This window comes from Seriola dumerili, unplaced genomic scaffold, assembly GCF_002260705.1.
Source record: "Seriola dumerili isolate Sdu_G_001 unplaced genomic scaffold, Sdu_1.0 BDQW01000025.1, whole genome shotgun sequence".
Taxonomy (NCBI): domain Eukaryota; kingdom Metazoa; phylum Chordata; class Actinopteri; order Carangiformes; family Carangidae; genus Seriola; species Seriola dumerili.
In genome coordinates this window covers 8448198-8589459 of record NW_019174280.1, presented here as the reverse complement: position 1 = coordinate 8589459, position 141262 = coordinate 8448198, and the positions used below count along the sequence as shown (strand labels likewise).

The 141262-nt window shown below is 41.5% G+C and overlaps 10 protein-coding genes across 19 annotated transcripts; 6 read left to right on the top strand and 4 right to left on the bottom strand.

Annotated features, from left to right (window-relative positions):
- Window positions 1–21230: 21230 nt before the first annotated feature.
- On the bottom strand, window positions 21231–23064 carry LOC111240362 (homeobox protein OTX2-like). The gene is made up of 3 exons (XM_022770349.1): window positions 22968–23064; window positions 22417–22568; window positions 21231–21886 (listed from the first exon to the last, which is right to left on the bottom strand). The coding sequence occupies exons 1-3, from the start codon at window positions 23062–23064 to the stop codon at window positions 21260–21262; spliced, it is 876 nt and encodes a 291-aa protein (XP_022626070.1). The 3' UTR covers window positions 21231–21259.
- A 17350-nt stretch (window positions 23065–40414) lies between these two features.
- On the top strand, window positions 40415–48428 carry naa30 (N(alpha)-acetyltransferase 30, NatC catalytic subunit). 2 transcript variants are annotated; one of them, XR_002664914.1, is made up of 5 exons: window positions 40415–41605; window positions 42451–42574; window positions 42847–42902; window positions 44495–44719; window positions 47100–48428. XR_002664914.1 is itself a non-coding variant. In XM_022737969.1 (4 exons), exons 1-4 carry the CDS (start codon window positions 40739–40741, stop codon window positions 44630–44632), a joined length of 1185 nt encoding a protein of 394 aa, XP_022593690.1. In that variant the 5' UTR covers window positions 40415–40738; the 3' UTR covers window positions 44633–45232. The 2 variants fall into 2 exon arrangements, 1 of the variants encoding a protein (XP_022593690.1); XM_022737969.1 differs by lacking the exon at window positions 47100–48428 and having other exon boundaries at window positions 44495–45232.
- Window positions 48429–48572: 144 nt separating this feature from the next.
- cunh14orf37 (chromosome unknown C14orf37 homolog) lies at window positions 48573–57047 on the bottom strand. 2 transcript variants are annotated; one of them, XM_022769776.1, is made up of 8 exons: window positions 56902–57047; window positions 54707–55638; window positions 52974–53375; window positions 52100–52249; window positions 51805–51963; window positions 51589–51620; window positions 50697–50846; window positions 48573–50571 (listed from the first exon to the last, which is right to left on the bottom strand). In XM_022769776.1, exons 2-8 carry the CDS (start codon window positions 55617–55619, stop codon window positions 50497–50499), a joined length of 1881 nt encoding a protein of 626 aa, XP_022625497.1. In that variant the 5' UTR covers window positions 55620–55638; window positions 56902–57047; the 3' UTR covers window positions 48573–50496. The 2 variants fall into 2 exon arrangements, with proteins under 2 accessions (XP_022625497.1, XP_022625490.1); XM_022769769.1 differs by having other exon boundaries at window positions 50712–50846.
- A 1833-nt stretch (window positions 57048–58880) lies between these two features.
- On the top strand, window positions 58881–66823 carry actr10 (actin related protein 10 homolog). Its single transcript, XM_022770233.1, has 13 exons — window positions 58881–59067; window positions 60300–60372; window positions 60473–60555; window positions 60772–60880; window positions 61330–61437; window positions 61776–61843; window positions 62006–62085; window positions 62796–62831; window positions 63785–63864; window positions 63993–64066; window positions 64322–64403; window positions 65504–65705; window positions 65894–66823. Exons 1-13 carry the CDS (start codon window positions 58991–58993, stop codon window positions 66073–66075), a joined length of 1254 nt encoding a protein of 417 aa, XP_022625954.1. The 5' UTR covers window positions 58881–58990; the 3' UTR covers window positions 66076–66823.
- A 3491-nt stretch (window positions 66824–70314) lies between these two features.
- Window positions 70315–78315, top strand: LOC111240400 (vascular endothelial growth factor A-like). 3 transcript variants are annotated; one of them, XM_022770400.1, is made up of 7 exons: window positions 70315–70456; window positions 73064–73097; window positions 73180–73376; window positions 73497–73570; window positions 73680–73709; window positions 73788–73853; window positions 77605–78315. In XM_022770400.1, exons 1-7 carry the CDS (start codon window positions 70391–70393, stop codon window positions 77639–77641), a joined length of 504 nt encoding a protein of 167 aa, XP_022626121.1. In that variant the 5' UTR covers window positions 70315–70390; the 3' UTR covers window positions 77642–78315. The 3 variants fall into 3 exon arrangements, with proteins under 3 accessions (XP_022626121.1, XP_022626122.1, XP_022626120.1); XM_022770401.1 differs by having other exon boundaries at window positions 73785–73849; XM_022770399.1 differs by having other exon boundaries at window positions 73785–73853.
- A 926-nt stretch (window positions 78316–79241) lies between these two features.
- On the top strand, window positions 79242–83879 carry LOC111238591 (CLOCK-interacting pacemaker-like). 3 transcript variants are annotated; one of them, XM_022768186.1, is made up of 4 exons: window positions 79242–79588; window positions 80371–80490; window positions 80581–80765; window positions 81663–83879. In XM_022768186.1, the coding sequence occupies exons 2-4, from the start codon at window positions 80382–80384 to the stop codon at window positions 82611–82613; spliced, it is 1245 nt and encodes a 414-aa protein (XP_022623907.1). In that variant the 5' UTR covers window positions 79242–79588; window positions 80371–80381; the 3' UTR covers window positions 82614–83879. The 3 variants fall into 3 exon arrangements, with proteins under 3 accessions (XP_022623907.1, XP_022623899.1, XP_022623890.1); XM_022768178.1 differs by having other exon boundaries at window positions 80332–80490; XM_022768169.1 differs by having other exon boundaries at window positions 80312–80490.
- Window positions 83880–88736: 4857 nt separating this feature from the next.
- Window positions 88737–100240, top strand: znf410 (zinc finger protein 410). The gene is made up of 12 exons (XM_022768135.1): window positions 88737–88829; window positions 89177–89265; window positions 89348–89399; window positions 89513–89645; window positions 90579–90764; window positions 91720–91941; window positions 95473–95632; window positions 96376–96557; window positions 97129–97218; window positions 97398–97517; window positions 98653–98772; window positions 99675–100240. Exons 3-12 carry the CDS (start codon window positions 89367–89369, stop codon window positions 99773–99775), a joined length of 1347 nt encoding a protein of 448 aa, XP_022623856.1. The 5' UTR covers window positions 88737–88829; window positions 89177–89265; window positions 89348–89366; the 3' UTR covers window positions 99776–100240.
- A 103-nt stretch (window positions 100241–100343) lies between these two features.
- Window positions 100344–109369, bottom strand: LOC111238571 (ectonucleoside triphosphate diphosphohydrolase 5-like). 3 transcript variants are annotated; one of them, XM_022768144.1, is made up of 14 exons: window positions 109332–109369; window positions 107363–107595; window positions 106830–106909; window positions 106465–106608; window positions 105869–105944; window positions 105304–105339; window positions 104903–104991; window positions 104725–104807; window positions 104284–104345; window positions 102382–102483; window positions 101904–102044; window positions 101521–101577; window positions 101217–101332; window positions 100675–100758 (listed from the first exon to the last, which is right to left on the bottom strand). In XM_022768144.1, the coding sequence occupies exons 2-14, from the start codon at window positions 107586–107588 to the stop codon at window positions 100675–100677; spliced, it is 1296 nt and encodes a 431-aa protein (XP_022623865.1). In that variant the 5' UTR covers window positions 107589–107595; window positions 109332–109369. The 3 variants fall into 3 exon arrangements, with proteins under 3 accessions (XP_022623877.1, XP_022623865.1, XP_022623869.1); XM_022768148.1 differs by lacking the exon at window positions 109332–109369 and adding an exon at window positions 107764–107769; XM_022768156.1 differs by lacking the exon at window positions 109332–109369 and having other exon boundaries at window positions 100344–100758; window positions 107363–107588.
- A 434-nt stretch (window positions 109370–109803) lies between these two features.
- Window positions 109804–117429, bottom strand: LOC111238551 (methylmalonate-semialdehyde dehydrogenase [acylating], mitochondrial-like). Its single transcript, XM_022768123.1, has 12 exons — window positions 117272–117429; window positions 116895–116942; window positions 115626–115700; window positions 115002–115163; window positions 114736–114814; window positions 113454–113756; window positions 113033–113154; window positions 112563–112752; window positions 112245–112426; window positions 111443–111622; window positions 111014–111112; window positions 109804–110906 (listed from the first exon to the last, which is right to left on the bottom strand). Exons 1-12 carry the CDS (start codon window positions 117308–117310, stop codon window positions 110802–110804), a joined length of 1584 nt encoding a protein of 527 aa, XP_022623844.1. The 5' UTR covers window positions 117311–117429; the 3' UTR covers window positions 109804–110801.
- Window positions 117430–126445: 9016 nt separating this feature from the next.
- LOC111240421 (leucine-rich repeat and fibronectin type-III domain-containing protein 5-like) lies at window positions 126446–132007 on the top strand. Of its 2 annotated transcripts, XM_022770431.1 has the most exons (6): window positions 126446–127336; window positions 128157–128331; window positions 129397–129730; window positions 130652–130952; window positions 131070–131340; window positions 131380–132007. In XM_022770431.1, the coding sequence occupies exons 1-6, from the start codon at window positions 126446–126448 to the stop codon at window positions 131763–131765; spliced, it is 2358 nt and encodes a 785-aa protein (XP_022626152.1). In that variant the 3' UTR covers window positions 131766–132007. The 2 variants fall into 2 exon arrangements, with proteins under 2 accessions (XP_022626152.1, XP_022626151.1); XM_022770430.1 differs by having other exon boundaries at window positions 131070–132007.
- The last annotated feature ends 9255 nt before the right edge of the window (window positions 132008–141262 follow it).

Genomic DNA, 141262 nt, shown 5'->3' with positions numbered 1-141262 from the left:
TCTCTTTACTTTTCTTTAGCTTTATTCTTTATTTAACTATCTTTGGGTTACAGGTGTCCATATGCAATTTCCTTTTCTTTGTTTTTAGATTTTAGTATTGATGAAAACTTCAGACACATTATCTATTTTAGCGTGGCATCAGGTTATTTAATACGACCAGTAACATCATTAGCTCTTCCCTAACTTTGTTTTTTGTTTTTTTTTTGATTATATGTATCAATTGACCTTCATTCCAGATGGCAAAACCTCAACCTCCTCAATTTATGAACTCACCTTGTTATAGGGGAGTGAGTAGCTGACACTTAACCTCACAGTTAATACTGCATTCCTTTAAATACATCTGTGTTATGTACAGCTATTTTGTATTATTTTATATCATAATCTTCTGTAATCGTCCGGTGCACAGACAATCGCTATACACATGTCAATAAACCTGTTAAAAAGATGAAGCTGCTCTGTTCTGTCTCTATCAATTACTTCTCTTCTGTAGAGTATGAAACATAAAGCATCGTTATAAAGTCACGAATGAGCTTATTACAGAGCCCAGTTCAGTGTATTTAATTGTAGCAAAAAGCGAAGTGCACGTCACGTGTGCTGGCTCCAGCAGAGGGCGCTCTCTACCAGCTCTGAGGCTGACAGCAGGCCAAATGCACCGTGATGGAGTTGCTTTCAGTTGCATCACCTCTTTAAAATAATCAAGCGTTTTAATGAGCAGTTTTGGCAGTCGTGTTCATCACCACACACATGTGATAAGAAGCTGCAAATGTCTGCAAAATTACAGAACGCCTGATTTAAAATAGCAATTTAAAAGACTTAAGTTCTTCTCTCTGCGAAAGAATTCAGGATGTAGAATGAAAGACCTGCTGAGAGTGGTGTTATTCAGAAGTTTGTTCAAAAATGATTTCACTGGGGAGGAGGCTTTTTCTCTGTCAAAGATTATGAAGCATATTTCATGCGTATCTCACTGACACACTACATTTAATCTCTTCCAAAGCATGTGAGGGAGAAAACCAAAAGCATGCTGAAACTCTATAGAAGAGACTGTGAAAACAAAGTAAATTCTTCTACATGTTAAGACATACTATAATGTTTGGGCTGAGGAGAGTCAGTTTTGATGAATGTTGACAACTGGTGTTTGAAATGTTTAGGATATATACTTTCTTTAAAGCCTCCTGTTTCATAGAATATACTTACACACACTCTATGTGAGAGTGAAATGTAATTACTGCTATAGTCTGGTTTTTACTCCATCATGTTATAATGGGGAAGGAACTCTTGACATCCTCACTAACAAAATTGTCCAAATATTACAGATATTACAGTGGCCTAAAGTTTAAACAAGAGAACAGAGTGACAACTGATGGAAGTGAGACTGTATGGTTGAACCCAGAAATACTGTCTAGTGTTCATTTGATTCATTCTCGATGTCAGTACCGGATCACACCTAGACCCAGGACCACCACTAGACCCCAAAAACCCCACATTAACTATGGCAGTTAGTTCATGGTTATATGATGGTTTTAATTTCGTTTGAGAATATGGGAAAAGGCGCCGCTAAAGTATTATATCACCTGACATAAGGACTTTGAGTGTAACACATAATGGCTACATCACAGAGCGACATGTCATTTGAAGCAATTCTGCAGACACCCAAAGCTGACACCAGATGTGTCACACAGATATAAGAAGTAGTCAGGTACTGTGACTGATCTACTGGAGTGATAGTGTGGTAAAGCTTCTGCCTCTCTGGAGGGCTGACACCTATGAACATTGAAATAGGACATTGATGTGTCCTGATGGGTTGACACATTTGAAGATAAAGCCAGTGTGTGGGCTTTTATGTATGCTGCTTCATTATCTAATGTTGAGGCTTTGTCTTGAAGAGGGGCCTCGCGGCAAGTATTGTAAAGTACTTTGAGTGGTCAGTAAGACTACAAAGCGCTGTATATGTGCAAGTCCATCCAAGCACAGAGAGGGGAGGTACAGGGCTTAACAGGGGCCCAGCAGGTCTTTCTTGCCCTGAGGCCCCTTGCAGGTTTATCCTGCCATGCTCAGTGTGTGTGTGTGTGTGTGTGTGTCAGGGGATGTAGCATAGATGCTGGAGGCAAGGTTTAGCAATACAGTTGTATTCTCACTGGAGGGATTTGTAGGTTTTGATCCCAGCTAATTAATGTGAAACCCTCAATGGGAGTAATGGGTATCTGTGACCGGGAAGTTTGAAGGGGACTCTCCTGTCCCTGTGTGTGTGTGCTTTCATGCATATGTCTTTTTGTGTGTGTGTGTGTGTGTGTGTGTGTGTGTGTGTGTGTGTGTGTGTGTGTGTGTGTGTGTGTGTGTGTGTGTGTGTGTGTTAATCATTGGCTCTGAAATCTTTGCTCTCTGTGGACTCACTCTGAAGGTAGCAGGGGGCGTTCATACCATTGTTCATCAATCCACCCATTAACTACAGACACTGGGAAACTTTAATTAAGCTGGGGCCACAGATGATTAATTAACTTTAAGACTTTCACTTCTTTTTTCTTTCCTTATACACATTTCACTAAGTCACCAAGCCATAGAAAGTGTTAATTTAGCCACATAATTTACAAATCCAATTAAAGCCAATATTAAGGCACCACAAGCTGCTGTCCTGTGTTCTCCAGTCTTATAACATTATTCTCTTTTGTGGCTCGACTGGCAATGGATGCCTTCACATGTAAGCCGAGCAGAATGTATTAAACAGGGGTTAAGAGTTGTAATAAGTTTGATTATTTTATGGAGTTTATTATGCTGTGTTATCCTGTTAGGGAGGTGATGTTGTGGCAGTAGGTTGGTAATCCGGACTGTCTTGTGTCTCACAAAGTAGTCTCCTGCTCTGCTGTCGTCACACAGTTTGTGAAGGGAGGGCCCAACCTGTATGTGACTGGGTGAGAATACGACAGAGGAGGAAATCTGTTTCAACACCTGCCACATACAGCTACCTCAAGTCTTCAGGAATATATTTCCTCACTGTGGAAGTCATGTGAAGCCTGCTGATGATGTTACTTCAGTTTATACACCCACTCCGTCTTCTATCAGACCACTAATTCCCCAGTACATTTTTCGCACTATTTACATCAAATTTCATATACAGCAGTAGTAATGCTGAGTGACGTTGAGGTCACGCCCTCCTTTTATAGACCGATTCCAATGTTTTTAGGCTCAGTATGTTTAAATTTAACTACTTTTAGGTTAATATTTATTTAAAGGATCCAGTATTTTTCCACCAGAATTTTATGTCAGAATTTGAACCTTTATACAACAGATAACAATGATAAGAAAAGAAAAATCCAAATAATACAAACAAATGGAGACTTCTTTGTGGTGTCTGCTCAAAATCTTCTGAAAGGAGTTCAGTGGTGTGTTGGGTATAGGCTATTAGTATTTCTAAACTGTGTTTTACCATCTTGGATGTTACAGATGTAATTCCATTCACCTACATTATTATAGAATTTAGTAACACAATCTCACCATATCAGGATAGGCTACCACTGAAAGCAGATTACCAGTTTGTGGCACATAATAGAAATAGAAATTAAAAAATAGCAAATTACAAATCAACACATAACCATAAACTGTAGACTGTCCACCATGAGGTTTTTGCCTAAGCTATCACATGAAGATATGGTCTTTATGAAGAACTGTAATAAGTTTCTCCCAATCACATTCTGTTAGAGCTCTGGGCACTTTAAAGCCCCGCCCCCTCTGAAGCTGACCAATCAGAGCCCAGTGTGCTTTGCCCGCCAACGTTTTGCTTTCTCCCGCAACCGTAAACAAACGGTTGTGGCTTTTACAATGGAGTAAGTTCTGCCTTATCAGTTTGAACCAGATTCCGATCTTGAACAAGAATGATAGACCCGATCCACGATCCTTTGCAAACTACTATTAGGAAAACAAGCATAGGCTTACCCACCGCCAGCCAGTCGGAAGGAGGGAATGGTGGTGTGGAGAGAAGTGATGCCAGTAAAGTACTAAAGGAATATACAGTTGTAAATAATCAAGGAATGGACATACAATCGACCGTTTTTAAGGTAGGGAGTCGCCACCGTTTTGCTGGTTTACAATGCTGGTACATCTGAATGAATTGTACTGTTGTGCTCATAGTTACTGCAAATGAACTGAATGGTTACATTGTGGACGAGGTATAACATGTCAATACTAAACATCTGGTCATCGGTGACCCCGTTAAACATCACAAATCCTATATTAAATTTTGCCCTGACAGAGGTAGGCTACTCCCTTTGGTGTGTACTTTGAGCCCTGCAACTGAGATCATTTACATGCACAAAAAGCTGTATAACATAATATAGGAAAGGGAAACCTGGAAAAGCATAATAGGTCCTATTTTAACTAATATTTTTACCTTTGAACAGGTGCAATATTTTAGGAGAAGCTTAGGGTTTTCCTCCATACTCTTCCACTAGTTTTGTTTTCTAAAATATCAAATTCTGAATGGCTTATGTGACAGAGTTAGAGGCTAGCTTAAATGTGCTAGCTCATGCACTTGACTTGCTAGCTGCCAAGATAGATACCGTGACAACGCTAGTCATAGGCAGAATGGTTTGGCCATCTTTTCTCATGTTGCTGTTTTTCAGACCCTTTATTTATAGCTAAGACATGCATTTATTTTACATTTAGCCTCATGTGCCCAATTTTTAGTCGTGTTTGTGATTCTGCACATTGGATTCAAGTGACCTTTCCTGAGCCTGTCAGTTTGTATTTTGTAGTTGAAACTGAGCTAATTTATTTCTCCATTTTGGTTCCTGTTTGACTTATTTTGCTGTTGAAACTGAGCTTATATATCTTTCATGCTCCTCATTTTGAATAGGGAGGTGCTCTTGTGCTGCTGTTCCTCTGCTACTAAGTGAATATAGGCCACTCTTCTGTTCCCACGTCTTCTGTTCCCACATTTTCCCAAAGTTCCTTCTTTTCCTCCCTGACGTTGCTTGCGCTGCTCGCTACTCTCACTGTGACCAATAACAGCCCTGAGGAGGCATCGCTTTAATACCCTGTAAATGACAACTAATGAAGATGGTATTTCCCCTCATTACTTTGTGTCTTTTAGGGGGCAGGGCTGTCAGTGGTGCTTGGTTGATGCAAACACGTGCCACTTTTATTTTACTCAGCTATATATTCACGGTTGGAAAATCTAAGTGTTCCTCATCTTTTTTCCCTCTCCTCAGCACCTTCAGCGGTCAGGGATGAGCACTCTCCTCTTATGGCTGTATCAAGCGCACGCTCAATTAGCATCGCATGGTAGGTGAGAACCATTTTGAAAACATTTCTCATTACACCTTATCGCTAGGGCACAGAGGGGGGCAACATGAAGCAAATTAGAGGGGTGAGCAAACCACGGAGGGAGGACTGGAAACATCAAAGTGTTCCTGCTCTGTTTAAATTGAGTGATCTCGTGTGAAAGATCCCCACTACATAAAGATTAACCCCATCCACCCCCCACCCCCCCCACACACCCCCACAAATCACACATACACAGCTAATATCACACACCCACATACCCTTGAATTCATGTGTCAAGGGTTAATAACTATGAGGATGAGGACACTGGGGGGCTCGTGTGTGGTGTTCCTGCAAATGAATGTGTGCGTGCATGTAGAATGTGTATATGCTTGTATGCATGTGAGGATGCTTGTGTGTATAACTGGGGGGGTGGGGGGTGCGGGGTGGGAGCTGACTGCACACAAGCAGGGAGGAAGAGATCACACAGCAAGTGTGAGAGAGGCTCAGTTTCATCTCAGACCGACGGACTGACATGTTACAAATCCCAGCAGCAGCAGCACTGAACAGACCTGCCAGCACTCAGGAAAACACTGACACACACACACACACACACACACACACACACACACACACACACACACAGGCAGTCTGTGTGAGAGTTGATGTGTTGCCTGTTTTCCTCCAGTTTCATCATGTCCTTTAGCTAAATGCAAATTTTGGTCCTTTTCATTACATTGTAAAATGTGAGAGCTGAGGTTGTGGTATCTGTATGTGTGTGTTTGTGTTTATGAGTCTTTCAGTGTGTGCATATAGGTGTGTCTTTCCATCCGTTTGTGCCTGTTGTCTTCGGTATGTGAAAAACTGTGTGTGCCTTCTGTGTCTTCCCCAAGTTGTCTTTCACTCTGTGTGTGTGTGTCTGCTCAATCCCGCCCGGTGGATTAGTGACGTTGGTGGAGCTCACCCTCTCCCTCTGATAAGGGCACGCGCTGCTGCCTCCCGCTCTCTGCTCCCCGCGCTCAATTTCAGATAGTGCTAATGGAATCTGTCCCGCGCGATTGTAATGCAAGCGAGACTCATTTTCCATGGAGCTTGGAGCTGTCAGCTTGGCAGGACTGTGGGGGGGTTGGGGAGCAGGAGGGGAGAGCCAACGAAGAGAGGGTTGATGGGAGGACGAGGAAGGAGAGGATGATGATGAGGAGGGTGTGTGTGTGTGTGTGTGTGTGTGTGTGTGTGTGTGTGTGTGTGTGTGTGTGTATGTGCGTGTCTGACGTGTGTTATGGTAGGCCTCCTCCCTCTTGTCAGGGAGCTGTAGTGTAGCTTCCCACACATTGCCCATCATGCTCGTACCTACACACACACACACACACACACACACACACATTTCCAGGTTAACATATGGTAAACTTTATTCATGACATTGGAAATATCAGTTTGAATTCCTATCAAAAGTTCAACTTACTTGTTTTTGTTAAGCTTTTACCCACATTTTGTGGCCTTCATCAGCAGATGGAGTTTGCTCGGTTGTCCAGGGGGCAAAAAAGCTCTGGAGGGGTAATATATTAGTTGTCGTTACATAATCATTATTTTGGCAACAAACTCACCAATACAACAGGCTTTTTTCACATCTGAAATTTTGTTACTAATGATATTAACAATGGCTCAGTGTTATTCAAGTGTCCCAGTAAATCCTGACAGTGTGACTTTGAGGCAGCATGAACAACACCAGGACCCTGAAACTGAAGCAGCTAAATGAAAGTCAGCTATCATTGATTTTGTTGTGTACACCTGCGTATTTTTTCTACTGGGGGCCGAGCCTTCAGCTTTAAAACTGTCACAACTGGCTTTGTTGGTCAGATTAGTTCGTACTGTAAAAAGCAGGTCATAATCTGAGGTTTTGGTGAATAATTATGAATTTCAGTGTGGATTGTTTCGGCTTTTTTTTAAAATATGTCAACATTTCTACATATTAATTGAGACAATTGCCACCATAGTTATGGACATTACAAAATAAATAACTTATTGCATTATATGCAAAAATGTTGACATGCTCAACATTTTCATTACTTAATTGAAAGGTCATTACTTGGCTTGCTTTATGGTAGTTATTACATTAGCGTCTCAGTGTATTGCTAGATTCATTTTGGAGGCCTAATGTTTTTTGGATAAACCTCTGAGGTTGGAGTCCCCTACAAACAGAATCCTCTGCTCTGATTTATGACTTTTTCTAAGCCTAGATGAGTTTGAACCTGTGTGTCACTTTTGTACATGTGAATGTGAGTTAGGAACCAGTTGCGTTGTAAGCATCTGCCTGCAGGTGGCAGTGTTTGCATGTTGAACAGTGTAAGAGCATAGCTGCTGACCACTGACCAGTTCTCCTCTGTGGACTTCCTTCTGCTCTCCACCTTGTTCCATTCTTGCTTCTGGACCCATCTGATCAACTACTATATTTTCTCCTCTTATTCCTCTTTGGTATTTATGTTCATTGCCTACTTAAAACTATTTGTTTTCAGAAACCCATCCACAGCTCTTTTCACACAGCTCTGCTCTTAAGGAGTCATGTTGAACATTATTTATTTTTCCTTTTGTGAGCACTAACTCAACAGATTCCTGAAATTAATTTCTAGTAATAATTCTTGGCATAAACAGTGTATTTGCTGATGAATTAGATGAGAAATTCAGTCCAGTCCAGCCACACACAGGGCCAGGGAGTTCAGTAAGGTCAGGCCATACGTGTCACTATGTGATGTTCATTCTCTTCCTGTCCCAATCTCTGCTCATTCACTGCTGTTCAGTTCAGCAAGGGGAAGGGAAGGAAATACCAATTTGGCAGCGTTACAGGGATTACAGTGGTTGTGGGCATCTTTAATCTGGGACAGACTGTGGCATTTGTCTGCACTTAAAACTGTCATCAGCCCTGCCCTGTCTCTCGGCCTGTCACCCTGTTAGAAAAAACACGAAACACGGCTGGAGCTGATTAGACTCTTTAAAATAAATAAATAAAATAAATAAACAGCAACCTAAATCTCACAGCCAGGGCTTTACGCAGCCTGAGCCCCCATTACTGGTACTCTACCCCCTGGGAAGAGTTTAGCGTCAACAGACCCTCCTTCTGCAGGGGTGGAGGAGGGTCTCCATCACTGACAGTAGATGAATGTCTATACCACATCAGGGAGTTTAGTATTCTGATAGAAAAACCAATAATGCGCAGAGAAGTTCATTAAGGGTCAGACCTGCAAGTGAAGAGCAAACAACCTTTAATGGACTCAAATCCAACATCATTCGTTGTGCGTGAGCGGACACATATGCTTCTGCAAACACACACACAAACAGCGTCACACACATGCAAAAGAGCATATGCTTAATCACCATTGGAGTTTCCCAGGAAATAAAAAAGCCGCGGTGGATTAAATCCTTCGAGCTGAACATTAGAGAAGTGCAGAGTTCAGCTCTTGCAGAAAAAAGGCAAATCATTATCTTCCAGAGAGAGAGAGAGAGAGAGAGAAAGAGGAAGAATCAGAGGTTGACGGCGGCAGACTGTGATACTGAGGAAGAAAGGCGTCACGTTGCGAGGAAGACAGACTGATAAAAGAGCGAAGCCATCAGCGGCGGAAGAGAGAAAGGGCCCCACAAATTGGCAAAGGGAAATCAGGGTCTCTCTGCTTTGCATTTCATTTACATGGCTGGCCATATCGACCAATCGGATTGGGAGCGGAGCCCGTGGCTTAGGAAGGCGAATAAAGACTCCAAATGCCTTCACTGCTCTCATCCCTCTCTCTCATAATACCCTGTCTGCCCTTCTTTTCTCTCTCTCCCTCTCTTTTCTCCCCTCGCTGTCATAATACCCTTTCTCTCCCCATTCTCTCCTCTCTGGCGTGGTAGTATAAGTAGACCCTGTCCGATGTGATAGTGGGATGAGGAGAGGGAGAGGAGGGGGAGGACGAGAGGTGAGGAGGAGGGGTGCCACCCACTCAAACTTGGAAGAGCTAGAGCATGCGTGTGTGTGTTTGTGTGTGTGTGTGTGTGTTTGCATTTGTGGATGTTTATGGGGGCATGTGCACACGTTTCGTGTTTGTTGTTTTCACACATAAACCCGACACAAACAGAAGCAGCGTCAGCCGATGTGTTTTTGTTGTTTTTGTTGTAGTTGTTTGGGAAGCGGGGATCCTGCGGCGCTCACCTGCATGACACACACAACGTAACACCAGCAGAACATTTTGTTAACCAGACAAATCCACTGACACAGAGTACATGCAAACATACACCAACAGAAGACATAATACATGCTAATTAATTTAGAAATGCTCTATAATTAATGAGAATTATATAATGTAATTACATACTACACATGGTAGATGATAATTAACACTGATCACTATCATGTGACATTTTTGACATACAATTGATGGTGCATTTCGTCAGTGGAATGTATTAGCACACACACACACACACACACACACACACACACACATGCAATGATAGACTTCCCCTTGGTTCCCCATGAATTCATTTGAATAATGGCATGTAGACACACATCAGAAAAACCCATGAATGACCCCAGGCATTTCTCACAGTAGACATGCAACCACTTAACGCTTAAGCACACTCACTCTCTCACTCACTCACACACACACACACACACACACACACACACACAGACCTTCAGGGTATAATTTTGTGCCATATTAGGAGTCTAATAGTTTACCTTCCATCCATGCAAGAGAGGCCTCCATCTGCGAGTCAATTGAAAGTTTTGGAGAAAGCGGTGGAGGATGAGAGAGGAACTTATTCTCTTCTGTCATAGATAATAACTATATCCACCACATTAGTGCAGCATATTTAGATGTTCCTTTTGTGCAGTGGTGGAACAAGTATTGTGATCTTTTACTGTAGATGAAGCAGCAATACCTCAATAACAAGAAAAAATCTTGTCGTCCTAATTTTACTTGAATAAACCATGTGAGAGTGTTATATTACATCCTCATTAGTCTTTGAGATTCATATTAATGCCCATTCAGAAGAAGATCTGTGGTACATCCTTAATGCATTTGGGGAAATCTGGCCCTGAAGTGTCTAAGGAAGACACATATTTTCCATCAGTCCCCAACAGTTCACAAAACACATGGATCACTTTCCCTACGCAGCCTCCTCACCTTCAGAGCTGACATCAACAAAGAAATACAGCAGCTTATCAGCTGTGCCAGTGGATCCTTTGTAAAACACAGGAGTTTTTGCAGACCAAGACATACAAGTGACGACCAGCATGTTTGTTTACAAGACAGGAGTTCGCCACACTGTTTGGTGGTTTTGCTGTTTGGAGCAGAAACCTGTTCTGTCTCGAGTAAAGACATCAGAGCCTCGAGGTCCTACCGCTAGAGATGTATCCAAAGAAATCTTGAGCATGATCTGGAAACACAAATAGAAATAACAGTTTGCTAGAGCAAGGATCGTACTGCCACCGATATCGTTTAACACCGAGTCAGTAAGAATACTGGACTCACGTTTGCCAGTACAGATCCTTATATACGTATAAGGGTGATCTCTTTTCCACATCAACCTAGATTAGACAGTTTTTTTTTTTTTTTTAAATCTTGGATTTGTGCAAAACTGGTTTCCTAAAAAATTCTGCTAATTTAAAGATGGACGTAGTGCACTGAGAAACACTATTTTCTAGTCCTAGCTGCTAAAGACTCAATGCCTTGCATTTCAGTATCTGAAGGTTGGAAGTGTATCATCGTCGTCATCATCATCAGAGCATGACAGAAAAAATGAGTTACTCACTGTCACTTCCCTCCATGCTGAGATTAATCTGTGGTAACACCTCACTTGTCATCATCTTTCATCACCTACATCATCCTCATTATCCTTTTCCCTGTCCAAACACACACACACACACACACACACACACACACACACACACACACAGTGAGTACCCCTCATTGCCGTTAATCATCAATAACAATACCTTATTTGTCAGGGAGGAATGTTTACAATGGGATGATCCCCCCCCCCTTGGCGTGTGAGCCCCTCCCCCAACACCACAGTGTGTCAGTGTGCCACCAATTACTGAGCGCAAACTGAATGAGGTCATAACGGGATGGGGTCATTAGCAAAACAAACCCACCGACCCCGTGGGGCAAAAGGAGGCGAGGAAACAGGGGGATCTCCTCCAGAAGATCTCCCCCAAACATCCCACCACCACTGAATTTACAGGCACAAGCTGAAAGAGCCCCCCCTCCCCCACGTGCTCTTCACCACCATCCAATAGTGTAAGACGGTCAAACTTGGAAAATGTCCTTGAGCACTCAGAGCTTTGTAGTTCATTTTTTGGCTGTACATCAGGATCTTGGCATCCGTTTACATCACCTTACTGTAATGTCTGTGATAGGTTTAGTTCAGTCATGTCATTAAAATATATTTAGATGACACTGAAGCTGTGAATTACATCATGCATACAAAAACAAGTGTTACACTGATGACTACTAAATTTACATGCAAGCAACTGATGGCTACTCTCAAGCCGTTGGATGATGTTTGTAGTATTTCTTTTCCTGTACTTCATCGCTACTGACATTTTTCATTCATGTCCCTGCTTGTATGTGAAAAATTACTTGCCAAATTTAAAAAGCTTAAATTACGCTAATAGCTAGCATCCTCCATAAGCCATGAAACTACAACCTGTGCTTGAAGCTAATTTGAAAATAACAAATCAACAGTAGCTTCCATTTCATGGATTCAAATCAATGTTGCGTAACTTCTTCGTAAGAAGCTTTTTTTTTCAGTTTCTGTTGCTCAAACTACATCTAGTTTACCTTTTATTATTATGTTTATTTATTTTTCAGTATATATCCATTGCCTTTTTTGATTGGATTTTTAAAACAGCAGTTCATGAATTTCTTTTGTGGGGCAAGTGGGGAAAGAAAAGTACGGTTGAAGTTGATGCCGCAGAGGCTGAAATATCCAATACCATGGACGAAGAGTTTTACAGGCTGCACATTGCTGGTGAATTGGCTCTGACATGTAGTGATGATATGGTTAGTTTGCAAATGTGATATTGTCAATCTGATGTGTAGATGAAGGCCTTTTTTGAGTTTTTAGTTGACCCTTTCTGTAGTAACTTAGAGCATGAGACCTTCAATAACACCTAAGAGCTGACAATAGTTGTTTGTGTTGATGTTGTCCATGCTGTTCTTGTTAATGGTGACGTTGTTTTGTGGGCGCTTCATGGTCAGGGTCGCCTGTTGGTTTCTCCGTGCTGACGTCACTATGTTTTTATGGTTGAAAAGTAGGACAGCAGATCTGTTATGGGTCACCGTGGAGCAGGCACGGCAAAACACCTCCCTGGGCAGCACACACACAAACACACACACTCGTTAAACCCACTTAAACAACAAGTGCCGTCTATGGTGTGATAAGAATGATAAAAGTCGATAACAGATATTTAAGAATAATAATGGTCCAACAAGCTGTCCATCAGTCATTCAGAACTGCAACTGTGCCACCTGCAGCTAAAAGCGTCCGTCAACATGAACATACATGTCATCTGCCATATCATGCACTGCGTCTGAAGCCATTATTTCCCAAACTATGAAAATATTGAAGATGCTAAAAGCGATTAGCGATGAGGCTGTCCAGTGTGTGTGTGTGTGTGTCCTTTGTTGGCCAAGGGCATATTTGTGTTTGTGTATCTCCATTGTGACGCGTGTAATCCGCATGCTCTCTAATCCCAGAGCAGGTGGCCAGGCGTGTGGCGGCTGTGGGGGTGCAGAGAGGGCACACTCTTCCTGCTCCCTTAAACACGCTCACACACACACACACACACACACACACATATGATTGATCCACAGACCCATAAACACATCCATGCTTGCTCCACATTTTGTGCTTTATATTATCGCAGGGGAGAGGAAACACAGAGGGACACTCGCCTGCACCAAGTCACCCACACCTAATGCCCACAAATACACACGAGCACTCATGGCCTGGTGCAGGACCTGTGACTGGGGAAAAATCTCAGCAGAGAAGCACGTGCCAGCATTTCCAGTCTGCCCCTCCCCAGCCACCACCTCCCTCCATGTGTCCGCAACAGACACGCTCGCCTCCAGGAGCTCACTGCTGCCCTTAACAGGTGGGCCGAGCCGAGGCGGGGCAGGGAGAGAGGCATCTGTCAACAAACTCTACATCCATCCTCCTCTCCTGCACTACCTCTCCATCTGCCCAGAGAGAGGCAGAGTGAGGAGGAAGGTCAGTAACGCAGTGGAAATTAGGAGACGGTCGTCATGAGGCCTCTCCTGAAGCCCAGCGGTTGTATTCTTCTCTGTGGCTCGTGTCCCACTTCTCTCTAATTGTACCAGAGGTGAACTCGCATGTGGTTTCATAAGGTTTTCTGCACTGTACCGTTGAATTGACAAGCAACGGGAGGCCCCCTTGACCTTTGGCCTTTGCATTGTAACAGCAGTACAGGAGAAGTTTGGCAGTTGAGGTCTCTGCGTGTCCACATAGCGAGCTGTTGGCACTGATGTGACCTTATTTAGATTTGCTATTTGCTATGAGTTTGTATATTTGTCTGAGAAGTAATTGCTTTTTGATTTGGAGCCTTGTTGTTTGTGTTGAGTTCGCAGAAATTAATTAATAATTAAAACAGTAGTTTTCCTAATGATTATGAGCATGAGCTCCATGATAACTGAATCAATCTATTTGCTGAGGAAGACTGTGAGATGCTGATGAAAGCTTTCAGAAAAAGTGAATAAGTGGACCTTGAGTCAAGATTTTTGTTTGTGGCCAATTTTTTTTTTCTAATCATAGAGAACAGCAACCTCGGTCAGTTAAATTTATGTCATTTGCAATGGATTACAATGGTGACACATTGTTACAGTGGATATTTCCAAATGTCTGTGGAAACATCTGAGATAAATCCTGCTGTAATGCAGTTATTTAATGTCCATGCATGTGCTGATTATTATATTTATATTTGGCGTTATTTTAGCTGTTTACATGACAAACATGACATTACAATACAAGGTTAAAATTAGGTTTTGCTCACTGTTTTGTTTAGATAGTGTAATAAAACAGTTTTTTTTTACATATATAAATAATAAACATTCATATTTGGATTAATAATTAGAAATATGAACAGATTCACAGCCTGTAGTGCTCCTTGTTCCCAATTTCAGATTTTAGTTTTAGAGTTTACAAGCAAGTGCAGCAACACCATTATGGATTTATTGTATTTCAGCATCAATCACCAGTCACACTGTAGTCCGGTGTTTTAGTGACAGTTAGGTGGGAAAAAGTGCACTGACCCGATTTGTCCTTAGTGCTCGTGTTAGGAGATATATGTATTATTCTTGAACCAATAACAGACAGCCTCCGATCGATCAGTTTGGATCAAACTTTGCTGAATAAACTGACAGCCATCCACTGTGGAGGTGTGAATGTGATTTTATTGTGATTTTACAGTTTCTGTGACGCCTGCCTCCTCAACGACACTTATGTGCTCCATATAGGAGCTTCCTCGACAAAGCTCCCTGCAAATATCTGTTTGCGTCAAATGCTTTTAGTTTCAGCTTATGGATGTAAATTTGGCCATTAAATGCATGTAATCTGTTCCTCTTATAAGGAGATTTATGATTTTTTTTCCCCCTGCTAATGGTCTGTTCTCATAAGGGCAGGAGTGCTTTGTTGGCTGGATGTCCACTGTTGACATAATCCAGGGTTGTAAGGTCCTGAAGCTAAATGGATGTTAAAAAAAAAAAAAAAAAAAGAAGAAGAAAGAAACATTAACTAGGCATTAACTTTATGTAAAGCATTAATTCTCTAATGGCATTTCATTTTTTTTTACATATGCCAGATTTTCTTTAAACCCGTAATCAGCTTTCTGCTCTATGTCTGTGTGCATACATCATATGTCTGCTGTATTCCATCGAATAACAATATCTCAGCATTATTGATGTTTTGACTCACATCTTCACCCCCAGCCGTATGGTGGAGACACCCAGCTCAAATCCTAGAAATATTCAAGGGTCATTTAGTGAAATATTTCACTAGTGTTGTCTTTATGAGGTTTACATAGATTCATAACAGGCTCAAGTCTGGAAATCAGTTAATTCTACCAAACTGAGTTATCACTGGGTGAGATTAATGTACATATTATGAACGAGGCCTGTGCTCATCGTGGTTTCCTTTGCCTGCAGGATTCAAAAAGATGACAAAGAAAAATCTAACAGTACCAGGTCTGTCACAGGACTCTGGGAAATTAAAAACATGCAGTGTGCCATGTTTTCAACACAAAAATAGCATCAACAGAAGGTGAAAGCGGTTATTATTATTGAAGCAGCACTCAGGAGGTCCAGCATTTTCTGCTGTATTTCCCTCATAATTGGAAGGAAGCCAAATATATAAACATACTTCACAGCCCCATGATCCCAGTTCCTTCCACAATGGCACCAAACTCTCCCTGGGCACCTGACAACATGTAGTAGAGTGAATGGTAGAACAACGCCGTCAAACAATCTATTACTCTTAATATACTCACGATTAACAACAATTTGACCGGCTGCATACATTATCACTAATGTTCTGTTTATTGATCATAAAGAACAAGAAATTACCTCTTCAAAAATGTATATAAAAATATATAATATTGATGAATAAAATTACAATAAATTACACTTTAAATCCATTTTATACTAGTTTATACTTCTACTCCACCACATTTCAAAGGGAAATGTACTTTTTATTCCACCACATTTATCTGACAGCTAGGTACTGCCTGCTTTTACATTACTCATTTACATACACGAGTTTCCATTTAAACATATATTTAGTTATATAATAAATATATGTGTAAAATACCTTTTTCAGCCTGAGACCCCTCACACTGAAACAGCATCTAGCTGGGGCCCCATCATCGCATTTCAAATGTCTATGAGAGTTAGTTCTACTATGTTGTTTTATTTAAATGATTGTCAGCGGCTCAAAGATGTAAAATTATCCAATCTTTCACACAAAAGTAAAAATTCAGTTCAAAGTCCCAAAAACAAATGTGTGTAGCAGAACTAAAGGAGTCAAAACTAGCTCCATGTCGACCAGTTATGGCAGTAAAAGGCTGTTTATGCATTGATGCAACAGTATTAACAATCTAATAGGGCCTAAGTACTTCCTCCACCACTGCTGAGCTTTTTCAACCAAAACAACAGCAACATTTACGATTCAGAGCTCTGCTTCACTCTGAACTTCAGGTCTCTTCAAGAAACTATCTCCACGTCTAAGAGCGTTTTCTACATTAGAGCTGAATGAGTTTTCTTTGAGCATTTGCACCAGAATAACGGAGGTGTAAATTAAGGCTAATTGTAAATAAAATGCTTTCAGCGATATCATCTACTTTAAAGTTAACCTCTAGTCTAGTGTTTGGAGCAATTAAAAGAACATTTTGCGATGCTTTAAATCCCATAAAAACGTCACATTGCAACATTTAGTGTGTACATCTGATAGAACTGAGTTTAATCTCATCAAATTGTGTAATCCTCGAGATGAAATCACTCTAAACATTACATGGCTTAACACGGATACAGAGGGTCATGAAACGTTCCTCAACCGCCAGTCTGACAGGAGTACAGAAACACTATTGTTTCATTAATTTAAATGAGATTCCATGACTTGTTGTTGAAGATGAATTATGTATGTGTTGCTGTGTTGATATGTGATAGACAAGGTCTCTCTGGGAATGTAGGACACATACTTATGCATAACAATAGTCTTCAGTTATATTCTCACCAACAAATTGGCCGTTTATCTCCAATGCTCTTTTCTTTATGAAAGAAAGTCTCTTCGGTTTATCTTGTGCTTATCTTTTATGCAGCTGCTGTAGAGAAATCAGGTCCATATCCCACTTTACCAAATGGCAGTTATACTGTATTCAAATGTGGATGAGTGTTGCCCTGTTGCCCCACTACTTCCACTAATTCTTTATTCTTGAAAAAAAGAAGTCATATGCCTGTCAGTGACATGGTGCAGCTGATAATAGCATAACCTAGTTAAATTAACCCTGATAGGCTTGTTTGAATCATGAATTCTTAAGTAAACATCTGTTGATGTTTTGTGTCATGCCTTTCGTTTTTCCAGACATTAATTGACATATTGGTCTGTTCCCAATAGGCCTGTTGTATTGGTCTGACTGGGGAAAAATAGCACTATTCATTAATGTTCTGGTCAACTCAAGCTGACTACAAAAAGAGCTGTAAGAACAGGATGCTGGGTATGTTTTTTTTTTTTTTTTTTTTTTTTTTGATACCAGGCCATTCTGAAATAATTTCACATGGATTTTGGTTGCTTCAGATGCATAACAAGCTTTTATGCTTTTATTGAATTTCTATTTGACAGAAATATTAAGAGGTGTAAGATACTGGCAGTAAAAAATGTGGATGATTACTTCATACATAGATAGATAGATAGATAGATAGATAGATAGATAGATAGATAGATAGACTCAATTTTTATATGAATTGATTTATATCTATTGAATTAATCTCAGTGGAAAAGTGCAATGTTTCAACAGTCAAATAGATAGGATGAATGGATAATCAAAACGCTATATAAAAAAAAGTCATAATAAACAGTAGAATAAAAGAAACTGTAAATAAAAAGCTTGTAATAGAGACTGACCTACAAGTCGGACCTTAATTTGTATTGAATGTACACTGTAGCCTACAATGATAGTGCCCTATAGTGCAATACAGAAGCCTAGTGACTGGACAATAAAGATCATATTATAGGCTAAGAGGTCTTGGAAAAAAAGGTTAAGGGCGTATAGGAATTGCTGTTGTTTGAATGTCGAGACCTATTTGACCATGAGAATTTAAAATGGCTTTGAGCTCAGTCGGTTAAACACTCTGACAGACACAGTAGCCTCTTATGTAACTTGTTTTGGCTCGGTATTATGACATGAAAACATATGACTATCTCCTCTCGTTTTATGACTGTATAACCGGCCGGGCAGGAGTACCGAGTGTTGCGGTCTCTGAGTACCGGGTCTATGGCCGTGGAGCAGGATCGAGACGCCCCTCCAGCGGCGCTCGTGTCCCCTTCTCCGCCGGTGGGGAAACCTGGAAATCCCTGGCCGCGGTGAAGTGGTGCCTCTTCGGGGGGAAGCCCTGCCTCAAGACGACGGTCGACAAAATGTGCGGTCGCCTCGGCCAAGAAGAAGCTTCCCAGGCCCTTTTTTATTATTATTGTTTAACATCCTCAAACGCGATGAGAGGATTAATGAAGCGCGTCTGCCGGATCCATATGTCCCCTTTAGTGCCGCTTGTGCTTAATTAAAACCGAATAGATACTCGGGGACCCCGGGTCCTCATGCAGCAGGACGACTGACTTACTGCTCTCTGCCGACGTTTATTACTGAAGCTCTTGATGCTTTGAATATGACTCTGGCATCAAGAAAAAGAAAAATATTTAGAGGACAAAAAACATGCAAATTAAACAAACAAAAAAAATACAGACTTCAGTTTATTTAGGGGCACGTTTTATTTGACTGTGACTGTGATTTTTTCATCCCAGAACTTGTGACGAATAAAATGTAAGAACTGTAATCTTTATGGACACATTGATCTGACTGTGTTTTTGTTATTCATCTACAACCACTGGACAGGACTGAAGGATTTCTCCCCATAAATTATAGCCTATCCAACGTTGCTCATATATGTAGTTTTTTATATGAATCATTGCATTCTTCTTCAACTTCACATTAGTTCTGCAGCAGCTTTATCGTAAGGGGTTTTTTTTTCTTTTTATATATTCATGTGTCTTATTCTTTTCTTTGTGTTTCTTTAGGTCAAGATTTTAGGTTTTGATTTTCAGCGTGATTTCACATGTTCAGACCTGTGTCAGCTCCGAATCTTCTGTCATGATTGAAGCGCTTAAAAACGCATCAGGCCCATTCAGTGTTACACATCAAAATAAAAGTACAATAGGCTCAGTTCACACTGGTGTTTAATGGACTGCATCCTTCAGACAATAGTCAGCTGTGTGTTGCTCTGTAATTGTGTGCGTTATTGGTGCTAATTGGGGGTCAAATGCGCAACAAAGCGCTTCAACGGCAGCAAAAAGTCACGGCAGAGTTTTGAGAAGCCTCGTGACATCTCTTGTCACATCCTAATTAGACCGATAGCACGAGCCTCCCTCTTCTTCTTTAATCCATGCACGATCCACTGGATCATACAGCTGCTCTCGCCTCTTAAATCTCAGAAAGGTGTTTGGTGTTTGGTTTTATGTCCCATTCACAAATCTGTGCCAAACAGGACTGATCACAGATGCCTGGTTCTGAAAAACTGATTTTGATAGAGTTTGTTGCGCTGACTCCTTCATCACGCGTGGATTAAAAATAAAGGTTTACCAAAACAATGTGAAGCTGAATATGATTTATAATAATAATAATAAATAATAATAATAATAATATCATCAATATATGATCATTGATATAATATTTCAATGATGTGTTTTTATATCTCATAGCTGCTGTTTCATCTCAATCACTTCGTCTTGTCTTTATTGACGTTTTCTGAAAATATGTGGCTCTAGCTGTAGTTTTTTTTCACACTATATGATCACAAATGTACCCAGCACGTGGGCCTCAGCAGATATTGTTTCAACGTTTTGCCTCTGTGCTGTTTCCTGTTGTATTAACCTGACTTTAAACTCGTGTTTGCCTGTGCACTCTGGAGCAGCAGAGCTCATTTCACATTTTCTCCGTGTGAACCGGCCTCAGTGTGCGCCCTCAGCCAAAGAGCAAAATTTTGGATTATCCTCTTTATGAGGCGGGATTAACATAGCTCTCCCATAATTCACATTCCTGCCGGCCCGGGCACATGTGTCAGAAATCATGCACTTCGCGGGCAGTGATGTAGCGGTTAAACGGGGGGGGGGGAATATAATGACATTTTAGTGATGATCACAAGCGAAATGATTGACCTTTTCCAGCAAAGCATCTAATTTGAACCAACCGACACTTTTAATGTAGGGCTGGGTCAAAAAGATTTATGCTGAAGCAAGAACTGTGAAACATGAGGGTGAACTGCAGCAGGCGTGTTGACATGTTGTGTGTAGTGCAGGAATAAACACAGAAGATTTGCAGATGCAGCCACAGAGTTGGGTCAGGTCAAGTGGTCTTTATTGTTATTTAGTGTTTGTGGCCTTCTCACCGCACTTTACAAATGAACTTTGCTTGCTGCTGGCTTGATTTACCCTGCACTCCCTATTCCATTCAACTAATATGTCCTTATAATAATTTATCATTTAACACTCGAGACATGGAAATAAAATGATCAGATTCACAGCTGGGTTTGTGGCGCGAAGCAAAATTGCATACAGGTAGGCTAGTACAAAGAATCACAATAAAAAATAAAAAATAAAAAACTAACAGGGGAAAATTAATCATCCAAAAACACATAAGGGACATTTATGAGCACACGCAAACGGACTGATTGTCTCTTATAACTAGTCTTAAACATATTTCTCATAAATTAAATAGTGCATCCACGTTCATGTCAGAGCTGCCCTCTCTCTCACACACACTCTCTCTCTCTACAACACACACACTCATGCACAGAGCTTTGATCAAAGGGGTCCTTCAGCGTGCCAACAAAATAAAAAAAAAAAAGAAAAAGAGAAGAGAGGGGAGCCTTTAAGGAGCTTAAAAGAAAACCTGACCTATTCCTCAAACTCAACCAAGTTAGGCTTGGATCTTTTTCTCTCTTGATCCTTTTTTTCCTTTTGGTCAACAAATTTGTTCCGTGTCCTTGATCAAAGTTGGGGAGAAGTCAGTCTGAATGTTCAATAAGTTAACCCAACCAGTGAGACAACAGGCTGGCAGCCCTGCTCGGCTCTGCCCGAGGTAGAAGTTTGGGCCTAGTTGTGGAAAAGCGCCGCACTTGCTGCTCCCAACCTCGGGGCTTTTACTTGCCTGTAAAGTCTGCAGTTTATGAAAATTGTCCCTTTTAATTCTTTCCTCTCACAACACTTGAAACTTCCACGCTGCTTGGTCTTTGTAATCCAAACAGTCCGTGTTGAAACTGAGCTTCCACGATGAGGCTGTTTGGTCCTTATAGTCCAGGCAGTCTGCAGCGCCGCTGAAGCCCAGCCCCGCCGCTCCGTACGCCGACGAGGAGAGGGAGGACGCGGGGCTGAGGTGGCTGGATACCCCGTTGCTGCCCATGGGGCTCATGGCGGTGCCCGCGGCGGATAGCTGGTGGTGCATAGGCGAAAGGTAGGAGCCGCAGTCCATCCCGGTGAAGTACGACGACGAGCCCGTGTAGCCCTGGTTGTAGCCCGACGCCTGGGTGTAGGTCATGGGGTAAGAGCGCTGCATGCAGGAGGAGGAGGAGGTAGACAGCGGGTCAGAGAGCGGGGAGATGGAGGCCGGGCTCCAGATAGACACCGGCGCCGCGCTGCTGCTCACAACCGGCAGTGAGGTGCTGGAGGGCGGCGTGAACTGCCCGCTGGCTCCGCTCTCTGAGCTGGCCTCTCTGACCGGAGAGCCTTTCTTTTTCACCGGCCTACTGACAGTTTTGTTCTGGACTCCACTTTGGGTTTGCTGGGCCTGCTGACGGTGTTTGGCTCGTCGGTTTTTGAACCATACCTGCAACGAAAAAATGCGTTTAGATTAATGTTACTGAGCTGTAAGACAATTTAAGGTTTGTAAATATTCTTTTTACTGTTTCTATAATTAAAGATGTAGGGGCCTACTCCACAAACCCTGCAGTGTAGCCGGATGATGAATGGAAAAATATCTGAGTTAAATATTCCAGTGATAACAAAGCCAAATCAAATGATAATTATTATTGATCTCAGAAAATTTTCTATTTTTTTTTTCAAACTATATTCATTATTTTACAATTAGTTTACAGGCTACAAACAGGCTTTATAGTTTGTCACTCTATGAATGTATTCTGAAAGTAGAAAAGTGGGTTACTTATAAAGTGAGTTCATAACCTGGTAATTCACATGGGACTCAATTAAAACGATGAATGATGTGACTGTTATTAACACTTCCCCTGAAGAGGACACTTTGCCCTCAAGTGGACTCTCACCTCTCCGCGGGATAAACTAACAATTATAGACCTTCCATGAATGAACTGTGTGGTTCAGGTATTTGTGTTGGACCCTCACCTGCACTCTGGATTCCGGCAGGTTGATCTTTAAGGCCACCTCCTCTCTCATGAAGATGTCAGGGTACCGAGTCTTGGCGAACAGATTCTCCAGCACGTCGAGCTGGGCCCGGGTGAAGGTTGTCCTCTCTCTCCTCTGTTTGCGAGGGGTTGCTGAGGAGAAGAAGAAAAAGAAGAGAGATTAAAAAAACTGTGATAATGAAAATAAGAAATATTGCAGCGTCAGCTAATTTCAAATATACCAACTTCTGTAACTTGATTCTAAACAATTGTCAGATATAATCTTAAATGTGTGAACCTATTTTATAAATGACACAAATAAAGGCTCTACAAGTTCTAATGAAGCCTTGGTTATGAATAATTAAGGGCCTACAAATAGTCATTTATAATTCAGTAGGCCTGGTTGATGTGATACCTGTGTTGATCATTGCAACAAACTGCATTTCTGGACACCTCCAGGTTATTTACATACATACACTCATAAACTATCCAGACAACCTGGTTTCTGTTTGTATTTGTCTGTTTAGGTGGTTGCAGCCTGCGGTGTATTACCTTGGTATCCGACTGAAGGATGCAGCAGGTCCACTCCTGAGGTAGATAAGCTCAGTCCGTTCACGGTGTACGGCGGCTGCTTCAAATAGGACATCATGCTGGCGGCCGGACGAGGGGGCACCGATGAGAGGAAAGAAGAAAAACAGGGCAGAAAATAGCGTTTTAATCCTCTCGCGTCTCCGTTTGGTGAATCACCTGACCCAGAACGAGCTGAAGCAGGGCACAAAACAGGGAAAAGAAGAAGTGTTGGATTTTCTTTTAAAAGATGTTCAGGTTTATCTGTGTCCGCTGATTTTTACGCGCAGCCTTTACGCACCGCGGTGGGTTTACAGAAGTGGGCGTCCTCTGACTCGCAGGGCTCTTAAAGCCGAGTGGAGACCCCCAGCTGTCCCTGCTGGACTCAGGATGCTCTGTCTGGCTGACAGGCGTTTACGCCATCACCCCCCCCCCCCTTCCCCTCACACACACACACACACACACTAACTGCTACTATAACCCCGCCCCTTCTTACCCCCCAACACACTCCTCTTCTAGTACCACCAAAACAAAACATTGTCGTTAAAATGCGCACACTCGCTGGGCCCCAACCGGGCTCTCAATTAGCATATCCTACCCACAGGTTAGGCGAAGCTAAATAGACAGCTGATTGGGGGGCCATTTGCAGAAACAAAGCCCACTGTTGACGGATAAGTAATGCTGATAACAAAAGACCTTAGGGAACAAACAAAGAAGCCAATACTGCAAACTGAGCGCTCATTCAAATACAACTCAGCATCTTCATTTCTATATCTCGGGCCTTTTGTTTGTTTCCACCGAAACCCTTGTACATTCAAATGTAACGACATTATAATACGAAGGACAACTTTACCAAATGATTAGAAACATGGAGGCATTCCCCCAAAGTGAAGGCTAATGCTGACATATTATTGACACTCCTTGGGGCGATTCCCCCTCCTTCACTAATGAATCGCTCCCGGTAATTAGATTTGGAAGGTGAGACTGTCGAGAAGTGTTGATTAGAGAGGAGCACTTCATCTTAATCTAAACAAACAAGGAGATGGCCGCTAAATCTGTCTCCAGGTCCTGACATAAAACTTTACAGGAAAGAAGTCTCAGATTTAACCTGAGAATATATTGTGCTCCATTAGTGAACGCTGAATCTGAACGAAGTGTTATGGACGTCTTATTAAAATAACAGCAACAATTCAAACTTTTACACTGAAAGAAAAAGAAGCGATGCAGCCTAAATTACATTTACAAAGACACAGAAAGAAGTAATATTTTGTTCCTATAGAAATATTATAAAAATTTCATCCGTAAATCCAGGACAATCGGGACACTGCAGCAGCAGATGTAGCCTAAATTAATACATCATTTGAGAGTTTATATAGAAATATTATATAGGCTAAATATATATACATATATGTATGTATGCGTATCATAAGATATTAATCAGTAAATGTTTTACAAGTATAAGGGTAGCTACCAGAATCATACGCAATTTTAAATATACTGAACTAGTTTTCTTCAGAGGATAAGGCCATTGTTAGGCACAATAATAGGAGAAAAATAAAACACAAAAAATACGTTTATTTTTTCTTATCTTATTTAGTACTAACTCTTTTTTTTTGTAATAGCTAATTAGGTTTACTACCATATGCTGCTGTTTGAGGCCTCTCGTAACGTTTTCCAGTGACACCTACCTGTGGAATAAAGTTCCCAGGACCCCAGGGTGCGCCCCTCTCTAGCCTGACCCTTCGTTTTTATAGAGCCAATAACGGACACTCCTATACTCAATCTGTCACTTTTTTCACCCCCGGCTACCGGTTGCTCCACATCCGTTCAATAATAAATCCCCTGCCCAGCCATTAATTATTATTGGCTACAAGAGATTTTTTTTTTCTCTTCTTCTTCTTCTTTCTGTAAGAAATTAACGAGATAATCCGGACGGCACGCGCTGGCCTGATTACAGGACGCCAGCCACGACTCCGCATTCAGGCCTCCTTAATTTTCTGCGTCACGAAAATAAAACAAAGACTGGCATTGTATTTATCAGACCAGCTGACTGCCAGACAACCCCCCTCCCCTCCCATCCCACCCCCCAACCCCAACACAACCAACCCCACCACTCACTTTCCCAAACTGACACATGCACACTCATGTGGACTATCAAAAATATTATTATTAGTAGTAGTAGTATTAGTATTAGTATTGCGGTCCAGTGACCTATTGTATGTGTGTATTGCATTTGTGAACGTTTAATATTAATTTTAAAAGATTTTGCTAATTCGTTATCCTCAAAATTCAGCAATGAATAAAAATCGACAAGCTATAAAAAAAAAAAAACAATCAACACTGAACTCATTTGCTAAAATAATATTAAAGAATATGAACATTTTTTGAGCCTTTACACTAATCTAAAATTTAAATACAGGCCATGACTTTATATTAAGCAAATCAGTCAACCTGCAACTTGACTTCAGGTGGATTCACGCCCCTCCTCGACATGCTGAGTCTGTAGTCAAACATCGAGCAGTTAGAGTGTTTTATCTGAACTTGTGGACTGCTCCACTGTCCCGCTATTAGTCGGTTGAATGCACCCCAGCTCCGCTGTGCAGCCCACGGAGGCGAGAGGGAGAAAAGTTTGCTTTTAAACACGCCTCCTCAATTACCTCCCTGTAGGCTATCTGCATTTCCATCTACACAGCTCCCGTTGGCTTCCACAGTCCATAAAAAAAATATCCTAAATATAATTTACAGGAAAAGTATCAGAACAATTAAACAGCGAAAGTGAAATAAGTAACTTACTTGCGTTTTTAAAAGCCTTTTTTCCCCCAAACGCCTCAGTACGGCAGAGCAGAGAGGTTTTATGAAGCGGCTTTGATTAGTTTCCTCCGGGTAAGCTTGTTGGATGCGGATAATACTAAGAGATGCTCGGTATTTATGGAGAGAGAGAGACTGTGAGGAATTTTAACAACCAATGGAAATGAGAGGAAATATGATGGGCAGAGGTGTGAGAGGAGGCTGCAGCTGGGGGAAACATCAGCTTCAAAGCATCAGTGGCCCCTCTGATTGTAAAGAGCTAACATGTCTTATTTAGGGACAAGATAAATATTTAAGTCATTATATTCAGCAGTAATTAGGCTATGAGTATGTACATTTTATTTTCATCAGAAGACCAAGTGTTTACAGTCTTCTTACAGGCCAATATGCAGGTGCAGGTGTGTTGCAACAACCAATCACAACCGAGTCTGCAAAATCAAAATAATTATTTTCATTATTGTATTTTGACAATCAACCCAGTAGTTAAGCTGAATAATGGGCCCAGGTTTATACCAAGAAAACAGCACGAGTCAGAGGATGTTAATCTGCAGCTATAGCTACGGATTGTTTTTGACAGAATAAGCTGAGCAAGCAAAACTCAAGCAAGAGGTGAAAATAACTTGGTGGAGATCTGTCACGGTTTGATTCTGTGTAACCCTGTAAAGGAGATTTAAGAAGAAAAAAAAGTGGCCCGTGAAGCTGTGCACCCCCACCCCCACCACCACCACAAGTAGGCCTGTGTGTAGTTTATCAAAATGCCTGGGCTCCACCATGAACCACTTGAAAAAGTATTTACTTTCATGTAGATTTAGCGACCACTCACCCTTACGCCACCTCAATTTGTGTCCAGGGAGCTCTCTCCATTTTGGGATTAAATTTAAAAAAAAAAAAATCTGTTCTGGATTAGCAATAGAGCCAATTCTGCTCTGCTCTTTTCGTTGAAATGATCCCAGTTCAGTGTGAATGTCATTTTCTTACCGGTCTCTGACCATTTTTGATGAAACTCTGGCCTCATCAGCCCTGACTGCAGGTTTTGATTGATGCTCCCAAACAAGCAGCAGGTTAGAGACCTAATTAGGAGTCTACATGCCAGATGAACAGACTGTGAGGCTACTGGGTCGTTAGACAAGCCTGAAATCAATACCAACTATGGACTCCATACCATGGTATTTATGTGGAGGCTACATCTCATTGTTACGTGCAAATACATAATTTGTTAATTGCATGAAAAGTCGTTTTCGTTAATAAGGACCTTTAATTTTGGCAAGGGGTGGACTAAAAGAGTTTTCTCAAAATAAATAAATAAATAAATAAAGATTTAAAAAAATAAAAAAAAAACGATGCAATTTTACTGTAAGTGGAGTTTTCCCATTTTCCCTCAGCGATCATACTAAAACAAACAGCCTGACAGGGCTTAAGTATCTGGTCCCCTTGTTGTCCCACAGCTATGTTCTTGGCTCACGCGGAGTCCTTTCATCTTCAGCTCTGATATATAATTCATCGGAAGATATCTAATAGCCCTGGGGAGCATTTCAGCTAAACGGGGCCGCGGTTGTAAAAAGGTGAAGTGGCTTGTTAATGTCTGTGGCAATATGCCCTCCCCATGTCTCCGGGCCAATTGACGAAGTCACGGTTTCTCCTGCTGCTGCGGAGACGAATTGAAGGCTAAGAATCGTGGGACCGAGACACTTCTCTCTCACAGGACTGGTTAATATGGTTATAGACCAAAAATGATAACAAAGATCATAAGAATAATTTGTAGCTATATGGGATTTTATCTTCAGAATGTTTTCTTACAAATTCATAATTGGAATAACATATTTATAAGTTATTGACTGTCTGAGGAAACATTCACTCTATTGACTGTCCTTCTAATACAGGCTGCAATGCAAATAATAGCAGCTCTATCTATCTATCTATCTATTTATCTAACATCATGTCATTTCTGAGTTTTCCCAGATCCTCATTTCTGTTCAGTTCATCTGTCCATCTCAAGGTCAAATCAATGACTTGGCCCACTCAATCCACCCCATCTGTTACACACGGATACACACATACAAACATGCACAGAACCACACTGAACATTACGACTGTTTTTTGCCATCTGCACTGTAAACCTCTCATTGATAGATTTATTGATAGGCTTGGCAGAAGAAGCAATACATGTATTGACGATGCTACAAGATACCAAAGCGAGCGTCCGTGGATATTGAACTATTGTGGAGTCCATGAGCTTTGAACAGCAGGTTTTTCTGAGCACAACAACTGAGACAAAGCTGGTGGTTATTTTTGCAAGACACCATAAAAACTCAGTCACACCAGAAAGTAGCACAACAATATAATGCTAGAAGATTTGTGACACAGAGACTAGCAGCTCTGATGATGAACCACTGTAACTGGTTAGTTTTAGCTAGCACACTAACCATCTGCAACTTGCTAAAACTACTCAGTCATAAGCTTCTTTCTGTTTTCTCATTACTGTGTAGTTTAACCCAGGGATAGTTTTTCCTCAGAATTGTACATTTCATTTAACAAGGAGTATTTAAAGAGAGGAAAAACAGTGCTATGGCACTAAGCTCACAAGCTTATGGTAGCTACAATAAGTTACAGTAACACAGTTAATTAAAGGAACTGTTTATAAGTTTTGCTATTGCTGCATAGCCAGTATTAGCATCAAGTTAGTTACTTACCAGTCGAGAAGAAACGTTGCGAGTTCAGTATCAAACTTCATTTCTTTACTCACAAAGAGCTGTCTCAAGCTGTGGAAAGCAACACCAATATTAATTCTTGTCTCATCACATCACACTTTTTCTTCTGCTGAAGTCATCATGCTAACCAGGCTGCTAATAGGGCGTATTATACCCTCTTGTCTTGTAAACGCAACAATGGCTATACATAACAACACAGTTCAATAGTTATAGATTCCTCCATTTTGAACTCTCAGCTGTCTACAATGAGCCAAAGTGAAAACTGATCTTCCAGTTTCATGTCCAGAAGTAGAAACTTCATGCAAAATCCCACTGACATTTGTAACTTTGCTAATCGCTAGAAATCCAGCCTTGGAACAGAGCTCTTCTCAACAGTATGTTGTGTCACTCTTGATAAAGCTGGTAGTTTTTTGAAAAAATGATCTAATATTGTTTATTTAATATTTATGTTCTTTATCAGCCGTTAACCCACACCATTTCCCATAAGCCTTAGACCTTCGTGGGCTAAATGTCACAGCTCAACTACAGAGGCAAGTCCATGAGCGAGTCAAAGGGTCACGGTTTATTCAAACATGTCTGTAACAAACGCTGGAGGAAGAGGAGTGAACATTTTAAAAATTCTTAGATCACAGCTAAAAACTGACTGGAAGAATAACTTTCTGTGATAGTGGTGGTAAGTTTTATGGCTATGGAGAAAACCAAGTTTCGATGACGTAAGCACCCACAGTGCTGGGTGCAGTACTTTTTTTTTTTTCTGTGCTCACAAAGACATCTTAAAATCACAGAGGTTTTGATTTTTAGTGGCAACTGCTTTATTGGATGCAGATTTGTCTTAGGATAAGGGAAGTAAACCCCAGGAGTATGCATTATTTAGAGATTCATCATGACTTCGGTTCTCTGTTCCTTCAAAAGTAATCACTGTCCAGATGGCTTGCTATTTATCAGTGCAGCCAATGTGTTTGCCAAATTTCACCAAGTTAAAGCCAAAAGTTTTGATGGATTGCAAAGCAACCCGATGATTGTTTTGATTCCATTGAAATTACTTGATTTTGCCGATTGATTTTGCTATTTTAGATGTTGGTTTGTCTTTGATAGCTGAGTGTCAGTGTAATGTGTTTTATAATGCACCTGCAGTATTGTTACAGTTTAACCCCCTTTGTGCCCACTACTGTGGGGCTTATATCATATCATATTCATGCCCTTCATTGAGATACATCCACCGCTTGTGGTTTGCCCATGGGAGGGTTGAATGTCTTGTCCCTGCTGGTACCTCGTTAACCTCCCACGGCCTGCGGCTAGTGTTAGCCAAACTGAGAGGACTCATACCTGGGTATTGGTCAGCAGGGACCAGCCCCAGGAGCCCTGGACCCCCCACCAGGCGAGGGGAGGGAGGCAGGCGGGACAGAGGAGGGCCAAACAAAAACACAACCTGGCATCCCCACGGCAAACAGCCCACCTACTGTCAGCCAGCATCTGGGCCACAGCACACAGCCCCTCTATTCACATTCTGATGACTGCAAATACTAAGCAGCACACACACACACACACACACACACACACACACAAACACACACACAAACACACACACTGGTGCAAGTGGCTGGGTTCATTCGGTAAGATGTAACCTTGCACACAAATTCAACAGCTAAAAAGTATTTTGAAATGACCGAGTTGTTACACTGTCTATATCATTGCAACACATCAATGTTTTGTGAAGAAATTACCAAAAAATCTGATTGATGTTACTTTTTCTAAATGCTTTGAATTGTTTAACTATAATTTGAGATAATGAGGTGCATGTAGAGAACAAAATTCGGAAATTGCAAGACGGAAAGAATGACAGAAAGAGATTGACAGAGAGAGAAAAAGAGAGAAACGGGGAGGAGGAGTGTAAAGTTAATCCCGTCTGAATCGACGGGCCCGGCTGCAGGAGTGACACTGAAAACAGTTTTTCTTTTCTTTCTTTTCTCCGCAAATTTGCTCTCCCCTCTCCCTCTCTCTTTGCTTCCTCCCGTGCCTCTCGCTATTTTTCTGCCTTCTTATCCTTTTTAATTAGAGGGGCTATTCTGCTGCACAGAGGACCTTAATCCCCAACTGACCAACAATGCAAAAAGCCAGCCTTTGAACAGCCGACCTGCACCCTTCTTGGCCCTCAAACTTCCCCACCACCACCACCACCAATCATTGCACTGCCCAAACCCTCCGCTGCTCCCACCATTGGGAACACCAGGCCGTCTCCCTTCTCCATTTTTTTCCAACATCTTGGACAAAGCACTTGAGGAACCACTGCAAAGAGAAAGTGTCTGAAAGAGTATTTCAATATCCGCCATGGTTCTCAGAAAGCTTTTGGTTTGTACTGGGACAAAGTTGAGGTCAAATGGCAGGTGACTCTGACTGAATCAAAGTTATTAAAATGACTGTCTAACAAGGCAGAGAGGCATAATAGGAAAAAAGAAACAAGTAGAGGAGTGAAGGTTGCTGGCTATCGTTTTATTGATAGTGGATACTCACATACGAAAAGGTAAATTCAATTATACAGTGCATGCATACTTACAAAACTTACTTCCTTTTTGAATGAAAAAGAGACCAAAGTCACAGATGTGTTATAGCTGCCATCTCTCCATCCAGTTGGAGACAATATCTTGTAAAAGGAGCTGTTCTTCAGCAGAAGAGTGCAGGAGCAGGTTAGGGTGCAGGGTAAGAAGAGCAGAAGCTGCAAAGTGGATGCTACAAATTCCCCCTCTGGGCCTCATTTCCATATGTAAGTCCAAATTGGAGTCTATTAAGACAAACCCGTGTTGTCTTGTTAAATGATTATGTACAGCCATTATTAGTGGATAACTTGCAGATTGAGGTAATAAGTCAGGGTCAGGGTGGAGAACATACTGAGGGTTTGGGTAAATTACTTATCACAGATAAAAACACACCAGCCTGCAAACCTATGGCTACCATTGGCAGCATTTAATCATACTGTTTTTTTTTTTATTATTTTCCTGTATTAATTCAGGCTGACAGTTGGTAGTCTAGACTGTCTGTCCAGATATTTAAATCATAAGGGGGAAAATAATTTGTCTCATAATGATGTCAGTGCTAATAATAACAATACACCAACTCTGCCTGAAAGTAACTGAACTAATTTTCCTGTAATTTTGTTCAAGTGGATTTTCTATCCACATTTCGCCAACATAGCAGTCTGACAAATTGTCACTGGAACACAATAAAAGTCCTCACACTTTCAACCCTGCCTCGCATGCGAATGACAGAAAAATGAGTTTCCTTTCACCGCCGACGACCGCAGTTTCCTATTTTTACGCCCGGCGTGCTGGCTCGACACTCCCTCACACAGAAAAGGAAAAACACAGGCCAGCCAAGCCTTCTGCCTGGCTAATCACAGGCCCAATATTTCCATAGCAGGCAATTAGCATCTTGCTTTTATGTGTGAAAATGGGTGAGGCGAGAGAAGGAGCGAGTCGGGTAGAGAGGCACAGTAAAAACAGAGAGAGAATAAAAGAGCAATTAAGATGTTGGGTGAGCGGAGGACAGAGACAGGCAGTCTGCTGCCGTGTGATTTGAGGCTTGCAGGCCCAGTAATTAGCCCTTCATTGTGAGATAATGGACTTGGCTGGTCTTCCTGGTTCCCTGAGCTGCCCAGCCCGACTCGACCCATGGAAGGTCAAAGGGCACAATGTGCAGTTTGGCTCCTATATGCTTGTGTGTGCATGTGTGTGTGTGACTGTAAATGTTGTTGACTAAACCATTTTTCAAGACTTGCATCATCTAATATTAATGTTTGTGTAAGAAAAGCAATGCACAATAAAAGCAAAGACGTCTGCGCATTCAGGTAAATGAATAAGGTTTTGGATAAACCCTCAGTCCACTTTAGCCTTTTTGAAGAAGAGTGTGCCAGTGAAAGCAGCGGCCGGCTTTGAGGCGTTGGAGTCATCACTGTCCTGGCCTATCACTCCCTTCTCCCACCATCTTTAGAAGAGCAGTAATCTGTGAACCCTGAATCATAAGCTTTGGGTAAATCTATGTAATACGGGTAATTCGATGAAGCAGTATTTTCCTGGTGAGAGGCAAAATCCTGTTGACTATTCAAGGATTGAATCATCCAACAGTAATGCCATTAGACCAGTGCCACGGATTCCTCGGAAAATGCTGTTTAATTGCCAGTAACCAGCCATTGTTTGGTGACGGGTAAACACTAGCCGAGAGGGAGTGGGGGGGGGTAGGCGAGTGAGGAAGCGTGTGAAAAAGATGGCCCCTTCGGCTTCAGCCAATCGCCATTGAGAGACGGATTTACTCAGGCTCGATGAAGCCCGCGCTGCAAAGTGGCAGAGGCACTGGCTTAACTAAAGTCTTCAAGAGTATAAATGCAGAGTAACTCTTTCCTTTTAATACAGGATTTGCTCAACAATGCGATTTAGGGGGGTGTCTATTCAAGATAGACATTTTTTTTTTTTGAGTGGCGAGGTTTTTAAGGATCAAGCCTTGTTGCTCACGTTTATTAGCACGGGGACACCGCAGCTCAGGGATTGTTGGTTGTTGTAATCGTCGAGCAGTTTATCCATGTTTGTGTTTGGCTTTATGTATATACACCCTGACACTAAGTCCCATTCTTTCTGTATGTATTGAAAATCTTTAAGAACAATAACCCTACCTACACCCAGCCATTTATCATACATCATACTTGTGCCAACTCTTAAACAATAAAAACTGATATTAACTATAGAAAATCAACATGAACTGGTATAAAGCTACTTGAAGGGTGTTTTTTTTTTTACTTTTACTAGCTAATCCAATTCTCACTGCACAAGGATTTTTCTATGAGAATTTGACCATTTGAGGTGCATTGTTGTCCCTCCCTGCAGCCTCCTGCTCTCAGGCCTGTCCTGGAGGATGCAGATTGGAAGTGAGAGGTGTGGCGGCCGAGGCTCGCCTCCATTGTGAGCCGGTGCCTGGGAGACGAGCAGCACTGGCAAACCAGACACTGATTGGGTTTGACACTGCGTCCAGGAGGCGAGAAGAAGCTTTTCTTTTGCTCTTTTTTTCCCTTCTATAAGTAAAAGAGAGCCTTTTTTTGTATGAAAGGCCCCTCCTCTCCTCTCTCCTCTAACTCCCCCCGGTTCTGTTGTGCTGCTCGCCCTCCTCCTCGGTTCTCTGTTTTTCACTCCTCTCTTCACGTTCCTATATTGACTCCTTCATTTTTTATTCTCAGATTAAAACCAGTGGACTACTGTTTCTTTTGTCTTCCCCTTTTATTGCCCCTCTCACTTGGACATTGACCAGTAAATTTGCTCCTCTGCATTACACCATCAAAAAATTACTTTTGTCCCCTATTCCTATAAGCAGCAGTAGTTGTTACATTAATTGTAATTGCAAACACTGAGGGCTACCATCTCATTCAATAAGCCTGTGCACATACTGATTCTAGTGCTACGTCCATGGGTGGACACTTTGCCCCATGCGCACTTAATCACCATGCCTCAGGCTATGATCTCACACTGCTCAACACTTGGCTTTTACACAGGATTTATTTTTCAATTTACTAAGCTCATGATACTTCTTATTCACAGAGGGCCCAAGTACATACACGATAAAAACATTGCAGCCAGCCTTACAATGTCATTTTAAAGGGATAGTTACAGTTACTTTAGCTTAGCGTAAAGACAGGAAACAAGGGGAAACAGCTAGCCTTGCTCTGTCCAAAGGTAACAACACCTCTAGAGCTCACTAATTAAAGGTTAAATTTGGTAAATACGCGTATTTATTTTCTTTTCGATTATTACTAGTTAACACGATATCACGTTTGTCCCATTTGTACACAAACCTGAAGCGTAAAAACAACACATGATCAGGCACATAACCTTTGTGTAACAGCAACACGATATAATAAACATATAATACACAGACAAGAAATAACATGTTAATTAGTGATCTTTGGGTGCAGAGCCAGGATAGCTGTCTTCCCTTGTTTCCATTCTTCATGCTAAGCTAAGCTAACATCTCCTGGCTGTAGCTTCATATTCAGCGCACACGATATGTGAGCGGTATCGATCTTCTCATCTAACTCGAGGAAGTGAAGAAGCATATTTTACAAATGCCTATACTATTCCTTTCATGAAAAAAATTACAAATAAAAACGCAGTACTTTCAACCCAGAGGATTATGGGTAAGTGAGCTCAGATATTGCCACACAACCTCTGCACGAGCGATGAAGAATGTGGGAAGTGAGTTTTGTTGGAATTGATTAATCTTCCGGGCTGATCACCAAAGGAGAGCACAACCCTCTCGATCCGCTTAATGGAGGCACTAATGACGAGCTCCATTAGTTTAATATATGCTTTTATCGCTGTGCCCTTAGATGACTGTAGCGTTTCATTAGACATGTCTGCCTCATATCTCACTTTGCACCCAGAGGAAACTGTGAAGGGATTAATTTTATGATGGACCCCCTGCCTCCTCCTGCCTCCCTCCTCCTCATCCTCCTCCCTCTTTACTCCTTCCCTCCCTCCCTCCCTCCCCTCAACTCAGCTCCCAGCCACAGCCAGGGGACCCAGGAGGAATAGTGTCTTTGTCGTCCTGCCGTTTTTCGGAGTTGAGGAACAAGAGGAGTTTAATCCTCATTGTCCAGGAGACTGCAGAGGGTGAGGGGGGGTCCTTCGGCTGTAAAATGATCCAACTGGCCTCAGCTAATCCCCTCCTAACCCCCACTCTTGGGCCTGACCCCCCTCCCGGCCTTAATTCACGCCCCCGTACTACCACAGTATCACACTATAAACACAGATCCATGCACGTAGAGCAGGGCTTGAATTTACACCTTAAAAACACAAAAATGGTTGAACAATGACACAAATCACCTACTACATGACTGTCAGGCTTTTTCTCTATCTCACACACATACAGGAGAAAAATGTCATTCATAGTTATGCAGTAAGTGGTTTAGGGGGGTATGTTTAAGTGGGATTTAACTTAATCACCTGCACATGAGCTTAATCAACTAGTAACCCATCTTCCACTCTGGGGATCCTCCCCACCAGAAGAGGTGTCTAATCGACTGAGACCCCCCCCCCCCCACCCTAACACACACTTTTTGTGGCTTGTGTGTTTTGAAGTGTGTAGAAAATGAAAACAGTAAACAGCCTAATTTTGTAGCTATCACTGACTATGGTTGACATGTGTGAATATGTGTTTGTAAGTGACAGAAAAAAAACAACAAACAGCCTCATATCATCATTAGCATGAGTAGCCGTGATGATGTGAGTGGATATGTGTGTCCGTGCAAGACTGCGTGTGTATATGTGTGTACGAGAGACGTGGGTTGACAAAAATAAAAACCAATAAATAGCCTGGTTTTATTGTTCTTCTCATTAGCTGTAGGATTATTTCAAGATTAGGCAGGACAGGGCTGGACATCTATTTGACGTTAAGTCTTTCTCTAACAAGACGGATGCTCTACAGTCTGCGCAAATCTTCTCCTTTGAATTTTCCTACCTTGCACATACCCCTCCCTCCCTCTCCATCTCTCTCCCTCTCCTGTTCTGTCTTTATTTCTCTTCTGTTTCTCTCTCCCCTCCTCTCTTTCTTTTTCTTCGCACCTCCCTGAGTGACAGCTCAATACCCAGCTCTCCCAGGCTTATCTAGCCTCAGCAGATGGTTGACTTGGATCACTGTTCATACGCCACGATCTGGGCTGGTGATAAAGACTGTTACAGAGGGAATATAAACTATCTCTCTCTAGCTTGCTCTTTCTTCCTTTTACTTCTTCTCCTCTCACCTCCTATTGATCTACATTGTCGTTTTCTCCGTCTCCGTCTCTTTTCAACTGTTTTATTCAGCGGCTCTTTCCGTCTCTACCTGGACCTTTCTACCATTCTCCTTGCCACGTCCTCCACCTTTCTCAACAGCGCTCTTTGTCCCACCACCCACTCCCCCTCAATCTTCCCCTCTGTTTCTCCTCATCTCCCTCCATCCCTCCATCTCCGTGTATTGAATCTGGTGCTGCGTGATTGTCTCTGCTTCCCTGCTGGGCTGGCGCCTGTCTAAAGGGCCCCAGGACCCTCACACACTGAGGGGGCTCCAGCCATGCCAGAGATGCCCTCTCTTCCTCTCCTCTCCTCTCCTCTCTGGCTCCTATCACTTTATCTGGTCTCTCTTCATCTCCAAAGGGTAAAAGAAAAGGTCAAAAAGGGTCTTTTTCAGCTCTTTTCTGCTCAAGGTTACACGTGTTGTCTGCATCAATGTACATATTTGACATATGACTACCACTTTAATATGTTTCAAAACTGAAAATATATGCAAAACAACAATAAGTAAACAGGTAACCTTCAAAGTGCTGCTGCCTCAAGCTTTTCTCGACTCACATCTACTGTTTTCATGTGTTTCATTTACGTGATCACCGCATTTAAACAACTGATGTACACTTCACAGACTTGAATTGCGCATTTTATGTATACTTCACTTGTCTGGAGTGGTCATTTGATGTGCTCCTCACGATTGTTTTTTTTGTTTTTTTACTTCACTCTACACAGCCAAGCAACAAAGCAAAGCGAAAGGGTATAGCTGCCACTCGTAGATGAAAAAAGGGACTGAGTGCTGGGAGCGATATGAATGAGAACATACAACACATTACCTTGTATGGCAGCGGGGAAACAGACTGGCAAAGACATCACATGCACACACCATACATTAGATCAGCTCTGTGTGATGTGTGCCAGTGTAATATGAGAGGGAAAGGACATGAAAGGAGCCTGTGAGTTGGTTTCTTGTGAAAAATGTAAAGATAAAATGTTCAAATCTATCGTATAATAAGAGCAATGGTGCCAGCATGTGAACAAGAAGCTGCCATCCCATATGTGGTGGAAAACCTCCTTCCCTGCAATTCACTAGTCTCTCTCTCTCTCTCTCTCTCTCTCTCCAATACTCCAGACAGTTTGCAGCCATCTTAATCTGAACGGTGGAATCTGGCAACCACTCCGGAGCACCTGCATCCGTCCAGCCTGACCCGCTTTTGTTCTGGTCCGACCCCCTAACTTTAGCCCCTAATTAACCCAACAGAAACTAATTAAATACAGCTCTAGTGGACCAGACGCCAGACAAAAAAAAAAAAAAAAAAAAAAAAAAAAACGAAGAAGGAGGACACAGAGAAGTGAGCAGAGTGCGGGGAACGAGCCAAATGATAGGCAGTGAGTATAGGAGGGAGTAGAGGATGGCGGTCGGGGTGGGGGTGGGGGGTGGGTGGAGGATGGAGATCCAAAGCTTGGCCTCCAGCCCCTGAGACCAGTTCAGACAGACAGAAAGACAGAGAGAGAGATTCAAAGGAGGAGGGTATTTAGGTGTCAGTGTCAGCCTGGGTCGTCCTGAGCATGTTGTCGCTCTCTACTAAGCTCCATACTGACCTTAAACTTCTTTACATGCCGTCTTTTTCAAGGTATTTTTGGTTCTTCCTCATAGATGGGTATGGGTGCCAACTGCTGTAATCACAAGCACACCAGTCACATGACGCAACTGACGCCCTGGAGATATTTGGAAAAGGGTAGAGACAGGATGGGGAGAACCACGGAGAGACAAGAGCAGTGTAGAATGAAAGGAAAGAGGGAAAAAAAAGGAGGAGGAGAAGGAGGGGGAGAGAAAAGGTATGGGACAGGATTGTGCAAAAGAAGATATATAAATATGGTTTCAAACCAGCCAAGTGTCTCTGGCAAGACACTGCTGCTCCTAGTCCCAGGCACAGCTCGCTAAGTGATAGAGAAAGTAATTAAGAGAAGGCTGTTCAAGTAGATAGGCCTGTAAAGGAGATTTGAAGAGGGGAACTGATTGTGCATGTCTGATTCCAGCTCTTCAGAGAGTTCTCAGCCCCAAGGCTTAGCTTTCAAAGGGCCGTCTCTCTCCCTGTCTATCTCTCCGTCTCTTTCTCTGTGACATATATTTACTAACAAAATATGATGCTCCTTCTATCTGTAGAAAACTCATCATGGTAGTTGAATGTAGGACAGAAAAGAGAAAGCAGAAGGTGTCAGCATCTCACTTACTGTACAGTTTTACAGAGCATCTATCTATCTATCTATCTATCTATCTATCTATCTATCTATCTATCTATCTATCTATCTATCGGACAGATGTGTCTTCTTTTCCCTCAGAGCTTGTAGCCATATAGAGAAAACGAGTCTCTTCCTTGGACTTGAAAGTTCACACAGTGTCTTTTCCAAATAGTGATCCACCTCTGAGTACATGGAACCTGCTTGAGGACATTATAGAGCAACACTGCCACCTAGGATGAACTAGATCATCCTGCAGATACGAAGTCTGTTAGGGGTTCAGTCCAGTCAAGTCTGACATGAGTTGCATGATTTACATGTCATATTCAAGTTCCTTTCTCACTGTTGTAAATATTAAACAGAGTAACAGAGTCAATTTGAAATATCCAAAAACATCCATCATAAATTTATTTTTTCCATTAAGAGAAAATTTCCCAGGTAATGGTAAGGTAAGCTACGTACACTTTGTAGCTATAGGGGTACAGTATGGGTTTGGTATTATTTATTCATTTTATTTTATGTTGATAATTGGACTCCAGCACTGAGAGGACACAGGTTTCCTCCCTTTTTTAAACCTCTATTTTACTGTACATGATCAATACAAAAAATATCAGTAGATGAAAACAGTTTTGTCATCTTTGCAGTTACTACACTGCGAACATCTTTTGCCATAAAAGATTTCTTTCTTCTTGTATTATTTTAATGTACAATGTTATTGATAGTAGCCATATATAACTATGTATTATGATGAAAATATCCTGTATATTTCACAATGCAAATTCATTTTGATTTAAATTATTACTTGAGAGTTTATAAGCATTTTCACTGAGCTCTTCCTTCCGCAGAGCAGCTGCAGGCTAAACCGGAGAGTCCTCCCTCCCAGAATCCATCACTCTCTCTGTTGTTCATTAAGTCCATCATCCAAGGCCAAAACCACACTACACATACTGACCATGTATGTGTCTTTGGGCTGTTGAAAACTTGGATTACTGCAATGATTTTGTCAGAAACCTTGTTAAGACTTGAGGGCAGTTGCCTTTGTTTGCTCTCTGCTGTCTAGCAGTGCTGAAATCATGTAATCCCACTCAATGCAGAGCTGGGGATTAAATGAATTGACTGTTAAGACATGTGTTACACCTCAGTCTGCAAATAACACATAAATACAGCTGTCAGATAAAGTACGTGGAGAAGTACAGAAGTATTGAGTCTCACAGGCTGGATATTACTCAAGATAAATTTACCTTAGACAAATTCATACTACTTTACAGGAGGATACAGTAAATTGATATGGGGAGGAAAATAATCTACTGGCGACATCTACTGGAGAAACTGCTGTGACGTTGCAAGAGAAAAAAAAGATGTAATCTAATAATAAATGCTCAAGTTGGTGCCCTCTGCTGGTAAGAAAATAGACAACTACACAGATCTTTGGCATGTAGTTCAGTCCAAAATCACATCTGATTATTTTCATGCACACATTTAAAGTAGTCCAACATGTATTCGGTTGTAACACAAATTCCAATTCAATATGCTCATCTTTCGACAGAACTGAAATTAATCAAAGAATTTATTTATCTGAGTAAAATCCTGAAATCATAAACCTGTAACCTGAGACTTATTTTTGAAAATACAGGAGTAAGTTGACAAAAAATAAAAATTAAAGGCTATACATCAATGTAAAAATCTTGTCATGTCATCATGTGCCGCGTTTGCCTTGCTTTTGATTGTTCTTCTTTTCTTATTATCCCCTGTTAGGCCTAGGCTACATGAAGTTCTAGAGATTTTATTCCCATTCTTGATTTGAAAGTCCTGTAGTACCCATATAAGGGAAAGGAAATAAATGTAAATAAAAACTAAAACGACAGCATACGGGAAATTAGTTGATTTATATGTAAATTAAATGACAGTACCTAAAATGCGCGTGTCTGAAAAAACCTGTCTGTCATGCGTTACACCACTGTCGTAAAACGTCTCTGTCTGCTGTTGCAATGGCGTTTGCTGCGACAGCACTTTGCGGCAGCAGGGAAACCGAGGAGAAAGCAGCGACAAACGTCGCCAGCGGATACGCTATCGCCTCAAAAATCCTCGGATTTACGCAATATTCGGTGAACTAACTTGTATATTGTTTGTATATCCCTTCGCCTTGTGGATGAGATTGTATTCGAAGTTTTTCAAGCGTGAATCTCCACCTTAATGCGGTGGGATGGCCACAGTGCCGCCTGGGCCTAGTAGCGCACTGCCTGCATCCCCGGCTGAAATTCCTCCTTTCCCCGGGGCTGGAAGCGCGGAGCCGGCGGGGGGAGACGGAGAGCCGGTCTGCCACAGGGAGGACTGTGTACCCACCGCTACAGGGAAGACGTCTCAGCCGGTAAGCGAAGTGAAAAGGTCGGTGAAGAAGAAGCAGAAAAACATGCTAACGCGAGCTAGCCCGGCGGCGTTGCACCTTAAAATGCAAGCGCGAGAGCAGCAGCAGCTAAACGGCTTGGTCAGCCCCTCAGAGGACGCTAACAGCCACCAACACACAGGAAACCGACCTGACAATCCGAGACCGTCCGTGGACAACTGTGACAGCAGCAGCAGCGGCAGCAGTGAGGGGGCTCCGGCCGCTAGAAACAATAATGAGCATTGCCAACACGAAGGCCACAGCCCCTTCTCCAAAAACGGCAGTCACTCTCCCCTGGTTAACAATAGCGTGAACGGGATGCCGGGTTACACAAGAACTGAGGCGGCCCACAGCCACCTCGGGGACGAAGGGAAAGAGGAGTTTGACCACACGGAGCCGCCGAGACCGCCGAGCGACGAGCCGCCGGACGCTGCCGGGCCCGGCGAAGAGGACAACCCTGCTGACCCGGAGCAGCAGCAGCCGCCAGCCGCAGAGCTGGCCCGGCTCGACCTGAACAGCTCCCCGGGGCGAGCGGAAGAGGAGAGTCACGGCATCCGATATGTCCGTTATGAGTCGGAGCTGCAGATGCCGTGGATCATGAGATTGATCACCAAGGACTTGTCTGAGCCTTATTCAATTTATACGTACAGGTACTTCATCCACAACTGGCCGCAGCTCTGCTTTCTGGTGAGTATGACACTGAAACCCTCTCAATGAGAAGAAAATGCCTGTATTCACTGTAACTTTTTGTCAATCAAGTTAAAATATAGTGTGAGCTACCCCCTTCCCTCCTGTCCCATGGTCTTTGGTTACCTGAATCTGCATAGCATTGTTGGAGTTGGGTGTGACCACATACTCATAGCTTCCCATCACCTGTCAGTGTGTCTCAAAGGCAGCCAAACATAGTGCTCCCATGTACTGAAGACAAACACGCTCTGCTTAAACACACACATGTAAATATCTCACTGATAGCACATTGGAGTTTGTACAGTCCTAGCATTTGTGATTGCAAGGTACAACAACCATTTTTCTGTCACGGATCCTTGTTAGTTTTGTGGATTTTAGTCTGAGTTGATAGTTGTCAGATGAAGAAAGATTCAGCTAACATAGCACTGGTTATCACTGGTGTTAGGGTCTTTTGTCCAGACATCTGTGTACAGGAATTTAGGCACAAATGGCTCTTTATAACCCTTACTTTTTTAATAAAGACCAATGTGCTTTAAGTCAGTGTTTCCTCTTGCACCTACAGTATCCAGTCAGGATTTTTTTTTTTTACTTTGAAAAAAACTGTCTTGTTTATCCTCTGAGCCTCAAGGTCGTAAACTTCCCAGTTCCAGTTCGTCTGGTACGCCGCATGTGACATAAGAGGAAGTGCTGTGAAATAAAGGTCAGAGGTCAGCTCAGAGAGCCAGCAGAACTGGCAGGTTGACAGGAACTGCAGAAGAATTGTTGCTAGGCTTTCAGCAGCTACCCCAGTAGACACTCAGAGGACCTAATTGCTGTGTTTGCTTTTGTGTCTGTGTGTGTCACAGGCCATGGTGGAACAGGAGTGTGTTGGAGCCATCGTATGTAAGCTTGACATGCATAAGAAGATGTTCCGTCGTGGCTACATTGCCATGCTGGCCGTGGATTCAAAACACAGAAGGAAAAGCATCGGTGAGTCTGACCCCTCATAATACAGAGCATAGACCAAGTTTTGTGGACACATCTTTCACGTTTTCTTTGACAACCAAATCTCTTATGCAAATGTGACATTTAAATAATATATACACTGTGTGATGATGTGTAACTCTATACTTTAAACTTCAGTGACATTGTTTACCCTTTGCCTTACTTACACCATCAGACGTCAGGCTAGAAAAAGAAAAAGAAAGTCTTTGTGTTTTGTTTAATCACTGACAGTCACAGACTTCAACTCCCTATTTCAGGTACTAATCTGGTGAAGAAGGCCATTTATGCCATGGTGGAGGGTGACTGTGACGAGGTAAGACCAGTTCCCCCTGGAGGATGCCTCAATCACTTCACTTTTTGATTAAAGCCTAAAACACACTTAATGTATGTGTTCCATGCACAGGCGTCATGCCTGACATTGGCACACATTTGCAAGCTCTGTGCCAGCTTTTTCAATCGCAATGTTAACATATGCGATAGAGGGCAGTCTCGCATTTACCAGAACAGATCATACAGAAAAAGAAGAATCCAATAATTCCTATTAAATACAGGTTATACATAAAATGGTGACACGTTGGAAAATAAACCATATGTGTACTGTTGGCATTTGGTTCTTTGTTTTCCTTTTTTAGGTTTGTGTTGGCCCAGCTCCAGTGCCACTGAATATCTTTCCCTCACAGTTAGTCTCGATGACTCAAGATCGAATGATTGATTTTCCAGGCCACCACGGGTTTATAGCTTTATTGGTGCTCTCAAGCACCTGTAGTCATTCTGGACAAACAATTTCAAATTGTCTTCTGAGTTTGATTTACCAACTGCTTTGCTTGTAAATGCATTTCAACAGCTGACTCTTACAACTCAGATGTTGGACCTTCTTTGAGTGCACCAACAAAAAACCTCACTAAACAATCCCTTTTGCATCTGTATTACTACATAATGACAACATATCATACTGGAGTTCACTATTGGATGATGTGACGTACATCCATCCATTCATCCATTCATCCATCCATTCATCCATCCATCCATCCATCCATCCATCCATCCATCCATCCATCCATCAATCATCCGTCCATCCATTCATTCATTCATTCATTCATTCATTCATTAGCTATACCACTTATCCTTTTGAGGGTTGCTGGGGTACACCCTGAACAGGTTACCCACCTATCATAGGATTAATATATAGAGACAAACAACCATTGACGCTCACATCACCTTACTAAAGCATGTTATCATGTTCTGTCACTGTACAATACTGAGTCACAGTGGTTGTAATACATTTTTTGCATCATTCATTCATTTTGTTATCTCTATGAAGTATTGACTTAACTGACCATAAAGGGTTTTTTTCCACATTGATTGAAGTCTTTCAGTTAATCCATGTCAAAAAACAGTTTGTGTTTTTCAACAAAATCTTTTTTACAGGTTGTACATGATTTGCATGTACAAACATACTCCAAACGTTTAGGAGGTATCTTCCTTTTGAGTTTTATTGAGAAGATACATTTAAATTTCATATGTTAAATACAGCTGTTCGCCTACTTTAGCATTAAGACTGGAAGCATGTGGAAACAGCTAGCACTAGCTACCACAAAGATTACATTACAGTAACTTAAAAACTGTCCTGTTTTCCCTCTCTATGTGTGTATTTAACCCACATAGAAATAGAAGATGAGATATTGTGATGTTATGAGCAGTTAGCTTACTCACTGAGGCAATTTACTGACCAACAACAGCTGAGCCCCCAAACTACACGCAGCATCTAAGAAGTCAGCTGTCTCAAAGCTAATTTGCTGGCTCACAAACAGACCCGAACAAGCAAATGCAATTTGCAACAGCCCTGAAAAAGCAGGGAATGTTACATCAGTCAGTCTGTTCACTTTTCCATCCATGTGTTCCCAGGTTGTATTGGAGACTGAGATCACCAACAAATCAGCCCTGAAGCTGTACGAGAACTTGGGTTTTGTCAGAGACAAGCGACTGTTCAGATACTACCTGAACGGAGTGGACGCGCTGCGGCTCAAACTGTGGCTCCGCTAAAGGAAAGAAGAGGGGACGGGGGAGGACGGGACAGCGGGTGCTGTTCACCTCCTACAATATCAGCTTGACAGCCTCAGCTCTGCCCTGGTCATTTCACTCTTATCTACACAAACACACACATTCACACGCATTACACACATTACATACACACACCTGTGTACAACCATAAGGAGTATGCACATAGGTATGCATAGACATGCAGCCACACCCTCTTTTTGTCCTTGACTTCTGAACAACTGTTGTTTAGGCAGAAACGGACTTAAATCCCACCTGATGTTTTCATGAAGGGGCCCCTGATACTTTCTGTGACGAGGAAGGGGTGAGTGAGGGCGGTCTCTGGGATGACCTTGACTAGGGACTAGATGACCTTTTGACCTTCAAGCATGGATGCTGCGAGAGGACCCAGCACCACACCAGATCCTTCTCCAGAACAAAGGACAAAACAGGACTTTAAGAAAACAACACCACATGAAACAAGGAAGCGGGGCGGTATAAACAGACTGGGAAGAAAATATTTGTGGAGTTTATTTTTGTGTTTCTTTTTTAACCATGTAAGTTGGACGGGGGATGGAACAAGCTATAGTATGACTGCGTGTTTGTACCGCCTCATGATTTTTTTTTTTTTTTTTTTTTTTTTTTTGTAAAGCGAGCGAGTGTTTGGCTTGTTTTTGTGTGCATGTGTATGTGGTGTGTTTGATTTCGCTGTGAGCAAGTGAAGGTGTTTGTGTGACTGTGTGAGCGCATGCTTGGTTGGAATTGTACGTACTGTTGTGTGTTTCTGTTTCCCATCCTGTCCAGTGGGCGCAGCAGCGGCTCCCAGCTGCTGTCTCCATCACCTGCCTCAGCGTCCAGGACTGAAGCCTGTAAAGATATGCATGCATTTATTTTAATGTGAGTGCGGGAATAAGCGTGAAGAGTGTGTGTTGATTAACCCAGTCTGAGGTTAACCCTCCAACCCCTTCCTCTGTTTGGTGTAAGCATGTTGGTGCAGAGCAGTTGATCGAAACAAATCACTCCATTGGCGCCTCAAACTTTGCCCAGCCGGTGGATCTGCCACCTTTTTTGCTTCATTGTCCTTCACTAAATCTCTCATCATCAAACCCTGACAGAATATGGGTTTATTTTTTATCTTCCTATTTTTTGCAAATCAGAACTTGTTTTCCCCAAATGCACTGCCAGCCACTGCAAAATTCCCAAAAAGGAGAAAATGAAGTCTTTCAAAGACATTTCTTGCCAATGATGGTGCAGTCAAACTTTCCTACCCGTCTCAGTTTACTCCTTTATATTATTTGTCAGATTCTCCTCATTGCAAGTGCCACTCAATCCATCAGAGCTCTCAGCCACAACTGCAGTGATCTGCCTGCTAACAGGCGACACACCGCAGCCTTGGCACACTTCTGGTCTGCCCCTCAGCACCAGACCGGAGGCAAAGTGTTACATATGCTGGATTCCTGTTTGAGTATGCTGTGTGCGTGTGTGTGTTTATCTCTCGATTAAAAAAAGGAAAATAGACAAGTATTCTTAGCAGATTATATTTTATTCTTTTGTTTGCTTTCAGTTCATTTAGATATACTACTATACACCTGTATAACCTCACGCTGCGGTAAGCGGCTGAGTCCACAATGCACTTCCCAGGTGCCCTGACTCGATGCACAACCAACCTCGCTAACATTTTAAGATCTGCAGCCCAGAACACGTCACAGAGGCACCTGGACGTTTCAATCCACACTAAATATGGCAAAGAAAGTTTGCTTCAGCCGCTCTTTTTTTTTTTTTCTTTTTTTCTTAAAAGTTAAATGAACAAAGATCAGATGCACTTCTTTGGAAATTGCTGCAGTGTGTATGTATACGTATGAATGTGTCTGTGCGTGTTCTGTTATTTTGACAACGGTGTGGATCTGTTCTGATAGACTTATATTTCTCTACTTTCAGAGGCCCCCGCACATGAAAATCAGAGCCTTTTATGGTGCTGTGTTTTGTTCCAGCCTAATGAGGACAACAGGACTTGTTAGTAATAGGAGGGAACAAAAGCGCACGTTTTTTTTTTTTTTTTTTTTTTATGTTGTCTTTTTTTTTTTGTAGCTTTCCAGGATTCAAGTTAGTGCTCAGTGTTATACAGACGGCAGGAGACAGAGTAGTTCATAGTTAAAGGGGAATAAACCTTAAATCAGCTTGGACTCTTTTCAAAGTCAAACAGAATGTTTTTGTTTTCCTTGTAGTGTTTCAAATTATGCAATTGGACATCTGTGTGCTTTTATCCTGCCTACAATATTCAGAGTAGACAGCACTACCAAGACACTGCCATGTGGCACAACTGAAAATCTGACTACAATCTGCTACAAATCTTGACTACACAACAAACAAAAGTATCCAGCTTTATGCTGAATGATTTAAGGACAGATGAGCTAGTCTCTATGAATGACACTACAAGACCTTGTTCATGTTTTGGGTTTATTTCCCCTTTCAGCTGAGACATTTCATCCCAGGAGGCCAGGACTGGAAGGGAGAGTAGATGTTTACAGAGTTGCCACCCACATAACAGCCTGTGTATGTAAGTTTGTGTCTGTGTGCATTTGGAACAATGGATCAGATGACCTATTTTCTTTTTTCTTTTTCTTTTTCTTTTTTTTTCAGATTTGTATACGAGTGTTGTTCTATTCATGGGATATATTGAGAGCATGTTTTCTTTGGTGAATCATCTTTTGGGAAAGGGGGCGATTTGGGTTGATTTATCGGATTTGAGTTTTTATTTTTAATTTCTGTGCTACTTTAGCCCATCCAGAAATGTAACAAGACTGATGAGCATATGAAAACCACCTAGACCTTGAACGCCAATTATTTCCTTTGCTGCTCATCTTACACCATTTAGGTTTCAGTTATTACCCTGTTCAAACTCCTGATTTATTCTGGAGGTTTAAATCTTCTGTTCCTGTCGACACTTGTTTCCACATTCTTCTGTGTCCTCTCACTGTCCGGGCTTTTTCTTCTTTTACACTGACTACTGATGGATGAACAGTCTGGATTTGTTACACGATAACAAATTAACCCATTTTGTTCTTTCAGCATGAAGGTGTTTTAGATTTGGAAGGAAAAGGGTCTGTTAACTTCTTTTCGTTTAAATCCTGTGAAACTCTGGCAGTTCCATTAGGTATATGGGCATTACAGCCTGCCACAATGAGCCAAAGGGCTCCGTTTAGGTCATCACAGACTGAAGGGCTTTGTCATCAATATCAGTTTGTAGCCTTGGCTTGTGGTGCATAGTTTTACCCAGCGCTCTCTGACAATGTCTTCTCTGCATCCGGAATCAATTTTGATTTGACATGCCAGTTCAGTGTTCACAGATCGTCAGAAGCATTTTTTTCCCTTCGCCCTGGACGTCCACCGTGTTATCCAGGTTGCTCGTCCTAACAGTCCCAGCCCCACTTCTATGTCCTCACACAAGGCCACATCTGCTGTTCTACATATACAATTATAAATTCCCCCAGAAACCAGATTGTTGGTCAGATAATTAACATTTGTATTGGTAGTCATACTGCACCACAAATTGCTATGGTCCCCACAACCAACCACAGGGGTTTCCTGCAGTCTTTTCAGGGTGGCCAGCACCACCTCCACCGCCATCCATGACGTGTGCAAAGGGGAGAGTAAAAGGTTTTTTTGCATGTCGGATTTCTGTTTCCCCTGTTCCTCTTCCCTGTCCCCTCTCTTGATTTTGATCTGGAAATGTCCGATAGCTTTTATTTAATGTGGAAAAAGAACACAGAAATAAATTATTTGATTTTTTTAATGCTGTAAACTGGGTTATCTTGTCTGCTGTCTGTCTTTTTTTTTCTTTTTTCTTTTTTTTCAAAACCTTCCAAGTTCAAAACCTTTACACTTTGAGATTATGACAGGTATAAGAAGACAGAGTCAGAATCAGACATCTAAAAGATTAGTTTATTTGATCACATCGGGTTTCATGTCTACATAAAGAGACAAAAGGTGTCACTATTTTACATCACAATTATCCTAAAACAGTATTATTGCATATAAACAGGCAGTTGTATATTAAGCATATCACATATGAAGATACAGAAAATACTTTTTCTGTAAACAAAAGACAAGACCTAGTTTTTAAGTCATTGGTGTAACAAACATGGCTCATATGACCCGTGTTCTAATATTTCTTGCATCTTTTCTGGACTACAGCAGAGGAGTTTTCTATTAAAGGATTCCTCTTATTTTCCTCCACTAAGTAAGGACTCAAAACTTAATCTGAAAACAACATATTGTATCTCAGCAACAATGACACTGGGTTACACTTGATGGGCAAAACGTCTCATCTTCTTCATCTGCCATTGTCTGGACCAGATTTACAGACACAAAAACCACTTTGGTCAAATTGAGCTGGTTTAAAAAAAAATCTTTGACTTCTTGAAATATTAACCTCTGCCTCAGTGTCTCCAGTGTTTGTGCTTTACCAGCCAACAGAAACACTTTATTAGAAAAATGTCTGCAAGGGTTGTGGTGTATGAATAGACATCATGCACTTAGAAACAAACATTTTGCAAGTGGCAGAAAAATGAGTTCATATCAGAGTTGTACTGTACGTCAAAATCAGTTTTATGCTACATACTTTAGGATGATGGTATTTTGTATGTGTTTCTCACAGTAGCTCTTATGAACAAATGACTTTGAATAAAACATTTACATTTCCACAAAATTCACATTTAAACTAAGCATTAATGCAAATGACTTGTATGTTAAGGTTTCTAAAATGTCTGGAAATCTCGTTCTAAGCAGTAGTTCAGCATTTTGGGAAACACAATCGCTTCCTTGTCGAGAGTTAGATGAAAACACTTATAACACTCGCATCTGTCAGGAAAATATATGAAGCTGGCCAGGAGACACTTAGCTTATTTTAACTTATCTGAGTTTATCTTTTTTTTATCTTATCTTAGTTTAGCTTAGTTTGATCTGGAAATAGGGAGCTGCTAGTTTGGCTTTGTTGCTCAACAGCACCTCTAAAGCTCACAAATTCACACGATACAACTTCTTTGTTTAGCAATTAGCAGTTGTAATGTAACAAGTAGAAACTCCGGGCTTTTTTTGTACAAATTAAATAATTAAGACATAACATGTTTATTTGTGAGGTTTAAAGGTGCTGGTTGGTAGAATTTCTGCCAAGCTAGCTAGCTTTATGCTAAGTTAGCTACCTAGTCAGCTGCTAGCTGTAGCTGAAGGACAAATATGATAGCAGTATATCCATCTTCTAATCTGCCTCCATGCCAAAAAGCAAATAAGTGTCTGCTTTTCACAAAATGCTGAACATGTTTAGCAATAAATAAAACTTTATTTACACTAACATGACTGACCCCAAGTCAGCTACATATACAGTACACATATTTACATTGTTTATGTAATGTCACTCTTCTACAGCCCTTTTATTACTCTACAGAAAACCCGCTGGTCTGCACCACTTTCCCCCTCCACTCCACAAAGCCGAAACCTTTATTTCCCAGCAACACTTTCATCTAGCCAATACACTGCGAATGCATTTTTCTTTTTTCAAGCAGCAATTTTTTTTTATGTCAAAGTGCATCACACCAGCCCTGCCAAGCCATTTAACTCAACATCACCTGACAACATTCAAAGAGGTGCCCACACTGGTACTTTTAGAAAGGGTGGGGGGGATACAAAGCTGACCTTTGTGGAGCTTGTGCAAATTGTGCCCTATACTCAGTCATACTCTGTGGATCAGATGAGTCACAGCCAAACAGCCCAGGGTGATTGGAGATGCTTTAGTCATAGCAATAGTGATGTTCGCCTCCATTACAGGAGCATCGGGCATTGGTCACCAACCAAAGGACCCCAAAAGAGTCTCATCAGAATTCATCCTCGGAGCTGTCAGCCAGCAGCATTGCCTGGTCCTGACGGCTTGTGCCAGGCTCTCGAGGTTGCTGGGGAGGAAAAGATAAACTTAATGCAATTTAGACCCACGGTAAGTGACCTGTTGGATGCATTGTGACTACAAGAGTCAGTGACAAGTGAAACACTAAGTGATTAATACAAGAAGGGTATTGACCTCTGGCTGTCTGACCTTCCTCCTCTGGTGTTTGAAGCTGTTCCTCCTCTTGCGGTGAATCATCCTGATGCTGTAGAGGGCGCCAACGATTAGCAGGGCCCCTGTGATGCCGATGCCCACAGGAGCCAACATTCCAGACACATAACCCGCCTGCCGACAGTGGAGACACAGAGGTCAGAGGTCACAGAGTGGTCAACATATCTAATCCAGGTAAATCCATTTAATCTCTTTTATACTCCAAATTAAAAAACGTATCAATGGTTAATTTCCTGCATGAGCAAAGATGACTAATTCTATATTTTTGTCATTGTCAACAAATCTTATTCAAAAGAATGAGTAAGTTCGTCTCTGAATACTTTCTGACTTCCTGTCTGTGGTACTCACTTCTCTTTCCGTTAATAACTATGAAGACGTAATCTTTACAACATGTTACGCATACATATTTCAATTTTTAAAAAGACTCGCTGATTTCTTAAAACAGCTGGGCACTGTAGTTTTTACAAATTTTTATCCAAAAAGGAATTAATGGTTCCATTGTTATGAACTATTTTTAGCCACGGTTTAATACACATTTGACCCAATGAGTAAGTTAGAATAAGTAAGAATAAGTTCCCATGTTTATGGCAATGAAGGAACATGTCTGCCATTGTAACAGCAGAGCTCACTGATCCATCATTTTTTTAACAACAATGAAGACATATCATATAGATAGTAAGATTAATTATATGTTGCTTTTGGTCTTTTAGTGAGATACTGTATGTCGACAGTAAAAAATAAAAAAAACAGAATATTGTCAGCTTGAGTCCAAATGCCACTTAATGAAGGAATGAAGGAAACTGCCATTTTTGATGGACAGATAATGCTTTTCAAGGACAGCAGGTGGCAGTCTTACCTTTTCTCTGATCAGCTCTACCCAGCTCCGCACTGGAAGAAAAAAGCCACAGATTTAACAAGACAACATACGTCAAGACTGTTTATCAGTTAGTTTAAATATTTCTGTTTTAGTGTAGTCTGGTAGATGGCAACGAGTAGTTGTATAAGCATAGAATACGTGCTAATATGTTCCAAAGCTGATTAAAAAGATGATTTAGAAAGCATATGTTCATACTCAGCCCCTGGTTGCGTTGTACCCAGACAGGAGGAGGAGGGATGAGGCTGTATGGAGGCTGCGTCGAGGATGTTTTAGGTATTTCTGTCAGGTCCTCTTCGCTCTCTTCTTCCACTGATTCCTCAGAGTTCTCATCATCCTCATCCTCATCAGGCTCCTCTGTGGGGAAGAAAATTATCTACTCAGCAGCCAAGAAGAAAGGGTCACATTTATGACTGAAAATAAAAAAATATATCAATTTAAATGGCAATTTTAAATTAAATTGTTTTGCCCTGGGTAATAAAACTCATCTTACCCTCAGACTCCATCTCCTCTAACCCTGATCTAGATTTGTGCACAGGCTGATGGGCTGCCATGGTAACTGTTGTCATAGTGTGCTGGAAGGATGAAAGGGAGGGGCCAGTGGTGGGCAAGTTCTCTTCAAGGTTTGGTGTCCTCACAGCAACTACATGTCCCAAATCAAATACCATGGGGAGAAAGCAAGAATAGTGGAGGTTTGTATACATGTTGAAGGGTTGAATCCATGTACAAGGTGCCTCATTACACCTTTGGTGAACTTAGAAATGCATTTGTTCCATTTACAATATCCTAGTGAGGTAATGGTGATGAAAACAGTAGCATCATTTAAGAAATGTAAAGTTCAAAAGCCAAGCAGCACATTGTGTTGGATAAATCAAAACAACGATCAATAAGCGAACGTTGACATGATGAGATGTGTAAAGAGAGTGTGGAAGCTGCATTAATGAGGTTACTATTAAAATCTTTGATTGAGAACAAAATGTTCAGTATGAGAAGTTTTAAAGTCTCCAAAAGTTGAGTTTAGTGCCGAAGCTGCCTGGAAGGAAAAATACGTTGATCAAAATGAAACTAAAAAGATTAGTGCATGCTGTGCTATTACTTACTGCACTGTGCACGGTGCCATCATGATCTGTTTTGGCACCATCATTCCAATGTGTATTCTCATGCAGCTTTAGCATACAGTACTATTTCAAGCTATGACCCCTAGTATGGTATGCTTTGGAAAATGTTTGGAGTACATGTGATATGTAGGAAAGAGGCTAAACTGTGTAAAGCAGCAGTATGGTTCATTAGGGCATGATTCCATACAGCATCATGCTTGCTTTGAGGCTCATTTGTTTATTCTGGTCCAGCCACATCACCTCTCTCACCTCTCTCTGAACGATCCTCCGGCTCAGTTCCGGCTTGCTGCTGCGAAACAGACGGAACTGAGGAGCCAATTGGTTCCAGGAGCTCGGCGCCGGATGTCTGCCAAGGTGACGTCCAGTCTGGCATCAGCAGGGATGGGGCATGCGAGGGACTGTCACTGTCTGTCTCCACGGTTACCAGCTGGTCCAGGTCCACCTCTGACAGAGGCATTCCACCGGTCGCCATGGCAGCGGGAGGCTGAGCGCTACCGGGCACCAGCGTGACCACTGCTGCTGGCGCTGGTGCTGCTGCTGCTGCCCCCTCTGGTGTGACGTCTTCAAAAGGCTCAAAGATGAGAGGGAGAGCCTCTGATGACATGGTGCCCTCTGTGGCCTCATCCTGAGACAGTGGGACCATGGTGTCCACTGCAATTTGTGTTAACACAAACACAGAGGCAGAATGAAGGTCAGGATATACAGCATGGCAATTTAATTTCCAGAGGGCAGAGTTGTTTGGACTTTATGGTAAAAGTCAGTGAAATGCTGCAGCCAGTTTGATGGATTCAGTGAGTAAACTAGGGCAAATGAATAATGACAAGTTGAGGGTCCTGCAGTTTCTTTAGACCCAGCTGTGCTGACGGATAGAATGAAAAATGTATGTTTTCTGTTGCAAAGCAGCAACTGTATACAGCATATAGCTTCTTCAGTATTTATGACAGATACAGCTTTTTGAAACAGCTACCTCTTTAGACATGCAGTTTTCTCATTAAAAGCACTTGCACTCTCGGAGCTGAGTTCACAGTGCAGCTAAGACACAATGAAAGGAGGATTGGAAAACGGCTCTTTTTAGATAAGAGACTACCACAGAGGCGGCTGTCACAGGAGAAACTGTTACTGCATATCTCTCAGGCATTTCCTTTAGTCCAAAGCATTTCTAAAGTAGGCTGAAAAATGCTTATAAAGACTGCAATCCTTTTACATAATGCCATTTTGAGAATTTAGTTTTTCTTTGTCAGCTTCCTTTTCTGTTGGGAAGGAAGCTTCATCAAACATACAATCCCCATACGGACGGCAGGAACACATATTGGCTCAGACAGACTCCTTTAATCCATTTCCCTCTCCTGCCTCACTGAATAATAACCTGCTTGGTTCTTTACAATGGTCTGGATTGGGAGTGTGAAGGGTGGGAAGGAAAAGAGAAGAGGTTTTTTTTTTTTTGGGGGGGGGGTTGATAGCGATAGAGAGAGAGAGAGGGAGAGAGAGAGGATGAATCCTCCAAAGACTTGTATAACACACCCTGCCACCAACTTTTTGCTGGCAGTTGTGTGTGTTCTCTTTTTCTTTTTTTCCAGACTGGAGTCAGGAATAGAAAGTAATTAGACTGCCACGGGTCCCAGCTGGGGTTCAAAGTGGAGCGTGGAAAAGCGGGCGCCTTCTTTGCCAATCATCAAAGGCAATCTCTGCCACTAGACATGTCGTTTTCATTTCCGCCGCACTTTTTAATGAAGCCTCCTGAAACCCTGCAAAATCCAGCACGCCGGAAAATACAGCTTGTTGTGGAAGGAATTCTTACAGGGTGACAATGACTGCAGAGCATTATACCTTACACCACTTTGAAGGCATTCTGTGGCTGTTGAGTTTGAACATGTGGAATTAATGACCAATAAAGGATTAGAGAAAGTTTTGCCCCAATAAAAACCCACAGATGTCCATTTTTCACCAACATTAGTTATTCATTTTTAACTTTTCTCACTTACCTCCACCAGGTCTCACTGCCTCAGTCCACAGGCTTTCTGGTCCATCCTCTCTGGGCATCAGGTTCGGTCCGATTTCAGGCAACAAGGGGTCAGGCAGTGAGGATACTGTAGCTCCATCATGGCCCCAAATTGTCAAAGATGTGGAGGTCCGAGGGGAGACAAAGACCGAAGAGGGGATGGGACTGTGAGAGGTCAGTCTCTGGATCCGTGCTGAAGGGTTTGGAGGTTCTGTAGAGGATGGCGAGCTTGTTTCTGGGTCTTTATCCTGAAGGGAATCACCTCCACCAGGGAGCCTTGTTCTGTCCGCCCCACCTTGGCTGTCTGAAGGCGCCAGCTGTGGTGGCGCTGTAGAGGAGGCCAGAAGTCCACCTGGAGTCAATCTTGAAGTACTCATGTCTGTGTCCGACTGCTTTTCCCCACCTGTAGAAGTAGATTCATGCTCATCGAAGACAGGTATGTCCTCCTTGGTGCTCTCTGACTCCACAGACAGCACTGAAGTTGCCTCCGACTGTCTGTCAGCATCTCCCATCTCAGATGAGATCCCGACATTCTTTACCTTACCCGTTTGGCTCCATGCCTCTCCACCAGCCTCACTCCGCCCAGATCTTCCATCAAGGCTGCCCTCGTTTTCTGTCTGCGTCAATGGAGCTATCCCCTCAGGTTGTCCATGTGGGCCAGCCCCTCCTCCTGCACCTACATTCAGTATCAGGCCAGTCACATGTTCTGTATCAGACGGTTTAGACTTCACATCTGTGGTGTCTGTTGACCTGACGGTTTTTACTGAGCTGGCACACTCTCCATCACAGCCGCTGTCCTGCGTGGGAGTGAAGTCTGAGAGGTGGACAGGGGTTCCATAGACACAGAGACAGGTCCCGGCCAGGAGGAGGCGATGGAGCATCCCAGACATCAGCATCTCTGTCTCGTCTCAGTGCCTGCAGAGAGTGGACGCAAATGACAAATGCTAATAGGTTTAACTGAGGTGTGAACGGTCCCTGCATGCAACGTCTACGCCTTGTCAACCGGCAGACATGTGGACAGAGAGACAAAGAAGAGGTGGAGGTGCCTGGGAAGGAAGATAGGTGACAAGGCACATTACAAAGGTGCTCAACTGCAGATTAAAGGGCTAGAATGCAGAGTATATTTCATTTGAGAACTTCATATAGCCCGTGATAACCACAGAGAACAGGATTAACTCTGCATGTATGCCTGCTTTTGCTTTGATGCTGTAGTTGCACCGTTTTGAATAATTTGGATGAAATTCCCTTTCATCTCAGACTCTTCTGTTCATTTTGAATAAACAGAAAGAACACACGCACAGAGAGAGAGAGAGAGAGAGAGAGAGAGAGAGAGAGAGAGAGAGAGAAAGAGAAAGACAAACAGAGAGAGAGAGAGAGGAGAAAGAGAATGACAACCAGAGAGAGAGAGTGGGAATCTGCACAGCAATCCTTAGCACCCCCCCCCGCCCCCCCCCCCCCCGCACTTCACCTATAAATAGCTCCAGGTTTTCTATCCTCTAGGATCCTCTACAGATGAATCCATGAATGTTACGTTTTTACATCACACACAGTTTGCATACAGGATATACCCATGACTAAATAACATGTTAAATGGGATTAAAACAAACTAAACAACTCAGTGTGGCGCATTTGTTGCTCCGAGTGATTGGACAACAATAATCACCCAATAATCAATCACCGCTGAAAGAGACACGACACGCCTGGTGTTAACAGGGTGACACCCTTACATACTGCCTGAGTCAGACAAGCGTCTGAGAGAAATCATCCTCCAGCCGTGGTGATGCACAGTCCAGCAATGTCACAATACAACCCACTTCTCTGCCTTCGCACCCCCCCCCCTCCCACCACCAACACCACCACCACCACCAACACCACCACCACCACCCCCAACCCCCCTACGATCAACACAGTTCATACTCTCAGCCAGTCTGCTCATGCAGCCCGCCACCTGACAACATAATGGCTCGAGCATTTGGACTGTAAACAAATTCACACTGCGGTGTTGAATCACGTTTCTCCAACCTGACCGTGCAGATACCTGAGCTAGTCACAGCCTTACACACACTATAATGCACAAAAAAAAAAATCGCATCACCCATCATACATCCAGGCACTGAGAGCGAAATTTACATGGTAACAACTGAAGTCGCATATGGCTAAAAATAAAACTGCCTTTACCTTCCAGAGTTCATGTCGGATTGCCGTGCCTGAAGGACGCAGGAGCTTCTCTTTCAGAAAAAAAGGAGAAAAAAAAGAAATGCAGTTTGTATGAATGCAAATTCGGGGTAGACTAGAGTGGAAAGCAAGCTGAAGGAGAGGCTTGTTGTTGTGCAGCTCAGCGTCACTGACTGGAGATCTCAGTCTTTTCTACGTATGTCCGCCTGCTCCTGAAGTGCTGCCACCAAATGCTTCAAATCTGCAGCATTTATTCAAACGAACGGCTTCAGCCTGTGATTTAGGATCACCGCGCTGCTGCCCTCCAGTAAATCTGTTCAGTTTGTTGTTGTTGTTTTGTCACCACCAAAGAGTCACTTCAGGGTCTTGATGGTTAAGATCCTTAACCTCGAGTCAAAGGTCCCCTGCTCCTCACACAGAGCGGAGAAGGCTGTGACAGTTTTTCTAATTTTTGTCATTTACTAAACAACTTAAACAGGGAGTCACTTTCCTATGCTGTAACCTTAATATGTTATATAAGACTTTTTTTAACGGATTGATTTAAATGTAATCACCTCAATGTATAATGTTTAAATGAATGTAATGCATAAATTAAATTAAAAGCAGTATTAATCCGCCAATATAAATTAATACTATATTGTAAATGGTTTATTAGGCCTATATTGACAGTAATGTACTGTAGGCTTTATAATGGCTCAGGCCTACTAGATGTGACACTGCTCATGAAAATGTTGGTTTCAAGTTTGAATTCTTTTGAATTACATTTTGGGTCATACATGTACAAGCTGGCCTTCACAGTTAAGTGTATCTCATATAGAACCAGATCTTCACTATGTCAAATGTTGGAGTGAACACAGAAGATGTCAGTGATTATGCACGTCTTCTTAATTAATTATGCACTCTGAGTTTTTATATGCCATGTTATTGTGAGCAATTGTGGTAAAGAATTGTTTAGTGCATTTGTACCTGAATGACCTCTTCGCTCCATGCAAGTATCTCAGTTGTCTTTTTATTTTAAAATAGCATGACATACAAGCAGGTGCATACATGAACAATCAAGCAGTAACAATCACAACAAACGAAATGAGGTTACAAATCCAGCAGGTCTGCACAGCTGTATGATCTGAAGTGTGCTCTACTGTCTCCCCAACAAGTCAGCTCTGAAACAGTCTTTGTGATACTGAAAATTTCAGTGCAAGATACTCGACACAAATTGTTCACTGCCAAAGAGGATGAATGATGAGGTAATGGTAGTACTATAATTGTATAAGAACTGATATAATGTTGCTTGTATTTGCATCAGAGAAACTGGACACTAGTGGGGGCAGATAGTTAGCTTTAACAAGGACCTTCCATGAACAGCATGGCAAAGGGCAAAACTGGAGTAGGCTTATAGTGATGGCAGTATAGTTTTAGCATACTGAAAAAGTTCCAGTGACCCCCTGTGGTGACACAATGAGGTTACAACATTAGCATACATGTATGGAATCCTATAGGTATATTCATAGGTTAAACCTATGCATTGTTATTCAGAGGGACAATCACACAAAAATGTTTTTTTTAAAAATAGCAGATAAGTTTAGGGACATTTTTTTCCCTGTTTCTAATCAATTGAATCTAAGGCGTCTCACCTGTTCACTGTTACTTATGTCCCCTAGAGTACAGAGACTGTCAGTGCTTTGAATAAAATCTAAAAACACAACATAACACAGCACAATTATATATCTGCAATATATGAAAGTAAGAAAATGACAGTTTTAAGCTGATAGAAAACGTGCTTTGATCATGGCTGGCAGGTCTATAACTGTAGGCTCTTTCTAAAATGTGTTGTATTTTTTATATTTGAAGAATCTGCATTTACTGCATGTGAAATTGAGTGGTTAATTATAAGTTTCCATTCATCTGTTCATTTTGAGCAAATTTTGATCAGGCAACCCCCCCAACACCACCACGTGACGTCATCACGTTTCTGAAGACCCAACCCAACCCAACAGGAAGACAACAGATTTTTGATACGATGCAAAATTGCGACTGTGGATCAGACTGCTAATTACGGACATCATTTTCGCACAAAGACGAACAAATTAGTAAAATGCCATTATTTGATGGGTTGGGAAGTGGAGGAGAGAAGACTGCTATCGTCATTGATTTAGGAGCAGCATACACAAAGTGAGTATCAGTCGTTAGCATGTCTCGTTAACGGTTAGCACAATATGCTAATGTACCTATGTATTTATTTTATCAACCGCCCGTTTCTTGGTACTTAAGCTCTAATACAGACGTGGAAGCGCACTAACACGTGATTTATAACTGTTATACTGGCCACCATAATACTGGTAGTAAATGTTGTAGCGGTGTTAGCTACTTAGCCACTCAGTCAGTGCTAACTAGGCATTTCAATGTTTAGCCAGCGTTAGCTGATGCCAAATTAGAGCTAAGAGAAAATCCAGTTAAGAAAAACAGTGTAATGTCAACGGCAGGGACATTACAGTCAGCTACACTGCCAAGTCGCAGTGTCTGAACATCCCACATGTTCGCATTTGGGTAGATTTCAGACAATGACCTAATTCAAAGCTAAGCTTTTTGAGGTTACATGTATTGAGATGCGTTTTATAATATTTTGGGGAAATTAGATGAACCAGGAGCAACTGAACATCAAAGCCAAGCTTGTTTTCATCAGACCAGACCACCACCCTGCCAGTTGTCCATTGTGAGATGAAAATTTCCCTTTACAATGACTGCTGGTTTAGTGAACCAAGGAGTTTAATCTTAACATCTGGACATCTGAAAGCTGTCTGATACTAGAGGTTATTTCACTTATCATTATACCTTACAGATCTCCTCTCTTGCTTCATTTACAGTGACCACTGAGACCACTTTCCTACTCACTTGAATGGGAAAGTGGTCTCAGACTTTTGGACCCCAGTGTATGTAATCTGAACAAGATTTTAGTCAAAGGGGTTTTTATAGTAAAGATGAAAAACTGGCCTGAAGCAAGTCACATGAAGATCAAGAGAACAGTTCTCTTCTTTTTTAATAATGAAGTCTTTGTGTGCAGTTGCAGTACCACAACATTTGACAGAGCGCACTGTTATCTTATTTATGTGCAACTGTACTAAAAAATGATTTTGCCTTCTCATAAAATGATTATATGGCCCTTTGAACTAAGCGTCTATCCCTCAAATAAAAACTATAACTCATTTGATTCCTCGAACAACAGATTGCCATGTTGGGATGCATCATGTTTATAATTGTTCTGTTTGTATGCAGTTCACTTGCATTGTTTCTATGATAGTATGTTTAGAGTCTTTAAAAAAAGTTACAGATTGAATTTTGTTGTGCTAGTAGTAGTTCTCTGCATGGCATCCAGCAGCTCAGCTGACAGTTTTATTTCTCTGCAGATGTGGCTTTGCAGGGGAAACGGGGCCCAGGTTCATAATTCCGAGCGAGATCCGGAAACCAGGACAGCAGCAGGTGAGACGCACCGCTGTGCTTTACTGAGTGTGATCATTTGGAAGGATGTTTGGAAATTGCAAAATATATCTTAATGTGGTATGTGGTTTCTTACTTTCAGGCCACCAAAGTGGTTCAGTACAACATCAACACAGAAGAGCTTTATGTCATACTCAAAGAGTTTATCCATATACTGTACTTCAGGTGAGACTCTGTTGCTTTAGTTATTCTTTGTAAGGAAGTGTTAAAAAAAAAAGTTACTATGGTATGTGTGCAAGAACTAAACAAATGAAACATGGTCAGTAGTGATTTGGCCTCATAAAAAAAAATGCTAAAATTTTGGACCATGTCTCATACAGAACATATACAGCTTTGAGCTTTCTTCAAATCAAAAAATGTCCTTCCGATTGTCTTGATCAGACACCTGCTGGTGAACCCTCGCGACAGAAGAGTGGTTATCATCGAGTCCATCCTTTGCCCGTCTCACTTCAGGGAGACTCTCACCAAGGTTTTCTTCAAACAGTTTGAGGTACCACAGTCAAGCACATCAGTGTTTTATGAAAACTGCAGACCTGTTTTTAAGAGGTGTTAATGTGACATATTGTTTTAATAACAATAAACTCTTATTTTAAACTGAATGATTACTTCGCTGCTCCAAATATTTGCAGTTAATAAAAAAGGTTTTTAAATATTAACATTACATTTCTGCAGGTGATAAAATTATCACTTGGATGTTACTTATTATTCAAATGTGTCTCTTACATTTTAACACATAAATCTCAGCCTCATTTTGGTCTTTATTTTTAAAAATCTACATGTCTTCAGAGATTTTGAAAGTTGTGAAGGACAGCAACAGACAAGTCACACAAAAGTTATACAACACACTTTTAACTTAACAGATATTCTCCTAATGGTAAGAGGAAATTGCGGTCTGTAGTGGGTGTTCTGAGTTTGCTCTGTGTTTTTGGTGTTTCCCAGGTGCCCTCTGTGCTGTTTGCCCCAAGTCACCTTATGGCCATCATGACTTTGGGCATCAACTCTGCTCTGGTGATGGACTGTGGCCACACAGAGACACTGGTGTTGCCTGTATCTTTTTTTTTGTTATCTTGTAATCTGTAATCTTCTCTATTCCTTTTTCTGCATTTGTAAATGATGCAAAGTGTAATTGTTGGAAGGGACCTGTGGCAGAGGTAGATCAACTGTTTACCCTTTAATAGCTAAACATGCCTTGGACCCCAATCTCTCACTGTGAATCTTACCTCACCATAGAAGAGAAGAAGTAGCTTCATCATAGAAAATGACTCACTATTGATAGGTTGCTGATGCCATCTTTTATTTTAGTGTGATATTTCTGAATTTGAACATGCATTGATGCATTAACAATTACTTGGAGATTCATTTCTTACCTTAACTGGTGAAATCAGGTTTATGAATGCACTCCTATTCTGCCAGCTTGGGAGGCTTTGCCTTTGGGAGGGAAAGCCATCCATAAGTAAGTAGCTCTAACAGATTGTAGAGGAGAGTGAGACTTTGCATGTCATTGTACTATTTTGTGACCACTTTGCTTTATATTGAAAATGCTGTGACTGCAAAATGGAACTTTGTTTGTGCTTGTGTTTTCTCCCGTAACTGAACATGTCTATATTTATTGTAGAGAATTAGATGGACTTCTTGTGGAGCAGTGCACTGTGGACACAGACACGACCACTGGGCAGAGTGTTCCTGCTGCCATTGGTAATTACAGAAAAATACCATACACCGTCTCTCTTTATCTCTTAAATGGATACATTTGTAACTCTGATATGGACTGCTGATTCGTTTTACGACAACGCGAGCAAGAGAATATAATGCCTTTGACCTATTATGCATCATTGACTATTCATAAGAGGAACTTGTTTCTGTGACATTTGAGTGAATCCCTTTCTGGAACTGTGAATTATACATATGCATACAGTCTATTTTAGAGTTTTCTCTCCACATTATTTCTTGATAGAGGAAACCGAATTTAAGTGTTGCGCTGTGAGGTCTAGAGCTGCATCAGAGTGAGAGAAGCTACACATGTATACATCAATAATTAAGACAGACAGCCGGTTGACTCACAAGACTGGACTGTTGGACGAACTGTATTTCTGCAGTAAGCACTGTGATTAACCCATAACACATGATTCTGAAAATGTGGTGCACAAAATCTGAAGTCCGTACAGGATTTGACAAAACACCACAAAATGCTGCTTTTGCAACAATGTTTTTTTCTGAAGAGAATCATAATGATTTGTTTTGGGCTCAATACTTGTCCTTTGCTGCAGTGCCGGCTCATATTTTTCCCAAACGCTGATTCAGCCTCATCATAAATCTAATTTGGAAGTAAAATAGGGGAAATGGCTGATTATTGCATAAGTTAGTTTAACTTCATTTATTATATTTCTCTTTTATTTTTTCCTCAGGGACCATCCCAGAGGAGACTGTGGAGGACATCAAGGGTCGGTTTGATTAAGTTGCTTTTGGATTTAAGATCTAAACCTCTCACTTTGCTCCTGTGAGGGATCATGCTTTTATTTACTGCCAACAGGCAGCATTCCTAAAAGAAAACAACATAAATAATCCAAACTTCTGTCTAGAGTTCTGTCACAAAATTAGATTTTGAATGAATTCACAATAACGAATTTATCACAATATCTATACAAAATTTGAATAATAATAACAATTATAATGATAATGCTATCAGTCAAATTCATCTTAAACTTTGTTTATTGTGTTTTATATTTTTTTGACAAATAAATTAGACACCAATACAAGTGCAGGGAGCTGGAGACAGAGCCTTTAACCATAACTACGAAAGTGCACAAAAGGAACAATTACACTCAATAGACAGTGAAAAGGCAACTGGATGAACTGATAAACAAAAGATCCACAAGGTCTGACATCTGCCATCACAATATTATCATATGTGTATTATTAACATTATATCAATATTTAATTTTTTAACCATTATTGTCAATTCTGATGTGACATGACAACCCTAACTCAGAGTGTGGCTGCTCTGTCTTCACTATTTCGCCACTGGAATATTATATTTGAATGAACCTGACCTGCCATATTTTTATCAGTAAGGACATGGAGCAAACCAACTGTGTATAGAGCTCCTGAACACATAGATATTTTAATTTTCTTAAATAAAAGCAGTCTGACATTACTGTTTTCAGGATACTCGAGCAGCCTGTTGTAGTTTTCCACTTGTTAACCCCCATGTGTTGACACAAGGATAGGTTTTTGTTTCTCATTTAATTTCTTGTTTAATTGAAAATCCCGTGGGTTTGCACAGAACTATGGTGTGATTGTTTGAATCTTGTTTGGCAGGGAGTTGGAATTTTTTCTTTTATCATTCCAGTCATTCACTTATGTTTCATTGTTGATTTTGTCTTGTTTCCTGCAGTCAGGACATGTTTTGTCAGTGACATGCAGAGAGGCCTCAAGATCCAAGAAGCCAAATTTAACCTGGACGGTACAGCTGAGGTGAATTAAATGTTGCTTGTAAACAGTTTACATCAGTTATCCTCAATCTGTAAAGTAATGTTTGCATTTACAATGTACTGCTTTAAATTTTTTTGAAATTCTCTTCTTTCTTTTGAATGTGTTTGTAGCGTCCGACCCCTCCTCCAGACGTTGATTATCCTCTGGACGGGGAGAAAATCCTGCACATCAAAGGATCGATCAGGTATTTCATCAAAATATGTGCTTTACCTCTGATATTGGCAGTCCTAATTCTAAATAAATTTGCATATTATCTTGTTTTTTTAACATTTAAGTGTAGGCTGTGTTTGAATTTATGAGTCATGTTTCCAACCATAGTCCCTTCAGTCGAATGAGTGTCTGATTTTCATGTCTCCCCAGAATCTTTGCTCATCTTTGCTGTACTTTCCCTCCGAGTGAAATTTGGTTGTTATTCATGAGATCTGCTCCTTTTTTCAAGGGACTCTGTGATGGAGATCCTCTTTGAACAGGACAATGAGGAGAAGAGTGTGGCCTCTCTGATGCTTGATGCTCTGGTCAAGGTAGAGAAAAGTTATTCATTCTGTATGTCCTTGCTTGTGTGAGGGCAAGGTGTTATGTTTATGGGCAGTCACTTACTTGGTCCAGTCTGTTTTTGGATGAATTCTGAAAGATTTAAATACTGTAGAGGTGTATACCAAAGGTTTTTCTTTGTCAGGATAAGAGGAACAAACCTTGATAGGAAACAAGAGTCCTCATCCTCTCAACTCCTTCCACCTTTAGAAAGATTTACATTTCACAGTTTGAGTTTTAATTAGACGATCCTCCTATATATAGTAAAATTCAGCTTTTTTTATTTTCACTTATTTATAGGTTTCTTCTGTTTTTGTGCCTGCATGTTGTGGCAATACTGTATGTTCTTACATGACGCCTTGGTTGGTTGGTGCCTTATTTCATTTGGATTTTGCCTCGTTTAGTTTATGGCCACATATTTTGCTTTAAACTTTCAGTGTCTTTGGCAGAAGGAACGCAGCAACCCAGTTTCTCTCTCCATATTATAGAGCCGTGGAGCTGAGTGGACTGTTTGACTTAGTGTGGTTGCTATGGCGACACTCCGCCGTGGCCATTCCATGTAACTGAGAGCAGTTTTGTTGTTTCGTATGGAGATCAAGTCAAACCAGGACTGCCTAATTAATCTCAAACAGTACAGCAGCAGCAGAGATTACACAGCCTCAGGGTTTGACTGAAACAGCAATATGTTTAAAGCCCTATCAGCACCGCACTCTACACAGGCTGTACTGAAACACAGCGGCTCCCTCGAGGCATCAGGAGAGCTCTTCACACAGAAGGAGGCACTGCAGTAGAGCTATACACAGCAACTTTCATCCATCACATTTTGTTTTAGTATGCACCTGTCCTGATAACCAGAAAGTACTGTTCTCCTGGCTCATCTTTTCTCTTACAGAACTGATAGATTCTGAGAGATTGTCTAAACTGTTTTGTTTACTGATATGGAATGATGAAAGAAGTAATTGAAAAATTAATCATTTGCATATTTGCCTGGAAAAGGCAGATTCTTCATTGCAATTCTCCTCTGAAAATAAGAGGTGATACCTATGCAAATGCTTTAATCTGGTAAATGTGTGTATGTTTTTGGCTTTAGTGCCCCATCGATACCCGTAAAGTGCTCTCTGAGAACCTGGTGGTGATCGGAGGCACGGCCATGCTGCCGGGCTTCCTGCACCGTCTGCTGGCGGAGATACGCCTCCTGGTGGAGAAACCCAAGTACAGCGACGTGCTGGCCAGCAAAAGCTTCCGTATACACGCTCCACCTGCGAAGCCCAACTGCACCGCCTGGCTCGGAGGTCAGATATGAGATTATATTTAAATATTTATCACTACCTGCTGAACTGGAGACTGAGCAAAATTTTAAAACCTCCAGCAATCACCACACACCAGCCTTCTTCAGAAGATTTTGAGAAAATATTATTTGTGGCTCCTCTATATCATTTGCAAACCTGTCTTTATATTCATATTGTCCTCTGCTCAAAAGGTGCAATCTTCGGGGCCCTTCAGGACATCCTGGGCAGCAGGTCGGTGTCACGAGACTACTACAACCAGACAGGTCGCATCCCAGACTGGTGCTGCTTGAGCTCCCCTCCTCCTGAGTCTCTGTATGAAGCAGGGAAGACCCCTCCTCCACTAATGAAGAGAGCCTTCTCCACAGAGAAGTAGAATATGCTGTAACATCATTGAAATAATATACTCTCCTTCTACCTGATAGAACAGTTCAATAATCTTTGATGTAACATCTCAACACACGTCTTGTTAATGTGTTAACTACACAAACAGATCTAGATGTTTTTAATGTCTAGTAGTCACAACAAAGTTTTTGTGTGCAATGATTGTGGGCTGTTTGATGATCAGGTGAGCTGGTTATTGACCTTAACAGACGGAACAGCTAATGGGATTTTTGGCGGTTACATTGATATTCTTCAAGGAGTGTTAAAATTGCTTCTGTGCTACATGCAGCCATGTCTTCTGGTGAAGTCTGATTCAGCAAGGCACTAAACCTGAGAAGCTTACTGTTGTTGAATAACACATACTCAGCAGAAATGTTTCAGATGACTACAGAGTTGGGTTGTAATCCTTCATTCGTTAGCAAAACCACAGGAAATGTTGCGTAGCATCGGAGAAAACTGTAATTATTTCAGTGTGACGTATGATAAAGTGTTGAAATTTCACTTTGATGGTAATACCCCACAGAGTTTTCCAAAAAAAAAGAAAAACTGATTTATTTATTATTTGTATTTAGCCATGTAAAGTTGTATTGAAACGCATTAAACGCCCTGCACACTCACACAGATGTTCTCAGTTTTTCATGGTAATTAGCATCTTGTCATATTAAAGTTGCAGTCGTTAGATGTCAGTCATTATATTAACACAACCAAACAGTCCTGTAAAGAGATGTAATAAAGGTAAATAATTGTGTGTGTGTGTGTGTGTGTGTGTGTGTGTGTGTGTGTGTGTGTGTGTGTGTATACAGGCTTTAAAACATCTTTCAAAAGTGACTTCCTGCTCTGTAACACTCAAATTCAATGACTGCAACAAATAAATATCAAGAACTGAATCTGAATCGAACATGTCATTTTTATCCCCGAATGAAAATGTTTTATAAAGAAATCCCCAAAACAATAGCTATTTTTGTTTGTAGATGCAACCCAACCCTCTGATTCTCAAACGATCAGTTTAAGACCAATTTAAATAAGTGTACCTTTATTCCCACTGATGCTGCCAAAATCACAGTTTCCTTTTTTTTTCACCTTTGTCTCTGAGCTATAAATTTCCAAACTATCATTGGGAAATACCATGTTTTAACAGACTTCAATTTCTTAACATGTAGGAGGAAACTCTGGAGGTTGCTAGCATCATTTTGACTGGAAATACAGTTAACACAAAGGAATGCATATACAGTATCTCACTATATCCATAGTGAGTAGTAAACTGTGTCTATGCAATTGAAACAAGCTATTTTCTTTTCAGAGCCATACGTATGGTAACAGTGAGACCAAAGTGAATGACGCATTTGTTTTCAGCACAATGTTGGTTATTTCCTTGTTCATCCAGCCCTAATGTGCTGTTAATGTCTGTGTGTGTCCCAGAATGGAGTTGCATCTGTTTGGCCCTTTGGGTCACATTCATTGCTCAGTATTGGTCCGACTGGCTACTGTGGGCTTGGGAACCAGTAGCAGCAATACCCACAATGCATCTGCAGCACAAGACTGGCAAAAAAGTCTGGGAAAATGGAAACGGTTTGGATTTTGATCACAGGCATAAAAATAGGCATAAATGTTGAGTGGAGGAGATCTAAAGACCTCAGTGGTTAAACTGTATGTTAATGTAAGGAGGTGTGTTTGTCTTCTCTGTCGTCTTCAGTGGCAACAATAAGCCCAGCATGATAGTACACAGTAAACATGATTTTGGTGATTTGTAGGTGTTTCCAGGCTAAAACATTGCTATGTGGTTGAAAAGATGACCTTTTATAGATGTTTTTCTGTTTCACTCATTTATTGAGCCTCTTTCAACTCCAGAGAGATTTTGGAAAGTAAAATTAATCCTTTGTTTACTCATATGAATGCGGATATTGAGGACTTTGAAGAGTACAGGCCTCCTACCTATGGATGCAGGCAAAGTTTGAGTTCATGTACGAACCATGGACATATTCAGGTTCTCCTTTTCAGACCATATAATTAAAGACAGCTATGGCCTTGCCTACATCCGAGGATGTATAGCTGTACAGCCACACCTGCTGCCTCTGCTCCAGCTGAGGGAAACCCCATCCTCCCTTGATGGGGACTGGGACTGGAGCATCAGTGTGGTTCCCAGACACAGGAAGCAGCAGCTGTCCGTCTGAACTCTGGCTATCAGACTGGGACTCTGAGCAGGAAGGGGACTCCCCGGAAAGTGGGTGAGCCGTGTCTGTAAGGAGTGTTTGCCAACTGTTTTCTCTTTGGACGACTTGGAAGTTCCAAAAAGTTCACACAGCCAAAACCGTTGGTGGACTTACAATATTTAAGGCTGTGGTGAAATGATTTGTACAAACTAGCTGTATTTTGCATTAGATCAGTTACATGCACCCCAGATTCCTACTCTTTAATGAGCAAAATGTTTTGTCATATTTTTTCTGTATTTCCAGGGATATTGCAGAAGATTACATAAGAAAAGATTTTTCCCACATGGCCGGTCCTTCGTCACAGCCTGCATGGAGTGAGAGGTAAATGTGGTGAGAGGGAAGGCATCGTCCATCTTGGTTATCTCCTCCATGGAGGCTGTTTGTCAAATCACATCAGCCCAATTATCCCATAAATCACACTGGCTGTGGAAACACATCTGAGGCCCCCTAATAAATGTAAGGGCACCTCGGTGCTTGTCGTCCACACTCTGCAGAGTCAGAAAACAAGAATTAGGATTTGGCTGGTATCGCTGCACCTGCAGGTTACTCTGGGAAATGAACATAATCAGGAATCACCATTAACTGTAAATTGAAAGCATGTGCAAACCATAAGAAGCCGGCTATTGTGTAATAGCATGGCTAAATCTAGTTATCAAGACGGTTATAGCATTCATGCCAGACATGATAACAGATATGTCATCAGCAGTAAACATGTGATTGTACATAAACAAGCCAAAATCAGGAATGAAGGAGGCTACCTCTGAGACACTCTGCTTATCGTTGCAGCAGAGCAGCTGCATGTTGGCAGTCAGAACAGAGGTACAGGGAGCTCCTCGTACTGTGGCCTGACACTGCAAGCCACTATCTTTGTATCATAATCAATCAGAGAAAAGAGCTACAGCAGTTAAAAAACTATATCACTGTGTTTGCAAGTTTTCGCTCTTAATCTGCACATTGTGTAAATTTTGCATTTTCTCTGAACATTTGGAAATACAGGCTATACAATGTTAAATGTTTAAATGTATTTTTCCTTCTGTCCCAGGAATCTTTAGAGATCCATTAATGTCCATGAAGTATGAAATTCAGATAGCTGACTGAACTTGATTGAGCAGTACAGTCCATCACAGCAGGCATCAAGTCTGTGCTAGTTTTTGTTGCTTTTGTCTTCTATGGATCCATTGTTTTTACTTTCTCTGTTATTTGAAGATCTATCAGCAGTTTGTTTAAACATCCTTGCTTATGGAGTTTAAGAGCAGATTGATTTGAAAAGTCTACACTGTGTTACCTCATGACAATTATGTAACTTGGACAAAAGTCAGACTTGATGCTCACTGTCACAGACTCCACATCAAGTTTAAAGAGTTCCTTAATAATTTTTTAAATAAAGCAGAAATGAATGGAAACCAGTGGGTGCTTTTGAAGGTGGAAATGTAAACTCAAGCAGGTGTAGACAGTCTGCCAATAGATTTTCATGTTGAATGGAAATTTATTATACCATGCCTGGTAAAATAATTAAAAACACCAACAACATAGTTTGTTGTAAAGTACAGTCTGTGCCATTTGTATTTAACGTGCTAAAACATACAAAAGAGCTTGTATGGTCCTGTAACACACAGTTCTACCACAGAGGTCAGCTTGATACAGCTTTTGAGGTTTTATAACAATTCAATACAATAAAAAATAACCTGTGTAGAGATGATAATTCATAGCCTTTGCTTTGGCTTCCATTAATCATGACTCCTACTAAGTGTTTTGTGTTATATGCTACTGGTTATATGCTACCTGTTATATTATCATGAAACTTATATATAACCGAATGCTTGGTTCCTTGGACAGAGTGTGTGCAAATTCAGTTAGACTGGCGCGCGCTATTCATCCCTCCTCTGCTCGTGCACAGGAGAACGGCGCGCAAATCCAAGCTCCAGCCACTTCTTGACCATCTCTCTCTCTCTCTCTCTCTCTCTCTCTCTCTCTCTCTCTCTCTCTCTCTCTTTCTCTTTCTCTCTCTTTCTCCGTTTGTCTCTCTCTTTTTTTTTTTACTTTTTCATTTCTTTCTGACTGACTGGACACGACAGGAGGTAACTTCTTCCCGCCAGTATGCAAAGATTCATCGGAATCTCACATCTTCTATTGGTTCTTCTGGTTCAGCTGGTACCTGCGCAGGTAATTCAACCAATACTATGACATGCCTTAACTGTAATGTCGCTAATAACGAGCCATGTTTTGCTACTTTCCAAGGTTCGCATGATTTGGGAACGGTTTTACCATTCATTGATAAAAAAAAAATATTTAAATTAAATAATTGAAATTTAGTTTGAAATTTAATACGTGATGAAGACAGCATTAGGTTTTCCTTTTTTTAGAGACTCACTGTGTTTTCTCCTCGACTCCAAATGTGACTCCTATTAGCCACTTCACGTGAAGCAAGGAAGCTAAGAGGAGTCACATTTAAATGGCAGACATCCTCAGCCTCGTGTCTCTCTGTGTGGAGGACACATCTGTTCCTCACTCCAGCATTTTCACACACACACACACACACACACACACACACACACACACACACACACACACACACACACACACACACACACACACTATGTTTTGACTGGCTGTGCCCCACTAGGAAGATACCATCTAGAGACATTCAAACAGCGAGCCTCAGATGCAACTGCTGCATGTTACTGATCCAGGTGAAGATACAGAGGTGTACACAGCTACACAGCTACATACTGTATCTGAGAGTGAGAGAAAAAGGGTGAATCTAGAGGAGCATCTGTAATTTGGAGTTAGTTGCTACCTTACTTGACACAGCAGCTGTGGTTTGGAGACTCTGTAGCTCCAAGTCTTGTTTCCTTGGTTGTGATGAGGGTATAATACTCCATGTCTTGATCTGGTTTTGCACAGGTGCTTCCTCTCACTGTAATGGGATGTGACCACAGGCAAGAGACACATTCAGTGTCACCCAGCAGGCAGCTGACTGCACAGTGAATATGCATTGCAGTGTGTGGAGGGAAGCATTAGTGAATGGTGGGAAGATTATTAATGGAATTTGAATTGAGTAGCAAGCTAGAAAATATAAAGGTGGCTCTCATACAGACTGTGGAGTAACATAATCTGTCTCTAATAGTGCAGTCTTACTGGAGTGCTGGTATGAGATCGGTTTGTAAGTATAAAAGTTTAAAGTCATCCGCCAAAGATTGTGAAATGTATTTTTTCCTACTATCCTGAGTACATGTCATTCATGCATAAAGTTCAGCACAAAGTGTTTGTGTGACTCAGCAACAGATCATGAATGGAAATCTTTGTACTTGTGGTATGCAGAGTGGCACAAAGAGTGGAAATAACTGTGACTGTTCAAATACCATTGGTTAGGTCATCATTTTTAATAATTCAAGATTGGGCGTCCCCGTGGCTTGAGGTTGAGACACTGACCACGGCACGGACCGTAGTTCGAGTCTGTTTGGGAACCTTTGTGTCCCGTCCTGTCCTCCCTCTGCTGTCACTGTCTAATAAAGTCTATAAATGAATCCATTAAAAATCCATGTGACCACATCAGTGTCTGAGAAAATGACAACAAAGTCATTCTGTCTTTGTAAAATGCATCCAAAATTTGGAAGAGAAAGACATATGAAGTCAAAGGGTAGAAGAATGCCAAGAACAACTTCTGTCTCATGTCATTTTTTATTTTTATTCAGTTTGATAATAGCTACTGTGGATTTCCCTTGGAAGTTTCTGGTAAGATGCAAAATTAGAGGAACAAAAGGAAAACAAGAGAAAGGACAAGGAAAGCACACAATGTCAGTTTTAGTTACAGTTTGTTATGGAGCCCATTATGTCCAACACGAAGGCACTTCACCATCACACTGTATTGTTCTGACATGTCTGCCTTTGTTCTATGCTCATTACAGCTGTTGTCATGCATCTGGTTCTATTGTTGGATGGTGCTGTACATTTGAGGACTCTGGGTTTGTGTTGTATTTGGCAGACGTACAAACTCACTTACAGCAAACATAACAAACCGACAATAAAACCTGCTGTCCCAGCTATGAAGCATTGTGTTTGAGTTAGAGCAACATCACTGTTCTCAGCCAGGATGAGCAGGAGAGAGGTGAGGAGTCAGAGAGATAGCTGATATTCAAAAGAAAAGAGAGCCAAGATCAACATTGCGCTTGTGTTTCTGCTCGAATTGTCGTTCAAAAATCGGGAACGTTGCCATTGTGAGTTTGGAGGCAGGGTTGTGAGAACTTAACAAAATTCATGCTGTGTCATGACACTTTTCAGTACTGCCTTTGTTTTAACTGTGTTTATTGTGTGTAAAACTCCCAAGAGACGAGGCAGCAGCTATTCTTTGCTGTTATTCTTCGCATACTTTGAAGGTTTTTGCTTCTTATGATAATAAACGTTCTAGTATTACAACAAATTGTGAAACAAATGCGCTTTTGTGGTTGGCTGGCTCATTTTACTGCATTTTTGCTGATCTGCAAACAGCGGCACAGTGGTACACCCTTGAAACCATGCTTCATCACTGTTTTTACTGGATCATTGTGTGTGCACTACCTTTTCTCTGCCACAGGACGGCACTCTGCAACTGTTAAATGAACCCACTGCTGTTGTAATCTCTTTGTTTATGATACTCAGTTTCCTGATTGTCTATTGGTTCTTTATCATTGCAGATATGTTTGGCATTGATGTCATTACTTTCATCAAATGATTTTGACGGATTAATCACTGTAGATGTCCATTTTCACTTATTTTCCATGCATTTTGCAGATTTCACCCCCTCCAGAAGAGGGTTCCACCAAAGGTAAGGGCTGTGTCAGACCCCACTAAACAGGCTCTCCCACCTCTTGGGTGGGAATGCTTTAAAGGTTCAACTTCTCCTCTAGGCATGACATTCCAGGAGGTGTGGGCAAAGAGCATATGTCACCCGATGGAGCAGTTGGTGGATGTGGAGCAGGAGTTCCCCGAAGAAGTGGGGTACATCTACATGCCTGCTTGTGTCCCACTAAAGAGATGTGCTGGTTGCTGCGGAGATGAGAATCTGGAGTGCCATCCTACCCTTGAACGCAACATCACTGTGCAGGTGTAAAAAGACGTCTAATCGTAAAAGGACCTAAAGGGAGATGTTGAAAATGCACTTTCTGTTTCCATTACGTATGTGGTCCTGTATTCAGTTTTAGTTTTTCCCTGTCACTTTTCTCAGATGATGAAGATTGCTCCTGTGATATCAAGCCATGTGGAGCTTACATTTGTGGAGCATCAGCAATGCGATTGCAGGTAAATTACTGACAGCCAATTCTTTCTAATAAACACAAGATGCAGATTTAGGTTTTTATTGCACAGCTAACTGCCAGTTGTTTCTGCTTTTTTGCCCCCCTGTTTATAGACTCCGGCAGACACTTCTAAAAAATAAAAGGTCAGTAGAGGAATATTTTATTTATCAGACTTGAATACACAAGTATCTTCATTGCACTTGGTTCTTCCACCACAGCAGCAGTGAGTCCATCAAGAATAAACCTCGGAGGAGGAAACACAAGAAGACAGCAAACGGCTGTGGCAAGTAAGAGATGGATTGCTCCCCTGTGGCGCTCACACACGCATACACACACAGTTTCATAATGTTTGGACATTTATGGCTACATTTATCACTGTTTCCCTCAGTCTGTCAGACTACCAAGGACAGATGAGATTAAACAATACCACAGTATATTGTCTGCTGTGTTGCTCTTCTCTCTGGCAGGCCTATAATCCACCACCCACTTATGATGAGCTTGCGCTACTGTGTAAGGCCACAGAGCATTTGTTGCACAATAATCCAAGGCTGCTGATAGTTCAAACCAAGGACTGCCAGTGTAAAGGTTTAGTCTGAGAATAACCACATTCACACCAACAGAATAACAGGAAGAAGAACCATATTGCCTAAGGGACTCAATATGCGAGCTACAGCATTAAATCTCATCATCACCTTGATTTGTTTTTGTCACATTTTGGTTAGAGGCAGGAGGCCAAGTTATGTACAGTCCCACAGGCACAGCACACATAATTTTATTCACATTTTAACTATTCAGTATGACTCTAATTCAGAGTGTACAACAGAGTTAAACATATAAGGCACAACTGTGCTGAACTTAAAATTGAAACTCACTAACTGCAGCCAAATCTACTTTGTGCACAAGTGAAAATACATTTTTTGAACAAGAACTGAGTGAACTTTCAAGCTCAAACAATTCAGTTCCAGAACAATATCAGACCCCCTCATTTTGCAGACAGAACCAAGAGTTATATGTGCGGTGAGTTTGGCATTTTGTTTGTCTGTGGTCTCTTTTCACATAAAGGTCAAAAGTAATCTCTCTGTGCCCCCTCCCCTCTCAGAAATTGTTGTGTAACCAATTGTGAATAATTGTACAATGAAGACATTATCAAAAAGAGTGGCATGCTCAAAATAAAAACTGAAAATCCCACATATGAAAACCAGTACAACTTAACCTGTGTAAGCATTTGTAAAATATCGTCTTTGGCTTTAAAAGAAGCTTTGTAAAGTCAATGAAAATGACCCCTATGATGTCATCATGGTCATCACCAAGCTTGGGCTTGAGACTGCAAATTTTTACTAGAAAGAGTTTAAACTAGAGGTGTGGGATTTGAAAAAAGTAGGTCATGCACAATTTTATCCAGTTGCATTATGGGAATGGTAGGAACCGGGACATTTAGAGCTTGATCCATATAGGGAGTGGACTACAGAATATCTCATCCTCTGTGTTTTACTACATCAGTTTTTAGCATTCTTTCTTTAACATGTAATAATGCATCCAGAAACTCAGGGGAAAGGACCCGAATACAGACACACAGACGCAGGCATATTCAGAGGAGCGGTCTTTAATAATTGAAGATAATCTTACAGGCAGAGAGATGAACAAAGGTGAGTAGCTGAGCTGGCAGGAAAACCAGTAACCAGAGCAGTCAGACTGACAAAGAGTGAAGGGAACACAGTCTAAATACACAAGGGTAATTTGGAATAGGTGAAACCGACGGATGTGGGGCAGGCACAAGGGCAGGAAGTAAAGCAACCTACAGACACACAAGGTAAGTAATTTCAAAATAAATCAGGAAATAACAGTCTAGGCAGGTTATAACATAACCCATCTCTTCTCAAATCCTCCAACTTTATGAAAGTGCTATGCTAAATCACTGGATATGATCACATTTCCAGTCTATCTAAAACAATACTCACATTCCCATATGACTGTTGAAACTGTTTTTGGTCTATATAATTATTCCTCCAGTCCATAATGACTGCTAAGAGATCCCTTTCTTTATTTCTCAGTACAAACCGAAACAAGATTTATACACTTGGGGATTTATACACTTGGGGGGGACTGTTTGGAATATGATGAAAAAAACCAACGCATTTTTAATCTGGGGTGAAACCGTGATAAAGTGTGTTTACAAATGTAATCAGCTTAGTGTGGACGTACATTGAAGCAATTCTAGTCTAGGTGTTGAAGGACAAACTTTACAGTTCTGTGCGACAATGCATTTCAAAGTTAAGCAAAAGCCAACATGAGGCTCCAGCAGATTCAATTTGACAAATCAGTTTGGGATCTTCCAAAGTCTTTATGTAATCTCCCTTTTGTGGTTCTTCACCACAACTCAACATAGAAACATTGTCTTTAGATACACAATGCATTTTTGCACAGGCTGTGAATTTTGTTGCCCATCACTTTGGAACCACATTATGAAGAGACCTCTTCACTGCCACTGTATAATTAAGTTGTCTTGTAAGTATTGCTTTAAAACAGATTTGAAAGAATGTGAACCTAGAGATCTGTATCATCACTATTGGAAATGTCACGTCTTGCTCAATCATTGAAGCACATAAACTTTTCCTTCTTGGGGAAAAAGGAACAATGGGTGACTTTCAGTAGGTGGGATCTGTACTCTATCTGGTGAAAACTAGGTTAACTGGTTGAGGTGGTGACAATAGGGTTTCACCATGTCCTCTTTTAAGAAGGAGAATGAGGATATAACTTATCCAGCAGCCTTAACAGCCTTAACAGCCTTAACAGAGTTGGAAAGAATCCATCCTCCAAATCAGCCCTGCTAAACCAGATGATGAACTTGATGTCATTCTGGGAGAAGGTTGTTTTTGGTGGTGGTCTGTAGGATTTTCCCCCACAAGTGTGTTATTGATGGTGTAGCAACCTGTGTGGCAATGCAGCTCTGGCTGTGGTTAAGTCAAACAATACTAATGATTCACCATGACTCGTATTCCTTTGTAAACCATATAGTTTAGAGCCACATGTCCATTATCTCATGACCCCTCCACCCTATGTTTAGTGGTCAAAGGGCCGCACAGTCGCAGAGATTTTAATTTCTTCCAGCTGATTCAGAGGCCCCAAATTGTATGATGCAAGCACTGAACAGAAACTAAACTGGAGTTTAACTTCCTACATCAAATCTGAAGGATAAACACTCTATTTGATGTTGTTATGATCACTTCATTCTTGTAACAACTTTATTTGACAGTTGAAAGTGAAATGGCAGACAGAAATCATAGACCTGTGGAGGTTGTATGGACTGTTTGGCTACTGGGGTGCTGCTCTTATGACATCCTTAAAGTGAATGTTTAGGCCTCTACTTTGGTTTTACAGAAGGACAATTTGCCTTCTCAATCTACAATGAGAAATGCCACTTCACACAGATGCTGCGGGACTCCTGACCCCATGGGCCCCTGGACCTGTGCCCTATTGACCTGTTTTGTAATCCATCCATAAGTGTTAAAATTATCACTTGGTAGTGTTGAGAATGCATTTTAGCACAATAGTGGGACTCATGACTTTCAGAGTCCTCATGGAACTAGTTGTACTATTGCCTGTAGAGCACTACTAAATCCAGGCTAGGGAGAACAGACTGGCATGTATTTAATCTTCAAGCTGTGTATAGATGTTATTAAGTGCTATAAGCCATGAAACTGCTATTTCTCATTTGTTCACTAATTTTTGAACAAGCCATTCAGATTGCCTCATGGTGTGATTCCACACTGAGAACAAATAATGATATTCAGTTACTAGTTATTCCAGTTCTGGGGCTGAATCAGGTTTGTATACTGTATCTGGTCTTGTGTGTGGTTAAATGGCCACATCCGAATTGGTGGAGGGGGAATGGGCAGCAATGAACAAGCTACATTGAACTATGGCTCATGAAAAATTTTGTTAATTAATGAATTAATCAAATGCTCTGCTGCTGAGTTGGTTTAGAAGATTTGAATTACCAATTTGAATCTCTGTGACTGTTTATTTTTGTCTTTCCAGGTGCCAGTTCCCTCAGAACAAGATAAGTCTTCACTGATTCACACATCTGTGCAAAGTTTCATTTGGATGAGTGACTTTGGTGTGGTGAACAACAGCACATCTGTAAATTAATCACAGCTGACCATTTATCTTCTGTCCCAACACGTTTCCTCATCTGGCGGATCCATCAGAACGTTCAGTCTTGTCCAGGACATTATTTTCTTTTTTGGTTAATCGCAGTATCAAAGCAAACACCCATCTCTGCAAACTCACTTGGCTCAGACTGCTGCTTTTAATTGACCAAAATAAATGTCATTTTTTATTTTAAAAATCTAGCTGCTTTTGTTTGAAGTTGTAAAAATAGACAGGGTACAACAGTATATACAGAATAGGTATGGAGATAATGGGTGGAATGCTTTGAGCTCATCCGTTGCGAGGTGAAAGGACTAAAGCCTCAGTCCATCCTGAAGTGTTCAATGATTAAGTGTCAGATCATCCTGTCAGACCTTCTCCATTACTTCATGTTCATTGTGACTTTTGCAGAGACTTGTGTTATAACTGTTGGGAAACCAATTTTTTTCTGGTGCAAAGCTATAGACACTGAAAAAAGACATCATCTATGTTACTTTCTGTATGTAGTGTTATTTTTGTAGAAGTGTCTTCTGATCAGCACTGAATCCACTCTGTCTTATCATGGGCCCTGGTAAGTTCATGAAATAAAATGCACTCCAAATACAATGAATCTCTGTGCTATCTACATTTGCATTAGTAGACTATTAGGGTCTGTTACATGTGAGGCCACTGTGTGCTCTTTATCTGGCATGGCTCTGTAGTAAGCACACTGTTAGCAAAGTACAAGGGATACTGTTGATTCATAGCCTTTTTGACACATGACATGATAGAGGTGCAGTTACATTGAACACCAAAAGAAATCAATATCAGGCTCCCTGTACAACTTGTTGAATTTATGGAAAGTTAACATGATTTGAATTAATTAATGAATTAATCAAAGTAACAACCCTATTCTAGTTTTGTTATAGATTTCACATGGGTACAGATAAGGTAGTTTTTAATTTTCCAAACTTTCTAATCCTACTTTGTGAAAGCATTTTCTTGCAGCACGTGAAAAGCCTATTATGCTGCTCATTCGGTAGCACTGTTTTGAGGTTGTCTTCTCACCCTGGGCATGTGTGCACACTTCAAACAGAAACCTTGCAGAATCCTCCATATTCAGCATAACTACACGTGAGTACGTTTTGTTCTGAGGGGCAGTGTTTTGTTTACTTCTTCAAACATGGAGACTTGCTCAGCTTAGGTTAGCTGTAGGCCAACCAGGCTGTTATGTAATACACCAGAACATTACGCTCCAAACTGTACGTCACTGGATTCCCCGGACGGTACATTTGAGATGCCTGCACTGCACTGTACACTAGAGTACACCTAACTGCACAGCGAACACAATGTCCTCAACTTGCCACACATTTAGCAGTGGTCACGTTTTTCAGCTGCTGGCTGCGCCGGCCAATCGGAGGCCAGGAAATGAAGCAGGTGGGCGGGCGTAGCAGCCTAAAATTGTGACATATCTGGTACTCCAGACAAGGCCACACCCTTAACTACCAAATATGGCAGAGTGACTCTAACGAATATCCTGTCCCTTGCATTTTTTTGCCGTCCAGGAACAATTGTCGGTGGGTGAGCAAAACCCCACAGGTCGTCGGCAGCCTACTTTTCGTTTTGCCTGTCGCAGAGGACAATTAAATTGCAACCATTAACGGTTGTTGCCACCGTGCTCCGCATGTGACCGAGCAGACAGGGGAGGGGCGGTTTGTCTCGTGTATAGTACCGTGGAACACCGAGTTCTAGTCAACGTAGCTGAGCAGCAGCAGCAGCAACGGCCACACCGAGGAAAAGAAGTCGCCGAGACACAGGAGACTCCTCGACCCGGCTGTAAGCTCGTATCCCTCAGCTTTGAAGACAGCCTCGTTGGAACAGCGCCAAGGACAAAGTAAGCATATCCTTTTGTATTTCTCAACCGTCTCGTCGTATTTTTGTACATACTGTGTAACGTTACTTTGTGCCAATTTACGGTCCTAACGTTAGCTTTGTATTTAACCGTTAAGTCAGTGCGGAACGAAGCTAATCAAAGTGCTAATTTTAACCGCGCATCCGTCTTGTTTGCTTTCTTGAATTGCACAGTCGCTTTTAGTTAGCTACATCGTATAGCTACCAAATTATACACCATAATAAAGTACGTTTATCTCTTTCATTGTATGGAATAATAATTATTGTTAATTGAGGCTTTACTTTAGCCTAACTAATACATTTATGTCTATTTGACAAGGGTTTGTGTGGGATAGCTATGACTTTTGGTGTTGTCATTTATTTACGTTAATGGTACAAGTGGAGGGTAATAGATATGCTATGATAAAATGCCAACATTATAAGGCTTTCGTTGTTTATTACTATTATTTATTATTATTTATTCATCTATAGTCCAGTAAAGTAAGAAAAACTAGCTAATGTAGCAACACCAGGAGGAGGCGTCATTTATTTCACGAAATTATTATTAATATTATAATATTGACATGCTGGCCTGTCCTAACTGAATATGTTAATGAGGACCTTTTGTATTTTTATGTATGTATATATCAGTACACAACTATTTTTGTATTTTGTAGTTGATATGAAAAGAGTTTCTGCTTAATCCTGTTTGATTAACAAAATGTAGCCTTTGATATGCTGATGTAGTTGTGAGAGCTTGTCGAGCCAAGGACATTGTCAGTACAGCAGGAAAGGAGATGAGCACCAAGAGGAAGGCAGAGAGTCACTCAAGGGCAGGAAGCAGACCACACATCATGAAGTCTGGTAACTCCCGGGCCGATTCAGAGAGAGACTCTGGATTCTCAGGTTCGTCCTTTCTCTTGACACAGTGTTATGTGCTTTTTCTATAAGGTATCATTCAACTGAACCCTAGTTATTCTTCTTCCTGGCCTATAGATGCAAGCTCTGAGCATATGAGTACTATGGATACCACAGACTCTGAGGATTCACCCCACCCCGTTGGACAGCAGGGACCGCAGACTTCTGGGTCAGTGCCCCAGCCCTCTCAGCTGGCTGTGGTGGGAGGTTCCTACTCCAGCCTATCTCCCATGATCATCATGAACAATGTCCTTCTGAAGCAGGTACGCAGCAAGACCTTAACTCTTAAAAGATAAAACCTCATATTATTAGATTGTCTGTGTGGATGAATTAGAGTATTAAGCCTTAGGCTTTTAACATCAGGTAGTGGTATAATCAGGTTACAGCGGGGAAGTTGTGGTCCAGTTTTATTGTGCCAGTGTATGTGTCTTCACAGTCCAGTCACAAAAAAAAAAAAAAAAAAACACAATGGGATGTAACGTTAATTTAGAGGAAACTTTTTAAGAAGCTGTGTGTGCTTGGATGTAAAAGAGATAATAATCATCTGTAGGGTTGCCACCATTTATGTGAAAGAAGGTGGCAACTGGTTTGGTTTTACTTGATATTACATTATTCACAGCACGTTGAGGACATAACATTAACAAAAATAAGGGACAAATTGCATCCCGTATTGATTCAAATCCACCGAGTACCGAGTAAACAAGTACTAGAATCATTTTATTTTCAAGTACGGGACGATCCCGTACTATTCGGGACGGGTGGTGGGTGACCGGTGGCATTCACCTGTTTGTAGAGCCGCAAAATCAGGTCACCGGCAGAAAATCCAGTGCGTTCGTATTCTTCTTTGGCAATTTTGGATGGCTCTGCCTGATGCACGGATTACGATACAGCGCCACTACATTGCCGTAGTGGTGTACAGCCGCAATTGCATTTACAAACGTCAAATCCACCGAGAAAACAAGTACTAGAATGTTGACAGGAGGTGGAGGCCGCACGAAATTTGACGCAGGCGGCCGCCTCCTAATTCTCTATGGAGGAAAAACCCTGCAAATATGTGGTTCATATCATTGTAAAGTGTATAATTTATAGGTGCACATGTGAAATGTGTGTGATGGGTGTGCCTTCCAAAGCTCTAAGTTTTGACTCTGTTGCCTTTGCAGCCTGGAGACAATCCTCCTCCTCTGAAACCCTGGGGGTTTAGTCCCACAGTGGAGGTGGTTCAGCCTGTGGTTCAGCCCGTGGTCCAGCAGCCCCAGGTGGTCTTCCTCCAGCCTGTGGTCTCTCGCCAAGCTTCCCCTGCCTCCAAAGAGGGCACCTCCAGACATAGACGCCCTAAGAAGTATCTTCCAATCCTGAAATCTTACCCCAAAATTGCTCCACATCCTGGAGACAGCTCCAGTTCCTCTGGGAGAGGAACTGCTTCCTTATCTTCACCCTCCTCCATGTCTTCCTCCTCCTCTTCTACCTCCTCTTCTTCGGGGTCGAAGAGAGGTAGCAGTCTGACATCCAACCACCGTGACCACTGTCAGAAAGAGAAACAGCCAAGAAGTCTGTGTGGTAGTGCTAATAACTCTAGCTCAACCATTCCCAGTCTTCCTGGTACCCCTGGCACCATGTCCCCTCTGCTCCAGAGCCGACTGTCTTTCCCCACAACAGAAACCAGCGCTAACAGTAGTCCTGCCAGGGAGAGGCCTTCATCAACTATCAGCCAGTCAGAATTTACCTCCTCCCTTTCTTTCACTCACACCACTGGTTCCAAAAACCAGGCACTGCCTGTTCCCCAGATGGGCACCCTGGAGGAGTTCTCACCAGGAGAACATGACCACATCGACAGTGATGCTGATTCACGGAGGAAGCGCTTTTGCAACACCTACAACATCCTGAACAAATCTGGCCTGCTAGACATCACGCTTCGCACTAAGGAGCTTCTCAGGCAGAACCGACGCACCCAGAATGACCTAGACCGGCTAAAAGAGCACACAGACCTCTTCCTTCAGGCTCTGCGGAGCGGTGACCCTAGCATCTGTGTCAAGCTGCAGGCCAGCCTTCAGGAGGAAGATGGAGGAAAAGAGAGGGAGAGAGCTGCTCAAACCAGCTTAAAGGCAGATTAGACCTAGACTATTGCTAGATAATAAGACTTTAGATTGAGATGGGGAAAGGAAAGCCAGGGTTGGGGGTTGGAGTGTACAGGGACAGATGGGCCGAAAGTAATGTGCTCCACTATACAGACCCACCCCCCAGACTCTCACACAGACAGTGTGCTGTGGCCTATATTTTGGCTGTTGCCTGCCTTAGGGCCCTGACACACCAAGCCAGCCTCAAACAATTGGTGCACATATAGACTCTATGTGGCTCACGTCCTCTGTAAAAGTTGCACTTGAACTCAGTGTAAGGTGTTAGTTGGTGGCCATCAATATGCACATATATTCTGCACCTGCATGAGAGGAAATATCTTAGTAATTCAGAAAACCTCATGGAATGAGAAGCAAAACAATTGTTTTGCCAGTTTGCTAAAATTGTCTTATTACATAGTCAGATTATGAATTGATAATATCAGTATGTCTCCTTAAAAAGTTGCCTGTAAACATTACTTTGCCCTTACCTGATGGTGTGAAAGGGACCAAAGGTCCAACAAGGCCAAAACCACAGCACACTGCTCTCTTCAATTGAAATGGCCTCTCTGCTGCACAGAAATCTTTTGCTCATTGGCAATCAAGACCCAAAAACCCAGAGAGATTTGGATCTAAGGCATGAAGGGATGAACTAATTCAAAACTTTTTATATTGTATGCACAATACAGGCTTGAAAGCTTGATTAAAACCCCTAAGACTGGATATTTCAACTTCAACAGCGTGACAAGGTGTTTTCTTATAAAACTGAAAAATTGTGATGACAATGAATTAGGTCGACATTTCTGTTGTTTTAACAGTCTTGTATCATTCATGGTATTTCTTTAATCTGCGTTCCACTGGTACTGATATACTGCTTAATGGACACCAAGTTAACAATCAGTAAGTGTGGATAGGCTTAAAGAAATGTTGTCACATTGAATGTGTTGAGGGCCTCTTGCCAGTCAGCATCTTCAAAACAAAAAAAAGATAAACATATGCCTCAAGTGTCTCTTCAGTTCCTGCTGGGTTTTAAAACTCCATGAGAAACATTTGGCACAGCCCGTTGATGGTTTCAAGTTTAGCATTCCCATCATGTTGATGGCAGCTGTAATACAGGGCAAACTGGCTGAAAGTAAAGCTCTTAGCAGCCATTTAGATGCTTCCCTGATAACATCCCAGTGTAAAGGGTGCTTCCTGTAGCTTGATGAATTCCCTCATTTGTGTGTGTGTGTGGTGTGTTTTTACACACACACACACACACACACACACACATATATATATATATATATATGAGTGTGTGTGTGTGTGTGTATATGGATGTAATTTAATTCAACATGTATGAAATATTTGTGAACTTTTTTCCGCTAAGACAACCATCGAGTCAGGTTTCTTGATGAAGACCAGTTATTGTGCATCAACTTTAGTTATGCTCTCACGTCCATCTTTTTATTTTTTATTCAACAAAAACTCTAACGGTTGCAATGTCTAAATTGGGAACAGATGTGTCATTTTTTAATGTTTTATTAGTACCTTTTTGTACGTTTCTAAATTATGGCCTTAATATCCAAACCCTGTATATGTCACAGAACTTTGCATTTGCACTAAAATGATGTAAGAGTAGCTCTGAAGCAATTTCTGTGCAGATTTAAATGGCAGCTATGGTAGCTCATTTGGGGTGGACTGCAAAAGTTTTTTGTTTAAATTACTTGAAGTGCATTGTGAGTCATCATAAGCACACTACCCATGTATATGTACTACTCATATAGTACAGCAATGCATTTACATTGTCAGATTTTATTATTACTAACTGTTTCTCAGTATTAAATATGCTTTTGCGTAATCATTTTATTCAACCAAAATAATATGTGATGATGTATTTGCTGTGCTTATGTTGACTTAGAATGGCTCACCAGGAACATCTCAAGCAAGAGATATTTCCTAGTCTACTTTTGCCATCTTAACCCATGTACATCTGAACATAAATAGTTTTTTAAAAATGCTGTTGTAAGGGTGTATTCTGTAAAAATACATATGTGTTTGAAGGTCTTTGTCACACAAACAAAAACTCAGATATTTGGCCACTTTTGTAAATTAATCGTGGGTGTTCTGATGATACAAATCTCTTGCGTTTTAACACTGCAAATTAATCAGTATGTTTCAGTTTTAGATGCTCCCAAATGAGATTGGAAGTGTGTTTAGGGTCACTTTCCTGCTGGAAAACTGTGCTGTGTTTAACATTCAGCCCTGTGTTTGATAGTTTGAGGTTGCACTGAAGGAGTTTGAGGTCATCTTATTTACTCCCAATTTTCTTTTCTGCAGTGCACCAGTTCCACTGTTAGCAAAACTGCATTGTACAATGTTCCGCAGCAAACTTAAGTTGCGTTTCTAAGTTTTTGGTAGATTTTTGGTGCAGAGGCTTTTTTTTTTTGCACAGTAGATCCTCAGTTCATGGTATTGTAAACAATCTGCAGGGTTCCACTTTGTTATAGATTACATAATGGTGGTTCTGGGATTGCGTCTGACTGTGCTGACTAACATTTGTTATCTTTTTCCTGACTTTCTAGTCCACTGCTCCAAGTGTTTTGTACTTGAGTTAAATTATTTATACAGTAATTTGGATTATAAGGATGTTTCGCTGCCTCTGCTTTCCCTATATCTGAAATGACCATCTTATATCTTCATATCATAATGAATTTGTTTCAAGCTAATGATTGCAGTTGGACTGTGTCCTTTTGCACAGACACAGATAAGTTTCCAGCAGTATTCAGTAATAAAAACTATTGTAACACTTTATTTGGATAGTCTGTCTATAGAGAGTTTACAGAGTAATTGTAACATTTCAACAGGTTATTAGCTGATTCAACAACTCAGCTGTTGAGCTAACCCTAACCGTTAAATGGTTAACTAATTGTTTATTGAATATTTGTACATTGTTGAAGTAATACTCTGTAAACTCTATAGGCGGACTATCAAAATAAAGTGTTACCAAAACTAACAAGCTGTTGAGAAGATTAAAAAAAAAAACGTTGAATGCATTGAATGTATTGTATAGTTTTAATCCGGGGATGTTCAGAAGACCCACAATACATTTATGAAGGAACCTAAATATATGTTTTATGTTTGTGTGCCAAAGATGCATGTTATTCAAAATGTCAGAAAAAGAAGTTTCAGCAATAATTTAAATTCTTCGTATCTCTTACAAGTATGTAAACCTTATGATCTCAGTGGTTAATGTTTTTTTTTAAGCTGTCAACTCAAAGTTTTAAAAACCATATGCATAGCTTATAGCAAAACAATTTTTGATGCATGGAAATGGAACATAATCTTTTGACTTTTCATATGGCTGTACTATCTTTGCTTTGTCACTGTAATGAAACAGTAATTTGTTTAAATACCACGTGTCCTTAATGAAGGCCTTATTGAGACATATGAGCCAGGACAGCTGCAAGACTGCTGGCACTATTTTGGTCTTTTGCCTTGGCCAAAAACAAATGCGTTTGAGCTACCCTTTCCTTATTTCTTGGACCAACGACACACCTCACATTTACCTAAACTTTCAGAATTAATTTAACTCTTGCAGAGCAATTCCTCCTCAATCAGATACACAGATGCTTAATTCTTGGAATTGATGTTGATGTTGTGCCTGAGTCTTTAAATCTTAAAAATGATTTGATGGCCGCCTGCTGAAATTATATCTTGCTGTCCTGACCCTGGGTCACTGCCAGTGGAATAAATGATGGTACTAAAATATCAAAAAGGTCAATTAAGTTTTGGCTGAAAATAGCACAGTGACACTGGTCATGTCTGTCTTTTTTAAGAGCTTTTCCTGTCTGCTGCCATCAGCTTTTACTATAGCACATGTATTTATTAGACAAAGGTTAGCATCAGTTCACTGTTTGGTTTTGTTTACAGGGGTCCGCACTGGTGTGGTTACTCTTTCGTGGATCCTGTTCATATGACTGACTATTTATTGACTGAAGTTCTATCAAACCATAAGTCTCTAATGCCGCAATTATATATGCTACATGCTGTGTCATGGATTGTTATCGATGTTGATGTGACATGATCATGCTATATGACCACAATTATCTGTTTCAGAATTAAGAAGTTCATAGGAGTAAAGTCTGTTTTGCTTGTACAGTTGGACACGTGTAATTTTGTAACACTGGATTTTGAGTTTTTCATCTAAATGTTGGCAGCTTTGTTCCCTCAGTGCATTTCAGTCTGCCTTCTTTCATTTTACAGATGCTGAAAATGTTTGTGAAAAGGATTGTGATTATTTTATTTAAGATGTTTCAGTAGTGCACCAGCAGCAGTGATGGAAAATATAAGCCTGAATAATACTTTTTTTTTTTTTTTAATGTGAAAAACATGATGGATTCCATTATGCTGACTAAATGTAGTTTGGCCTGCTGGAAATCTTGTTTCTGTTCAAAAACTGTAAATGCAGGAGGTTTATATAATCCTCATGGGACTTGCCACTATGGAGGATTTACCAAAACATCAGTTTCAACACCTGAGAAGACTTTTTCAAGATAATGACTCTTCAGCTATACCAATCAAAGATGAATAAACTAAGATTGAGAAAGGGGTTTGAATTTATGTGCTGTAGGGCTCATTTTGTACATTTTAAGTTAGAGATGCATTGCTTGTGTAATAAACATCATTCCAAAGAAAATTGCTCAATGTGTCCAAATTAATGCTATCACTTCTCAGTCCTCAGTTCAGTCACTATTTTTAGGTTAAATGGTAAGGAAGAGTTAAGCCTTGAATCTTGGATAGAGATGAGAAACAGGAAGATAGAATTTTATTTTGGAGTTTTCCACACACCTCTCTCATCACATTATACTGTGAAAGAGCAAGCAGTTAAACAGAAATCTGTTCTTCGATCACAGATGGACACCACACACACGGAACAATGTGTGGATTCTGCAGACAAGGATTATATTTCAAGATCCTTAAAGCCTATTGTGCATCTTTTACACTGCAGTGAAATGTTATATAGTTTTTTTTTTTTTTTTTTTACATTTTTGGATAGAACTAAATTATGTGCTTGTTGTAAATACCCCAAAATCTAAAATATATGTGGCGTAATTTTACTGAAAATGACTTGAGGTGTTGATTACTAATTATTGACACCTTTGATAGAGATGAGTTTTACTCTCTAAATGTGTTAACATACCAAGAATGAACTGTTTGATTTGTGCAGTGGTTGAAAACTGTTAACATAAGTAGAGGCTAAGAGTCTAATTTATCTCTAAAGCTTTCTGCTACAGCAGATTCATTCTTCACAAATCATACAAAATACCCAAAATACCACAGGGAATTATACAAAGCATTACAGGAAGCCATTAAAGAAAGCCTGTGGTGCAGGTTATATTTTCTTGAAGCAGAGCTACTATTATATCTTTTATAATTAATAATATATAATGTATAACATACTAGAATCACATACAGGCTCACTGCAGATTATGCCCTGAGAAATTAACTAAAATATAACAAAGAAATCAATAGTCCTGATCAGGCTCGATGCTGGCATGTACTCAATACAAAAGGATCATTAGCAAAAAAGAAAGAAAAAAAATTAAATCCCTTATTTTGACTGTGCTCTTTATTTTTCCAACATTAATTATACTCACTTTATAAAGAGACTTTGGCTTTGGGCACCTTGACATTGGCCTGTGATCAGTAGTCCTTCAGTAACCCATCCTTGCTCCTTCCCCAACCCCTCCTATAAAATGGCACAGCCATTTGTAGTCATTTTGTGTAATCTGTTAGTGTGGTCTTTTTCTTGTCGATTTGTCTTTTATAGTTGTGTTTTTTGTTGTTGCTTCATTGACTTTCTAACAATAAATGAGCCTCTGGCGTAGAGGTCTCCTGAAACCCTGGGCCTGTGGGCCCGTTTGGTAATCCAGTCTCAGTCTCTTCTTTAAATTTTAACTTATTTGCAGAAAATATAGTTATTTAAACAAATACAACACACTAGTCACTAGTTTTCAAATGATCATATGATGTGAGGTTTTTCACCTTAAAGTGTAGATTACAGCTTTGACCACTGGATGGCGCCAATGATACGAGATCCTTTTGTGGAATACGCGGAAATGTCTTAAAATTGTTCCATCGGTGTCTCCGTAGGACAAACCTGCTACTCTGTTTTGAGACAATCATTAAGCTAGCTGTTCCCACACTGTATCTCAGTTACGCTACTATTACAAGGTAAACTAATTAGTTTAACGTCACTGGAGATAAAATGGGGTTAAAATTCATGCATATTACATCGTCAGCGGCCAGGCTTTGAGGCTGGGCAGCCAACATCTGTCTGTAGCCCCGGTGGCTAGTTTTGGTAACTGCTTACCCTGCTAGCTAAGTTAAGAAGGTAGCCGGTCATTTGTCAGTTTTACCCACAGGTTGTATATAAGCCTGAAGGGGGGCTGTCGAGGTTTAGCCACATTTAGCTGTAATTTTTGACCGTCTAGTTTTTGGTATTTAACTTGTTGTCCGTAGCTGTGAGCTGGCAAAGTCGAGACGTTTGCTTGACGTTTTGTCCTGTTGTTTGACCGCAGAGCCTGCGTGATGGTTTTGACTCAAAGATGACCAGCACCCTGAGCGTATGACCGACAGAAAATCTTTCACTTAGCAGGTCAAATTTAAGGTAAGTCTTGTCTTTATTAGACTTCAATCGTAGCAAATTTCGGTGCGTTTGATGTATCAGGGGTTATCCCATTATGTCACAGGTTCCACACAGGGTGACCCATGCTTTCTGATGAGCTTGACTCCAAACCAGAGGTAACGTTTTTGTCATTTTCATGCTCCAGGAGACTCTATTCTGACAGACAGCATGGTGTAAGACACGAGTTTCATATCCTGACACCTGTTTCCGTGTGTGTTTTTCCCCTCAGCTGCTGGTGCAGTTTGTACAAAACGCTTCCATCCCGTTGGTGCAGGGTCTGGAGGACTCGGAGTCCAAACACTCCTGCCTGCCTCTGCTGGCTCCAGCTGAGAGCTCACTGTGCAGCCCGCTGGAGCTCACAGGTCAGCAGCTGCTCAGTGTTACAGCTCTTTTCATGTTCTCTACACGTTACTCATTTTGACTTATATTGTGCCACAATAGAACACAAGTTGTTGTTTTTTTGGTTTTTTACTGTTGTAGCATTTTTACTTTGCAATTGGTCGCACAGCTGTTGTAGAACCTGAATAAACATTTGATACTTCTGCTCAAGACAGCCAAATGCTTTCAGGCCTACATTATTACAGTAAGCTCTGACAAGCTTCACCTCACTCTACTCTGCCGAAGCTGTTTCAGCATCCATAGGTTTGCCATTTGACCCTGTGGATTGATAGATGTTTTATGAATTGTCTGTGTGTGAAATTTCCGGTTAATGGATTTTAAAAATAACTAGAATGGCATACCTCCACCAACGCCATACAACCCTACACATGTCTTTCAGATCCAGATAATTATCTGGATCTGCACTAAATTGTACAAATTCATAGATCTTAACACCATAAATATGTCTGACTTTTACATCAAGATCCCAACAATATTTCCTGAAAAACTGACAAAAGTGGTAAAAAATCCCCTATCTCGCTATGTTCAGAAAAGTGATCCTGAATCCGCCTCCTTAACTGGCACCAAAACTTGATGTGCTGTTTTATATTAACAATGCCCAATGAAGTTTTTATTAAGCAAATACAGTTTTGTTCATTTTCATTTGTATGTGTCAAAGACATTCTGAAATCTGCATTGTTGACAGTACATCCATATTTGCAGAAATGGTCAAGAATGTCAATTATGTCATTTGTGAGTGTGCTTGTAGAACATGATACAAACATAATATTGCGCTATAGAAAAAATATTGGTCAGAATATCTAGCAGGGTATCCCACACATTTTTTAAATTGTTTGGACCTAATGTGCTTTGTTCTACACTGGTCAAAATCTAACAAACGCTGATTTCCTCCTCAGATGGAGGCTTGAGCCATGAGCCTGAGAGTTCTCCATCCCTGTCAGAGTTCGGAGGTGTGTCGGAGCGGAGCCCTTTAGTGGTCCAGACACACTCACACTCCCGGGCCTCGCCCAGCCCACCGCCCATCCTCCATGACTTACAACAGTCAGACAGCACTTCCTACGTCCTGCTGAACCTTGCGAAAGGTAAAGAAACAGCAATCTGCTAACATACTCCTGCCAGAGTCTGACAGTCACACCCACCAAGCACCAGATTGCAGTTTTTTGTGAATAATCATTCAGTCACATCATTTGAATGCTTACATTTTACATCTTACATTTACTCTAGCACTAAAGAAATGTGTAGGATCTGTATTAATAAAAGGGGAAGAATGAACATTGCCGCTTTTTACATAGCCTAATTATAGCAGAAGCAAGGTAACGGGCAGTTTTCTGTTGTGACATTTTCTAGGTCAAAGGGACAACTGAAAAAAATAAATGAGAGATTAATCGATAATGAAGATAATTAACTTAAGCCCTAATAGAAACCTGACATTATTCCAGTGTGATGGGCCACTTTCTGATGAATCGTAATAAAAGTTAGAATGCAAGTCTGATCTTGTGTCTGTACTTTGTGTCTCGTTCAGCTCCTGATTCAACACTCAGGACTAAAAAGAAATTGGGTGACACATTTTCATGAAAAAAGTGTGAATTAGTTTGGTTGGAAGAAATCATCCTTGGCGGGCACATTCTCTTGCTTTAGCAGCCCGTGGCAGGAGAGACAAAAAATTAAATTTGATCTCTTGACATAAACTTTTTGTGCATTGTGACTGAGTGAGAGATGTGAAGGACAGAAGAAATTTTCAGCAATCAGAATCATTTTCTGTCTATTGTTATACTAAATTCACATCCTGTTTCTAAAGAGTGAATATTTTTGTGTCTGTTGGCCACCATCCTCTCAGCCTTTCAGTATAAAGCCATGACATTAAATCCTAAATTGCTGAGCATCATTAGATGCTCAGCCATGGTCACATTTCTGAATAATGAATTGAGAAATGTGACCTCGAGGGGCTCATGCGAATGATGATCTTGCAGAATATTGCATTGGCCTTGGACATCTTGTTTCATGGTGATTCTCCCTCTGCCTTTATTTCCCTTTCAGGCATCACAGCCTCCTCAGAGTCCCTGATCTTCGCCGCAGATGGCGCAGGGGAGGATGACGATGAGGGGGTCTCATCAGGGGACTATGGGATAGATGGCAGTGCTCCCTGGTATCTGCGGGTACAGGAGCTGGCACATGACAGCCTGATTGCAGCCACACGGGCACAGCTTGCGAGAGATGCCAAGGCCAGCCAGGATGCCAGAGCTGCAAGTGTCAGTAACGGTAAAGTCACTTTGTCTTATCAACACAGCCAGAAATGTTTGTGGAAGTCTTTCACTCTGGAAAGTAAAGCCAAACAGGTTCTTCATAAGACATATTATGCTCTGATGCTGTTCATGGATATGTGCAGTTGTACTGGCGTGTGCATTGCAGCCAGCAATCCGTAATTTCATGTTTTTGACAAAACTTTGGGAAAAAAACAATGAAAATATGAAAAAACGAAGCCTGTGTATGGGATGCAGTGCATTTCTTGTGGTTGGATAACTCCTTATGTTAGGCATCAAAGACAGACAGAAGAGAAATAAGGTCAGCGATGAGATGAAAATGTAGTTTAATCAGCACTGACTGAAACTGTGTTCAACACTTGTCATCATCTCTAAATCAAAATGAATTTGTTGCTTTGTCTAGATAGAGATAGAAGGCTGGTTGCAAATATCCAGTGGAGTTGTAAATACCACATTATCGTCAGACAGCATGATCATGCTGCAGTACATAATGGTGTGCTGTGTCTGTGATGATTTAATGTTCATTTAGTAATATGGCTAATGCAGACCTGAGGGATGGAGAGAGGCTGCACGGCTGCAGTTATCAGAAAGACAGACACGGGTTAGACAAGAGGAAAGATGAGCAGCAGCAGCAGAGCAGTCACAAAAGACTGGACAGGGAAGAAGATAGACAAGTGGTCAGGTAATCAAGCAACAGCAAACATGTTCTATGAAGAATAGTAGAACAGCAGATGGTTCTGAGTAGTTTGACGTTTTGGAAAATATGACTATTCACTTTCTTGGCAAGAGTTGAATAAGAAGATCAATACCACTCCTGTTTCTGTATGCTAAATACGAAGCCATAGCCAGCAACCAGTTAGCTTAGCTTAGCACAAAGACTGGAAACAGGGGCAAACAGCTAGCCTGGCTCTGTCCAGGCTGTGGTAACAAAATCCAGCTACTGATTCGCATGTCTTATTTGTTTAATACAAACAGTTAATGTGCCAGACTATGTCTTGGCCAGAATTGGTTGCCTGGCAACTGTTAACCAAAATGCATTCAAGTAGGCTAATGGATACAAACTTTTATACATGATACAGCCCAAACTTTAGCGTAGGCCTATAGCTCTCCTCACACCTCAAATGACAATATTGGAAAGACTTTAGAGCTTTTCATATTCTCTGTCCTCTGGTGTAGCTGAGACCTGACACAAATCTTAGTACACTCAAATCACAGCTATCAATTTGTGACCCTGTCTAAATACTGTAGTGGCACCATGTTTGATTATAAAATATCCATATCCATGTTTGATTATTGATATCAAATAAAGCATTTAAATAGCATTCAATTCAATTCAGGTCACTGAATCTGACAGGTCACAGAATACAGTGTAACACTGGCTTACATGTCATGGACAGAAAATATTGAACTCTTCTTTAAAAGCGATTCAGATGATAAATGAGCTTCTACTGTGGAACTTAGGACAAGCCTTAAAGGATGTTAAACAGTCCAACATTATTTTTATGTTTCCTCTGCTTTGATGGTTGAGAGTCATTTATGCTCTCTTTTTTTTCTTGCTAAAATCATGTCTTAATCTGTTGCTTAGTGAAATCTACCCACACCTTCATTTTATCTTACTGTAAGGCCTCTACTCTCTTAAGGCTGAGCAATTTTGGGATGAAAATGACCAACTTGAAACAAACAGATATCTTTGGTGTGTCTCCAAAACGATGGTCCTACGTTGCACTGTGAGAGAGGTTCGAAGATGGCCATTGTTGATAGCCTGGGACAAAATACTGGCAGTGTGAGAAATGTAGGGTGACCAGCTTACAATGTGACTGCTGCTGCGACCTATGTCTACCAACCAACCAATAGGAATGCAGCATGAAATGAGGGCTATCTTTATGAATGCTAAACAACACTCAAGCTATCTTTGCGAAACTGGCATCCCAAGTTTGCCTCTTTTCCCGAGCCATGACCTGTCCACATTTTCCTCCTCCTCCTCCTCTTTGGATTTTTTTCCATACACATAAATACCACCAATGCAAGAGCTTAGTTCTTGCTTACTTTCATTGTTTACCACTATAGCGGCAGAGATGGGTGACGCACACGGATGATGTTTTGTTCTTGTATATTGATTGTGTCATAGCCTACGATTCAGGTGTAAATTATTGTACCGTCTGCCTACATCAACCCTGATGTTGTACCCAAGTTTATTAGATCCATGTTGCACAGTGTGAGCTAGAATAAACTTATAAGACTGCTGAAATCTCTCAGTCTGTAGGCGCCTTTAGACAAAGATGTCTTTGCTGCAGCACACAGTGCCCCAGCAAGCTGTTGACCCTCACTAGGTGTCAGGACTACATCACAGCCCATTTTAACTTCCCTCCACAGTCAACCTGATAGATAGAGAATTTAGCCATGACATTTAAAGCACTATGACTCCTGGCTACATTTCTGATCTTTGCACCCCTCTGAGTCGAATTGCAGCTGGAGGTCCTGGTTTAAAAAAAAAAAAAAAAAAAGAGTGATACCTGAGTGAAGTTTTCTTTCCATCTTATATGGTCCCCAGTTTACTTCCTCTCATCCCAACCCGTTTCTATTTTTCATGGTTTATAATTATCTACTTCTGTCTCTTTATTGTACAAGTTGCTTGTTTTGTTTTTTGAGCTATTCTCATTTTTGTCAAAAACCTTTTAACGATGTTAAAAATGATTTAAATCAAGATAGAAAGAAGATAAAATTTTCATGTGTCTATTTTGACACATGGTTGTGGAGGAAAGGTCCTTCAGTGCATCCTCTCCTGATGCTAAGGAGATACTGGATATAGTTTCCCCACAATTCCTTATTTAAGCATTATTCAAAACACTGTGTTTCAGACCAACCTTGTGTAATCATGTAACCTAGTTTAAGCTCAGTGGGACTATTAGATGTGTTCTTTTTCAATCTTTGTGTGATTTCTCCACATTATATCCTTGACCTCATTATATTTCCATTAAGGTCAAGTAGGAGTCATTAGCAAAGGAAAAAGGACACTTTTTTTTTTTTTTTTTTTTTAGACCACGTGGATCCAGCCCTGGATGTCTTTGACATGATCTCTCCGTCAGCTTATTCTGAGCTAGTGGACCAGTTAAGAGAGGGCTTAAAATACTTTGTACATTGTTAAATGAAATGTCTGCAGCAGAGTGAAGCTGGTTTCACTGTGAGACTAAAACTCCTCTATCTGTGTCACTGTAATGGCTTCCCTCCTACTTGCATTAGATCAGACAAGTCTCCGTCAGCAGTGGGGTATCCGTTATAGGTGCGTTACTGCTGGCACGCTGCAAAGCAAATTTGGACATTTTTAAGTCATTCAAGGTGGGGAGTCGTAGCAGGTTAAAAAGGAGTGACTGCATTCAGCTTCAGGTTGTTTTCTTCTTGCTGTGGTTGCTCGGCAGGTCTCAGTCAGTATTTGATGATTTTATTCAGCCGGGCTCCAGAGGCCGGCCACCTGGCACTCCTGGATTGTTTTCTGCACAGCCTCGCTCACTCTCCTCTTCTGGTTGCCTAGGTGACCACACACACAGTTTGACAGCAGACGGGGACAAGCGAGAGCTGCCGTCTCGAACCAGCCGCCCCCTTTCCAAGCAGATCCTCCGCTGCTCATTTGAGGGTTGCTGCAGGACGTTCACCTGGCCGGCTCATCTCAAATATCACCTCAAAACACACAGGTAACACATTTACGCACAGCTGTGGAAGATAATGGAGTCAGGCAGTGGTCCCAGCAAGATGCCATTGCCAAAGCACCAATATTCAACCCCGTGGCTAATGTGGATACATTTTCCAAATTGAAAAATAATAATAATCTAAGTTTGCAGGCTAATAGAGTTTCCAACTTTTTAAACAAATCATTATACACTGCAGCGATGTGCAGTCCAATCTTAGCTCCTGACTGCAGGCATTATATCCAAACAACTGTACCCAGCCCACATGAGCTTACAAGACACCACAAATTTATATAAGCTGGAGTGTGTGTATACATTTTTAAATAAAACTACTAAAAATGTCCAACAATTAAAAAAACAAAAACAACTATTAAATAATTATCACAATCATATTTTGCAATCTTTTGTTGTCTTCAACAAAATTGATACTATCTCTTTCATTTATTGTATAATACTGGAGATATCAGAGAAAAAATTTAAATACCAACCTTGCCTTCTTTTCCAGGCTTTTGAGACCAGCTTAGTTTAACTTTAACTTAACTTAAAGGATCACACCTCAGGTAGTGGTGTTGGGGTAAAGGCAGTCAAACAGGAGAAACATAGCTGAGACTTGTACTGCATGAGTTCTGTTAACATCACGGTAGGAAATATATTTATGGTTGCCCTGTCTGACCTTGTGGTTGGCTGTTGTAGATGAAACATACACAGGAGACACCGTGGCATATTTGTTTGGTTATCTCGGCTCCCAGGAATGACCGAATGTTCAGGTGCGGCGCAGAGGGCTGCGGGAAGAGTTTCTACGTGCTCCAGAGGCTGCAGGTTCACATGAGGACTCACAACGGCGAGAAGCCCTTCATCTGCAAGGAGAAGAACTGTGGCAAGAAGTTCACCACTGCTGGAAACTTGAAGAACCACAAACGCATACACACAGGTGGGGAGCAGGAGGGTACCTGCCTATAAAAGCCCAAACATGCTGGAAGTAATAACTGACTCAGGCCATTTGACTCTGCTCATTTAATGCTTCCTTGGTGCAGTCAAGGCAGGAGATTTGAAGAGTCAGCAGCACCGGCGCCTCCATTTCACTGCTGCAATGAGTAACAGTTCTCTGTCATATTTTATTTAGGGTGACATTAAGATTTTTGATGGCCTGTTCCACAGTTGTCTTCTTCTGTCTAGGGACCAGTTAGCCTAGACCAGCTTCACTCTATAGTGTTTATATTTTACCCATATGTCAGGAAGAACAGCTAGTTATGAGCTATAATATCACTTACATTATTTTTTTAACATTGTTCTGTGTCAAAATACGTCAGCTGTCACCACAAGTTTTGTAAACAAAAAAAAAAAAAAAAAGACGCTGCAATCAACACTTCCAGTGTTTTGGGCCATTGCAATCAATTTCAACACATGAAGTGCAATTCTGCCATAATAAGTTTACTACATTAGGTCTTTATATTATGGAGTTAAACAATGTGTGTGTGTGTGGGGTGGGTGGCTGTTTCCAGGAGAGAAGCCTTTTCTATGTGAAGCAGATGGTTGTGGGCGATCCTTTGCAGAGTATTCCAGTCTACGAAAACACATGCTCGTACATTCTGGTGAGTGGGGGCAGAGTGTACAGCTGAACAGCTGAGCACTTTTTTGTAATTAGTGTGCTACAGATATAGTATATCATCATGTGCCTTGAAGAAATGCATTTTCTGTCAGTTCAGAAGGAATCGACTTGTAGTACATCTGTTTGTGTTTTTGTGTGTGTGTGTGTGTGTGTGTTTCAAAGGTGAGAAGCCTCATCACTGTGGTATCTGTGGTAAGACCTTCTCTCAGTCCGGCAGCAGAAATGTCCACATGAGGAAGAGACATGGAGAGGAGGGGCTCAGCAGCGAAAGCAGAGAAACAGGTCTCTCTCTCTCTCACACACACACACACACACACACACACACACACACACACACACACACACAGAGAGTGTGGTAGGTGGATATGCTAATCCTTGGATTATGTAGCTTCAAGCAGCCCATACATTTTAAAATGTGCATAGTGTTGGTCTAAGTTACGTTTCTTGAATTATTAATGACTTTTAGCACTTAAAAATTTATCATTCAAATTTTTATTTTTCAGGGCCAGTAGCTGAATTGTTTGAGACTGCTCATATCTTTAAAAAAGCAGAGACAGCACAATTCTACCACAGAAACAGTCCTGTTAGGTTTCTTTTGATGGGGTCAGATTCATCTGAAAAGTATGTAATCTCCAAGTTAAAATGGCACAGTGATTCAAATTCATGTCTTCAAGCTTCTCTTGCCTCATTCAAATGTCTTTTTTTACCTTCACCTCACAAATTACTGAGATAAATGAGTGGATACTTGAGTAAATCTTCTGCTGCAGCTGTGAGAAATTTACTCGAGTTCACTCCTGCCTCTATTCTTAGTATCAGTTTCAGTACCTCTTCAGATGAGAAATGTCTCTCATTGAGCTCTTTACATTCCGACATATGGTCCAATTGTACAAAATCAGCTTAAATTAGTTTTATAGCATGAAACAATGAAAGCAGGCGGTACGTTTGCCTCCTTGTCACATTTCTGTAGCAGTGGGGAAGCACCGCAGCTGAATCACCACAGAAGAAACGCTGCCAAAGCTCTAATTATAAACAGCAGATTTATTCGGGTCAGCCTCCCCAAAGAGGCTGGTCTTTTGTAAAAGCGAGGCAAAGGAAGATGCAGCTTCACAACAGAAGGGTAGTTTCTGTGTTATTTATACATAGAGGAGTTACTGGTTGAATTATTAAATCGCCTGTGTTGGAATGACTACAGAACTTAAAACAAAATAATTCACAAAGGGGTCAAAAGGTAACTTATGAAGTTAGTAATAATGAGCAGATTTCAGGTTTGGACATTGATTTCTCAGACTTAGCTTCTAAGTTGTTGGTTCCTATGAAGGTGGAGGATCGAGTACATCATGTGTCACTCTCCAGTTTATAATTATTTCATGTTAAAGTGTGGGAAAGGAAATGTAAGTTATTTGTTTGCCACCGACAGGAGAGGCTCTGACACAAAGCAGCCTGCTGGAGGCAGACGGTGAGAACGGAGATGGTTTGGTCACCATGACAACAACCGTGGAACCCATGAATCTTCATCATGCCATGCTGAGATCACCAGGTAGGTGTTTGTACATGCATGACTGTAATATATACAATGTGAAAAAATAACAGAACATCTCACAATACAACAGCCCTGCAGTAAACACTCATTTAGCAAAGCTTCTAATGTTCTGTAAATGTCAGAGGTGCTGAGTCGACCTGTGGTGTTGCTAATGCTCTGTTTAGTGTTTTTCAATCACTTTGTGACGCTCAGTCTAGGTCTCCTGTCTTTAGCATTGGTTGTCTTGGCTCAGACTTATTTTTCATAAGCACAAAAGAATAACTGATGTGACATGTGAATTGAACCGCCTTTGTAATGGTGATGTAGAATAGTTGCTGCCTATATTTATGGTGAATCAGTCGTAAACACTACATTGTGTGACATCACCAAAAAACGTGACCGACACCTTTGACAGTGTTAACAAAAAACAAACGGCTTTACTTAATTGTTGATTACTGCCAGACTTCTGCAGTGTAAGGTGTTAATACAAGGTCAAACTGTCTAATCACGAGAAACATATGCCTTCACCAGACCCCCCTCCCCCAGCTTAGTGGGTCACTTTCAGTATTAGTGTCGTTTTGTACATTAAATATTGGAAGTATTTAATGTATTCACCTCTCTTAGACTTTGATTACTTTTTAAAGGTTCTGTATTACAGGGGTTTCTTTGCTTGACCTTTTGTCAGCATTTTTCATTAAAACCAAAGAGCATAACCAAGTGAAAGTTTTCAGAAACTCAAGGACAAATGTGCAAGTAAAAAGCGTTTTCCCTGAAAGTGGTGGGTTTCATCTCACAATTTTTGTAAGCTGGACCTCACTGTAGATCCATATAGGTTGACTGGCATCTTACTATAAGGCAGCATTCAAGTCACCAGGTGGTTTCTCCTTTGAACTTAACTGTAGTGATGTCTCTCCCTCCAGGCTCTGCAGACTCAGTGGTAGTTCTGTCCCAGCCACATGAGCTGGTGACCATGACGACCGAAGGCCATGCATATGGAGAAGATGTGGTGTCGCTGCTGTAGTCTGCCGTGAAAAATGCCACACACTGCCTATTTCAGCAGCACTAGACTCAGTCAGAGTACTAAACATAGACATCTATTTGTAAATAGATTAATCACTGACTTTAACCCATGTAGATATTTGTAATTAGCAACCAATGATGGTTTTATTTTGACAAGTGTGAAAGGGCAGAGTTTGTACAAACAACCTTCTTTCTCAAGTTTTTGAAAATAAATACTCCCAAAGAAATACTGAGACGGGTTTTAAAATTTTATGATAATATAATAACCATGCATTGTTCTGTGCACTCTCACTGTAAACAGAAGTCTGAGGTTGAAATGCAGTGATGGTCACAAATGAACAGCGAGTGCCACTTATTTTTAACCAAAACTTCAGTGGCTAATATGATTGACTGTACAAATTTAAATGTACCAGACACTTGTATACCCCATTATCTTTGTTAGTAATAACAAAACACTTGCCACTGAAAACTGCTGAAGCACAGCGTATCATTACTGCATGTAAACACTGGTCTTGCACAGCACATCCAGCCTAACAAGCCAGGCCACCATGTTCATGTATCACCCTGAGTAAAACACAAAAACATTTAATCTCAAACAAATTGTGTATCCATTAATGTCCAAAGCTGCATTAACCGAGTGTGTTATTGGTAACATCTTTCACTCAAATGTCAACCTCCAGTGCTTCACTTGTTCTCTGAGTACGGCAACACATTGTTTATTTACAGCTCAATATATTAACACTGGAGAATAATTGCTTTTTAAAAAAGATTAAGAATTACTCGTGGTTAGTTCTGACCCTATGAAACAAACAGCAGATGTCTGGGGCTGTTAGATAAGATAGTGTCCATTACTTGTTGTGTTTGTTATTGAGCACCACCTAAATCAGCAGTGTTTGTTCCTCAGTGGATCTTCAGGTTGTGGAAGTGGTCCAATGTGGCACCCAGAGCCCAACTTGCCTCCACGTTGTTCACTTTCTTGGTCAACTGGGAGGGGACAAAACACCAAATCACTCAAATGCCTTTTGTATTTATTGAAATAAAAAAGTAACCGAATTTGTGTGTCAAATTCTCTTTTTTCATTCACTTTTTATGTCAGCAGGAATTGTTTTCTTTATTATAAGGTCTGAGGCATCACTCCTTTGAGAGGTCAGGGGTGACAGAAGGGTCAGACCACCCATCTTTGCAATTACTACTCTGTCATTGTCTCCTTATCTAGGGTCAATTAAAATGGTAATGACAAAGTTATTTTAGACTTAACCATGCTTGTGTCTTTGAGTGGACAGATTATGATTCATACAACTACAAAACTTTCTACATCAGTAGTTGATTTTATAATGTCTTGCAACCTTTTGAAAAATGTCACTCCCTGTCCATTTCTCCTGATGCATCCTTATATGCAAGGTCACAAACCCTGTTGGTTGTGTTCTATAATACTGCCTCACCTGTAGCACAGTGCTCTCCTTGAAGCCAAACCCATCCTTGAGCAGACAAGTGATGTAGGTCATGTCCATACACAGGAAAGGGCTGATGGAAGGGTACTTGGTCATCTTATTGCACACTGAAGAAAAGGAGAACCATGTCTGTTAGGTTTGACAACCAGCCATCAGTATTCTGCTGAGAGGATGAGGGCAGGATTTCACATAGCAGCGATGACACACGTCCAGACTATTGAGATGCACACTGTGTCTCAAGTACAGGAAGCTGCACATCCGTCATAAGAACGATGAATTGCTTTGCTCATCTCACCCTCTTTAGCTCTCTTCTTGAAGTCTCTGACCTCCAGCATCCCTCCATGGACCCCATCTGCAACAGAGGGTGATTGGGGTCATCTTACTCACATTTAAATGCTATACCATTCATTACAAGAGCAGATTTACCTGCATATTTCCATAATAACTGATAATAGAGCTTGTGGCCTTTGAGTGTGGACTGGCAGAGGATAGCAATTTCTCTAATAACTACACACCTATAGCTCATCAAATCCACTGAGACAGGTGCAGATGACTCACATTTTTCCCGCCTCTGTCTAGCATAGGAATGGGTAATAACATCCTGCTGGCTCTGCATAATTATGTAAGGTGTGTACTGAGGGTGTGAGGGTGTGTGTGTGTGTGTGTGCGTGCGCTAACCGATAAGACCTGCATCCACAGCTCTGTCAAAGTAATAGGAGAATGCATAGAAAACATTGCTGTCTTCAAGCTCATACGGCTGATGAATGCCCTTCACCACCTTAAGTACTTCTTGATAACAAAACTTGAATCCTGCATAACCTGCAGAAGAAACAGAAGAAGTGGTGTAAATTAATGTAAGCATTTTATGTTGGAGCAACATTATGAAATGATGCATAATTCAACTACATTTTAATGGGCTTTTCTGACATTATTAATGTTTTTCTGCCATCAAAAAACTTCCTGTCATGTATTTTGCACAATATAATCCTCATTTACGTATTAACACCATAACCTAATTTATCATTTTTTGGTTTAATCAAAATTTAAAGCAAATCAAAGGTAAAATTTGAGGTATGTTTAAAAATGTTTGTCCTCAACAAACTGTAGTTTAGGATTTATTCTTCTCAAGATGGATTATACTTCAACAGGATCTTACCCTCTGGGTCCCCGCTCACATGATAGGTTAGCCCTCCAAAGCTCCATTCATCCCTGAACTTTTTTGGCAGGCAGGAACTTTTAAAAATCCGCCACTCCAACCCTGTGAGAGCACAGACATGACTCGCTTAAATATCTTAACTATGGGGCAATTTGTTTCAATATTATTTGTGTGAATACATAAATAGTCTGTGTGTAAATGTGTAATCTGTAAATATAAAACACCTTCCACAAATACAAAAATTTAAATTGCAAATTCACAAAAATATATTGCAAATATAAAACGGATTTGCAAATACACAAACAAATTCCACAAATAAAAGAAATATCTGTGAATACATTCAATTAATTTACAAATAAATGAAACGCATTTGTGAATATCTTCCTAACATTTACAACTTTCAAACAGACATTTGTGAATCATTTTTCTATTTCGTGAGGCAAAAAAGCATTTGTGGATCTCAATTCTACGCTTGTAGGTTTCAATTTTACACACACTGAGTTTTGAAATAATCTTTCCGTCAGTCTGAACCAAAATCGACTTGGATCACTTGGCCACTTTCGGAAAATAAGGGATCTCCTGCTGACGACGCCATTTCGGCTTTGCAAGGTAAGAGCATGTAGTCTTCTATGTGTTGTTTTTTCCCCCAAATACTGGGCAAATGACATGCACTACGTTAACGGTTGTAAGATATAAAGTGACTGCATTGCTGTGCTTACTATGACATTTTTATGACCTTTTAAGCCTGACTACACTATACTATGACTTTTTTATGCCTTTCTGTACTATGACATTTTTACGATTTCCTATGCAATAACGTTTTGATGCTTTAATAAACTATTACTTTTTATGCCTTACTATACTGACATTTTTATGACTTTTTATGCCTTACTATGTTATTATATATTTTTATGCCTTACTATGATGTTTTCATACCTTACTATACTCTGAGTTTTTCATGAGTTTGTATACCTTACTATACTATGAAATTTTTATGCCTTGTTATGCCTTACTATAATGTTTTTATGTCTTTCTATTTTGTTTTTATGCCTTATTAAAGTTTCACTTTTTATGCCTTAGTATACTATGATGTTTGTATGCCATACTATTCTATGACATTTTTATGCCTTTTTATGCCTTAGTATACTATAACTTTTTTAGCCTTACTATACTATGACTTTTTTATGACTTACTGTACAATGATGTTTTATGCCTTACTATATTATGACTTTTTCATGCCTTACTATGATATGACTTTTTGGCCTTACTATACTGTAACATTTTATGCATTACTATACTATGACTTACTAAAAACAACACATAGAAGACTATGTGCTCCTACTTTGAAAAGTGGAAAAGGCGTCGTCAGCAGGTGACCACGTGTTTTACAGGAGTGGCTGAGTGATCCAAGTCGATTTTGGTTCAGACTGTAGTTTGTTTCAAAACTCTGTGTGTAAAATTTAAATTAACAAGCGTAGAATTGATAGATATTTTTGTGAATTGGCCATTTATTTTTTGTATTGGTGGAAGGTGTTTTATATTTACAGATTACACATTTACGCACAGATTGTTGATCTGTTCACATAAATAATATTGAAACAAATCTACCTCCATACCCAACTGACTCAGAACTCGGATCGTCACCAACATTTCAGTGATTCATCTGAGGGTCTCATTTGAATTGTTTATCAGAAAGTAAGACTTGACGTACATCCCACAAAAGCGTCTTTTTGTTACATCCTTCTCTCGATATTTGGAAAAATGGGCAGGAAAGAAAAGATTAGACCCTGCTTGAAGAAGTAACTCACTGTTGTACCTCAGTATCCTTTAGAGACATACTCACACTCAGTAACCCACAGCTAATGGCAACAAAGCACCTTTTCTTCATGTACAGAACATTACCTTCTGCACCCAGAGCTCCAAGTGTGGCCAGCCGTGCTGCCATCAGTCCATTTCCCAGGTAACTGGATGAAGTCAAAGGGTTGTTATACAGTTACAAAACCAACCAGGAACAGACTGTGTACATAACAAATAAGTCATTCTGAAAATAGGCCAAACAAATGGTGCCTGCCAATTATTCACAGCCTAATGACTAAACAGATAATAGAAGTTTTCCTAATTAAAAAAAGATCCAAGTGAAGTTACAAAAACAAAGTCAGTGGCACTGGAACACAAAAAAAAGTCAAAACCAGAGGCCAATTTAAAAATGTAAAAATATATGGAGATTGACATTAAAAGAGATTAAATTCAGGAATTGATTTGACACAATCACTTTTAATTCAATGTAGACTTAACGCGTTTTATGAAACATGTATTAATTATCTTTAATTATCTATTAATTACCTGTAAGTGTACAATTCAAATGTTGAGTTGAAGATGTCGAATCTGGCAATGTAATCAGTAACAGGAACACTTTCAATGGTTTTCTAATGTGGAAGATAGAGGACATTGTGGGTTATTAATCAACAGTGTTAAATTTAATTTGAAGAGAAATCACTAAATATGCAAACAAACAACAGACCCTGAGTTTTGGCAGGAAAGTGATCTGCGTAGATCCTCCTCCCAAATCCAATATTCCAACTGTCTTCTTGGTTTGTGCGTTTAGGTGACCTGAAAACATTTCCTACTTTAATCCAGCACCCACAACAGAGAAGAGCTAATCAGTTGTACCTCAGATGATATCTTCAAAAGACCTATTTGGCACACACGTGCAACTCAAAAGTATAAAATCCAAACACTGAGCCTGATAAAGATCAGAGGAGTCCGCCTTAGGCAAGGTGTACATTCAGCCTCTATTTGTGAACAAGGATCTATAATAAGAAGCTGACAATTTCAGACACTAAGTTAAATTTGGACATACAGTAGCTGAAGGAAATATAAATTAGGAAAAATATTCTGTGTTACGTCACAGACAGCACTTACCTGTCAGAAAGTTCAAAGATATCCAAGCCAGGATTCCTACATGTACAAAGTTAGCAAACAAGAAACAGAAAACTGTCATTTCAGGGGGAACGCACAAGTTCATGTTAGAAAGGGTGATGACAAATTTTAAACAGAAATTACAATGGTCACAGCAGCATACAAACACATGTGCATGTGTGAGTAAGAGCTGTAATTGTTAAAAAAAAAAAAAAAAAAGAAAAAAGAAAAAAAAAAACAACTTGAAATGCTGACAAATCAATTACACTGGCACAACAGACACTAACATTTTCCACCACATAATTACAGCCTTTCAAGGTCACAACGACTTTGTGGTGAAAAGCAATTTAGTTTTCTTAAGTGTCATCAAAACAGATCGCAATAATCATTGGTAGTTTGGTTAAATATCTGCAGTACACAAAGATTCCTTATAGACATCGCACAGCACACTAAAAGTAGGGCAGAGGGATCACTGATGCCACCTACAAAGTACTGCAGAAAGAACATGAGTGGTTGTGATAACTGACGAATGTGCTGCTTCTCAGGGCAGAGGGTGGGCAGACGTTACCTTCATTTGTGCCATTCATTATGGTGACACTGTTGCCTGGGACCAAAAAAGGGGATTCATCAAACACATGTTGAACCTGACGAGGAAGAAGAGAGGGGGGAGAGGAGAGGAGAAGAGAGAGAGAGAGAGAGAGAGAAAGGGGTAGGGAGAGGGAGAATGAGAGCATGAAGGAAAGCAGCAGAGAAAAGACCTTAATGTTATCTACTGTAATGGTAGCTCATCCAGAGGTGCCCTCCGCTCAAAGGGATTAATTAATTCCCTCAGGGGGATTAATAAAGTATCATTTATCTTCCAAGGTGCCCCAGGGCCATCCATTACTATCTTATCCCCTCCAAAAGAGCCATCCACACTAAGCTCACAGCACTCTGATAACAATACTTTTCCTCTTGTCTCTGTACCACCTGCCATAGCACTGAAAATGTTTTTTCTTTTTCTGCCTGCTCCTTCACTGGATAAGAGGTTGCGCTTTCCATTCAAAGTGTCAGACAATGTAGCACCTAACAACTCCTCTACTCTACAGAATCTTGCTATTGTGTAAACAGTACTCTTGAGATTTCAATCGTACCTCATACCTTCGTATTGGTGCATTCAGTTACCTGGTACAGAAGTGCCTGAGCTTTCTCTGCAGGCAGCAGCCGAAGTCCAGCTGTGGCTCTGAGGAACACAGGAGTCCTTTTCCACTCCAGGCGAGGCACAGTTTTCTTGGCCACCTTCAACAGCATCCTCACAGTGTGTCCTGCCTTTAAACACACAGACAATGCTCACAACAGAACAGCAACAGGAAAAACACTTGTTGAATCTTTACTTGTCATTTTGCTTTTCTCACTTCCTACTTACTTTCATTACCAATGTGATTCCCCACAGAGGGAGGCTATTGGCAGTGATTCTGAATACACTGTAGAGCCAGCAGACCTTTTCTCTTTGCCTCAATATAATTGATTAGATTTGACAATGAACTCACCATTTCAGGGAAGTCAGCATATGCTGACAAACCAGGCTTTATGGAATGGAACATCTCATTGTCCAAAACAGGCAGCTCCTCTAAAAGATACAAGATCCACCCACATCAAATATGCAGAAGCTATTAAAAGCATTAAGAAGCCTAAATCTGCTTAGCATACATATGCAGAATATATCCTCTTATTCAAGATGAGGCATGTTGACTTCAATTTGACAAAATAGGATTATCACAAAAAATAAGTGAATGAAGTCAAGTATCACCTATGTCCCCTGAAGAAAGAGTTTACAAGTTTACAGAGCTGAGGCTATGAGGATAGAGGGGAAGCTGAAGAATGGAAAAACAGCCTGTTACCTTGCTGTTGGCTGATATTTTTAAGTGTTTCATAGAGCGTGTTCATATAGTATCTGACATCTGCACTACAGTATACGTATATACCTATGAATTACCAGGATTCTCACTCTTGATGCTGATATGATGAAATGAGTAAAAGAGCAGAGGGAAGCAGGTCAGAGTCCAGCTCTGCCCAGCATTACCTGAGTCACCCTGGATAAAGGTGTAAACATGGATGCGTGTGCCTGTGCTCCCTGCATCAAACATCACTGCGTAGAAGATGCGGCTGTGGTTTGCTGGGCGGCTGAGGCTGGGAAGGACGTTCCCGATGCTGTTTGTCAAGTCCAGAAGTGCCGTCCTGACCTGGGCTCGGCTCAGCCCTGTGACGGCAAGCAGGGCCAGGAGTAGAAGTGGCACGGTGGGCTTCATCTTCTCTCTGGAGAATAAGTAAAAGACAAGACGTCTTCTCGTTAGAGCTCTGTAACAGTATTATTCAATTGCACTGCTCAACAGAGCAGCTCAAACTGTTGCTGACTAGTACTGACAGATGGTAAATTACAGCATGACAAGCAACAGTGGAGTAAGAAGCAATCAACTTATTTACACCAGGGAATTGGGCCACACCCCGTCAGACCATCGCACCAGCCACAGGGACACATCCTAAAATCAACCTCTCTACCTGCTGAGTCAACTGCTGTAGACAATTTAGAAAACATCACGATTTCACCATGTTGGACTTAAATTGGTGTACTTTAATCGATCAATACAAGGCAAACCAAGCATGTCTCAACATCTCTCTACAAAACTCAGATGCCTAGTGTGGGGAATTTTGATGTCTTAAAAGCCTCAGTGAAGCACTGCTTTGTGGGAACCCCTGCAGATACATCATGATTACATAGAAAATTAAGGGACTTAAGACATTTTTACTTAAGATATTTAACTGCCTGTGAACTCCAAATTAAATGTTAAATTTCAGATAATTTAAGTGGGAGCAAAAAATCATTAAGTTCTACAAATGGACACATGACTTTACAGTTAGAGGATATTATTATTTATTCAACAGTGAAATGTTTTAGAAACTAAGTGGTATCTATAAAGAAGAGTTATGATTATAGACGAGACCATTTTCATTTGTGGCCTTGATGTTTGCTTATTTAAAGCAAATCAACATCATTAAGAATCAAAATACATCACACATAACCTTGCAGAACCTATCATGAACTTATCTTTTGATATTACATCTCTGCATAAATATCTAATGTCAAAACAAGTTGGCACATAATCATTTGATTTGAAAGTTGGCTGACACCAACACCTGAAACCATGACATCAGACACGTGCAACTGTTGCAAAAACAAAACGCTCTGTTTTTATAAAGTTATGTAAGGGTATGTTAGACGGTGCTTTGGTACGGTGTAGGATGTTTGTGTGTTGGTTCTTTCCAGCGACTGCCTCACACGATACTGAACTGTACATTACCAGACGATGGTATTTCATATCTAAAAAACAAACGCTCTTTTAGTGTAGCATCAACAGAAACAAACCAGAAAATGTTAGCATAAAAATCTTCTGCTGTAGTGTTCCTAAAGTTACTAATGCGCTGCCAGTGAACAGGAGCAATACGTTTTATCGGACAGTTTCCTCTGGCTGTGTGAATTTAGGACCGAATTGCTCCGTAAAAGAACAGACTAACATGCAGTTAGTCCTCAGTTCAACAGTCTTTCTAGAAAACAAATTCGAGTTCTGGAAACAAATAGGGGGTATTGTAGCTAGTTTAACCAACCTGTCGTGAACGATAACTTGGCAGACGAGAGTTAACTGTTCGTTAGCCGTTAATGTTTTGAATATCTATAGTTACCTTCACGTACGATAGCGTTCATTCGAGATATATGTTCTACTGTGACTACTGTTCACCAGATTTCTTGGCTTGCCAAAAACATGTACAATAATATCCCACATCCAAAAAATTGTGTCAGTGCAATGAAACTCACGGCAGCTAATTAACAAGCTACTTAGCTAACTTTAGCTGCTGCGCGTTGCAGCGGTTTTCTGAAGTAAAATTAGGAGACAAAATGTCAAAACTACACAGGAAACAAAAAAAATGCAGAGTACAGAATATGTGGGTCAACTTAATGAAGCGTTTTCTGGACACTACAGACAGCTGAGGCTTACCATGATGTCCGACTAGCAAACGACCTCTCACAGCTGACTCCTCGTGACGTAATCGGCAGTGACACAAGTTTTCAGTCTCGTGCAGGGCTCACTAGTGAGGGTCACAATAAAAGATACTGACTTCATAACAGACAGACAGCTCACAGAGAACAATACACAGTGGTGTCAATGGGAAAACATTCAGTGGTTAATTTTCTGCCAGCAGGAGCATTATTTCTGATGTTTACATTTCAGTCAGTCAAAACACTGGGATACTTTCAGCAGCGAAATTATAGGCTGTGCATTGCTGAAGCAGAACAAGTCAAGTTCAAACATTACCACCTACTCTTCAACTGTGGAGCCCATCAGACATCCTTTAGATCAGCACCTTCTTTAATCCAGCATACCTATGTTGTCTTTATGTGGAATGAACAGTACATAAAAACAGCAACAGATCCAGAGGACCATTTTAATAAAACTAATTACAATTCAATTGAACCAAATTACAGTGTCTTTATTCAAAAAGTTAATGACAGACTTGAATACCCTTTTTTTATCTCTTAATGTTCAGCAACAAGACTCAAGAGGAGTCAAGGGGACAAACTTTGAAGTAGCTCAAATACTTTGGATGAAAAGATGTACATAGTGTAAATCTGTTTCATCTGGGAACTTATGATGGTTTTTGAAGAATATAATTTCAAGTTCATGACATGTAAAACACTGCAATCTAACTTCTATTCCATTCATGACCAGAAAAAAAACAAAAAACAAAAAAAAAAAACCAGTATTACTCCGACACTTCAGTATAGAACTGTGAACCTCTGACACACAAACACTAATCCCACAACAGGACAGTATATAGTAGGATCTACATCTAGAGGACATGAGCAGCAACCATTATTTCATCTTAAGTGGAGTAATGGAGTGAATGTGTCCTTGTTCTAATGTAACATCTGTTCCATTTATATCTACTTTTTAACAATCTACCAAGTGCACAGATACACAGAACAAGCCACAGAACCACAGAGGAAACTGGTGGAAGACACTGCTCAGTGGTACAATCCCTGATCATTTTGATTTCTCCTTTATGTTTTAAGAAATGTAATACCAGAGCACATAAAGGATCATGAAAATGATCATGAATGAACAACTGACCCATAATTAAATCATGGCAGACCCGGTCAGTACGAGATATAGTCAGGACAAAAACAGGTTCAAAAATACAACAAACCTATAAAGAGACTCACAGCACCATTCATTGCATCAGTCCAATCCCAACTCCCCTGTCTCCAAATGCAGCGTCGTTTGCATCAATGTGTTTGTGCAACAACAGTGTCCAGGATTTCCAAAGTTCAAACAATCACCAACCCATGATCCCCAGTGTTATTTCTCAACAGTAACAAGGACATGTAACCCCCCCCCAATTCCCTCCTTGGGTTTAAGGCATATGAGAAGTTGAGAAGGTTGTGATGGATGCACTGTCAATTTAGCTTAGCGTCCCATGGTTGGCATGGTAACAGCTGGGCTGGTCACAGTGGCATCCTCAGCCTTCCACTGTGATGTCACTGTCTTGATCTGAGTATAAAACTGGATGCCCTGGTGATAAAGACATAACTGTCAGCTAGCCACTCATATTCAAGGTTTCATTTTGATGTGAAGTATTTTAATGAGCCAACACTTGACACACTGCTTTTGTCATTTACCTGCTTGCCATAGAAGTTGGTGTCTCCTCTGAATGAACCTCTGGAGCCAGTGAAGGAGAACATGGGGAGGGGGACAGGGATGGGCACATTCACTCCAATCTGTACAAACACATACACGAGTAAGAAATGTTAATGTTACTTGGTATAACCTGAGAAAAACTGTGGGAAAGGGACCTTTAAATGCTAATACACTGTGCTTCCACTTTGACACTTTTATCCTTTGTATTCCCTTTAAGAAAAAAAAAAATGCAAGGAAACAGTGATAAATAATTTCTTTAGGAAGGTTCTTGAGATAAAATTCATTCCACACAGGTGACTGACTGAGGACCAAAATACAGCTGACCAGTTATATCTCAATTTCAAAACCATTCCTTCAACAGACCAAAAGCCTTTTTCCTTCTATTCAGCCTTTGGAAATGCATGTCTCACCTGGCCAACATCCACCTCATGTGTGTATTTGCGTGCTGTGGCTCCATTGGTGGTGAAAATGGCAGTGCCGTTGCCGTAGGGATTTTTGTTGATCAAAGAAATAGCTTCGTCGAGACTGTCAGCCTCCAGAACGACAAGCACCGGTCCAAAGATCTCCTCTTTGTAACACGTCATGTCCGTCTGGAAAGAACAGCAGAATGATCACACCGAGTTTCCTCAACAAAAGTGTTTAATGTGCATTTAAGCAGGAAAATCAGACCCAATTTCCAGAATAAAAAAACAATTTATCAACTTCCTTAATCTGGTAAATTACTTCCATCTCCTCAGGATATAGGAGAGCAGTGGAGCTGTTTGAACCTGTGCTCAGCAGGTGTACAACTATAAGACTAACAGTTATGTACATTCAAGAAGTTGTGGGAACATATGATTTGAAATAACAACAAGCTTTGTCAAACACTGAATTAATTCATAGTTCTTGGCAATTCTTTTGTCTGCAATAACTATTTCAACTTCAAAAACAATTCCACAGAAAAAAAATTATTGTAACCCTTATCAAAAAAACAAAGTTTTATTCTTCCTACGAATGTTTTTTGTAAAACTTGTTTTATAAAAGAGTTTCCTGTTAAAAAGCAAGGTCAGCTTTATTTTATTTTTCTCTAAAAACTAGAAAGGCAAACCTTTGGCAGACTGGCAGTTTTGAAAGTAAACTGGCTAGGCTTTTTATTATATTAGACTTTTTAGTGACTGAGACAAAGGGTGCGGGCACAGATCCCTATTTTTCAAACTCTAGTTCTCAGCTCACCGTAACATTGCCCAGGATGGTGGGTCCTACAAAGTTTCCATTTTCATATCCTTTAACGTTGACATGTCTCCCATCTAGAAGCAGCTTGGCACCCTCTTCCACACCACTCTGGATCAAAGACTCCACCCTGGTCTTGGCTTCAGGGGAGATAAGGGGACCCACATCTGCACCGGGCTGATCACCTTCAGGACACATACTGTACATGTTAAATTTCCTTCCACAGAGGACAAATTTTTCATAAAAATACATGAAGAACTAATACTAAAATACATACAATAACATTTTACTTCGTATTCACTTGGTTATTAATGAAATTACCTGCATTAACTCGCAGTGATTTGGAGCGCTCCACCAGCTCCGGGAGCCATTCACGAGACTCCCCTACAAAAATAGCAGTGGACAGAGCCATACAGCGCTGGCCAGCTGCTCCGAAGGCAGCACCCACCAGCTGGTTGATAGTGTTCTCTTTGTTGGCATCAGGCATCACCACACCATGGTTTTTGGCACCCTAAAACGCAAAATGTAGGACACAGCTCTGTACGGTTTCTCTCCAGTAGACTGTAGGACATCAAAAAGAGGCAGCGCTAATCATTTGCGTTATAAATCTCAGCAAAACACTCAGCTGTTGTCATGGATATGGAGGAAAATGTTTACTATTACTGTTACCATCTTTCCGAAGCAACGGTAACAGTGTTTATAATGTGGGTTATCATGGAAAATAGCAAGTTCCCAAACGTAAAAGCAGTATATTTAGTCTGTTGAAGTGAGCACTGCGAGTTCTGCTGTACCATGTTGGACTGCACTCTCTTGCCATTCTTGGATCCCCGCTCGTAGATGTACTCTCCAGCCTGGTTGGAGCCCACAAAGCTGATAGCTTTGATGGCTGGATGGTCACAGATGAAGTTCACCGCTACACAGAGATACAAACATAATGAGAATCCTCTCTTCCTCATCTCTGCTGCATGCGTAAGGCACAGTATAAGAACAAATAGGCCTTGGATACAGAGATTCAAATCGTCCAGCCTCAAACATTTGTGAATTGCTTATAGATATAGGCTGCATATATTATTGAAATTTCCCATCTACATATTGCCAGGGGCTATATGATTAGTGTTTGAATCATCCTTGGACCTTTCCCCATTTTTTATCACACACAGAGATTGTTTGCTTCTGAATGAGCAGGAGAACAAAACAAACACACACACTCACCTGCATGCTGGCCGTGGATGATGTTGAGTGTACCATCTGGTGCCCCGGAATCTTGAAGCATTTTAGCCAAGAGCATGGTGCATCCTGGGACCCGCTCAGAGGGCTTCATCAGGTAGGTGTTGCCACACACCATGCCAATGGGGAACATCCACAAAGGAATCATGGCAGGGAAGTTAAAAGGGGCGATGCCGGCACACACGCCGATAGGCATGCGGTAGGTGTAAGTGTCCATGTCTTTGGTGATGGAGGGCAAGGTTTCCCCCAGCATGAGGGATGTAATGCTGCAGGAGTGCTCAACCACCTCTGGGGTTGAAAAAAAAAAAAAGAAAGAACGGATTAAGTCAACCAATACACAAGTGCAAAGATAAACAGATCTGAGGTATGAGATGCACAACAAAACTAATAGATATGTCTCTGAACAAGTGTAATGGAAATACGGGTTACACCAAGATGACAAGATGATTTAATGCCGACATTAAAATACATTACTCACTTTGTACTTTAGTCTCTTACCTAATAAAAACTAACTTAATTGATTTTTTTCCCTGAGAAAAAACTTGTGGAAACTTCAAGCACCATTGGTCCCAGTACTGCAGGAAATCTCAAATGCTGGCAGTACACCTGCAGATGTAGCCTGACTTTCAGCTGATAAGTGAAAAGTTAGCATGCCAGAATAATTTGGGCATCCCCAAAACTGGGAGCTGTACCAAGCACAAAAATACTTTGGCAGCTCCATCTTGTAATAACCAATATATATCATCTTTTATTTGCAAGTGCACATGGTGCTTTTAATTTCTCAACTTGATTCTTGTTGATGCAAGACTGCCAAAGTGAACTACAATGTTGAAACTGCATAATTATCTTTATATAGCATGAAACTAAAAGCAGAGCCCGCTAATTGCTTTACAGAACGGCAGAAAAATAAAGAAGCTAGTCACACTTAAATATCAGGACTGAACAATGTAATGCTGCAGGAACGCCGCTACCTAAACCTTTATTTTATTATAACTTTTAAAAGCAGTTTAAGCCTCTATAAACCTTTGTCCCATTATTCCTTTAAAAGTGAAAGTCACTTTTGCAGTAAGTGTCTAGTTGCACACAAATAATGGACACCCTGCAGCCACTTAGTAGGAGACTTTCACCCAGACCTTGTTAGCAAAAGTTTCCAGAGCTAAGGACTTTTCATCAGGAGATACAGGTGCAAAAGACAAAAAGCACGCAATCCAATCAGGACACCAAAACCCAGTAATGCAGCTGGCAGTCAAGTCACTGTATTACTTACGCAGTCCTCTAAACACATCTCCCTCTGCATCAGCAAGAGTTTTGCCCTGCTCCAAGGTGATCATTTTAGCCAGTTCTTTCTGAAATATTACAAAAGAAAGACAATTTCAGACATCAGGGGTATATTTTTTAACAAAAAACAAAAACATATGCACACATTTCCTTGCTCTCCAACTTGTTATCTTGAAACGGAAACACTGTTGGAACATTCAACAACCAGTCATTTACTCTGACAGAAGGACATGACCGAGTGACAAATTTCCTTACAATGTTGTCCTTGATGAGCTGCTGGTAGCGCAGGAAGATCTGTTGCCTGCTGAGGATGGAGGTCTCAGACCAGGACTGGAAGGCTCTGGAACAGGAGTCCGCAGCTGCCAGCATCTCCTCCTGGGTAGCTTTGGGAACACGTCCCACCACCTCATTAGTGGCCTGAGGAGCAGGAGACAATCCGTACAGACAAGTTGACTGAGAGCAGGAAGAAGTCATTACTTGGTATTGCTGCATGTACATTAGTTCATTAATATTAATAATAAAATGTTTGTTTTCTATCCTTTACAGGTTTTAAATTTTATGTGATGAAAGTAGATGTCTGGTTTTGTATGCTGTAGTCACCCATCACTGCCTTGCTAGAGGCTTATACTTGACAAATTATACACCAACAGGCCCTTTGGAAGATATAAAAAATGTCTGACTGTGCAAGACTGGGCTCTGATTTCTCTCCTTACAAATTAGGCTATAAGAAACAGGAAAATCAAGATTTATTTTCTCCTCTGTAATGTCCACAAGTCACTACTATAAAGCTGCAATGGTTATTTGCAGCAAGCTTTTAGTAGAGATCTTGTTACTGCAGCCTGTGTGCGGGTTGGGTATCGTTCATCTATGAATACTTACAGGGTTGTGAATGTCAAGCCATTCAGATGTGTTGGACTCAACAAACTTGCCATCGATGAACAGCTTGGTGGTGGGCTAGAGGATCACAGAAGCATATGTTTTTATCCCTTCCCTGCTTGATTACATCACTACCAAGTTCACTAAGGACATCTGTCCATCATCACCACATATACAGTCACTGTCTACAGTACTCATGTTAGATCTCTTTACTTTCTGTACGCCGAGTTGTGTTATTGGTTCATCTAAAAAATTTCTCAATTCAAATTTGACTGATCAGACATTTCTAGTCTTGCTGGTTCAGAGCAGAAATCAATTAAATCAACAATGAAAATAATTGTCAGTTAAAGCCTTGTTATCCATACTGTGAGAAAAAAAAAAGATTGATTATTGATTGTGCCGTTAATGTACACTACTGTCTCCCAATGTACTTTACAGATGAAACGAAAGAGCTCCAAGAGGCATTAATCATTTGTAAAAATGATTCAGTTCTCTCTTTATAGGGTTTTGGCAGTGGCTTTTGATGTCTGACAGTACAGTACAGGCAGATGTGTCACCTCATGCTGATTTCTTGTACACTGACTGCAAAGCATTACACTAGGAAGATTAGTGCACTGAAAATACTGTCAGTGAGTAGTATGGAATTGGGACACAGGTAATAAGTATGCATTGTAATGAGTACAATGTGCACTAAGTGCAATGAGAAATTTCTATGCAGAGTCTGAAAGGTGCAAAACCTGTTCCATGTTAAAATGTGTATGTAATCCAACTGGGTGCTTTAAAATAATTACCCCTTTTAAATTCATGTCTCAACCAAATCCTTATTTTAAAGTCCAAGTGGAGTTTCTTTCATTTTATGTCACAGAATGGTCTGCCTCATTTTATAATTTCCAATCAGATACATGTCCCATAACCATCATCTGGAGACATCTTATGTACTGATTAAAAAAAATAATAAAGATATTTGAGTTAGTTTTCTCTTCGCTACACCAGGAGGCATTGGAAAGTACATATTCAAAAAAAAGTTGTAGATATTTACAGCAGGCTTATGTTAAATCACATATGTCAACATATATACCATTATTGTATTTGTTAAACCTTCAACTATATATATCGTTGCTCGATTCCAAAATCAAGTATCAGTTGATCTATAATCTTAAAGATGATCTCAGAAAACAGGATGTGGATTTGCACCACTTGTTTCTGTGCCTGACACAGCCTGACATAACATTCATTCATCCATTGCTGGGTTATGAAAGTGCAAGTTTTTACCACGGAGGAGGAGGAGGAGTAACACACACGACCCAGCTGAATGGGGGCCTGCAAGAAATAAAACACCAGAGCATTAGTCGACTTCAATTCGCATTAAACTCATTGTCCAAGATCTAGTGAATACGAGTCAAGCCTGGATGCTCCACGGGCTTGTCTCTGCTTTTCACATGTGCAAATAATACCTGCCGTTGCGTGCCCAACTTAAAATGCCACATAAATATTAAATACTTGCAAAAGAGTTGGAGTAGACAGTATGCAACGTGTGTGTTAGGCAACGACTTTGTTAGCTAGCGGGGCAGGTTGTTAGCTATTTTGAGTTGCATGAGCGTCAAACAAAACCAACTGTTCTGCAAAGAGTGAGCATGAATTTGCTTTACCTTCTTATTCAATAGCGACCGGAGGAGAATTGCTGCCATTGTGGAGGTTCAGGTTCCTCTTTTCCTGTTCCGAAGCCCTTCAACCGACCCACAAGACCCTGGAGTGCAAAGACAACTTCAACTAGCAGGGAACAGTGGCGGGATTACATGCTGCGCTTTAATACGATCTACAAAACATCACCAGCGTGAATGTCCATGACTAGCAGTAGCGAGGGTGATTTGGTAATCTGTGAAAGCTGCGTGAGGCGACATTCGCTGTTTCCGTTCAGTGTGGGCGGGACAGAGCCGATTTAGAAGCCAATCACCTCGCTCAGTATGCCAACCGCCCTAAATCACAAGAAGCTGATTGGCTGTTCCTACAAACAACGACTTGAGTTGTCTCTGGTACATGATTGAGCTTTAAAAAAAACCTTCTTGGGGAACTTTGGTGTCAAAAATTTTGTTAAGCTGCTTGAACAAAGGTCGACACTTCACACCGACACAACAGTTTTTAATATAGAGTTTACGAAAGGCCTAACATTTGCTGCGGTTGGTGAAGGAAACGCATATTAACACCTAATGGCAGGTAACAGTTTCCATGGCAACATGCTTACAGGCAACATGGATTTCCTACAGTGGACTTGTCATGATGTTGCAAGATGGATTGAGTCTTTAGGATTTCCACAATACAAAGTAGGTTAAGATTCACTACAACAAACAGAGATAGCATAAGATAAACGCCTGTCAGCCTCCAAGATAATATTTTACATCTCAGTGCTCTGACCATTAATGATCGTTTCTGTCGCAGGCATGTTTCACGGACAACCTCATCACTGGGAGGAAGCTCATTTATGTAAATTGTATCTATTTGCCCAGACTTGGAGTCACTGATTTTAAGGACATGCAGGTATTAAGAAGAAACTTGAGTTTTTGATTCTATAACGTTTAGAAAATATTACCTTATTATGGAGGCTTGTTTACAAATCAAAGCTGGAGGCTCACAGTGTTCAAGGAAGCCTTGGCAGGCTGAGTAGCACCAACATAACACCAAACCACTTGGGTTTTTTTTTTGATGAGTTTGTCTTAATTGATTCAAATTTTGATAAGTGATTGTCATAATTCACCAAGTAAAAATACCAAGCATGTGTAACAAATTGTGTCATGGCTGTTTTTGCTTATTTTGTGTATCCACATGGTACAGTAATAGCTTGATTGAAACAAACAATAAGGGGACTAACCTATAGTAGGATTAAGAAATAATTCAAGTGGACTGTAAACACCAGAAAACTGGTGTCCAGTCTGTGCCCACTCTGTTACACATACCATTGTACACTTGTACACTTTTCCATTTAAAGATGTGACATCCAATTAAAGTGATGCTATATACTCTTTACAGTTAAAGCAACTGTTTTTTTTATTTTTTTTTTTATCTCTCCCTGAGGTCAGAACTAAATTAACTAAAAGTACCTTTATGCTTTCAGTTCTGCTTTTTGTAGAAACTTCAAAAAGAACAAAACAAAAAAGACTTTGTCTCTCATGGTGAGTGTAAACTGATAATGAAGGCTCTTGAGATTTGTCGAGTCAAGATTTATATTGGTTTAGCCTGTAAGTGTTTTGATAGATTTGTTTTTTGGAATATAACCCTGTAACCTCTCTATCCATGATGCCAAACTCTTGGTGAGATCTCCTTGAAAGCCTAGACACTGCTACTCTCAGTGGGACTACCTCATTAAATAAAGGTTAGATACTGTAAACATATACTTTATCAAAGGACTCAACTCTGCTGTGCGCCCTGCAGGTCATCTCTGCTCGTGTGCGTGAGCTGCTGGGAATCAGAGAGACCCTGTGGAGTCGCAGCATCGCTGACCCTCTGAGGGATAGCATGGGCCTGTTCTTGGAGAAAAAGAGCCGGACAGGTGAACGGGCGGACAGTCTCACCTACGAGGAGTTCCTGGATGGCATGCGTCAGGGAGAGGGAGCCAAGTAAAGGAGCACAGTGAAAACCAAGACATGTCAGTGTCATTTCATATCACTAACTGTCAGCTCATGATGATTCAGATGAGACACTCACAGTAGGTCACATGTTGGTCTTGACATTAACACTTCCCACCAGCAAAATACTTATGTTGTCATTGTGGCTGGTAATATCAGCTCCTCTACTAGGGCTTTGTGCAGGTTGCCAGCGTGTTTAGTCTGAAAATCACTCCTAAAATGAATTGCTGAAAATCTATTGAATACTGGGTGGCCTCACAAAGAGAGTGAAACAACAAAGACTTCATCATACATGTATCAGTGCACACAGCACACACACGCAGTATAAACAGACTTCTTGTTCAGGATAACTGTGAATGGTTAAAGCATTTAGGCCATTCCTATTGATCTCAAGTGGATGTGTTGTAACTGGATGGAACTATTGATCTGGAGCAGAAATCCTCAGGGTAATTCTCTGGATGACAAGGAACACCTACTTTCAAAGTGCCAGGAGGATACAGGAGCAGTATAGGTCATTATTCTTGGGAATAAAAAAAAACACTGAGTGTGCCAGTCCAAGAAGACTACTGCGCCACTGCTCTGTAATGGGCTTGTGCACATATAGACTACTTTGCCAACTTGCACAAAAGGCCATAGGATCATTGCATCAGATAGTGATGGGTCGAGTGCCAAACAGACCCACAGGGAGTCAGGGCTTTCAGTTTCAGCCAACTCAACACTTTTTTGCCAATAATCTATGTAATACGTGCAGGAATATTCAGCTATAGGCTGTTATATTTGGCTTCACTCAGACCAGATGTACAGTACAGCAAAGGTTTGATTTGAAGGAATGGGTGGATTTTCATCTCATGTCTAAACCTGACAAACATTTCTATGCTCTTTTCTAATGGCATTTAATTTTTAGAGAATATTATAGGCCTGCTGCATTTTCGTGCAGTGGAGTTCAATCTACATGAATAAATTATGATGCCTGCCTGTGAGATAGGCTGGGAGGCATTGCATCTGTCTATGCACACAAATGGTCTCTGTGCAGCTCGGAGCGCACAGATTACCATTCCGAGCACAGCACCTCTGGTCAGAAACGGAGCCGGGTCGGTGGTTGACAGTCGTCCGGGGGCAGAAGGGGGGGATATATTATGGCAGCAACCTTTCAGTCAATCTGGATTAACTCGCACTGAGCCCTGCGTCGCCAGCAAAACCCCGTGAAAGCGATACAAACATCTGGCTGGATTCAGCGCAGCACCAGTCACTCACAGCGCTGTAGATATTAAAGCAGCCTGTCGCTACAAAGGCGTTTTCTCTTGTGGAGGTGCATACAGGCGGATGCGCAGCAGAGGCGATCCCGCACAGCTGCAGCCTCAGAGCCACACCGGGACCCTCCAGGTTGCGTTTTCCAGTGTTTTTCACGAAAGGGGAAATCTAAGTTACATTTCTCCGATTTGAGGGGATCGCAGAGGAATCGTCCTTTATCTGCTGGTCATGGATTTCTTGAAGGGCATCGCTGGTTTCGCAGGCCGTCACATGTTATAGGAGCCAAGACGCGTGTTTCGGGACACCTGAATTATCTCCAAGAGACACCGTCGGTCCCATTTTAGGCAAGCCACTCTCAGTATGCTCTCAGCCCTCCTGGGAGGAAATAAGCTCTATCCCACCCTCCTTTGACCTGGCTTGATGTTTCATTTGCAAGGTAAGTTCAATATTTCATGGGTTGCTATTGGTGTGAATCGCAGCCTCTGAACTCTTTTGGGGAACTGTCTTTCAAGAGGCGCAATATTGACTTGAAGTAGTTCTCCCAGGACCCATCTGAAACGGTTCAGATTTTCCCTTGTGACAGGGGTTGTGGCTGTAACCCACCAGCCCAGGACCTGTATACCGCAAGGTCAACAAAAATCTCCTCATTTGCCAAGGAACCCCGTCAGATTGCAATTTTATTTTTAGTATCCACTTGGCTGCATTCTGTGCTGCTTTTTCTCCTACAGGTGAAACTGAGCATCGTGCCTAATGTGCCCATTATTCAGTCCGCTCTCGGAAATACGTGCAGGATGAGATTGATTTCAAATGTGAGATGTGTCTGTGTTTTATTGTGTATTTTGATCAGCACAGAGGATCCAGTGATAGGCTGTCTGATGGTCTAAGCTGTGGTTAACATTGGCTGATATGCAAATTATACATCAGTCATCAAGCTGTGATAAAGTCTAAATGAGCCTAAGTAACACAAGTGATAATGTTATAAGTGTGTGGGCAGAGGGACATGTTGCCAGGTGACTGATGAAGACAGGTGAATATGTGGTCCTAGTGATTTGTATAAAGGATGACTTATAATGGTCTTGTCTTATGTGGAGTGTTAGTTATCACATATCTTATTATGCATGAGTGCCTGAGGCACCATTGTAACTGCTACACCAGTGAAATCAGGCTCACGCCTCATTTTGCTGCTTCTATGCTCTTACTGCTATGTTATGCCCTCAGTGATGTAGCTTATATGCTGCTACCTTTCACTGATAGCAGAGGAGTGATATGTGGCTCCTCAGCACCGAGGCAGTTCTTCAGACGAGCTCCACATTCACTGACCCAAATTTCTATTCACCACAAAATAAGATGAAGAAGTGTTTACGTCAAGATTTGAAACACTGAGATTATTTAACATTTGCAAACTTACACACACACACACACACACACACACACACACACACACACACACACACACACACACACACACACACACACATACACACACACACACACACACACCTGGTCCACATGTGTGAATGTGAGCACCTACTGTTAGAGAGCTGCTTTTTGATGACACAACACAGTGAGGGAAGAGAAGATTATACATTATTTAGCTATTTTCTTGCTGTGCGAGGTAGAAAACATGAGAGTCTTTGAAAGCGGGAAAGTGAGCCAATAGGTACCCTGATCATGAATTTCATTTTGGCTGTCCTTGCTTCCCCTCATTCAGACAGTAACATGAAAAAGGCCCTTGTAATAGAGGCATAGTATTATCACAAAGAGAGGCAGGGATTTTGCTTTTTCTTACACTTCCTGTACCTGAAATTGAACTTGGCAATTGGCAGATTTGAAAATCTACAGACCTGCGGGCCCATACTGTGGAGAATATTCGTTTGAAGAGGCTGTATTGATATTCAGAGGTGATGTTCAAGGATTCTGCATTCATCTTTCCAGAAGAAAATCCCAGGTCATAAGCTCCTCACATCAGGACTCGTCACCACGGTTCAAGAATTAAGAGCCATAGTCAGTGATCAGCATTTAAATTTCTCTCCTGCTTCAGGAAAAGAACAGCAGCCTCTAAGAATGAAGAGAGTTTCCTGTTTTTATTTTTTGTTTGTTTGTTGGGCTAGCGCTCCAGTCATGAGATATCCAGCATAGCTCTGAATTTCTTGTGATACTGTGCGAAGGAAAACACTTGGAATTACAAGGGGGAGTTGTAAATGCTGATGAACAGCACTTCTATTGATGCAGTGGTGTCTGCTTAGTATGCTATTCCCCTGGCACACATGCACACACACATACACACACACACACACACACACACACACACACACACACACACACATGCACACACAAGCTTGTCTGAAAAATAATTTCAACTACATCAGAGTTCTCCATCAAGTCACTTAGGTTTTTATTACGCACCACTCTGGAAAAAGGGTAATGATTCAGTCACTCCAAACACTGGATCCAACACAAAATTAGCTGAGTGTACAGTCTCCTTTCTTCCCACCACTACTGTGTCATAAATGGTACAATGAGTCTGCTGTGGCCTTCAACCACAACTCGCTTGCTGAGGCCCTTTCCTGTAGAGAAGACTCTTTGTTCTAAATATTATTAGGTGATTTGAAAATGAGCCACTGATTACATCTCACCAAAAACTGACGTTTTCTGTGTTGCCATGGCATCAAGGCTGTCACCCAAGAGCTATCGCATTCTAACATTGGCAGACTCTGTAGGGAAAGGGTGTCACAGCACATGCCCACATTCACAAACACAGATGTGTTAGTTAGACGGTCCATAACAGCATCAATATTTGGTCAGGATGTTTGGACTCAGGCTACACGAGCATTTACCTGGTGAAATAGAATTTCTACCACCTCAGTGAAAATATGATCCACTTCAGTAGATGCTGCAGCTCCATTTGGTCTCATAAAGCAGGACCTATTTCACTGCTTTGTCGATACCGTTTTACCATCATGTTGCAGCGTCAGTTTACCTCCTTGACACAACAGAGCTTATTTTTGGCAGTAGCACATGCCTGGCTGCCTTTCCCTGAGTAACCCAGGTGAGACGCTGCCGAGATGCTGCCATGTGCCATCATGTCGACCTGCGCGGAGACATACCGAGCAGACTTCATCTCATTAACTTCCTCTCGCAGGGCTGCTCTCCCTCATTCCCTGGCCAGACGTGGATTGTAGAAGCTTTCTCACACGAGCTCCAGCATAAGTTAGACCATCTGAAAACATATTCCCCATGACCTCACCGGCCGATTGGCATGCAGTATGCTGCATAAAGCTTTTCTTGGCAAATGCTGCCCCAGGGAGACCATAGATATCCTCTCCTACAGTATAATGCTGCTGCTGTGCATGAATGTCTGTCTCCATAGCTGGGGGTTGTTGTGTAGTGAGCTACCTCTATTATGCACAAATCCACCCACTGGTGTGTGTGTGTGGGCGTGTGCTGTCAGTCTGTTCTGTTCTCTGAGGGCAAAAAGACCTGCTCAGAGGTAGTAAACCAACATTTGATTGACTAAGGGGGAGATTACAGTTAATGCATGAGTAGATTATCTGTTTTCTTGTTTATTTGTGGCCCTCCCAAGTCGTCTCACCATAATGAACAACCCAACCTGGAGGATAATGATTTTCTGGGGGTGTGACATTTAAAGATGAAGTACGTGATTGATGAATGCATTGATTGATTATCTACTTATTTGTTCATGTACCTGATGAGTGCAACCTGTTATGCAAATCTCTGTGGAACACCCATAATTAAATGCAAATTAGGAAGTCAGCAAGAGATATTTCCTGCCCCGTCTCAGCAGCGAGGGGCTGTCCTTTTGTCCTCACAGAACAAATTTTGTAGGGATTACCATTGCAACCATTCTCTTCACGTTTGACTGAGTTTTCAGCAGTGAAAAAAGCCCCATCTCCACAGAGTGAATCAATATCACGTCTTCAGCGCCATTCGAGTCTGGAAGTAGCAGGTCCTCTCTGCCTCATTGCACATCCAGAGGCCGTGCCACTCAGAGTCAGAGCAGAAGGTGGTTGGCACACCAACATGAACCCACTTGCTTACACCTCAGCTTTTGTAGACTATCCTCTGATACGCACACACACACACACACACACACACACACACACACACACACACACACACACACACACACACACACACATACACACACACACACACACACACACACACACATAGAAGTAGATATGAAACTTTCCACATAGGTACTTGAAAACCATCACACATAGCTTTGCAGCACTGCTTGACACTGATGTCATCTGCCATCTTAAACGAAAGCCATGGCAACATTTAATAATGATGCCACAGTTCATTTCTCACCAGCTCATATCTCTGCACCACTGCAACTCAGATTATAACTATATTCCGCTAAATGAGCCTCTTCTGCAACTTGGTAAAGTTGTACCTTGTAAAAATGGGCTGAAAAGGACATTGATTCATTGCTGCATGATCAGCAGTATGCATGAAAATGTCACACCCAGCATGCTCCCTGCAATAATATCTTTCCTCCCATTGCTCCCATTCCTCCAGTATTTTAAACGACCTCTTTCTTGCCTTCTTGTCGGGCTTATTATATGTTTTACCCACCTGTCAAAATGCAACTGTTGTCAGCGGATGCCACGAGGCTCCCTTCACTCCCCTTCTCATGTTAGAAACATGCCCCCACATGGCAGCATGTCAGTCCCGTCCAGTCTGATGTTTTCTTTAGTCTGTGATATTTTCCTCATACTCCGACTGTCAAGGTTATTACACCGTGAGTTGTGTGTCACAGCTCCAGTGCAACAGAAGCTTTTGAAGCATGAAGGTACTCAGCTGGCAGGCTCTTTGCTGAGGGAGGATTTTTATGCACACTCTCCAAGACCCAACATCGACAATGGAGGCATTACCAGCAAACCACAGAAAGCTATAATCATAAATCAGCCATTCTCTTGTATTTAAAGGTTAGCCTTTGGATTTTTACTACAGTTGTGGGATTGGATCTCTTGCTCTCCGTGTTTGATTGGATTGGTATTCCTTTCTATATGCTGTAATGGGACACCCAGAGGGCTGAATATTGCATGTTCAAACCAAAATGACACTAAATTTCAGTGCTAAATATAATCACAGCTAATGTCACTCTCGCCCTGGGACATTGTGCGGTGTACCTGCATAGCTGTGATCTGATCTTCACTTTCTTAGTTTTATGACATGTTATATCCCTGACAAGGTCTCAGGATTCATCAAATGGATCCCTCCTTATCCCCCATCTCAGTTGTGTCATAAGTAAGAGTAGAAGCAGAGAGAGCAGAGAGAAAATCAATAGCAAGGCATAGCGCATCCTCACTGAGGCACTGGGCCCAATCATCCCTTCCTATTGGCGATATGATCCTGGGAGATATCAGTCTAATTCTGATGAGGCCCTCGACTGCCAGTCTAGACTTTCATCACTCTGTACACAAACATAAAAGGACTGGCATTATCATATCAAAAAAAAAAGTATGGGCAGGGGAGCAGGGGCTAAAAAGGAGAGCTGCCACAAAAATCATACAAGATTACTGAGGATGTTTCATTCTCAAGTCTGCAGGTGACTAATTAGTTTCATGTCTAATTGCACAGCATTTATTGTTTGTTTGGGCATTGAGTCGCTTAGCTTCCTGCTCGGAATTTGGACTCTGTAAATCTTCGCTGTTTGCTGGCAGTAGTAGCAGTGTTTCAAATCTAGTAGAAAAGCTTCAACTTTCTGGAGCAGAATCCCTCAGTTCCCTCTTTAAAGAGGGATTTTTTCAGAGCATATGTGATTACCCAGCTACAGAAATTAGAGATGATAAAGATGATACAAATTACAATCACAGATGCCATGCTTTCTTCAACTGTTTTATAAATAGTTTCCCCCCTCTCTTTCTCTCTCTCTCTTTCCTTTGATCGTTTTTAGGTGTTTTAACCTGACTGAAAAGCCAAATGGAGTCTCTCCTGGTTTATCTGATAGTTCTCGGTGTGGCTGTGAAGGCCCACAAAGTTCAAATCTGCCCCAAACGCTGTGTCTGTCAGATGCTCAACCCCAACCTGGCGACTTTGTGTGACAAAAAGGGGCTGCTGTTTGTGCCCCCAAACATCGACAGGCACACGGTGGAGATGCGTCTTGGGGATAACTTTGTAACCAGCATCAAACGCAAAGACTTTGCTAACATGACAAAGCTGGTAGACCTGACCCTCTCTCGGAACACTATCGGTACAATTGCGCCTCATGCCTTCAAAGACCTAGAGAACCTACGGGCTCTGCACCTCGACAGCAACCGGCTAACCCGCATCACCAATGATACCTTCAGTGGCATGTCCAAGCTGCACCACCTCATCCTCAACAACAACCAGCTCACCCACATCCACATTGGGGCCTTCAACGACCTCACAGCGCTGGAAGAGCTGGACTTATCCTACAACAACTTGGAAAGCGCCCCATGGGTGGCCATTCAGAGGATGTCCAATCTCCACACTCTCAATTTGGACCACAACATGCTCAGCTACATCCCAGAGGGCACCTTCTCTGGGCTGCAGAAGCTCAAAAGGCTGGATGTGACCTCCAACAAGCTACAGAAGCTTCCTCCTGACCCTATTTTCCAAAGAGCAGGAGTCCTAGCCACCTCTGGGATAATGGGACCTTCGTCGTTCGCATTGAGCTTCGGAGGGAACCCTCTGAGGTGTAACTGTGAGCTGCTCTGGCTGCGGAGGTTACGGAGGGAGGACGATCTGGAGACCTGTGCTTCACCACAACACCTAGCTGGACGCTATTTCTGGACTGTTTCAGAGGAAGAGTTTCTTTGTGAGCCTCCTGTCATCACAAGGCACTCTCAGGTATAACCCCTCAATTGAACTGTACACTGTTAAGACATAACACTCGCTACTGTTACACTCCCAGAGCCAGACATTGGATTCCGCCTCAGTTAATCCAAGGTGGCACTTTGTGCTTTCTTTTACTGTCACACTAAATATTAGCTTTACAAGCCAGCGGAGTCTTACAAGACTTGTGGGACTCATCTGGACCACACAGCTAACTGAGTATTGTAAAATATCTAGGACTTACTCAGAAAATGTAATCAAACTGTGACCTGTGGAGAGTTTTTTAGAGAAGTTCTTTAGCAGGATTTTCATCATTTTAATATAGCTATTTGCAGGTTTATGATGGATCCGTGGAGAAGCTCTAATACACAGGGAAAGCGTACAGTGATTTAGCTCTTGAGTCATGCATCCAAACAAAATTATCTGATCAAATCCTTGCCAAATAACTACAGCTATATCATCTCATTTACATTCAGCAGAATGAGTATGCATAATTGCAAATAAAATTATCTTGGACTTGGACTCATACATATTGCAATGTACTGTCATATTGATAATCCTGCCTTCATAATCATGCTAACTCCAAGAACACATCATCAATAAAGGCATTAATTATAATATGTCAGTTATGTAGAAAGTCTGGGTAAAGCACAAAGGATTACGGTTGGTCCAAGCTCTTTTTCAGTCTAGGATGTAGTGCATTATCTAATCAGTGTGTGTGTGTGTGTGTGTGTGTGTGTGTGTGTGTGGTGTGTGTGTGTGTGTGTGTGTGTGTGTGTGTGTTTAACATATGTTGAAATCCTCCCGCTAACTGTGTTGCCTCCCTCTGCCTCAGGAGCTGCGAGCTTTGGAGGGTCAGAGTGTGACTCTGCGTTGTAAGGCCAAGGGCGACCCCGACCCCATTATCCACTGGATCGCCCCTGACGGACGCCTTATGTCCAACTCCTCCAGGGCCACAGTCCACACAGACGGCACGTTGGACATCCTCATCAGCACTGTCAAGGACTCCGGTCTGTTTACACCCCTGGTGGCTGTGCTTGTGTTGTTGACTGAACAAAATTAGTTGTTTGCTTGTGTATGCAGAAGCCTATAGAAGTGAAGTATTTGTCTGCACCAGGTGATAAAGTTTAGAGTGAGCAAGAATGATGGCTCACACGCTGATTAAAATCACAAGGAAATGAAAAGTGACTTTTTCACCTTGATGACATCGCTTTGTGATTTAGTGGTTAAATCATAGTTCATGGTTATCCTTGACAGAAAATCCACCATGAAAAAAATACATTTCAGGAAAAATACTTTCTTGCTTTCTTTTCAAGATGAGGTCGATTTCATTTTCATGTCTGCAGTTAGAATATGTAGATGGCTCCAGCACCTCAGTTTTTTTGTATGAATTAAACAAATTTGAACTGCATGGTCATTAACATGTTGATTAGAGATTAATTAGATGCTGGTAGGCAGAGTTTGTTACTTCTGGACAAAGTCAGGCTAGCTGATTCCCTCTCTTTCTGATCTTTATGCTAAGATAAGATAACAAATTTGGAAGCGTAGCAAATGCATACAAAGTCAATGGAAAGACACATTTAGACTTCTCTCAGGGTAGTGTAAATTGATGCGAAGATATGTCTGTGCAAGTTGAAAATATTTCTTTTTGAGTTCAAATTTGTGCTCACCCCAGGCTGTATGAATATGATTCATAAACACATCGAGATTAAAGAGAAAAAGGTGAGAAACTGGAGGGAGATAACAGAAAGAACTGGAGTTTCTGGTGAGTTCTGAGTTCAGTCACAGGCTAAGGTGAACACAAGAATACACACACAGAGACACTACCTCAGACAGGGTTGGTGTGTCCTAGCATGCAGCTAGTGTATTAGCAGGTCCATTAGCATTTTAGAGCAAATTAACACAGACAACCTGGCAGTCAATTTCAGGCTAACTCTCAGCAATTTTTCCAAAATATTCCCTTTCATATGATTAACTATAATGAGATATATTTTTATTCTTTATTTTATTCAATGCTTGTGCATGAACATAGCAAATATCAGGGAGAACGCTAATCGAATTGGTTTGTGCTCCAGGCTCTTTCACCTGTGTGGCCTCCAACCCGGCTGGCGAGGCCCAGCAGACAGTGGATCTGGTCATCGCTAAGCTCCCTCATATCACCAACAACTCAGTTTCAGAGCAGGAGCCTGACCCAGGATCATCAGATATCGCCACAGTGACCAAGACAGGGGCAGAGACGGGAGGGGTGCCCCTGGGGAACGCCAAGACGAGCCCGGATAAGAAAGTAGTAATCGCTGAGGCCACGTCCACCTCGGCCCTGGTCAAGTTTAACTTCCAGAGGAGTATTCCTGGAATCCGCATGTTTCAGATCCAATATAATGGGACGTATGATGATTCACTGGTATATAGGTAAGCAGGTATTACTTGAAGTGGATACTGGGCAAGTAATGCAATTTAATCCAGTAAACAAACTTTATATTTGTACCTGAATGCACAGTATGCAAATAAACATAAGATGATTGGAGTCATATTCCAATCCCCTGACCCTTGTTTTACCTTCATAGTTTTCTTTGAATGCTTAAATCCCTTTGGATATTTAGTCATTAAGAACTGGACCTGGCTGTCGACATGATTATTTGTGGTGTCTATTAATCCTATCAGGAAGACAGACTAATGCACTGTATCTGACTTCTCATTCTGCGACTCATAACCCCCCCCCACCACTTACTACGTGCAAAACCTTGATAATGCTTAATCAACAAAATCAAAACAGAATGTCAGCAGTAAGCTGCAGACTGATAGGAAGATGAAAGAGTAGTCAAGCCAGTGTCTTACAAAAGAATCAGAGGCTTCACACATGCCTGTGATTTGAGAAACCGACATTACACAGCACTCTTTCATCTCTACCCTCTTCACTCCATATTTAGTGCTAATCACTGTGATGTGATAGGATCATCGCGCAGACCCCTTTTTTTCCAAATGAACTTCGAAGTCAACAGCAGATATGATGGTCGGCAGCGGCTACCAAATTCAGAAGACATGAGGGAGTTGAGTCTGTAATCCTGATGTTGTGAACAAACAGAGGCATCCTGCATCCCCAGCCACTGAAAGCAACCTTTTATCAGCAATAATGCTTTGAGAATAAATCAAATATCACAAAAGATTATGCCTTGTCAGATCTTAAATAGCCCCCTGAGAGATAAACCATTGTCATGTCTTTTTATCCCCACAAAACAATAAGCTGGATAATCTGATTTGCTTCTGTCTCCTTTCATTTAACCCTCTCTCATCTATGTCACAACTCACAAAGCTTTTTTTTTCTTTCTACAGAATGATACCCCCAACCAGTAAGAACATCCTGGTGAACAACCTGGCGGCTGGTACGCACTATGACCTGTGTGTTCTGGCCATCTACGATGACCAGGTGACCTCGCTGACCGCCACCAGGGTGATAGGCTGTATTCACTTTACCACAGAGCCGCAATACCTGAGATGCCATTTCATGCAGTCCCAGTTTCTTGGCGGCACCATTGTGGTTATCATTGGAGGCATTATCGTGGCCTCAGTTCTTGCTTTTATTATCTTCCTCATTGTGCGCTACCGGGTGTGTAACCAAGGAGATGCAGATAAGGTCAGTTTGAAATGATTCCTTCTGTTTGTTCTTTTCCTGTACATTATCTTTGTTGATATTGAAACAGAAGTGTTTAATCCCTTTCTCTCTTCTTATGCTTGTTTCCGGTCATGTTAGGCTCTGGAGATGGGGGATATTCGGTCACTGAGCAGTGATGGGCAGCTACAGGGCTGTGGGATTCCCAAGTCCGTCTCCAAACAGGGTCTACGTCCAGAAAAGAATGACAAGGACAGCCTCAGAGTTTCCCTGCCGCCCCCGGAGCCAGCCAAGCAGCGACCACCAGTTGTTGTAGCCACCACCAAACCCTCTGTCCCTGACTGCACTGTCTCTACCTCTGCTGCCAGCCACAGCTGGCACCCGGCCTCACCAGGTGCTCCGAGGCCCAAACGTTCCAGTGCTCCACCAAAACCCTCAGAGTCTCGCCGAGCTGAAGCTCAGACAGATGTCGAGCTCGATAACATGAACCGCAATAACTCATCGGAGGTTAAAATGGCCACCGCCGTCACTCTGGCTGTTCCCGGCCAGCCCACCAAATGGACTGCTGTTCCCAGGGGTCCACGACCCCACCAGGCCCCCCGACATTACATGACTGTGCCTGCAGGGGGAGTGAGGGTGAACCGCAGGCACTCCCTTAACGTAGACTCATATACAGAGCGCTGCTATGTGGCTTACCCCAAAACTGGGGCCAGTCTGCGCTCCAAACGCAGCCTGTCGATGAGCGGAGAGCTGCCCCAGCTCGAGAGCACAACAAACATTCACCGGGCCAGAGACAAGCTCTCCAGGTCCGAGTGGCTTCTGGAGAGCACTTTATGATTCGGAATTTATGACCTGCATTCTCCTGTTTTCTTGGATTGGATTCGTGGCCTGTTGTGGAACAGACATGGATTTTATGCCTTGTTTTGAACTTCTGTGCTCTCTACTGAGGGACCTGTGAGCTTCTCTCATATATTTGAGGGCAAGGCAGGCATACAGGGTTGTAGGAAACGTTTCACATTTGTTTTCTACCTTATAACCTATCAAAGTCTTCTTTATAACAACGTTTGATCAAACTTTGATGAAAGGCACAACAATGTATAAAACAACTTCATGTACAAAAATGTTTAGTTGTGTGAGATACTGTATATCTCAACACAACCATAAGTGTTCATGTGGTGTTGAATGCAGTAACCTGGACATACTGTATTATAACAAAGAAAGACACATGCAGTGGGTAGGGTTATTATACTCGCAGTCTCATTGCCTGTTACTTAAAGTGATACAATCTCTGTAGACTTTGAACATGATTCTTGTCTCCAGCTCTACAGACAGATGGTGACATGTCTTAATTACCTTGGCGGTGGTTTGGAGAGATTACGAATGTGCTTTACATCCCAGAGGGGTTGGAACAGAATGTAGTAGACAGACAGCGCTCCATCTTTTCAGCACCTCACACTCCCAGACACAGCACAATGCAGCATATTTGTGGCACAAGTCGACTCAGCCTATACTGCCCTCTGGTTTGAATCGATACATTTTTATCACATAATTACATAAAGACTCGACTCTGATAGGATTCCTGTCATGACTGATTTGAGCGACAATTGAATCAACACCAACAGCGTGACAGGTGCGGGAAGTAATCTGATATTACGTGTGGATGAGATCCAGAGGAATGGTTCATTTCCATATTTTTTACTTACTGACGTTATCATGTCACACTGGTGACAACCATTGTAAATTAACTTGTCTATGTAAGAGAAACGATAATCACATCTATGGGTGGATGCCAGCTCTTGATTTTGCTGTTGTTTCTGTTTGATGTTTACCAGTATAAATAAACCAGTGATAAAAGGGACATACAGATTTATCTTATTTTCAGTCTGTCTGGTGAATTCCCCCGACTGTTCCCACTGTCTGAAGCATCAGTAGCAGTGGAGGCCCTCTCTGTGAAGTTGTTATAGAGCAAAACAATTGCTGCATCCCTTAGTTCAACATGCTCCACCAGTCAAAGTGGTAATGAATTTTGGGTTTCAGTAGTCTTGCAGCAACATAACTCCCCTTTCTGAGCGAGCGGCGGACCTCTGACAGATCCCTGCCCTTAGTCCTGGTGTTTGGAAGCAGATGATGAAAAGAGGCCATGCTAGTCACCGGGGACGCTTCTCGCCTGTGCATCTCCACGCTCGCCTGATAGCACCGTGCCTTTGCCCTCGGACGGCAGCCACTGCAGAAACATGCAGCAGGAGAGCTTAAACCCAATCTCCGCAGTGGGAACCCATGCACGGCTAATTCTACAGTTACAGTAATGTCTCCCTAATAGCAGGACTCACATGATATGCATTATCTGCTGGAAAAAGAGGCCTGATTCAGTGTTTGACTCTGTGTTTTGGTGGTCAGATGCTGCCAGATTGATTTTTATATACATGCTTCTCACAGCATACTACCTCAGGGGATACAGCATATTGGGTAGAAATACAACATTATGCAGGGAAAACCTGTTAAGATGAGCTGCACATACAGTATTCATAAATTAATTGCTGTCACCCAAACAGGCTAGATTCAAGCACTTTTATTCATTATTTCCTGCTCATTATGGGTGATTAAAATGCTGAGGAGCTGGGTCTGAACCTTGGTTTAGTCTTTGTCGAGAGCCAGAGGTGTATGTTAATAATAGATGCATTTCTGGAGAGAGAGAGACAGAGAATGAGGGGAGGAGAGGAGGCGAAGCAGAGAGGGAGTAGATGGAAGGTTTTGTGAAACAAATACGCTGAGGAGGGTGGGAGGCAGAGAGGCAGGGGTGAGGATGAAGAAATAAAGAGGGAGCGAGAGGTGCAGAGAAGAAAGCGAGACAGCTCAGAGAAGAGAGAAAGCGAGACGAGAGGAAGAGGGCGCAGGGAGCTGAGAGTAAGAGAGAATGTCGAGTGAAACAGAACGAGGAGTGCAGGAGACACAGAAAAGAGCATCCTTTGTAAGGCAGCCAGGCAGCCTCTGGCTCTTCGGTATTGAGTGACCTTACAAGGGAGTCGCAGGGGGTGGGGGTGGGTAGGGGGGGGTGGGGAGGCGGGAGGGGGAGGTGGGAGTGTGGGTGAGACTTCTGCTGGGGGTCCGGCAACGAGCAGAGCGGAGTGAGCCCTGCGGCCAGATCAGAACCGCACGCTCCCCTTCACAACACTGCACGAGCCTGACCCGTTTTCCAAACCCACATGATGTGTTTCCTCCTTCCCTCACCATTGTCTGACCCCCCGCCTCCCTCCCTCCTCTCTGGTTTACTGTCTTGCATCATGCTGACTCACTCCTCCCAACTGCAAGAGTTTCACCATGCGCCCTCCACCCCCCACCACCAACCACCCAACAACCCACTGTCCCACTTGAGCACCAGACCTGCCAGTCTTTCGGAGCCTGACCTGGCTTCTACACACTGACTGGCCAACCTCTCCTCAGTCTGGGCTGATTTGATATGCTGCTCAGACGCCACCAGGGTCAGAGTGATCGCCAGAAGCATTTCGATGAACCTTTCCTCCGCTCTCCTCAATGGTAGCGTCAATGTTCTGCTGATTAAATTCATTTTCTGCTGTCACTGCTAATGGGTTTTTCATTCCTTTGTGTGAGTTTCAGTTGGTTCTGACAGGACAAGTCCCTTTACGGAGCACTTAAACCAACATGGTCTCCGATACCACAATTGCTGGCTTTTAATGACAATCATGATGTGGGGAAAATCAAATTGGGGCATTGATGTGTCCAATTTGTGGTCAATTTTCTTATTTAAAGAGATCGTTGGGCCTATTTAAACAGACTGAAGAGCCTATTAGAATCACGCTTAGAGGCGAGTAATAGGAATGCTTTATCGAAGACGACTGAGGTCCTTCAACAAGTGTGTTAGCACCTTTTGCTCTCCATACTCTGTGTTTCATTATCTCCGCACAGCAAGCAGTCTTAGTCAGACTCACACACGACATGAGACATTGTTTCCCTGGCAAGCATTATCCCTGGGTGTACATGTAGAGAGAGCCCGGGGCCAGATAGCGAATGCAACCAAAACACCACTGATATCGTTAGGGGGGGAGCACCGCACGGGGGGTTTTGGGGGGGGGCTGGGGGTGGGTGGGGGGGTGGCACAGTGTAAAATATGCACAGGCAATTCCAAAGAGTATGCATTATTGAGAGGAGTAAATGGGTCCAGGATGAACATCATGGCTCATTAATAGTGAATGTGATCACTGTTTCTGGGAAAACAACAGTCTGGGCAAGAGGGGAAGATAATTGAAATGGTCAAATCTAAACTAAAGACTTCCTTGTTTACTCAGCACCAACTGTTACTGTCTAGTCAAACTCATGACTAAAGCAGATAACTAATGCTGCCAAGTGTTCTGTTGTGAAGTTAATTGGTCACACTGAAAAAACTACTTCACTCCTCTCTGGAGCAGTGTTTCCCAGCGCCTGACTTTGCCGGTTTAAGGGGTTTTGGCGAAGGGTTGGACACATTCATTTTTTATGACCTCAGCCTTTGAGTCAACTATGCTTCAATTACCAACAGGATTTTGACAAAGCCGAGACAGAAACTGAGTGAGCATTTTTGAGATCCCATTAGGAAGCGGAGGAGTCGGTTGAGTGAAGGTCACACACCAGGGGTGCTGACTGAGTGACTTCCACTGTTTGACACGCAGACTTACTAAGTGACACAGCATCATCCCGCAACACAGGCACCAGATTTGGTTTGACGCGAACCCAGATTATCGTGCTGCCCCCCTGAGGGGTTCCCACGCTGAATGAACAGATGCTCCCTCCTCTTCCTCTCCTCTCCTGCCGCCTCCCCTCTCTCAGTTACATATGCTTCGGGGTGATGGACGACAAAGAGGCTGGTTGCAGTTTACACCAGACACACCAGGCACCATTAGGAACCATTTTCTGCCCATTTGCCTGATAGCTGCTATCACTTATAGAAGTGATTTGCTTTCTGTCTGTGCGCTGAGCGTCACCAGTGATGGATCTCTCATTGATTAGAGATCACTAAGAGAACAGTGGAGCAGCCAAGCAGATGTGCCAGTCAGCTCCCCACTATGTATCAGCTGCTGGTGAAGGGGGGACAGTTTAAGCCTCTTTAAGGATCCTATTCACAGTGACTTACTAAAAGTGCTTATGCTAATCTTGTTATCGCTTCAGGCTTCTGGTAGGCCTAATGGAGGATAGGAAGCTGCTGGGAGGTCGTGGGCCACATTATTTTGCTCAGCAATCGCAGAGACACCAAGTGGCCCCAAACTATTACATGTTAGTGCATGCACGCCTGCACTTCACTTGGCCATTGCTGAATAATGTCTCCATCCTCACACAGACATCTGCATTGTTTTATAGCTTTCATAACCAGCTCACACTAGGATTATGAACTGCCTGTGTTTCTGAGTGCTAATCTTATTTACTGCGCACACTGATCTCATCTAAGTGTCCTTGTTAAGTTGAGACATCAAACCAGGGTGTCACTTTTAACATGAATTTCACGCTAATTGAGCGTATCAAGCATACATGCTAACACACATGGGGATATGGACAGAGAATGACATTGCATTGGCCCCACAGCTATTGTTTGATCAGTCGTTATCCACTGCAGCTGATGGGACAGAGCCACTGCGGGTAAAATTGAGAATGTCAGGTAGCTCTTCATAAACAAGGCTTTAAAGGTCTTTTGATCTAGCGGGCTTGACATCGTTTGCGATGTAGGCCAATCACATCTCTGCACAGCCGTACAGTTGCTGATTTGAAATGTAGATGCAATGGCTAAGGTCTTTTGAAAAGAATTCACCTTTAGTGACCGGGTGGGAGCGAAGCGGGGACGTGATGAGGATCCTGAAATGAGGCATTAATCAAATAAAGGTCAATTTTTGATTGACATCTGGTGGCTGATGGGGGAGAGACTGAGGCACAGGGGAGAGGAGGAGACTACAGTGAGAGACAGAACCACAGTACTGGCCATCTGGACCAAACCGAATTACAGCAAAGAAACAAGAACAGTACATCAATCTTTGGACATCTGCTGCAAAAACAAACAAATAAACTCAAAGCTAATGGAACTGAAAAAGCGACTGATCACAACCTGGCCACTGAGAATGAGGACACAAACCTGGCAACACATAGAAAACAAATTCACAGCACTGTCAGTCAGACAACACTGAATCCCACGTCTCTTATAAAGACAGAAGAACCGAGCACTTTACCAAAATAAAACCCAGACACTAAGAACTCAACACAGCCTCTGACTTCAAAGCAGTCTCATTATCTTATAATATATAGAATGGCTGCAACTAATTATGTTTTCATTATTGATTAATCCGATTCATGGGTAGAGGAAGTTCTCAGATCCTTCACTTAAGCAAAAATAAAAAATAAAAACTCTATTACAAGTGAAAGCCCTACATTCAAAATTATACTTATGTAAAAGTAAATTAGTAATAGCAGCAAAATAAACTCAAAGGAAACGCACTCATGAGTGGAACCGACAACAACTGACCCCAGCTACACCCTGGATGTTTGTGAGGGGGCACGGGCCAAAAAGCTGCGGAATCACTGCTTTAGTCTTTAACAATCCTTTGTATTTTATAAGCTCATCACATGGTGGACTAGCAGCATGATGTAACATAAAACGGAAACACCTGAATATAGCAGTACCTCACCTGTAGTTCTGTAAAGTAGCTATGGTAAATGCCATTAGTTACTTTCCACCACTGAAAACAGTTAATAAATTATTGTCTGTTAGGAAACATTCAACAATAGACATCGAGATTTATCAAATTGTTTGTTTTTTTTCAACCAACAGTTGAAATCCCAAAGATGTTAAATTTATAATGATATAAAACAGAGGAAAGCAGCAAATCCTCCCATGTGAGAAATAGAAACTGGTGATTTTCTTTTTTGGCTTTTTCACGTGATAAATAGTTTGCATGTTCTCCTCGATTGGTTTTCCCTGTGTACTCTGGCTTCCTCCCACAATCCAGAGACATGCAGGTTGGGTTAATTGGCTACTCTAAATTGCCCGTAGGTGTGAGTGTGAATGGTTGTTTGTCTCTATATGTGAGCCTTGTGATAGACTGGTGACCTGTCCAGTGTGTATCCAATGTCGCCTCGCCTGATGTCAGCTGGGATTGGCTTCAGCCCCCCCCCTGCAACCCTAAGTGGATAGGCGGCATAGCTAGTGAATGAATATATTGTACATGTATTTAGTACAGTAATGTACACAACCTTTTTCTGCCTTTTTTTCTTAAATTTTGAATGATTTTAGTTGCACTGTAAACCAAGCTGCTTTGACAGCAGTGTATTTAATTATAGCCACGCCAATCAAGCAAACTTGGGTTTGACAGACACAGGAAGAGGATGAGAGAGGAGACAGAGACTGAAACCAAGGCTGTGGAAAGAGAGGCCGACAGTCTATATTTAGGTAGAGAGAGACTTGGGGAGAAAGAGCCAATAAGGGGACCAGAGGTGAGAAAGAGGGTGCGATGAGAGCAGAAAACCGAAAGATGAATCACAACCAATACTGTTCTGTGCTGCACTTGAGCAAATAGAGACAGAAATAAACCCGTCTTGACATTTATAGCATTCAAAGACAGGCTTCAGATGTGTAACGAGTGTTGTTCACGGGTTGAAATTCTGCTGTGGTGATGCTGACATGCAGGGTGGAGCGTTGAGCTTTACGTCTGCAGCGGCAGTCCTGGTATTCATGGGGTATCTCAGCCTCTCTCTCTCTCTCTCTCTCACACACACACACACTCACACACTCACACTCTCACTCTCTCCTCTGTTACCTTGGCAACATATTTTCTGCATGGAAATAGCATCTCTTTCTGTGCCCACCGCGAAAAAAAAAAAGCCACTTCAAGAGACTTAAACCTGTCTAGAAGAGATTTAAATTCAGAGATTTGACCTACAGATTGGATTGAATTGAGTTATACTGTTCTGCATGCCTTACCATCAAATAGCCTGTGACAGAGCAATGGATAGGTTAAACATATAAGTCACTGACAGGCTTTTACTATATGTTACCCATGATGTAGTAGAAGGTGTAGCTACATTTGTATAATTCAGTATTTGGAGAATAGAGTTTACATACTGTTAATTGGTTGGAACACATTTAATTTATGGAGATTTAAAACAAAATACACTAAATTATTGTTAGACAGACATCATACAATATTGTGTTTACTCTGCTGGTTGTTTGCCTCAGGATTTATTTACATCTAACACTACGTGACTATGAAATCCAGCTCTTGACAAGCAGATCATAAGCGAGAGAAAGATCCTCGCGGGAGTGTTATTAAGAAATGTAAAATAAATAATAAAGCACAGAGGGCTGAGGGTTGATCTGTACGGATTTCCTGATTTAGTCTCCACTCACAGATGAAGGGGTTTAGTGCTGCAACTGTGGGTATCTTCCTGCTGAGGCTGCCTGGTATGCTTCAGTGTGATAAACCTTTGTTTGCTTGCTGCCAGAGCAACACAGAGAGAGCGAGAGAGAGAGAGAGAAAGAGAGAGAAACTAATGAAAGAAAATCCAGGTTTTGAGATTGTAGGTGAGATCGCACTTGGCTGCAAATAAGCTACGACTTGGCCCAAGCAGAGAGAGAAAGCGATAAAGGGAATAACATCCAGGCAAACATGCAGCAGCACAGGATTTTTTTTTTAAAAAAAGAGAAAGAAAAAATACACACAAGTGCCTTGACTCCTGGGAGAGAGAAGCCATAATGAAATAAGCATCTGAAAGAGAGCAGGTGTTGGAGGCTTGACAGACTTCAGCTGCATAACAAGTAGTGCATTTACTCTCCCCTGCCTTTGTCAATCAAAACAACCAACCCTGTGAATAAATGCTCCCTTAGAAAAAAAGAGAGACCCCCAAGTGGAATCATGCCTGAATCAGTCTTTACATACTCTGACTCTCTCTTTCTCTCACACACACACACACACACACACACACACACACACACACACACACACACACACACACACACACACAGAGGGAGAGGGTGGGCTCACACATCACTCCAGTCAAAGTTGGTCTCAGGTAGAGGAAAAGTGCATCTGGTACTGAATTTCAAGCAGCGGGACTGAGCTGTTTGGGGTCTAAAAAAGCCAATAAGACATCGAGAATGCACTTGAGCTAAATCAATTTATTTTCTCAGCAGAAACACAAAGTAACACAGCTCCCTTTTGTTTTTCTTTTCCTCTTTGGATCGTTCTGCGAGGCAGACAGTGAGGACAGGAGTTTCCACAAAGAAAGACTCAAGAGAAAATTCTTCCAACAGCACATCACACACACACACACACACACACAGGCATGATGATATTCTATGAGCCGGCTGAGGATCAGCACCATGGACAGTGCTGTCTCCAGTTTGGGGTCATTACAGTTTGTTGGCAGTAGGGGGCAGTAGGAGCTGGTTTGGAGTCTGCAGCAGGATGACCAGAATCAGACCAAAGAGCAGGATCTTAGCAGGATGCTGAGGTCGACAGTTGAGCTAATCCTGCTTGGCTGAGCAGAAAAGGGAATAGATTTATGTGTAAACTCCAAAATTGCAAGTGGAGACCCAAGAAGGACGGAAAGAAATCCCTCCGAGCTGAGGCAGCTTTTACAAAGTCTGTCACTCTCAGTTAAATATGGACTAAGACACTCGAGTCGTCTTTTTGGAGGGTTACATTTGGGTTTTGAATTTCTGTACAAAAACATGCACACATACTTGGGAAGAGTCAGAGGATGAATTTCGTGTGTTTAACCCCACTTAGTACAAATCACACATACTTGAATTTTTTTATCTGTAGACTAGCTACTAACATTAGCTGTCTCAGAAATATAGAGTAAGAGTGTAATGCACAACACAAAAAGAGGAAATAGTCTGTATGTATGTAGTCGTTTCCACTAATGATGACATATTTTTGAATTGTCTGCCGGGAGGTAAACTAGGTAGGGAAGGGGCTTTTGAGGAATCTCTCGCCCATCATCTCATTATCTGTCTGTGTGTGGTGCATTCAATGGGGTAGTTTGAATTTTGAAGAGCTGAGTGGTGAGAGTTGATAGACAGAGAGCGCTGCATTCAAAGTCAAATGAAATAGACGTGGCTGCATTTTGCATTAAAAAGTTGCTGTTTGGCAGGATACAGATTTCTGTGTTTGTTTTTGTCCCAAGCAAAAAAACGAATATGTTAAACATGACTGGTATGAAATGTAAAACATGAGAGCATGCTTTTGAAAACTGTTGCCAGTAATAATAACAGCTGTTCAGGTAATGATTATTTTCATTATCTGTTAATCTGCCCACTATTTTCTCAATTGATTTTCATCTTGTCAAAATGTCCAAAA

Bases quoted from the DNA above. Each gene is read 5' to 3' on its own strand.
- LOC111238571 (XM_022768144.1), bottom strand. From the start codon at position 107,588: ATGAAGCCCACCGTGCCACTTCTACTCCTGGCCCTGCTTGCCGTCACA. The intron at 105,945-106,464 runs GTAACTGAATGC...CTTCCTCGTCAG, and splicing joins CTCAGGCACTTCTGTACCAG to GTTCAACATGTGTTTGATGA. The intron at 102,484-104,283 runs GTAATGTTCTGT...GTGCTCTCACAG, and splicing joins TGGAGCTCTGGGTGCAGAAG to GGTTGGAGTGGCGGATTTTT.
- cunh14orf37 (XM_022769776.1), bottom strand. From the start codon at position 55,619: ATGCTGATGTCTGGGATGCTCCATCGCCTCCTCCTGGCCGGGACCTGT. The intron at 50,847-51,588 runs GTAAGACTGCCA...CACTGTCGGCAG, and splicing joins TAGAGCTGATCAGAGAAAAG to GCGGGTTATGTGTCTGGAAT. The intron at 50,572-50,696 runs GTCAATACCCTT...TTTCCTCCCCAG, and splicing joins GGAAGGTCAGACAGCCAGAG to CAACCTCGAGAGCCTGGCAC.
- LOC111240421 (XM_022770430.1), top strand. From the start codon at position 126,446: ATGGAGTCTCTCCTGGTTTATCTGATAGTTCTCGGTGTGGCTGTGAAG. The intron at 127,337-128,156 runs GTATAACCCCTC...CCTCTGCCTCAG, and splicing joins TCATCACAAGGCACTCTCAG to GAGCTGCGAGCTTTGGAGGG. The intron at 128,332-129,396 runs GTCTGTTTACAC...TTTGTGCTCCAG, and splicing joins CAGCACTGTCAAGGACTCCG to GCTCTTTCACCTGTGTGGCC.
- naa30 (XM_022737969.1), top strand. From the start codon at position 40,739: ATGGCCACAGTGCCGCCTGGGCCTAGTAGCGCACTGCCTGCATCCCCG. The intron at 42,575-42,846 runs GTGAGTCTGACC...TCCCTATTTCAG, and splicing joins ACACAGAAGGAAAAGCATCG to GTACTAATCTGGTGAAGAAG. The intron at 42,903-44,494 runs GTAAGACCAGTT...ATGTGTTCCCAG, and splicing joins TGGAGGGTGACTGTGACGAG to GTTGTATTGGAGACTGAGAT.
- LOC111240362 (XM_022770349.1), bottom strand. From the start codon at position 23,064: ATGATGTCCTATTTGAAGCAGCCGCCGTACACCGTGAACGGACTGAGC. The intron at 22,569-22,967 runs GTAATACACCGC...TCTTCTCCTCAG, and splicing joins TCCTTCAGTCGGATACCAAG to CAACCCCTCGCAAACAGAGG. The intron at 21,887-22,416 runs GTGAGGGTCCAA...TTTTCGTTGCAG, and splicing joins TGCCGGAATCCAGAGTGCAG to GTATGGTTCAAAAACCGACG.
- actr10 (XM_022770233.1), top strand. From the start codon at position 58,991: ATGCCATTATTTGATGGGTTGGGAAGTGGAGGAGAGAAGACTGCTATC. The intron at 60,556-60,771 runs GTGAGACTCTGT...TGTCTTGATCAG, and splicing joins ATCCATATACTGTACTTCAG to ACACCTGCTGGTGAACCCTC. The intron at 60,881-61,329 runs GTACCACAGTCA...GGTGTTTCCCAG, and splicing joins TTTTCTTCAAACAGTTTGAG to GTGCCCTCTGTGCTGTTTGC.
- LOC111240400 (XM_022770399.1), top strand. From the start codon at position 70,391: ATGCAAAGATTCATCGGAATCTCACATCTTCTATTGGTTCTTCTGGTT. The intron at 70,457-73,063 runs GTAATTCAACCA...TGCATTTTGCAG, and splicing joins TTCAGCTGGTACCTGCGCAG to ATTTCACCCCCTCCAGAAGA. The intron at 73,098-73,179 runs GTAAGGGCTGTG...CTTCTCCTCTAG, and splicing joins AGAAGAGGGTTCCACCAAAG to GCATGACATTCCAGGAGGTG.
- LOC111238591 (XM_022768186.1), top strand. From the start codon at position 80,382: ATGAGCACCAAGAGGAAGGCAGAGAGTCACTCAAGGGCAGGAAGCAGA. The intron at 80,491-80,580 runs GTTCGTCCTTTC...CCTGGCCTATAG, and splicing joins GAGAGACTCTGGATTCTCAG to ATGCAAGCTCTGAGCATATG. The intron at 80,766-81,662 runs GTACGCAGCAAG...TTGCCTTTGCAG, and splicing joins ACAATGTCCTTCTGAAGCAG to CCTGGAGACAATCCTCCTCC.
- znf410 (XM_022768135.1), top strand. From the start codon at position 89,367: ATGCTTTCTGATGAGCTTGACTCCAAACCAGAG. The intron at 89,646-90,578 runs GTCAGCAGCTGC...TTTCCTCCTCAG, and splicing joins CAGCCCGCTGGAGCTCACAG to ATGGAGGCTTGAGCCATGAG. The intron at 96,558-97,128 runs GTGGGGAGCAGG...GGCTGTTTCCAG, and splicing joins CCACAAACGCATACACACAG to GAGAGAAGCCTTTTCTATGT.
- LOC111238551 (XM_022768123.1), bottom strand. From the start codon at position 117,310: ATGGCAGCAATTCTCCTCCGGTCGCTATTGAATAAGAAG. The intron at 115,701-116,894 runs GTAAAAACTTGC...GTGATCCTCTAG, and splicing joins ACTCCTCCTCCTCCTCCGTG to CCCACCACCAAGCTGTTCAT. The intron at 113,757-114,735 runs GTAAGTAATACA...TTTCAACCCCAG, and splicing joins AGATGTGTTTAGAGGACTGC to AGGTGGTTGAGCACTCCTGC.